The 113,964-nt window shown below is 49.4% G+C and overlaps 3 protein-coding genes and 1 pseudogene across 3 annotated transcripts; 3 read left to right on the forward strand and 1 right to left on the reverse strand.

Annotated features, from left to right (window-relative positions):
* The first annotated feature begins 1,319 nt into the window (after nt 1–1,319).
* SBNO2 (strawberry notch homolog 2) lies at nt 1,320–70,340 on the forward strand. Its single transcript, XM_056867659.1, has 31 exons — nt 1,320–1,427; nt 3,125–3,210; nt 15,699–15,822; nt 31,411–31,569; nt 34,162–34,257; nt 35,733–35,829; nt 36,633–36,793; nt 39,028–39,161; nt 41,133–41,223; nt 41,777–41,920; nt 42,865–42,982; nt 44,578–44,683; nt 45,251–45,404; nt 46,082–46,258; nt 47,147–47,244; nt 48,427–48,503; nt 51,342–51,545; nt 53,356–53,531; nt 54,122–54,253; nt 55,119–55,254; nt 56,241–56,353; nt 57,563–57,634; nt 59,305–59,413; nt 60,193–60,261; nt 61,618–61,761; nt 62,706–62,800; nt 66,059–66,151; nt 67,151–67,282; nt 67,387–67,463; nt 67,682–67,872; nt 69,799–70,340. Exons 1-31 carry the CDS (start codon nt 1,320–1,322, stop codon nt 70,338–70,340), a joined length of 4,215 nt encoding a protein of 1,404 aa, XP_056723637.1.
* On the forward strand, nt 44,001–44,545 carry LOC130493895 (ras-related protein M-Ras-like; annotated as a pseudogene).
* Nucleotides 70,341–80,415: 10,075 nt separating the features above from the next.
* Nucleotides 80,416–93,589, reverse strand: GPX4 (glutathione peroxidase 4). Its single transcript, XM_056844619.1, has 7 exons — nt 93,515–93,589; nt 85,884–85,978; nt 84,103–84,247; nt 83,874–84,025; nt 82,824–82,848; nt 81,829–81,888; nt 80,416–80,480 (listed from the first exon to the last, which is right to left on the reverse strand). The coding sequence occupies exons 1-7, from the start codon at nt 93,587–93,589 to the stop codon at nt 80,448–80,450; spliced, it is 585 nt and encodes a 194-aa protein (XP_056700597.1). The 3' UTR covers nt 80,416–80,447.
* A 10,379-nt stretch (nt 93,590–103,968) lies between these two features.
* On the forward strand, nt 103,969–113,287 carry POLR2E (RNA polymerase II, I and III subunit E). Its single transcript, XM_056845039.1, has 7 exons — nt 103,969–104,035; nt 105,798–105,972; nt 107,554–107,669; nt 107,861–107,941; nt 110,008–110,066; nt 111,872–111,950; nt 113,181–113,287. Exons 1-7 carry the CDS (start codon nt 103,979–103,981, stop codon nt 113,244–113,246), a joined length of 633 nt encoding a protein of 210 aa, XP_056701017.1. The 5' UTR covers nt 103,969–103,978; the 3' UTR covers nt 113,247–113,287.
* Nucleotides 113,288–113,964: the final 677 nt, after the last annotated feature.

Raw genomic sequence — 113,964 nt, forward strand, 5'->3', positions numbered from 1 at the left:
ACCAATGCTAATTTCTCCACGCCTACTGCCCCTCTGCATATCACACCTGATCCAATCATGCCTGCTAATGTCATTTACTTGCTTTTGACATTTACATTGCCGTTGTGTTTCTAATTCACTCTTCTCTCCTTAAGGATAGATGGACTCACATTCTAGCAGTATCTGAAGAAGTGAGCTGTGGCTCACAAAAGCTCACACCCTGCCATAAATGTTGTTAGCCTTTAAGGTGCTACTGGACCCTTGCTCTTTTCTACTGCTATTGACAGGCTGACACGGCTACCCATCGTGATCTACCTGCTGGGAGTGTTTGACTAGGGGATTATTATTGATATATTTTGTAAAGGTACCCCGCTTGAAGAGAAGCGGTCTTTCCCCCTACCTTTGGAGCAGGTTCTGGGGTGTTTTCCTGGGCGCCAACAGGGTTGGGGTGGGAACTGAACCCCCAGGCCCGGTTCCCCAGGCTCAGCTGCTGAAAGAGGCTGGTTGACCTCAGGGCGGTTTTGCGCATGCTTGCAGGGTTGTTTTATTTATTTTTATTTTACCTTTAGTCTTGTATCCCGCCCTTCTCCTGGCCGAAGCCAGACTCAGGGCGGCTCACAACAGGTAAAACAGCATAGAAACTTAGAAAGAACGTACAATTTATGCCAATTAAAAAACGATCAATCACTAGAGAGCCAGCGTGGTGTAGTGGTTAACAGCGGTGGTTTGGAGCGGCGGACTCTGATCTGGAGAACTGGGTTTGATTCCCTACTCCTCCACATGAGCGGCGGAGGCTAATCTGGTGAACCGGGTTTGATTCCTCGCTCCTCCACATGAAGCCAGCTGGGTGACCTTGGGCTAGTCACAGCTCTCTTGGAGCTCTCTCAGCCCCACCTACCTCACGGGGGTCTGTTGTGGGGAGGGGAAGGGAAGGTGATTGTAAGCCGGTTTGAGTCTCCCTTAAGTGGTAGAGAAAGTCAGCATATAAAAACCAGCTCTTCGTCGTCTTCTACATCGTCTTCGTCGTCTATGTCTTCTACATTGTCTTCCTCGTCTGTCTTTGTCTTCTTCGTCATCTTTGTCTTTTGTCTTTTTTCTTTTTCTCCTCCTCCTCCTCCTTTTTCTCTCCCCCCCCCAATAATAAGAGTTATTACCAAATATATAACTGATGTGGTGCCAAAAATATTATGTCTCCACAGGGCATGTTTCAGAGTAAAGCACACAGATAAAAACCTGCCCCCCCCGTCCTCCGCTGCCCCCCACCGTTTCCGTGATCTCTCGTCAACCTCTGCTTCCCCCATGAAGCAACCCGAAGCCTGATGCCCTCGATGCTCCTCGCTATGGACGGGGGGAAGAGCTACCACTCGCCACACGCACACCAGCAGCCGGGCAGCACGTTGTACGGGGTAACGGCCTTTCAGTCCCAGGCCGGCATGCCTGCCATAGAGGTGAGTGCCTCTCAGGGATGGGGAAGCACGGGGAAGGGCAGGCTCTCCCTCCTGCAGCGACGCATGGGGGAAAGGAGCATCTTTTACCATAGAGAGGGGTTGCCACACGGAAGCCCTAGACTGCCCATAGCTGTGGTTAGCTCATCGGACAAGCCCTGCTGGATCAGGCCAATGGTGCATCCGCTTTTGTACAGTTACTAATAAAAAAAACTCCCCCAGGATTTGGCGATGTCTGCCAACTTGGAAGGCTTTAAAAGGGGAGTGGACTTGTTCATGGAGGAGAGGGGTATTCATAGCTACTAGTGAAAATGGCTACTAGTCATGATGCATACCTATTCTCTCCAGTTATCAGAGGAGCAGGCCTATTACATTAGGTGCTGTGGAACGCAGGCAGGACAATGCTGCTGCAGCTGGCTTGTTTGTGGGCTTCCTAGAGGCCCCTGGTTGGCCCCTGTGTGAACAGACTGCTGGACTTGATGGGTCTGGGTCTGATCCAGCAGGGCCTTTCTTACGTTCTTATCTTCCTGTGCTTCCCCTGCCCCTGTACATGGAGGTTCCATTTAGCTATCATGACTAACAACTGTTGAGAGGCCTCACCTCTGTGCATTGGTCTCTCTTCAAAGCTACCAGTCAGTTTTCGTAGAGATGGAAGTCTGTGTCACGCATAGTTAAATTGTGGAACTCCCTGCCTCAGGATGTGGCAATGGCCGCCAACTTGGAAGGCTTTAAGAGTCGGAGTGGATGTGTTCATGGAGGGGAGGGCGAGCCATGGCTTCTAGCCTCATGCGGGCTTTGTCAGGGCGCCTTTTCCTTCAGTCCCGTGCTTTCCCCCTGCACGTAGGACTGGTGCAGAGTCTGGGTTACGCAACCGGAGGTCGGCCGAGCGAGCGAGGAGGCCGGCCCTCAACCCCCTTTCTCAGAATGAATGAAAAACAGAGCCCGGGAAGGTGCCAACTGCAGCTATTTGATTGACACGGAGGAGGGGTGATCGGGTTTGAAATTCTGCCCATTTATCCGGCAGGCAGGCAAAAGGGTTTGGAAGTACAGCTTGCCAATGGTAGCCGTGCTTTTTCAGACTTGCCGTGTACAATGTAGAGGGCCCTACCTTGCAGTGTTTGGCTCTCGTGGCCCTTTCTTACATGCCCAGGGTAATGCCAATCACCACTTTGGGGTTAGGAAGCAATTTTCCTCCAGGCCAGATTGGCCAAGGATCCTGGAAGGGTTTTGTTTGTTTGTTTGTTTTGGCCATCTTCTGGGCATGGAGTAGGGGTCACTGGGAGTGTGTGGGGGGAGGTAGTGTTGAATTTCCTGCATTGTGCAGGGGGTTGGACTAGATGACCCTGGTGGTCCCTTCCAACTCTATTTTTCTATGATTATATTCTATGATGACAGAATTCTAAGGTATTAATGGTTTTTCTGTGCATTTATAATGTGTCTCTGAATGTTCAAAAGGGCATTTCTTCTAATCCATTCAAGAGCCCTGCGAAGTAGGCTGGTGGTATGGGGCCAGTTTGAGAGCCGTGGAGCCTCAGGGTTATGTCCGAGGTGGGATTTGAACCAGGGGGGTCTCTGGCATCATAGCCCACCTTTGTGGTACATAAAGGGTCTAGGCAGGGTGATGATTGCCTTTATTGGGCTTTTCTGTCCGCACTGAAGGGTCGGGTCGTGGTTTTCAACCTGCCTTCTTGTCCTTCCAGAATTCTGCGCTACCTACCAGTTGGTGGAATCCAGTCCCTTATTTGTCTGCTCCGTACTCCGCTCCATCTTATCTGAGCGACAACCAGTAAGTTCTCTTTGGATTTATGCCTATATATTTGGTCGTTTTTGCTTTTTTCCACTTGCCTTTTCTCCTAGAAGGTCGGTTCGGTGTTCTGGGGTCATTCTTAACCCTCTGTCCATCCTCCCATCTACCACATTTTTATCCCACCCTTCCTCTCCAAGAAGCTGGGGGCCGTAGAAGTAGAAGAGTTGGTTTTTATATGCCGACTGTCTCTACCACTTAAGGGAGAATCAAACTGGCTTACAATCTCCTTCCCTTCCCCTCAACCGACACCTTGTGAGGTAGGTGGGGCTGAGAGAGCTCTAAGAGAGCTGTGACTAGCCCAAGGTCACCCAGCAGCCTTCTTGTGGAGTGGGGAAACAAATCTAGTTCACCAGATTAGCCTCCGCTGCTCATGTGGAGGAGCGGGGAGTCAAAGCCAGTTCTCCTGATTAGAGTCCGCCACTCATGTGGAGGTGTGGGAATCGAACCCGGTTCTCCAGATTAGAGTCCAACGCTCCAAACCACTCCTCTTAACCACTACACCATGCGTCCAGTTCTCCCCTGCCCCTGTGAGGTGGGCCAGGCTGAGGGGGTGACTGGTCTAGTAAGCTATGGGGCAGAGTAGGGACTTGAATCTGTATCTTCCGGATCCAAATGCCCCCACTCCCTACAACTGTGGAAGGCAGCAGGAAAAGAGGAAGACCCAACAAGAGATGGATCGACTCTATAAAGGAAGCCACAGCCCTCAATTTGCAAGACCTGAGCAAGGCTTGTCAAAGATAGGACGTTCTGGAGGACATTGATTCATAGGGTCGCCATGAGTCAGAAGCGACTTGACGGCACGTAACACACATTATTGTTTTAGGGGCCCGTGGCGCAGAGTGGTAAATTGCAGTCCTGCGGTCAAAAGCTCTGCTCATGACCCGAGTTCGATCCCGGCGGAAGTCGGTTTCAGGTAGCTGGCTCAAGGTCGACTCAGCCTTCCATCCTTCCGAGGTCGGTAAAATGAGCTCCAAGCTTGCTGGGGGGGAAAGTGTAGATGACTGGGGAAAGGCCTCTCTTTATTAATGTCTTAGCTGTAATCCACCTCGAGCAGGTCTCTGCAAAGGCGGCATCTGCATTTTTGAAATGAATAAGTAAAACGGCTCTCCAAGAACCGGTGAGGTAGGTTAGGCTGTGACTGAGGCCCCCTGTGGTTGACCCCAGGGGTTTGAACAGAACAACGAGAATATAAAACATTAAAATCTTGTTGATTTAACGTGCTCCCCCTCCAAGAGCCAGCTTGGTATAGTGGTTAAGAGTGGCGGACTCTAATCTGGAGAGCCGGGTTGGATTCCATGCTCCTCCACATGAAGCCTGCTGTGTGACCTTGGGCCAATCACAGTTCTCTCCGAACTCTCTCAGCCCCACCTACCTCACAAGGGGTCTCTGGTGGTGGTGGTAGGGGGAAGGCAGTTGTAAGCCGGTTTGAGACTCCTTAAAGGTAGAGAAAAGCGGGAGTACTAAAAAAAACCAACTCTTCTCAAAGTGTTCGTTGATTCTCTCCCCTCGCCCCAACCAGGTTGATTTCTGGTCTCATAGCGTGATTGGCGGTGGTGGTGGTGGTGGGATTCAGGGGGGAATTATTGGGAGGAGGATACCTGCTCCCCCTATCTAGCCTGACCATTCTGCCCTACAATTACGCCCCAGTTGCTTTGAGCAAAGCCCATCTTGTTTGCGATTTATCGTTCTTCTCTTGTTCTTCCCCACCACCACCATAATGAGCAGTTATTGATAGTAGCTTAACTGCATAGGACCGTCTGTAAAGATTAATAGAATGATAGAAGTGAACCTGATTGACCATCGTAAATTGTGGATCGCTTTTTTGGGCAGACAGTTTCCTGCTAAGAGATGGTTCCTTTGCCTTTCTGTGATTTTAGGGAGTGTGTGGCAATCTAGTGTTTGAAGATGACATGCCATATCGTTAATGTAGAAGGCAAATAGCATAGGTGCTAATATGCAGCCTTGCCTAACCCCTCTGTAGGTTCTAATTCGGTCAGTGAAGTGTCCCAATCTGCTACATCTGACCCTTAGACAAGTATGATTATGCAGTGTCCAGATAAGAAAAAGAAGTCTTTTGTCGATGGTAGAAATCAGCAATTTCCCCCATAATTTGGGTCTGGAGACAGTATCAAATGCGGACTTAAGATCTACGAAGGCTGCGTATAATGAGATGGCGGCTCTGGATGAGTACTTTTCAATCAAATGCTGTAAAACTAAACAGTGGTTTATCGTGGATCTACCTGGTCTAAATCCCTCTCCTCACCTAGGATGTTCTCTTGTTCCATCCATAGGGTCAGTTTGTCCAGGAGATGTTTCGCATATAAGCAAACTTATTGGCCGGTAGTTTGCAGGGTCACTCTTTTCCTCCTTTTTTGTAAAAGGGTACCAATAGCAGTATCACATGATTTAGGTATAAGCCCAGTCTGGTCTATAAAAGTGAACATGGGTGCCAAATAAGAGGCCCACCACTTAACATTTTCTTTTAGAAATTCTGGAGGGATCCCATCAGGACCGGGGGCTTTGGCTCCCCTTAGCTGACTGATCAGGGATTCGATCTCCCTTGAAGTTACTGGGGGCCAGGCTGGTAAATTTCCTAATTCAAAGGGTGGAGGAGGTGGTATCTCGTCACTATAGAGATTACTAAAAAAGGAGACCCACCTATCTGGTTGGATACAAGATGCTATTGAAGTTGTTGGTTTAAGACAGTGGTTCCCAACCTTTTTTTGACCAGGGACCACTAGGACTTTTTTGTTCGGTGCAGGGACCCCAAGGTTCAAAATAAAAACTCCAAGAATTTGAAAATAAACTTTAATCATAACTGTTAGTTAAACATTAAACTTAGAATAATATTTGAATATATATATTTTATAATAGAGAACTTTTAATTGAAAATATTAATTTATTATGGATTTATAACTTTGTTTCGCGGACCTTAATTTAGTTCTCGCGGACCCCTGGGGGTCCACGGACCCCCGGTTGGGAACCAGTGGTTTAAGAAATGGTTCAGTGGGTGGAGTATCTGCCTTTTGTTGGCATTGGGAGCCGGGTAGAGAGCTCTCGTGTGGCCTAGCCAAAAAAGGGTTCTTCTTAGCCGTGTAAAAATGGGAAAAGATGCCTGTAAAGATTTTTGTTTCAATTAAAGCAGGTAATCTTTACCTGACAGTAGATGAACTGGCACAAGCTGGTTGAGAGGCATTTTGAAAAGGGGGCTGGAAATTTGGTGGAAGATGATTCTAGGAAGGAGAACACAGTAGAACCTCCACATGTAGGGGCAGTTTGAACAGGTGGCCTGCTTGGGAGTTCCTGGTATCAGGGAAGAAACTGGTTCGTTCCAGCAGGATAAACGGGTATCTTAATTGTATTTCTGCATTCAGCCAGCGTGGTGTAGTGGTTAAGAGCGGTGGTTTGGAGTGGCGGATTCTGATCTGGAGAACCGGGTTTGATTCCCCACTCTGCCACATGAGCGGCGGAGGCTAATCTGGTGAACAGGGTTGGTTTCCCCACTCCTCCACATGAAGCCAGCTGGGTGACCTTGGGCTAGTCACAGCTCTCTCAGCCCCACCTACCTCACAGGGTGTTGTGGAGAGGGAAAGGTGATTGTAAGCCGGTTTGATTCTTCCTTAAGTGGTAGAGAAAGTCGGCATATAAAAACCAATTCTTCTCCTTCTCCTCCTCCTTTAAAAAAATTACAAAGCTTGCCAGGTAAGGAGTACATTTTTGTAATTATGATTCCCCCGCCCTTCCTGCCCTGTTTGACTTCCTGTCAACTTTCGAACAGATTTAGGGCACGGAAGATCTTGTGATAGCCTAGATCTTGCTAATGGGCTTCATAAAACACCGTGCGAGCATAATGCAGGCTGGGTCAGCGTAGATCTTCTGCGTGTCCCCTTTCTCCGGAGCATCTGGGGGAGAGGCAAGCCGCCAGCAGTTCTGGGTATAGCGGTGTTGAGAAACCGCAGCTGACGGCAATAAGTCACCCTTCCCGAATTAAGGTGGGGTGCTGGTAATCGCCGGCCTGATGGGATTTGTTCCCTCGTTAAACAGCAAGTGAACCGATGCACCTGTACCACAGAGGTGTAGAGAGACCTGTGAGGCGCAGAGTTTTGAGCCGAGTTCAAATCCCACCTTTGCCTGGGTGACCTCAGGCGAGGTAGCGTGGGCCAGTAATTTGAGAGAAAAGCAGAATGGAAAGCCTCAAAACAAAAGATAAGGTAGGGATCGATCCTGAGCAGGTCTACTCAGAAGCGTACCCCAGGTTAAATGGGGGTTACTCCCGAAAAAGTGTGCTTAGGATTGCTTCCTTTCTTTCTGTCATCCCCCCGCAAATTGTGGTTAAGAGTTGATTCCCAATTCTCTAGAGCAGGGGTGTTGAACTCATTTGTTACGAGGACCAGATAGGACATAAATGTCACTTGGCCGGGCTGTGCCTTCCCAGCCTAGATCGGGACTGGGGGGAGTAGCTGCCTTGACTGACTCACAGGCCGGATAAGAGCTGTCAAGGGGGCGGATTTGGCCCGCGGGCCGTCTGTTTGACACCTCTAGAGGCCTTTAGGCAATGTAAAACACAACTGTAGCAAACACCAAAAACCAAAATTCCACTGTAAATACAATAGATGCCTCAGGACATCAAGCCAGTCTGCATGAAACGGGAAAAGGAAAGGCTTTCCCACTTCTCCAGGCATGTGAAAAATCCACTTCTGAAAAGAAATCGCCCTGCCTCCCAGGACTTGAGTTGTGGCATTCCTCGAGTTTGATCTTTGTGTCTATCCACCTGCATCCCTGTCTATGTGTGTCCATCTGTTTCCTGCCGGAGTCCAGGGCCAACAGACAATAGTTCTTCTCTTCTCCCCTTGCATCCTAACAACAACCCTTGCGGTTAGGTTAGGCTAAGAGAAAAGAGATTAGTACAAGATCGCCCAGGGAGTTTCGGGGTCGAAACCCCCAGCCCTGTCACCCCCTCCCCCCCCCAGACTCGAACCTGGGTTTAAACCTGTGGAGAGCCGCGTTCGGAATTACGATCGATCCAAGAGAGCCATGCGGCTGCATGCCTGCGAAATTACCCCTCCAAACACACACACACACAGCAATATAAGATAGAAGTATTAATAGTAAATTAATCTTTTCCTTTTATTATTATTATTATTTATTTTTTCATAGAAAGGGGAATACAGAGGGAAAAGGTGGCGGGAATGAATTCAACATTACAAATAATAATAAAAAACAGAAAAAGTCAAACAGATTACATTGCCATACTTATTCAGTACAGTTATACAACCAAAATGGCCTTCCAGCTTGAAGAAAGAAATTTACCATTGCAAATAAAAACAATATAAAACTAATTACCTTGTCATGCAGATGTTAAGGTTACACAGTCAGAATCAAGACGATCTTCCAAATGTAAAGTTAATTGAAATTTTGTAACCCGATATTCACTGTAGTCAGTTAGCTTCTACGTTCGGGCCATTTGTTTTTATTGTTAAACCTTGACATCCTGATAAAATAACGTCCATTTTTCATAAAATTGCTCATAGTTCTTGTCATTATTTACCATATTGGTCATTTTATAGAATAATAGAATTGGAAGGGACCACCAGGGTCATCGAGTCCAACCCCCTGCACAATGCAGGAAATTCACAACTACTTCCCTCCCCACACCCCCAGTGACCCCCACTCCATGCCCAGAAAATTGCCAACTCTCATCATCTGCCTAAGGTCATAGAACCAGCATTGCTGACAGATGGACATCTAGCCTCTGCTTCAAAACCTCCAGGGAAGGAGAGCTCACCACCTCCCGAGGAAGCCTGTTCCACTGAAGAACCGCTCTAACTGTTAGAAAATTCTTCCTAATGTCTAGACGGAAACTTTTTGGATTTAATTTCAACCCATTGGTTCTGGTCCTACCTTCTGGGGCAACAGAAAACAACTCGGCACCATCCTCTATATGACAGCCCTTCAAGTACTTTTAACCATGACTGTGTATTCCAACAATGTCAATTAACCTTTACAGTTCCTATAATCGTTGAGTTACCTCTGAGTAAATGAGGGAAGTTCTGTCCCCACTGCTATTGAAGCCTTAGCCGACTCTCTTGTCTCTAGAGCAGGGGGGTTAAACATACGGCCCAGGGCCTGGCCCCTTGAGAGCTCTTTATCCAGCCCATGACCCAGCTGAGGCAGCCACTACCCCCAGTCCCGATCTGGGCTGGCAAGGCATGGCCCGTCCCGACCTAGTGACATTCTGTGCAGAGGAATAACCGGTTTAGGTGCTGCGCCGCTCAGACCTCCCGCTTCCGACGGAGATTCACTCCTGCCCGTCCCAGCTTTCCAGTTGCCGGAGCCCGTTTTCTCAGGGCACCCTCGGGCACTCCGCCCTCGCGCAAGGGGAGGCGCGGCACACACGTCGTGCCCGTTGGCACTCTCCCCTGCCCGTTCAACAGGAGTTGGGAGCGGCGTGCTCAGCTGCCCGCCCAGCTGTTGGACAGCTGCCACTGCCCCTGCTTGGAAGAGGGTGTGCTCTTTTCTTTCTCTTTCGAGAGGATTCCCGTAAATTCCACTTTCTGAGCCCTCTGGGGAGGTGTTAACCGAAGTTCTCTCTTGCTGCTCGTGGAATCGTAGACGGGGCTTATCGATCACGGCCCGTTCTCCCCGAGGCTCGCTGAAACCCAGCAGCAGCCGTTTGCGAGCGACTGTAGCGCGTGTGCGCTCGTGTTAGATAATCCTGAATCCTGCTGTTAACCGTTCAGCCGTGCAGAGAAACCCTCTTCTTTGTCCAGAGCCGCTCAGCGGTATTGCTGGAAACGGAAAACAGAAGCAGCACCGCTGGCGTGTCAGTTGTGCACCGCGGTCGCTCGGGGAGACGGAGCCAACTGCTCTGCGGTTCTGGCTTCTGGGAACTCCAGCTAGGGCCGGGAGTCGTCCTGGAGAGCCGGCGTGGTGTAGTGGTTAAGAGCGGTGGCTTGGAGCGGCGGGCTTTAATCTGGAGAACCGGGTTTGATTCCCCACTCCTCCGCACGAGCGGCGGACGCTAATCTGGTGAACCGGGTTGGTTTCCCCACTCCACATGAAGCCAGCTGGGTGGCCTTGGGCAAGTCACTGCTCTCTCTGAGCTCTCTCAGCCCCACCTGCCTCGCAGGGTGTCTGTTGTGGGGAAACCAATCCGGTTTCTGTCAGCATAGTATTGCGACCGATGTTGCTCCAATGGGAGAATGGACAATTGTATCATACATTGTGTGTGTGTGTTAAGTGCCATCAAGTCGCTTCCGACTCATGGCGACCCTATGAATCAAAGTCCTCCAAAACGTCCTATCTTTGACAGCCTTGCTCAGGTCTTGCAAATTGAGGGCTGTGGCTTCTTTTATTGAGTCAGTCCATCTCTTGTTGGGTCTTCCTCTTTTTCCTGCTGCCCTCAACTTTTCCTAGCATGACTGTCTTTTCTAGTGACATACATTAGGACTGTACAAATCATTTCTAGTTATCAACCTGGAATGATTTATGCAATTACTTGTTCATAACCACGCTTGGAGATGTAGGTTCATTGTAGAATGTAGTTTATTGTGAATATTTCCGGAATATATATACACGGAATACAGTTTTTATAATCACTAACCTGTCGTGTTCAGCCATCAGGGCTGTCTTTGCTTTAGTAACCACCTGGAGGGTGGCAACCCTAAGCATGATATACAGAACACGTGCATAGAGAGGTCTACAAGGTAGGAGGGGGGAGATGTGGGAAGTGAGATGAGGTAGGGAATTTAAAATTTTGAATTTTATGGGAGCAAGGGACCTCATAGGTAGGGTTGTCAGCACTGGGTTGAACATAAGAACATAAGAAAGGCCCTGCTGGATCAGACCCAGGCCCATCAAGTCCAGCAGCCTGTTCACACAGCGGCCAACCAGGTGCCTCGAAGAAGCCCACAAACAAGACGACTGCAGCAGCACTATCCTGCCCATGTTTCACAGCACCTAATATAATAGGCCTGCTCCTCTGATCCTAGAGAGAATAGGTATGCGTCATGACTAGTATCCGTTTTTACTAGTAGCTATGGATAGCCCTCTCCTCCATGAACATGTCCACTCCCCTCTTCAAGCCTTCCAAGTTGGTAGCCATTACCACATCCTGGGGCAGGGAGTTCCACAGTTTAACTATGCATTGTGTGAAGTTCCACAATTTAACTATGCTTTGTGTGAATATTGAGAAATACCTGGAGATTTTTGGGGTGGAGCCTGAGGAGGGCGAGGTCTGGGGAGGGGGAGGGACTTCAATGCCATAGAGCCCAATTGCCAAAGTGGCCATTTTCTCCAGGGGAACTGATCTCTGTCTGCTCGAGATCAGTTGCAATAGCAGGTGATCTCCAGCTAGTACCTGGAGGTCGGCAACCCTACTCCAGTGCCATAGAGTCCAATTGCCAAAGCGCCCATTTTTCTCCAGGAAAACTGATCTCTATCGCCTGGAGATCAGTTGGAGGTTGGCAGCCCTAACTGAGGCAGATGGACCAATGGGCCTGATTTGGCAAATAGCACTTTGGTATGTGCCGGTTTCTGCTTCCCAGGTTGTGCTGGTATGGGCGGGGGGGTGTTGAGCAACCTGGCTTCCCTACCTCCCCTTCCTTTCTCCCTCAACCTGTGCTCCCGAGGGGATGATTTCCAGGTAGGCTGGATTAAGCACTGCCTGGAATCAAGAAGAGAAAATAGAAAGGGGGAGAGAGGCCAGAACCTTTGGGGACATATCTTTTCTCAAATTGCAAGTTAGCACCAGAAGAGCTCGGCCAAATCAAACCGACGATCCACCTAGGCCTTGAACTCTGCATTTAGGCAGATGCTTCCAGGAAACCCCTTGGCTGTGTGTACTGGCAGCGACACTCCCTTTGTTTTCCCTCTCCCAGGTAGACTGCCCCGGGGCACGAAGGTTCTGTTTTGTGGATGGCTATGTTCTCTCCCCCCCCCCTTGACTTCCTTTGCGTCCTTCGGCGCCTCATCAAAAGAGTTTATTGCCATGCGGATCCGTTTTGCTTCAGTTTGACCGAAAAGCAGGAGGTTCATGGGGTTTTAAACATTGTTTTGATTTTACCTGGTTGGCAAACCCGGACTTAGATCATCTCCTTAGAGCGAGCGTAGTATACAGATTAGCACAGGGGTGTCAAATGTAAGGCCTGCGGTCCGGATCCGGCCCCTTGGGAGCTCTTATCTGGCCCACGAGCCATCCGATGCAGCTACCCTCCCCCCACTCTCGATCTGGGCTGGCGAGGCATGACCCAGCCCAATCAAGTGACATTTATATCATATCCAGCCCTCTAACAATTGGGGAAGGGCCGTGGGTCAGTTTGCAGAGCATCTGCTTGGCACGCAGAAGGTCCCTGGTTCAATCCCCGGCATCTCCAGTTAAAGGGACTAGGCAAGTAGGTGATGGGAAAGACCTCTGCCTGAGACCCTGGAGATTCATGGAGAGGGGCCGTGGCTCCGTGGTAGAGCCTCTGCTTGGCATGCAGAAGGTCCCAGGTTCACTCCCTGGCATCTCCCGTTAAAGAGGCCAGGCAAGTAGGTGATGTGAAAGACCTCTGCCTGAGACCCTGGAGAGCCGCTGCCGGTCTGAGTAGACAATACTGACTTGGATGGACCGTACAGTACAAGGCAGTTTCATGTGTTCATGTGAATTCGACACCCTTAGGTCAGCAAGACCTTAGATCATGAGAGGGAGGGCACCTTGGCAATCTTCTGGGCATGGAGTATGGGTCACTGGGGGTATGGGGGGGGAGGTAGTTGTGAATTTCCTGCATTGTGTATGGGGTTGGACTAGATGACCCTGATGGTCCCTTCCAATTCTATGATTCTATGTCAGGCTAGGATCTGCGTCAGCCCCCCCCCCCCATTTGGGCCGGTCACACTCAGCATAACCTCCCTCACAGGGTTGTTGGTGCCACGAAGCTGAAATAGAGGAAGGGGGAGTGAAGTACACAGCTCCGAGCTCTTGGGTGGTGATAGACAGCTGCTCAAGTTCGTTACACTCAAAGCCGGTAGCGCAACCTCTCCTAGTGAACGTGCCTGGCTGGCAGCTTCAGCTATGTGCTTTCCAGCTCTCCCGTGGGTAGTGGGTGCCATGTGAGTTTTTGGAGCCCCCTCTGGGATGCCGGGAACCGAGAGGGGAGCTCGGCCCAGCCCAGCACACTGGTCGTGTGTCCACATGGCTGCTTTACTGGAAGGATGACAGAGCAGATTGCAGGAGCGATGCTGGGAGGTCCCCGTGGCTTTGATAGTAAAACCAAAAGTGGCAAAGCTGGTTCCTTGAGCGGGGGGGGGGGGGGGGGATGTCCGCCTCTTTGCAGTCCCAGGTGCAGGAGAGAGAGCAGGCCTGCGTATACGACAGCTCCACCCCTTCCTGCTAAGAGCACAAGCTGTTTACCCCGGGTCCTTCTGCACGAGGCTGCTGACAGCCGGAGGCGTCTGACAGACCTCTCGTTCAGGAAAATGCCCTTGTGAGGATCGGGCTGCAGAGGCAACCTCGCAACCCTCTGGGGGCGGGGGGCGAGGGGCAGTGGCTTCTGATGGCCGCCCCTCCTCCCATGGCTGTTTGCACCCTGGGCGCAAGGCAAGTGGAGCTGGTCTTTGTGCCCTGGTTACCTGGTGTGCACGATCCGATGCGCATGCACGCACCGTTAAAATATTTCTGCCCCATCAGTCACTGGAAGGATAAAAGAGTTACTAGGCAGGGACTAGAAAGAGGGAGAGGGCCACCCGGCTCTCAGCCTGGTCTCCTTTGCTTATCTCGGCGGTTCGGGATCACAGGGAAACCTACCCCACCCCCCGATATTTTGTTTCACCCATCGGACAGTAAGGAAGACACTCGTGGGCTGGGCATTTTCCTGCCGCTTGCTCGAGAGCCAGCATAGTGTAGCGGTTAAGAGCGGTGGACTCTAATCTGGAGAACTGGGTTCAATTCCCTACCTCACAAGGTGTCTGTTGTGGCGAGAGGAAAGGAAGGAGATTGTAAGCCGCTTTGAAACTCCTTACGGAAGAGAGGCTGTTACCGCACTAGGTATTCCCGGCGAGGTATTAAGAGTTTGAAAATGTTATAAAAAATGCTGTTCGCACTTTCTATGTATTCCCACCGATGTATTAAGAGTTTGAAACTGTTATAAAAAACATCGCGTTAAAAGGGTTTTTGGATACCACGGCTTATAAATGGTTGGAAGACGTCTTCACAGCTAAAGGGGCCAAACAAAGTGCAAAAAGTATTTTTATAACGTTTTCAAACTCTTAATACATCAATGGGAATACATAGAAAGTGCGAACAGTATTTTTTATAACATTTTCAAACTCTTAATACATCGCTGGGAATACCTAGTGCGGTAACAGCCAGAAAAGCAGGGAATAAAAACCAACTCCTCCTCCTTCTTCCTGGCACTTGGCAGTTGTAAACTTTTCCCTCCTACCCACCCCTTAGTCTGGATATCCAGGGAGACATGAAAGGGGTAGCCACATTCCTTGTCCTCTTATCTGGTTAATTTGCATTTAAAGCCAAGTGGGTCGGGCTCTGATTTGTGCAACACAAAGTGTGAATGGCATTTTACCCTGCTGCACTCAATAGCTTCAGGCTATTTTCTCCCAGGCATAGATACTGGAAGTAAGCAGTGGCAAGGGGAGAGGGACAAGGGAACGGCCGGAGGGTTGGTGGGAAGTTAAATTGTGGAACTCCCTGCCCCAGGATGTGTTGATGACTGCCAACTCGGAAGGCTTGAAGAGGGGAGTGGACATGTTCATGGAGGAGAGGGCTATCCATGGCTACTAGTCAAAATGAATACTAGTCACGATGCATGCCTATTCTCTCTAGGATCAGAGGAGCAGGCCTATTATATTAGGTGCTGTGAAACGCGGGCAGGATAGTGCTGCTGCAGTCGTCTTGTTTGTGGGCTTCTTAGAGGCACCTGGTTGGCCGCTGTGTGAACAGGCTGCTGGACTTGATGGGCCTGGGTCTGATCTAGCAGGGCCTTTCTTGTGTTCTTGTGTTCATGGAGGAGAGGGCTATCCATAGTTGCTAGTAAAAATGGATACTAGTCATGGTGCATCCCTATTCTCTCCAGGATCAGAGGAGCAGGCCTGTTCTATTAGGTGCTGTGGAACCACGGGCAGGATGCTGCTGCAGTTGTCTTGCTTGGGGGTTTCCTAGAGGCGCCTGGTTGGCCACTGTGTGAACAGACTGCTGGACTTGATGGACTTTGGTCTGATCCAGCAGGGCTTTCCGTATGTTCTTATCCTGAGATCTTTGAGGGAAGGGTGTTGTACGAATGGACTAAACGGATGGGAACCGATGGGCAAGAGAGCTGGAAAGAGTCTGTCACCCCTATGCCAATGAAGGATTGAATTGAATTGAGTCTGTCGCCCAAGGTGTCCTCACCTTGCCGAATTTGCTGCCTTAGGCTGCCTCACGAAGTCCTGACTCGTACACTGATAGCTCTCCTTTTGTTTTTTCCCTGCAGGCAATATTTTAGTACCACTTCGGATTTCTACACAAATTCCATCAGCAGGCAGCCGTTCTCGGATACCAACTATGCAACTTCGGGCCTCGCCAGCATCTTTCCCAAAAACGGCGATTTTCCTCAGGTAAGGCGGCGCTATCTGGATCGGGTCACCTCTGCAGTGACGCAGCTCTTCTCTCCTCTCTCTCCCCCTCCAAAATCCACCGCAGTGGGATCGTACTGCGTGTGTTAGAGAAGCTCTGCTTAGGTTAGGGGATTTGAATCCTGCTGGATGAATAAGCAGAGCTGGGGCGCTGGAAAAGGAGCAGAATCTAAATCCTGTGCGGTGGTAAAATGGAGAATGTGATTGTCTTCAGGGTTGTGTGTGTGTTAAGTGCTGTCAAGTCGCTTCCGACTCATGGTGACCCTATGAATCAATGTCCAAAATATTCTATCTTTGACAGCCTTGCTCAGGTCTTGTTAATTGAGGGCTTTATAGAGTCAATCCATCTCTTGTTGGGTCTTCCGCTTTTCCTGCTGCCCTCAACTTTTCATAGCATGATGGTCTTATCCAGTGACTCTTGTCTTCGCATAATGTGATCAAAGTACGTCAGCCTCAGATTAGTCATTTTAGCTTCTAGGGCCAGTTCAGGCTTGATTTGCTCTATAACCCACGGATTTGTGTTTTTGGCAGTCCACGGTATCCGTAACCTTCAACACCACATTTCAAAGGAATCTCCTTTCTTCCCGTCAGCTTCCTTCACTCTCCAGCTTTCACACCCATACGCAGTAAAAGGGAATACGATGGCCTGAATTAACTTGATCTTGGTTGCCAGTGACACATCCTTACACTTAAGAACCTTTTCTAGCTCCTTCGTGGCTGCCCTTCCCAGTCTCAGTCTCCTTCTGATTTCTTGGCTGTAGTCTTCAGGGGTGGGCCATTCCAAATGTTGGGTTTTGTGCCATGGATCTTTTTCGTTCGCAGATCTATTACACTTGTTTTCTTTCCTCTGGCACAAGGAATGGAGTCCACCACCACCACCACCCCATTTTCTTTTCCTGAGAGGGGGAAAACTTGCAGTTGTAACAAAAACCAGAGATCCTCTTGGAGATGAGTTATTGCAAAAGGGGGGGAAATCATGCCGGTTTGGCAGGAAAGACATTTGAAAATCTTGCAGCATCGACCTTGTCTGTGGCAGACCTGGTTTAAACTGTTTTTGTGATCGGCATGGGGGGGTGTCCACTGGAAACAAATTAGTGGCCAATGTAGAGAGAACAAAATGGAAGTGGAATGTTCCTGGCTCTTTGCTGCTGTCAACAGCCTAGTAATTGTGTCCCAGTTATGGTTTCAAAGGCAGCCCCACGAAGAATGCATTACAGTAGTCTAGAGCGTGGTCATCCTCATCCAAGATCAGATGACCATGCCTATTATATTTGGTGGTTTGGAACACAGGTGGGATGGTGCTACTGCAGTTGTCTGTCTTGTGGGCTTCCTAGAGGCACCTGGCTGGCCACTGTGTGAACAGGCTGCTGGACTTGATGGGCCTTGGTCTGATCCAGCATGGCCTTTCTTATGTTCTTATGGCTGCCAACTTGGAAGGCTTTAAGAGGGGAGTGGACATGTTCATGGAGGAGAGGGGTATCCATGACTGCTAGTAAAAATGGATACTAGTCACGATGCATACCTATTCTCTCCAGAATATTAGCTGCTGTGGAACCCAGGCAGGACAATGCTGCTGCAGTTATCTTGCTTTTGGGCTTCCTAGAGGCACCTGGTTGGCCACTGTGTGAACAGACTGCTGGACTTGATGGGCCTTGGTCTGATCCAGCAAGGCCGTTCTTACGTTCTTATATTTATTGTTGGATTGATTATTTCCTTTGTTTATTTGAATAAACTGCCTTTCTCTCCAGTGGGGAACCTCTGTTTGATTTGATTTTGATTTGACTTTGGGCGCGAGGGTTTGGCATCCTTGATTTATTCTCCCCCCCCTCTTTTAATTTTGTCACTGGGAATGAAGAGGCAGGAGACGAACGTTTGTTTGATAGCGCAAAACAATTAGTTGGCAGCGATTAAGACTCAGCGGATCAAGTTACAGCTAGCGCGCCATTCCAGGAAAAACCGAAGTCTTACAGGTAGTTCCTCGGTTGGCGCTGCTGATCTTTGAACCAATGGTGTGCGCGGGTGGCTTCCTTACCAACCGTGCAATCCTGAAGGGGAGGGCAAATGCTCTTAGGAGCCAGTGAGACCCCCACGCCTGTGTCTGTGCCGCTTGCGCCGTGCAAACTGGCCTGGACGCTGACATAGGGCCGCTTACGCCGACTCCCCTGAACTGTGGCGGCTTTGTGGCCTCCTGCCAGCATTCCCAGGGCGTTCCGGGGGGGGGGGGCAGAGCGGCTGTTAGGGAATGTTCTGGGAACGCCCCCTAACGCAACCGCGTTGCTGTGCTACCATTTTTGGTGGCACAGCATCCCTGTTTGCAGTGGGGCCTTTCCCCCCATACTACGGTATTTAAAAATGTAAACCCCTCCCCCCCTGGAATCGTGTGGAGGAGTGGGGAATCGAACCCAGTTCTCCAGATTAGAGTCCATCGCTCATGTGGAAGAATGGGGAATCAAACCTGGTTCACCAGATTAGAGTCTGCCACTCACGTGGACGAGTGGGGAATCAAACCTGGTTCTTCAGATTAGAGTCCACCGCTCATGTGGAAGAGTGGGGATTCGAACCCAGTTCTCCAGATTAGAGTCCACTGCTCATGTGGAGGAGCGTGGAATTGAACCTGGTTCTCCAGATTAGAGTCCCACCATTCCAACACTCTTAACTACTAAACCATGCCGGCTCTCCAGGAGCACCTAAGAGACCAACAAGATTTTTCAGGTAGGAGCTTTTGAGAGTCAGAGCTCCCTTCGACAGATACAAGGAGGAGAGAGATTCAAAACAGATAAAAGGAAGTATTTCTTCACACAACACATAGTTAAACTGTGGAACTCCCTGCCCCAGAATGTGGTGATGGCTGCCAACTTGGAAGGCTTTAAGAGGGGAGTGGACATGTTCATGGAGGAGAGGGCTATCCATGGCTACTAGTCAAAATGGATACTGGTCATGATGCATACCTATTCTCTCCAGGAACAGAGGAGCAGGCTTATTAGGTGCTGTGGAACGCAGGCAGGACAATGCTGCTGCAGTCATCTTGTTTGTGGGCTTCCCAGAGGCACCTGGTTGGTCACTGTTTGAACAAGACTTAGAGTTGGAAACAATGTGGTGATTAGGGTTGCCAACCGCCAGGTACTAGCTGGAGGTCTCCTGCTATTACAACTGATCTCCAGCTGATAACGATCAGTTCATCTGGAGAAAATGGCCACTTTGGCAATTGGACTCTATGGCATTGAAGTCCCTCCCCTCCCCAAACCCCGCCCTCCTCAGGCTTCGCCCCAAAAACCTCCCACTAGTTGTAAAGAGGGACCTGGGAACCCTAGTGGTGATGGCTGCCAACTTGGAAGGCTTTAAGAGGGGAGTGGACATGTTCATGGAGAAGAGGGCTTTCCATGGCTACTAGTCAAAATGGATACTAGCCACGATGCATACCTATTCTCTAGTTTCAGAGGAGCATGCCTATTATCATAGGTGCTGTGGCAGGATATGCTGCAGTTGTCTTGTATGTGGGCTTCCTAGAGGCACCTGGTTGGCCGCTATGTGAACAGACTGCTGGACTTGATGGGCCTTGGTCTGATCAAGCAGGGCTTTCCTTATGTTCTTATGGAGGAGAGGGCTATCCATGGCTACTAGTCAAAATGGATACTGGTCATGATGCATACCTATTCTCTCCAGGATCAGAGGAGTTGGCGACTGTGGGAACAGACTGCTGGACTTAATGGGCCTGGGTCTGATCTAGCAGGGCTTATCTTATGAGGAATGGAGGTCCCTATCTTACGAAGGGAGCTTGGACGCTCAAAAGCTCATACCTAAAGAATCTTCTCTCTGTCTCTCTCTCTCCCCCCTCCCTGTCCCTCCAAGCCAAGATCTGGGAGACCTGAATTCGAATTCCTTCTGTGTCGTGTCGCTCTTCTGGTGGCCTTGGGCCAGCGTGGCGTAGTGGTTAAGAGCAGCCGACTCTAATCTGGAGAACCGGGTTCGATTCCTGCTCCTCCACGTGAAGCCTACTGGGTGACTCTGGCCTAGTCACAGTTCTCTCCGGACTCTCTCAGCCACACCTACCTCCACAAGGTGTCTGTTGTGGGGAGAGGAAGGGAGGTTGATTCTTCTTTCTTCCTTCTTCTTCCCTCTTCTTTCTTCTTGTTTCTTCTTCCTTCTTTCTCCTTCTTCCTTCTTCTTTCTCTCTCTCTTTCTTACTCAGAATTTTTGAGTCTGCCAAGGTCTCATGGGGCTATTCTCTGCTTAGGACAGCCCTTCGTGCTGGCGGCACTGAGTCATAATAATAATCTTGCCAGATGTATAACAGGGACCTACCCTGTGGCTAGTGACAAGACTCCTTGGCTGGGCGGCAGGGCGGGAACCCCCGAGAATAAAACCCTGTGCAAACACAGACGGGCAAGAGGTTCTCTGGAGCGTCTCAGTCCAAGCGATCTCCCTTTGCCGAGTGTCGTTGGAAACATTTGAACCGGGGCCAGAGCCCACAAGCCCCCAATTTTAGAGCTGGCTTGGGCAGGGGAGAAGACACGGGTGGGTTTCCGAGACGGCTATCGGCTGGCATCCCCCCGCCAAACGCGAAGCAGCCGGTGGAACCAGTCGTTCCAGATTCCTTTCTTTCGTCACCTCTTTTCTTGGCATCGCTCAGCCGGGAGCATTTACTAGAAATGTTTTCCTCTCTCTCTTTTTTTGGCCTCTTTGTTTACTAGAAGACTTGCCATTCAGCATTGGGTCCGGTGTTCCGAAAGCGAGCTTGGCCAGGGTTCCTTTCTCCCATTGGTCACAAGGACATAAAAAAGGCCATGCTGGATCACACCAAGGCCCATCAAGTCCAGCAGTCTGTTCACACAGCGGCCAGCCAGGTGCCTCTGGGAAGCCCACAAGCGAGACGACTGCAGCAGCATTATCCTGCCTGCTTTCCAAAGCACCTAACATGATGGGCTTGCTCCTCTGATCCTGGAGAGAATAGGGATGCATCATGACTAGCATCCATTTTTACTAATAGCCATGAATAGCCTTTCCCTCCATGAACGTGTCCACTCTCCTCTTAAAGCCTTCCAAGTTGGCAGGCATCTCCACCACATCCTGGGGCAGGGAGTTCCACCATTCAACTAGGCGTTGTGTGAAGAAGTACTTCCTTTTATCAGTTTTGAATCTCTCCCCCTCCAGCTTCAGCAGATGACCCCTGTATTCTGGTATTATGAGAGAGGGAGAAAAGCGGAGACAGGCCTAAAAGTCCTTCCAGATTTTTTAGCAACTCTGTGCTTGTGAATCATTCCAGTCGGTCTACAAAGCGTGCGTCATTTCGTCAGGACCCCCCCCCCTTTTTTGAGTCATACCCTTATTTCAAGCTGGTAACCTGCAACTTCAGGGGTTCTTCTGGTTTGGGTTTGACAGGCTTGGGAAGAAAGGCTTTTGCCGTCCCCGTTCTGGTTTGGGTGGGGTGTTCTGGGGCAGGGTTCAGTTTTTTTACTTCCCCAACCTACAGATCGGTAGCGTTGGATGTGTAATTTTTTAAATAAAAAGTTTAACAGCTGTTGGGGGGGGGAGAAGGAAACATCACCGGCTTTCTTTTCAAGCGCAGTTCTACAACCGCCCTTGGGAATCCTCTTCTAAATTTAGCCTTCGGTTTTGGTTCACCCCACCAACCGGCCGGGGAGGGGGGGGGAGAAGGAAAACAAAGGTGGTTTTTTTAAAAGTAGCTTTGTCTTCTTCACCCCCCTCCGTGAAAAATTTATTTGGCCCCAGAACCTGACATTTGGGTGGGGGGGAGGAATCCGCCCAGTGCCGTTCTGGCTCTCTCGCAAGTCTTCATCCCGTGCCGACGGGGCGCTTTTTGTTTACAGTGGCTCTGTGGTTAAATTGCTCCACGTACAGTAATTCTGTTCTCATTGCCAGTAATTTCACTGACTTACCAGGCGGGCTTCATTTCCTGAAAGTCAGGCAGCCGGACTTAGAGGAAGCAAGCGCCCTCCTCTCCGTGACTAAACCAATTGCCGGAGACTTTATGGCAGAGGGGGGAGAGAGAGAGAGAGAGAGAGAGAGAGACGTGGGGCCAGCTGCTAACCCCCCCTCCCCATGTCCCCCGCCCCCCTGCACTTTTTCGCTCTGTCTGATTTAAGGCCCGTTTTTTAAAAAAAAGTATATATCAATGCCCTGCTTTTGCCGGCTCCCGGTGCGTTCCCTGTCATGATCCGAGCCTTATTGCAGAAAAAAGTCCACTTTGACACTCGGTCCGGCCCCTCGCACGCTGGCTTACTATGTCCCAGGTGCAGTTCTGGCTCAAGTTTGCGTCTCTTTTCAAGGTAACGTTCCTTTTGAGTTTATTGTTTTGTTTTGTTTTTAATTTTTTTCTCTCTCCCTGTCTTTCATTTACAGGGGAATTTTTTAAAAAGCGGGGCGCTGGGGTGGGGTGGGGAGGAGAATCGGCTCTTCTTTTTCCAGGGGCCAAAGTCTGGATGCCTGGGTGTGTGCGGGGGTCTCCTTGCCTCCCTGTGGTCGGCGCTTGCCTTCGGGGTGTCTTGGTGGGATTGTCACGCTCAGAGAATCTGTTGGAGAGTTGTGAACTCATAAGCAGGGGAAGGAAAAGGGGAATGGGGTTTTGTGGCGCCGTGTGTATGTTCACCCGTGATTTCATGGCACGAAAAGACCTTGTAATAAACCCACCCAAAGGGTGACCTCTGTCATCTATGCGAAGGCTTTTCTCTCTGTGTTTTCTGATGACCCAGCGGGTAATTGGGCAGGTTTGTGTTATGTTTTCTTCCAATTAATTTCCCTGGAAAAGTTTCTCCCGTCCCTGAAACCCAGCATCCCGGAGAGAGAAACGCTCCTCAGAATTTGGGACTTCCTTTCCGTGTGATTTGTTTGCCCGGCTTCTGCCACCAAAACCAAAGCCAGCAGCTTAGCGAAAGTCATTGTGTGACCTTGCTCAGGCCGGGATGAATCTCGAAATGAATCTTTCCAAGCGCAAGACCTCTGGGGTTTTGAGCGCTCGATCCCGCTGTTGAGTCGGGTGGCTGAAATGAAAAGCGCACTGCCTTCTGCTTGGTTCCCACGCGGTTCTGCTTTTTCCACCACCCACGGCGTCCTGGTTGTGTATCTTTGTCTTAAAGTCCGTGTTGCTTGTTTTAATATGCATCTGTCCCATCATGTTTGTGCACCAGTGTGGATCTTTCCACTTTTGTGTTTGCGTAAAGCCTGTAAGATCCAGCATCTCTGCTGGGAATGTAAGACAGTTGAGGAGACTTAAAGCATGATATAAAACCACCAAAAACGACTGAAGCCTTATAATACAAGGCATTCAGGGAGCCGGTACAGCTGGAAGGTCTGACTCTGGCTGGAGAGATCTAGGTTAAAATTCCTACTTTTGCAGATAACCCTGTGAGAATGCCCTAGAGGAAAACCTGCCCAAGTCACCCTGAACTCCTTGGCAGTTTGGTGCAAAGGTGGTTGCTGAACGATCCAGCTGTGAGCGTCGGGGGTGCGGATGCAATAAAAATGTGTGTGTGTGTGTTAAGTGCAGTCAAGTCGCTTCCGACTCATGGCGACCCTATGAATCAATGCCCTCCAAAGTGTCCTATCTTTGACAGCCTTGCTCAGGTCTTGCAAAGTGAGGTCCGTGGCTTCCTTCATAGAGTCAATCCATCTCTTGTTGGGTCTTCCTCTTTTCCTGCTGCCTTCCACTTTTCCTAGCGTGACTTCTCCAGTGACTCTTGTCTTCACATAATGTGACCAAAATACCATAGCCTCAGTTTAGTCCTTTTAGCTTCTAGGGTCCGTTCAGGCTGGATTTGATCTATAACTCACTGATTTGTTTTGCTGGCAGTCCACGGTATCCGTAATCCTCTCCTCCAACACCACATTTCAAAGGAATCTACTTTATTCCTATCAGCTTTCTTCAATGTCCAGCTTTCACACCCATACATAGTAATAGGGAATATGATGGCATGAATTAACTTAATCTTGGTGGCCAGTGACATGTCCTTAACACATCAGAATCCCAGTCTCAAATCTCCTTCTGATTTCTTGGCTGCAGCCTCTCTTTGGGTTGAGGATGGGTCCAAGGAATAAAAAGTCTTCAACAATTTCAATTTCCTCCTTGTCAGCCTTAAAGTTGTATAATTCCCCTGTAGTCGTTTTTTAAAAAGACTTCTGTCAAGCTAAAATTGTGCATGCTTTGGAATTTCACAGATGTCGGGGCAGACTCTTTCAAAACGAGACAGCAAAGAAACCCAACTGTGTGCCGCAGAAGGATGCTGCCTCTGAGTTCTGCCGCAGAAGGATGCTGCCTCTGAGTTCACTAACAAGCCACGCTCCTGGTGGATCAATTATTTGTTTCCCCCTGTTCTTAGACCTGGGTCTTGAACAATAACACCATAAAACTTAAATAAGACCCACCTCTAAAAAACACCTCCCTTCCTCTCTTCTCTGCAGCCTCCAAAAAACGAGCAACAAAATAAGTACGCTGAGGGTCAGAATCCTCTAAGAGGAACTGAACCTTTTTGCTCCAAAGTTGCTTGAGAAAATGCGGACCTTTTGTTAAAACATGACATAATCCATTTTAGCCTAAGTTGGTACACGTAAGGACAATGCAAAAGGATTTGTACCAAGGAGTCCACTGACTGAAGAGGGCAGGGACACAGCCTGTCTGAAAAAGGGATCCTTAGGAGACTACCCAGCAAAACCATTGAAAAAGGGCAATTAAATCTCGAACCCATAAAGATTCTACATAACTTTGGGCTAAGCAGAGAATCCAGATAGGAAGGAAGATTACCTTTAAGATAACAGGCCCAGGGCAAGCGGAGAACCTGTCCTCCGAGCATCAAAATGAGTGTAACTCTTATCTCTAGCATAGGTCAATTTGGCCACATTTTTTGTTTTTTTTACATTGATCTACAGAAGAAGAGTAAAGGTCTTCCACCTTCAAATTTACAAGTGGAAGCTTCTGTTCAAAATGCTGGCGCCAGGGAGCCTTATAAGGGTCCTTGGGGGTTAAGCATACCAAGCTACCCTCCGGGCCTTCTTTTGGTGGATTGTAGGGTCAGCCCTGGTTTTTGAACACCAGTTTGATTTTGCGTGTGTTTGTGTGTGTGTGTGTGAGAGAGAGAGAGATGTGAAACCCCCCTGGAATAGCTGCCGGAAACCATCAGTTGCTGACCGGCTTGCAGAATTGCCGCATCTAGGATCTTTTGCAATATTCTGGAATTGTGACTTCAGCCTTCTGGGGAAAAGAGGCCACTTAAAAGTTCCTCGGGAGACTGAGACCTCACTTAGAATATTTTGCTGGCCTTGCTTTCCACGGCCTGTTGTGGGAAAGCCGAGGGGCTCCCGGCTCTTTTCGGCCAAGGCTCGGCAGACTGCGCCCTTCCATTCTCTGAATTTATTTTCGGCTTTCCCCCTTTCCAACCAACCCACTGTGGTTAAACATAGCAAGACTCGCCCTTGTTAGCTTTCTCCAGGTGCTTTTGGCAAGATTTCCAAGGGGCTCGGAGACCCTTCCTTCAGCAAAAATGCTATTTGGTTAGAGCGAAGACAAATTGGGGAGACCTGAAGGAGAGGTCTTTAGAATTAGGGTGCTTTCACACATGCCGAATGATGTACTTTCAGTAGTGCACTTTGCAGCTGGATTTTACTGTGTGAAACGGCAACATCAACTTGCAAACGCTCATTCAAAGTGCATTGAAAGTGGATTGAAAGTGCATTATTCAGGCTGGGTAAAAGCGCCGTTATACCTGGGTGTGGTGAAAGTGGATGGGGAGAGCTTTTTCTCCCTCTCCCATAATAAGAAGGACTCGGGGGCACCCCACTGAGGTTGGTGGGCAAGAATTGTGTGTATAAAGTACCGTCAAATCACAGCTGACTTATGGTGACCCTGTAGGGTTTTCAAGGCAAGAAGCGTTCAGAGGGTTTTTTGCCATTGCCTGCCTCTGAGTAAAGACCCCGGTGTTCCTTGGAGATCTCCCATCCAAGTACTCGCCAGCTCCTACCCTGCTTAGCTTCTGAGATCTGAAGAGATCGGGCTAGCCTGTTCATGTCAAAAGACATACAGAGGTGGTTTGCCATTGCCTGCCTCTGCGTAGCGACCCTGGACTTCCTTGAGGGTCTCCCATCGAAGTACTGACCAGGGCCGACCCTGCTTAGCACTTCCAAGATCTGAAGAGATCGGGCTAGCCTGGGCCATCCAGGTCAGGGCCGAGATAGGAACGACAAAAAGAAGCACTCTTTCTCCCAATGCGTAATTAACTTGTGGAACTCACTGCCACAAGGGATGGCTGCTGATTTAGAGAGTAAGGCAAGCTCATGGAGAAGTTCCATCAGAGACTATAAGTGACTATGACACAGTGAAACCTTAGTTTTTAGAGGCAGTGTGCCTCTAGACTCCAGTACAGAGGGGATAGTATCAGAGGGAGAATAAGAATAAGAATTGGTGTTTATACCCTTCATTTCTCTACCTTTAAGGAGTCTCAAACCGGCTTACAATCACCTTCCCTTCCCCTCCCCACAACAGGCGCCTTGTGGGGTAGGTGTGGCTGAGAGAGTTCGGAGAGAACCATGACTGGCCCAAGGTCACCCAGCAAGCTGCATGTGGAGGAGCAGGGAATCGAACCTAGTTCTCCAGATTAGAGTCCACCACTTTTAACCACTACACCACGCTGGCTTCCGCAACCATCAGAATGGCTACAGTATGAACAGGATGCTGGACTAGGTGGAACATTCCTCCGCTGGGTTGCTTTTATATTCTCACAAGTGGCATAATTATGGAACTAACCCCCCCCCCACACACACACACGCAAGATGCAGTTTCAGCTGTCAGCTTGAGTTACCTTAAAAAAGAAATTGGACAATTTTGGGGGGATGATGTATTAACTAACAGCTCCCAATGCTGTTCAGGGCAGTTCTCGAAACGATAATTGCAAAATTTATATTTGCAGTAAAACTGCTGTGTCCAGAACCCCACTCAGCTCCAACCGTTAAGAGGATGGCTGTTGGCACCCTTAGCCCTGGCAGCTAAATAGAGCCTCCACAGTCAGGAGTAGCAGTAGCTGGGGGAAGCAATAGCAGAGTTGTCTCCTTTGTACTTTGCTTGTGAGCTGTTTGGAAGCAGCCTCTGTCTCTCTCTTTTTACGCTGCGAACCAGGATGTGTCTTTATCCCTGGGTTATCCATGGGGAACACTGCTGATTGCATCCATCAGGACACCGTAGCCCAAGTTACAGTGGATGCACATAGAAGAAGAAGAGTTAGTTTTTATATGCCGACTTTCTCTACCCCTTAAGGAAGAATCAAACTGGTTTACAATCACCTTCCTTTCCCCTCCCCACCCTGTGAGGTGGGTGGGGCTGAGAGAGTTTGGAGAGAACTGTGACTAGCCCAAGGTCACCCAGCTGTCTTCCTGTGGAGGAGTGGGGAAACCAGCCTGGTTCACCGGATTAGCGTCCGCCGCTCATGTGGAGGAGTGGGGAATCAAACCCAGTTCACCGGATTAGCCTCCGCCCCTCATGTGGAGGAGTGGGAAATCAAACCCAGTTCTCCAGATCAGAGTCCACCGCTCCAAACCACCGCTCTTAACCACTACACCACGCTGGCTCTCCTGCCTATACATGCGTCATCTGTTTGTAAGAAAAAGCCCATGCATGTTCACTGTACGAATGAAGCCGGGAACCAGCGTCCGGATAAACATTATGGGGCATCACTCATTCAGCTTTACTGCAACCTGAGAATTGCTCATGGCGCATGCAGAGAACAGTCTGTCACTTGTGGACAGGACTTCTGGGAGTTGCGTTGGGATGGCACACGGCATTGGTGGTGGAAAGTGCCGTCAAGTTGCAGCTGACTTAGGGTGTCCCTGTAGGGCAGGGGTGTCAAACATAAGGCCCGAGGGCCCGATCCGGCCCCTTGAGAGCTCTTATCTCGCCCGCAAGCCGGCTGAGGCAGCCACACACACACCACACTCAATCCGGGCTGGCGAGACATGGCCCGGCCCGACCAAGTGACGTTTATGTTACATCCAGTCCTCATAACAATTGAGGTTGACAGCCCTGCTGTAGGGTTTTCTGGACGTGAGACACTCTGGACGTCTGCCTCTGCATAGCGGCTCTGGACTTCCTTGGAAGTCTCCAGGGTGGATAAAAATCAATGATATTAAAAAAATTGGATGAAAGAATAAAACTGGAGATAGTCCACCTTGCAATAATTTTGCAATAATTTCATAATTATCTATGTATTTCTAATATTATAATCAAATCAGTAATTTTTTTAATATAACTGTAAAGCTGTAATCTGAAAATTTATTGTTCTAAAACGAAAACCCTCATCAGGTTGTAAATATTAAGATTGTACCAGCAAGAATGAGTCTTTATGTAGAAAACCATGCTTTAAATCAAGTCATAAGAACATAAGAAAAGCCCCGCTGGATCAGACCAGCAAGTCCAGCAGTCTGTTCACACAGCGGCCAACCAGGTGCCTCCAGGAAGCCCACAAACAAGACAGCTGCAGCAGCACCATCCTGCCTGTGCTCCACAGCACCTCATAGAATAGGCCTGCTCCTCTGATCCTGGAGATAATAGGGATGCATAGGCTGACCATACGTACCATTTTGAGCGGGACAGTCCTGTTTTTATCATGTTTCCCTGCCGTCCTGTTTTTTTAATTAAAATGTCAATTTTGTCCCGTTTTGCACCTCATTACACTTCCAACATTTGTTTCCTTCAGTTTTGACATTTGTTTTGCTGCACACAGGTATGGCTGGATAAATTCTCATAGAAAAAGTGCTCAGATCAGTTTGCACTCATATTACATAACCCCTGTCCCGTTTTTGCCATCCCAATGTCCCGTTTTTGTCTCAAGGAAATATGGTCAGCCTAGGGATGCATCATGACTAGTATTCATTTGGACTGGTTGCCCTGGATAGCCCTCTCTCCTCCATGAACATGTCCACTACCCTCTTTAAAGCCTCCCAAGTGGGCAGCCATTACCACACCCTGGGGCAGGGAGTTCCACAATTTCACTATGCGTTGTGTGAAGAAATACTTCCTTTTCTCTGTTTTGAATCCCTCCCCCTTCAGCAGGTGACCCCGCGTTCTGGTATTATGAGAGAGTATTGCTGACTGGTCTTACTGACTAGTTATTTAAATTGTGGCTCAAATCAATTTGATTTAAATCAAACCCACCCTGGAAGTCTTCCCATCCAAGTACTAACCGAGGGCTGACCCTGCTTAGCCTCTGAGACGTGACAACAGAAGGCGAGCCTGGCCCATCCAGGTCAGGGTGGTGTTTGGCATTGCCACCAGATTTTCACTGCTGATCTCACCAGTGCCCTTGAGGGGTGGATCGGGTGCAGGAAGCAGGAGCCGACAATTTTGCCAACGTTGGAGATTTCCTGGAATTCCCAAGGCAGCTTCCTTGAGTGTCTCTTGTAGGGAATGAGGAGAGCCTCTCCTTTATTTCTCTGCAGGAGGGGAAAGAAAGGGGCTCGAGGTGGCGGCAGAATTAATTCCTGCGGAAAGGAGCTTTTGGCCCTGACCTGGTCGGCCCAGGTTAGCCCGATCTCTTCAGATCTCGGAAGCTAAGCAGCCTCTGGTGGAACTTCTCCATGAGTTTGCTTCACCCTCTAAATCATCAGTCATCCCTTGTGGCAGTGAGTTCCGCAAGTTAACTACGCATTGGGAGATGGAGTTCTTCTTTCTGTCGTTCCTAACTCGTCTCAGCTCTGACCTGGATGGCCCAGGCTAGCCTGATCTTGTCAGATCTCGGAAGCGCTAAGCAGGGTCGGCCCTGGTCAGTACTTCGATGGGAGACCCCCAAGGAAGTCCAGGGTCGCTATGCAGAGGCAGGCAATGGCAAACCACCTCTGTATGTCTCTTGCCCTGACCTGGATGGCCCAGGCTAGCCCGATCTCTTTAGATCTTGGAAGCTAAGCAAGGTTGGCACTGGCTAGTACTTGGGTGGGAGACCTCCAAGGATTACCAGAGTCACGGCGCGGAGGCAGGCAATGGCACGCCACCTCCGAATGTCTCTTGCCTTGAAAACCCTACGGGGTCACCATAACTCAGCTGTGACGTGACCGCGTTTTCCACCACCAAAGGAGGTGTTGAGGCAGCCCCAAAGAGAAAAGCCAAACCTTGCTGGGGGAGGTGCTTTTGGGAATCATGTGAGGAGCACATGAAAGCTTTTGCTGGAGACAGCTTGTCCCGCATTACCTGTGGATAGAAATTGTGGAACTCCCTGCCCCAGGATGTGATGATGGCTGCCAACTTGGAAGGCTTTAAGAGGGGAGCGGACATGTTCACGGAGGAGAAGGCGTTCCGTGGCTACTAGTCAAAGCGGATACTAGTCATGATGCATACCTATTCTCTCCAGGATCAGAGGAGCATGCCTACTATATTAGGTGCTGTTGAACGCAGGCAGGATAATGCTGCTGCAATTGTGTTGCTTGTGGGCTTCCTTGAGGCACCTGGTAGGCCGCTGTGTGACAGACTGCTGGACTTGACTGGCCTTGGTCTGATCCAGCATGGCCTTTCTTCTTATGTTCACAGGTAGATTGCCTCCAAAACTGGAGGTTCCGTTAAGCTCTCTACCGATGGATCTATTTCCCTTCCCACCTCCATGAATTTGTCTAAGTGGCAATGGCTTTAATTAATTGGGTGCCCGGAAGCTGATTGATATAATAAATTTATCTTAAGAGGTCATCTGTATTTTTTGTTGTTGTTGTTGTTAAAAAATTCACCTGGCTGGGAAACAAGATCCACCCCTAACGCGAGCACACGCTCGTGCTGGATCCCAAGGATCCATTTTGCCACCAGCGGCGCTTTCCTCCAGTATAGGGAGTCTTCTGGAGGGGTTCCCGTCACAGCTGAAAATGAAAGTCAGGTTGGGGGTGGGGAGGCAGATTAGTGGGTGGGATTATCCAGATAGAAGAAGACATCAGGGTGAGAAGGTAGGTGATCGTCAGTGAGAGATGAAGAAGTTCTGAGTTCCTTTTTCCATAGAAGGAAACCGGGCACCGCAGTTAGGGTTGTCAGCTCTGGGTTGGGAAATTCCTAGAGATTTTGGGGTCGATCCTGGGGAGGGGAGGGAGCTCAGCAGGGCATAATGCCCACCCTTCAAAGCCCCCATTTCTCCAGGGGAATTGATCTCTGTGGTCCGGAGACCAGTTGTAATTCCAGGAGAACTCCAGGCTCTGCCTGGAGGTTGGCAACCCTGACTGCAGTTGAGGCAGCTTCATGTGTGTTCATGTGTACTTCTTTGGAATGCCATTTGTTAGGCGAACCAGTTTTAGGAGACAGCAAGATAAGTTTCTCGCATCCTCCTATTATCATCTTCTACAATGTCATACCCTTTTAGGGGAGGGGCCATGGCTCAGTGGTAGAGCCTCTGCTTGGCATGCAGAAGGTCCCAGGTTCAATCCCCGGCTTCTCCAATTAAAGGGGCCGGGCAAGTAGGTGATGTGAAAGACCTCTGCCTGAGACCCCGGAGAGTTGCTGCTGGTCTGAGCAGGCAAGATTGACTTTGATGGACCAAGGGTCTGATTCAGTAGAAGGCAGCTTCATGCATGTTCATGTGTATGATTCTCTTGTTCTCTTCCTTCCAGGATTCTTCATACCTCAACGAACTCTCCAACAACTCCCTCTTCTCCTCCCCGGCCGACTCGCTCTCGGACATAGCCGACTCTCAGGAATTCGTGCCCGCCGACAGCCTCAACGTGCCAACGATATGGGACGTCAACACGCCACAACAGAACCAAATAGAGGTCAGGCCTGGGCATTTTCCTCCCTCCCCAAGTCTCGGAGATGTAAACGTTGCCGCGAATGCCTCTGAAAATGAGCCCGTGATTTAATATCACCATGCAAAAAGATAATTCACCCTCGCCAAAGGAAAATGGCCGACACCAGTTAAACTCCCAATTAATTATTATATATATCGTTTTGGGTGCCAAAATGGCAGGGAGCCAGTTGGTTTTTAACGCCACTAGCGGGGATCAGAATGCACATTACCTGAGGGCTGAAGTTGTTGGCTTTGGAAAAAAATACCACATGCAAAACTCTTCCCCTCCACAACAATTTCCTGCCGATGATTCTGACTCAGACTTCCAGTAATGGAAGATGCGTTATTTTTTTTAAGGGGGTGGTGATGGATAATTACAGCATATTTCAACTTCTGCTTCAGCAATGTGTCTCTATGTCCGTCTTGCAGCCTTGATAACTCTGTCCCTTAAATAGCCAGAGGAGATCTGGCGGTTTTGACTTCTCTTTTTGCATGCGTGCGGGTTGGATAAGGAACGTTCCCAGGATGGCTTTAGAGCTAGGGTGAAAGAACTCAGCTGGGTTTCTTTTTCTGGGGGGGAGGGAATTTGATGTGAAGTCTCTAGGGTTGCCATCCTCCACTGGGTGGCTGGAGATCTCCTGGGATTACAACTGATCTCCATGTGATAGAGATCAGATCACCTGGAGAAAATGGCCACTTTGGAAGGTGGACTCTGTGGTATTATACTGTATTGAAGTCCCTCCCCTCTCCAAACCCCACCCTTGAACACATCCACACATGAAGCTGCCTTATACTGATTCAGACCTTTGGTCCATCGAAGTCAGTATTGTCTACTCAGACTGGCAGCGGCTTTCTAGGGTCTCAGGCAGAGGTCTTTCACATCACCTACCTGCCTAGTTCCTTCAATTGGAGATGCCGGGGATTGAACCAGGGACCTTCTGCAAGCCAAACAGATGCTCTACCACTGACCCTTCCAAACCCTTCTCAGGTCCCCCCCCAAAAAAATTTCCTGGTATTTCCCAACCCGGAGCTGACTGGCCTTAGAGGGGATTTCTAGCTTTCACTGAACCAATTTGTGGCAAGGAGGGAGCAGAGAATGGAGCTGGCAGGGTTCTGGGTTCAGGTGGGGACTTAGCCCTGGAGGATAGAATCATAGAGTTGGAAGGGGCCATTCGGGCCATCTAGTCCAACCCCCTGCTTAATGCATGATGCGAGATCTCTCACCTTCAGAGCGTTTGGACACCCTGTGGACTTTGCCCCAAGTTGCAAAGTTTGGTGGGTGATTGGGCTGTCTTTGAGGATAGGGCTTTGGGGATATACCACCAGAGTAGTGTAGTGGTTAAGAGTGGTGGTTTGGAGCTGTGAGAACCAGGTTTGATTCCCCTCTCCTCCACATGAGCAGCAGACTCTAATAGAAGAAGAAGAGCTGGTTTTTATATGCTGACTTTCTCTGCCACTTAAGGAAAACCGGCTTACAATCGCCTTTCCTTCCCCTCCCCACAACAGACACTCTGTGAGGTCGGTGGGGCTGAGAGATCTCTAAGAAAGCTGTGACTACCCCAAGGTCACCCAGCTGGCTTCATGTGTAGGAGTGGGGAAACAAATCCAGTTCACCAGATTAGGCTCCGCCGCTCATGTGGAGGAGTGGGGTATCAAACCCGGTTCTCCAGATGAGAGTCCACTGCTCCAAACCACCGATCTTAACCGCTACACCACACTGGCTCTGGTGAACTGGGTTGGTTTCCCCACTCCTCCACATGAAGCCAGCTGGGTGACCTTGGCTAGTCACACTCTCTCAGCCCTACCTACCTCACAGGGTGTCTGTTGTGGGGAGGGGAAGGGGAGGTGATTGTAAGCCAGTTTGATTCTTCCTTAAGTGGTAGAGGAAGTCAGCATCTAAAAACCAACTCTTCTTAGTTGGAGGCTGGAGAGGGAAATAGAGATCCCAAACTAGATAAGCAACTATCCTGCACTTAGCTTTCCCCCAACGTAAGGACCGCTTACTTTGGAGGAAGACTTCAGACTTGAGGCAAAAGGAAAGGTGGGGATATCCTTGTTTTGATTTTAAAAAGAGTAAACTTTGCTGAGTGAAGTGGCAGGATAGAGAAGAAGAAGAGGAGGAGGAGGGAGGAGGAGGTTTTTCTATGCCAATTTTCTCTACCACTTAAGAGAGACTCAAACCAGCTTACAATCACCTTCCCCTCCCCACAACAGACACCTTCTGAGGTAGGTGGGGCTGAGAGAGCTGTGACTGGCCCAAGGTCACCCAGCAGGCTTTACGTGTAGGAGTGGGGAAACCAACCCCATTCACCAGATTAGCCTCCACCGCTCATGTGGAGGAGTGGGGAATCAAACCCGGCTGTCCAGTTCAGACTCCACTGCTCCAAACCACCACTCTTAACCACTACACCACACTGGATAGGGTATGACTGGCACCAGGTCACCCGATGGGCTTCCATGGTAGAGTGGGGATTCAAGCTTGGGCTTCCCAGGTCCTAGTCGGACCCTCTAACCTGCACGCCCCACGGTGTCTCCTCTAACAGGTTTGCTTTTCCTTCCTTTCTCTCTCCCCCTCCAGCTCCTGCCTCCCGACCTGCAAGGCTTACAGGGTTTGCAAGCGATGGACAGCCGCGTCGCGGGGGTTCAGGACACCCCCCTTCTCTCGAGCCTCCAGGTGCGTCCCCGATACCCGTTTGGTGCCGCAGGGACGGGGAGAGCTGGCAGCCGCCCCCTTTGACAAATGGCTTCCAGGGTTCCGTCTCACACACACAAACACACACCCTGCTCTGCCTCCTCTTAACATAAGAACATAAGAAAGGCCCTGCTGGATCAGACCCAGGCCCATCAAGTCCAGCAGTCTGTGCATACAGTGGCCAACCAGGTGTCTCTAGGAAGCCCACAAGCAAGACGGCTGCAGCAGCACCATCCTGCCTGTGTTCCACAGCACCTAATATAATAGGCAAGCTCCTCTGATCCTGGAGAGAATAGGGATGCATCATGACTAATAACCCTTTTGACTAGTAGCCATGGATAGCCCCTATCCTCCATAAGAAATGCCCTGCTGGATCTGACCCAGGCCCATCAAGTCCAGCAGTCTGTTCACACAGTGGCCAATCAGGTGCCTCTAGGAAGCCCCCAAACAAGACAGCTGCAGCAGCATTTATCCTGCCTGTGTTCCACAGCACCTAATATAATAGGCCTGCTCCTCTGATCCAGGACAGAATAGGTCCATAGCTTCTGCTACAGGACACTTAGTCATCTCTGACTGGGGGGGAGGGTCTCTGAGGTCTCAGGCAAAAGGAAGGCCTTTCCTAATCTCTGCTGGAGATTGAGCAGTTAGCATACAAAGCCCCTTCCCTCTTGCTGAGCTCAGGACCACCTGGCTGAAATCAAAACAACACACCGGTCAGGGATTTTTTTTTTTTTGCCCACAAACGCACGAAGCCGAGGACCACTTGGCTCCCCTAGCTCAGTGTTTCCTGCTCAGTTGGCAGTCGCTCTGAAAAGACCCGGGTTCCAAGCCCCGGTCAGCACTGAAGGGTCGGGCCAGTTTCCACCCCCACCCCACCCCCGGCTGCAGTTTAACCTTCCTTGCAGAGTTGTCGCAAAGATAAAGAGAGGTTGATTCTGAGCTCCTTTGAGGAAGAGCGGGATAAAAAAGGTGCTAAATTGATAGGTGAAGAGCCCCGTGGTGCAGAGTGGTAAGCTGCAGTACTGCAGTCGAGAGTTCTGCTCACAACCTGAGTTTGATCCTGACAGAAGTCAGTTTCAGTAAAGCCGGCTCGAGGTCAACTCAGCCTTTCATCCTTCCGAGGTCGGTCAAATGAGTACCCGGCTTGCTGGGAGTAAAGGTAAGACGACTGGGGAAGGCACTGGCAAACCACCCCGTAAACACAGCCTTCCTATTAAACGTCGGGATGTGACGCCACCCCATGGGTCAGGACTGACCCGGTGCTTGCACACCTTTACCTTTACCTAAATTGATGGGTACGACTACAAGGTCAGGGAAGGAGGGGGAGGGAAAGGCAGCCCTTCCGCCTCCATCTCCGTGACCCGGGAAGACCAGAAATGGAATATCGGGTACCGGGTCTCGTTGGCATTCCAGTTGCAAACACATCTAGATTCTCTTGTCATGTGTGTTTGTTTCAGTCCCAAACTCAGGTAGAAGAGGAGGAGGAGGGGGATGACGACGAGGCAGAAGAGCTGGGCCATGCGGAGACGTACGCGGACTACGTCCCCTCCAAATGTAAGTAGGCTGCTGGAGCTCACCAGACCAGTGGTCCATCTAGTCCAGCATCCCGTCTCACACAGCGGCCGGCCAGTTCCACTGGAGGTTCCAACAAACAGGGCACAGAGGCCAAGGCCTTCATAAGAACATCAGAAGAGCCCTGCTGGATCAGACTAGTGGTCCATCTAGTCCAGCATCCCATCTCACACAGCGGCCAACCAGTTCCTCTGGAGGGCCAACAAACAGGGCACAAAGGCCGAGGCCTTCCCCTGATAAGAACATCAGAAGAGCCCTGCTGGATCAGACCAGTGAGGCTCCATCCAGTCCAGCATCCTGGCTCACACAGTGGCCAGCATCACTACGGAGGGCCAACAACAGGGCTCAGAGGCCTTCCCTGATGTTGCTTCGTGACACTGGGACTCCAAGGTTGACTGCCTCTGAATGTGGAGGTTCCCCTTCAGTCACCAGGGCTAGCAGCCACTGATAGTCCATGAGTCGATCTAATCCGCAACCTGGATCTCCCCCGTTCTAGCTTGACGCTCCAGCCACTATGAGGCACCACAAGTCTGCACTTGTGAATCGTACCCAGGGTAGCAAAATGGGTCTTATCCTTAGAATCCCATACTTTAGGGCCAGCTTGGCGTAGAAGTGGGAAACAGCCTCAAAATATACAGGTTCTGGTGTAAAATGTCAAAACCATGAGGTCTCTGGGGCGGCTAGCCCTGGGCAGTACTGCCGATTTTTTTTTTTAAGTGAGAAGTCAGTTTCTCCTCAGGTTCCCAGCCCCCCTGCTGACGAGTCCGCTTTCCTCCCCCTTCCAGCGAAAATCGGGAAGCAGCACCCCGACCGGGTGGTTGAAACGAGCACCCTCTCCAGCGTCCCCCCGCCCGACATCACCTATGCGCTGTCCCTCCCCGCCTCGATCGCTGACAACGGGTGGCTCTCTGCCCTCCAGCTGGAAGCGATTACTTACGCCTGCCAGGTATGCTTGGAGGAGGTCTCCTCGGGTGGTGAGGTCTGCGGGGAGAGAGGAAGGAAGGGTGCGGCCCGATGGAGGCCCCCAGCTGAGATTTCCACACCGTGCAGTCGGAGAAGGTGGGGAGGTCACGTCAGGTTGGGAGAGGTGAGAGTGGACAGGAAGATCCTATGGAGGCGTGATACAGGTTGAGTATGGAATCATAGAATCGCAGAGTGGGAAGGGGCATTTGAGGCCATCTAGTCCAACCCCCTGCTCAGTGCAGGATCAGCCTAGAGCATCCCTGACAAGTGTTTGTTCGGCCTTCGCTTAAAGACTGCCAGGGAGGGGGAGCTCACCACCTCCCTAGGTAGCTGATTCCCCTGTCTAACAACTCTTACTGTAAAAAAAAAATCTCCTATCTATGGTACCTTTCTGCCCGCAATTTAAACCCATTATAGCGAGTCCTGTCCTCTGCTGCCAACAGGAACAGCTCCCTGCCCTCTTCTAAGTGACAGCCCTTCAAATGTTTAAATATTCCTTATCCGGACTGCTTGGGACCAGAAGTGGTCTACATTTCAGATCTTTCCGTATATTGTCCGTCTAGACATTAGGAAGAATTTTCTAACAGAGTGGTTCCTCAGTGGAACAGGCTTCCTCGGGAGGTGGTAACCTCTCCTTCCCTGGAGGTTTTTAAGGCTAGATGGCCATCTGTCAGCAATTCTGATTCTGTGACCTTAGGCAGATGATGAGAGGGAGGGCACCTTGGCCATCTTTTGGTCACTAGGTGTGGGGGGGAGGTAATTGTGAATTTCCTGCATTGTGCAGGGGGTTGAACTTGATGACCCTGGTGGTCCCTTCCAACTCTATGATTCTATGATTGAAATATTTTGGAATTTTTGCATAGTCAGATTGAGATATCTTAGGCATGGGAAACAAATGCATTTATGTTTTATATACACTTTATATACATAGCCTGAATGTACTTTTAAACAATATTTTTAGTAAATGTGTGTACGTTGAACCATCAGAAAGCCAAGGTGTAACTATCTCACTAGAATACCTGTATCTTGTTAAACAAGAGCAACACAAACTAACAGCGTCAGGCTTTCAGTCTCCACCTACGAGGCAGTGCACACCGTATTTAATTTTTTTAGGCAAGAGGAATCATTGAAAGCAGGCAGCACGGATCTGCCTGTACCCCGGCTCGAAGGGTCCGGTTGTCGGATCAGTCCGGATATGGGATGTCCGGATAAGGGATACTCTACCTGTAGTAATCCTCAGCATGGAACTGTTGTTGAGAAGCTGTGTCCGTCTTCCCCCTCCCCCCCCCCCCGGTGTTCAGCAGCACAGCTCTGGAACCACCTTCACAGGCCCCCTTATTATTATTATTATTTCTTAAGGCAATCGGAATTACACCCTGTGTTTCTGAGTGTTCCAACTTTTTGGTTACGGTTGTCATCTTAATAATTGACTCCCTATGGGGAAAAAAATGTTGGTTGTTTGATTTGGGGAAGATTAATGGGGTTTGAAGCTGCCTGCGTTTGGGGCGCCCTGACCTGGATGGCCCCGGCTAGCCCGATCTTGCCATATCTTGGAAGCTAAGCAGGGTCGGCCCTGGTTAGTACTTGGATGGGAGACCTCCAGGGAAGTCCAGGGTCACTATGCAGAGGCAGGCAATGGCACAACCACCTCTGAACATCTCTTTCCCTGACCTGGATGGCTAGCCTGTTCTCATCAAACCTTGGAAGCTAAGCAGGGTTGGCCCTGGTTAGTACTTGGATGGAAGACCACCAAGGAAGTTCAGGGTTGCTGCACAGAGACAGGCCACGGCAAACTACCTCTGAATGTCTCTTTCCCTGGCCTGGATGGCCCAAGCTAGCCTGACCTTGTCAGATCTCAGAAGCTAAGCAAGGTCAGCCTTGGTTAATACTTGGATGGGAGACCAAGGAAGTCCTGGGTCACTCTGCCGGGGAAGGCGATGGCAAACCACCTCTGTTGCCTTGAAAACCCTGCTGGGTTGCCGTAAGTCAGCTGCTCCTTGACGGCGCTTTCCACCCATCATCCAGATTTGGGGCGTGAACAGAACAGCGGATCTGGAGTAAAGGCGCATTGGGATGAGGCAGCCACGTGTCGGGACAGGTGCCTTGGCAAAAGAGGCCCTCCCTTTTGTGTGCAGGGGGAAAAGGGGGTATGCAGGGCTAACGCGCTGGCGTCTAGTTGTGGCTCAAACCACCCACCCTTTTCTTCTGAATCGGCAGCAACACGAAGTTTTACTCCCCAACGGGCAAAGAGCCGGCTTCCTCATCGGGGACGGTGCTGGAGTCGGGAAGGGCCGGACTGTGGCAGGGATCATCTTCGAAAATTACCTGAAGGGGAGGAAGAAATCCTTGTGGTAAGAGTTCTTTTCTTTTCGACTTTAGCCACGCTTCTCTGAAGCCCCCGCCGCTTTTTCAGCCTGGAGGCTCTCCAGAGCTCCCGCTCGAATGTTTTTAGGAAACAGCGCAAAACACTCTGCTAACTGGCGGGACTCACTTGGGATTGTTTTAATATATTGGTGGGGGGGGAGGCTGTTTCCTTCAATCCTGTCATTTTGAAGAAGTTGAAAAGACCAAAGCGCTGCCACGTAATGCCACCAGGGTTCATTGGATGGTATACTATATACAAGACCTTACAAAAAAAGGTACAAAACGTTTTATAGATGTTATCTTACTCCAAATAAAATTCAGAAGATGAGTAACGTCAAAGGGAAACAAGGAGCATGTTGGAAATGTCAGGAGACAGACGGCTCTTACTTTCATGTTTGAACATAAGAACATAAGAACAGCCCTGCTGGATCAGACCAAGGCCCATCCAGCAGTCTGTTCACACAGCGGCCAACCAGGTGCCTCCAGGAAGCCCACAAACACGACAGCTGCAGCATTATCCTCCCTGTGTTCCACAGCACCTAATATAACAGGCATGTTCCTCTGAATACTGTAGAGAATAGGGATGCATCAAGACTAGTATCCATTCTAACTAATAGCCATGAATACCCCTTTCCTCCATGAACATGTCCACTCCCCTCTTAAAGCCTTCCAAGTTGGTAGCCATCACCACATCCTGGGGCAGGGAGTTCCACAATTTAACTATTCGTTTTGTGAAAAAATACTTTTATCTGTTTTGAATCTGTCATCCTCCAGCTTCAGCAGATGACCCCGCGTTCTAGTATTATGTTTGGTGGACTTGCTCGAAGCTGCAATCGTACTGGCACAAGATCCACTCTAAACTACAAAACAAGCTGCATTGCAACTTTATCAATAGCCTGCAACAGCTCCAGGGTGAACTACAAAACATGTTCCAGAAAAAATTTAATCTGAACCCTAAAAAGTTTCTTGGCATAAGGCCACCAGAACTGTCCCTGCAACTAAAAGATTTATTCAAATATGCCACAACAGCAGCAAGAGTAGTCCTTGCAAAGAGGTGGAGACAACCAAATTTGCCAGATATAGACTGGAAAGATAAAATGGTGGAATATGCCACAGTGGCTAAAATGACCCAAATGATGAACACAAGTGATGAGGAGACTCTTGATCAGTTTAATGAAAAATTGAGTTTGTTTTGTAGGTATATAGAAACCAATAGTTGAAACTCTATAATAATACCAGTTTAAATGGTATCAACCAAGTATAGTGAAGCTATTTTCTAGTAGAACAAGAATAAAGGTACAATCATTGGTTATAGTAAAATGAAGCTATTTTCTACCCAGTGAGCGTCTGTGTCACGTGCATTCGGATGCAGGGACCTGAAACAATTCCACAGGGCCTGTAAAAATTGAGCTGTTCCACCAGGCATATGGTTGAGGACCGCAATGGTTTCCACTGGGCTAGCCTCCCTGCCTCCCCCTCCTACCTGCCTCTGTGCTTTCCGTAATGATTTCTTAGTGGCATTGTTACCGTTGTATTATTATTATTGCTGCTATGGCTGAAGGTGCCAGTTTTGATTATTACAGATAATTTTATTGAAACACGAAGAGTGTTTTAATTTTTCAAATGTTGTAAGCTGCTCAAATCTAATAAAACGAACGAACAAATGAATTAATGAATAGGGAAGTGGGGGGAGGATTTGCAAGGGAGAAGTGGCAGGAGAAATCAGCATTGCGTAACAGCCATTTCCGCACAAAATCACCTGGTAATTTTGCTTTGTATCAGGCATTTCTGCAAAAACTCACCTGGCCGTTTTGCTTTGTGACAGGCATTTCCCCACAAACTCACCTGGCTGTTTTGCTTTGTGGCATGCATTGCTGCACAAACTCACCTGGCTATTTTGCTTTGTGACAGGCATTTCCGCACAAACTCACCTGGCTGTTTTGCTTCTTTCTTGTTAGGTTCAGCGCCTCTAATGATCTCAAGTATGATGCCGAGAGGGACTTAAAGGATATCAATGCATCCAACATTCCTGTCCACGCTTTAAATAAGGTGGGATTTTTTCCCCTTCCCTACCCCCCAAGCATAGTTGGGGGTGGGTGGAAGATGAGACACTCTGGAGTTCCAGCAACAGGGCATAGAGGCAGAGGCCTTCCCCGAAGTTGCCTCCTGGCACTGGGATTCAGAAATTTACTCCCTCTAAATATGGAGGTTCCCTTGAGTCACCATGGCTAGTAGCCACTGATAGATTGCTCCTCCATGAGTCTGTCTAATCCCCTTTAAAAGCCATGTGTGCCTGTGGCCATGACTACATCCTTTGGCCGCGAATACCACATTTTAATCTCTCTGTAAAGTATTTCCTTTTGCCCATCCTGACTCTGTGGCCCATCAGCTTCATCAGATGCCCTCAACCAGGGAGACCTGCTGCTGGCCAGAGGAGGTGACCCTGGGTTGGCCGGGCCTTTTTGCAGGATGTTTGTGCGTCCTCCTCGGCGTGCAAATCCCGGCCACCCAGCCAGTCCTGTCGGTGGCGTCGGCGGCTGGAAAGCCGTTGGGCCACAGCCTCCCTTCCCGGTCTGAATTTCTGCTCTTCTTCCTGACCTAGATTAAATACGGCGACACGGCTACCTCGGAAGGAGTCCTATTTGCCACTTACTCCGCCCTGATCGGTGAAAGCCAGGCAGGGGGCCAGCACAGGACCCGCTTGAAACAGATCCTGGATTGGTGCAAGGAGGACTTTGACGGTGTTGTATCCTAAATAATGCTGGGATCTTTCAGAAGGACTTCCCCCAGGCCGCTGGCTCTGTTTTCTTGTCGTTATCTTGTGGCAGAAAATGACATGGAGGGAGGGAGGGAGAGGGAGAGAAACTGAAAATGCCGCTTCTTTCTGCATAGTCAGTGCTCTCCCAGAGACATCCCCCAGACACATAGACGAAGGTTTGTGCAAAGTCAGACTGCTGAGCTATGTAGCTCTGAGGCAGAGATGGATCCTTTTAACTGGAGATGTCAGGGGTTTGATCCTGCGGCCATCGGCATGCAAAGCAAGCGCTCTGCTGCCAGGCCGCAGCCTCTCCCTCGTGTTTGGTGTCTGGGTTTTGCGCTCTCGCCCGGAAGGCGCCTGGGAACAGAGCAGCCCTTTTGAAGACTGAACACATGAACACGTGAAGCAGCCTCATACAGAATCAGACCCTGGGTCCATCAAAGCCAGTATTGTCTACTCAGACTGGCAGCAGCTCTCCAGGGTCTCAGGCAGAGGCCTTTCACATCACCTACCTACCTAGTTCCTTTTACTGGAGATGGCTGGGATTGAACCTGGGACCTTCTGCATGCCAAGCAGATGTTCTACCGCTGAGCCACAGCCCCTCTCCATGGCTCTCCAGGGTCTCGGGCAGGGGTCTTTTGCATCACCTACTTGCCTAATCCCTTTTAACTGGAGATGCCGGGGTCTGAACCTGGGACCCTCTGCATGCCAAGCAGAGGCTCTACCACTGAGCCACAGCCCCTCTCCATGGCTCTCCAGGGTCTCGGGCAGGGGTCTTTCACATCACCTACCTACCTAGTTCCTTTTACTGGAGATACCTGGGATTGAACCTGGGACCCTCTGCATGCCAAGCAGAGGCTAAGCCGCTGAGCCCCCTTTTTTTGCCTCCTCGAGCCACACGCCTTTGTCTCCTTAACTACCCCCCCTTGCAGATTGTGTTTGACGAATGCCACAAAGCCAAAAACGCCAGCTCCACCAAGATGGGCAAAGCAGTATTAGACCTGCAGAACAAACTGCCTCTTGCGAGGGTGGTCTATGCCAGTGCCACAGGTGAGAGAGTTTGTTTTCACCCGGGGGGGTAGGGCGGCCTTGGAGAGCTGGGCTACAAGCTTTTTTGGGGGGTGGGGAGCAGAGCTTGTCTGCTCTGTTCTGCCTGCAGAGTAGCCTGCTCTTGAAATCCGAAATTCTGCTGGGAATATTGGGGCAGGCATGCCCAGGGCAATACTGATTGCCACCTTGGGGTCTGGAAGCAGTTTTCCTCCAGGCCAGATTGGCCGGGGATCCTGGAGTAGTTGTTGGATTTTTTGGCCATCTTCTGGGTGTGAAGTAGGGGTCACTGGGGATGGGGGGGGGGAGGTAGTTGTGAATTTCCTGCATTGTGCAGGGGGTTGGACTAGATGACCCTGGTGGTCCCTTCCAACTCTACGATTCTAGGCACTGTTTAAACACACACACACCCTGGCCAGAAGATTGTTATCTGATCTTCTCAAAATATAAATGGAGAGAAAGAGAAAATGGGGAAAAGAACGGAGACACAGCAAGTAAGGAAGTGCCGGCTCCCTAGTGTGGAAGCATCTGGCAGTTGTGCATGCCAGAAGGACTCGGATTGACCCGGGCTCCCATGACAGCGAGACCAGGCAAAAACCTTGGTGTATTTCTTCGATCTGGTTAGTTTGCAAAGCCAGGCTTTGGCTTAGATGCCGTCGGTCGAACCCCAGCTTGCATTGACAGATGCCGCCCGCCCCTTCCTTTGCATCAGAGACCTTGCTGGTACCCCAGCCTCTGTTGCAGCCTGGAGGATGTCCGGAAGCCTCTACGCGGACATCACGTGAACCCATAGCTGAGACTGACCGGGAGTCGTGCAACCGACTAGCGGAAGGGAGGAAGGGTTTTTTTTAGGACTCCTGGTCCCAACGATCCTCCCCATCTTCTTCCTTGGCTACATCTCCTGGTTGATGACCATTCTTTTGCTCGCTGCTTTTTCAGAGGGGTGGAGATAGTTTAAGAGAAAAAGGCGCGGCAGCTGGAGGCGGAAAGGGGGCTCGTCCTGGGACGGACGAGAGGCTTGCTCATTCCGGGGGTTTGGGGGTCTGACCCGTTGACGGCATGGCTACAAGCGCTGTCCCGAGTGAAAATCTTCCCGTGTATAAACTTGTGGTAGTTGGGGACGGAGGTGTGGGGAAGAGTGCCCTCGCTATACAGTTCTTCCAGAAGATTTTGGGGCCAGACTATGATCCTACCATTGGAGACTCGTACCTGAAAACAAATTGAAATAGAGGGGCAGTGGGCCATTTTGGATGTCCTGGAGACTGCGGGCCAGGAAGAACTCAGCTCAATGAGGGAGCGCTACGCGAGGACAGGAGATGGGTTTCTTATAGTCTATTCTGTCACAGATTAAAGTCAGTTTTGAGCGTGTGGACAGGTTTCAGCAACTTATCCTCAGAGTCAAAGACAGAGAATCCTTTCCAGTGATATTGGTGGCTAACAAAGTTGATCTAATGCATTTACGAGAAATCACCCGGGAGCAAGGAAAAGAAATGGCCGCAAAACATAATATTCCGTACATAACAAACCAGCGCCAAGGACCCTCCACCGAATGTTACTGGCTACATCTCCTGTTGTTGTTTTCCCCCCGTTTCCGACAGGTGCCTCCGAGCCAAAGAACATGATCTACATGAGCCGGCTGGGGATTTGGGGGGAGGGCACGCCTTTTCAATCGTTCGATGAATTCCTCCATGCCATTGAGAAGCGGTATGTTGGGGCGGGGCGGGGTCACTGTTCTTTGCCTCTTCCCTGTCTTTGATGAGGATCTTACAGCAGCTTATGAGGGATTTGTTTCAGTTAGCCCTTCCAACCCACCTGCTCCCACCCACCCTTGTCCTGTCTAGCAGAATCCTCGCCCAGCCAGGAAACAGCCTGTGTTTACACCAGGGGTCCCCAACTGTTTTGAGCCTGGGGGTCACATTTGGAACTCTGACGCGGCATGGGCTCAGCAACAAAACGGCTACTGCAAAATGGCTGCCGCAGGAGGTGGAGTCAGCCGCAAAATGGATTGCCACAGCTTACCTTCAGTCACACAGTGAAGATCCTTGTACTGTGATGGCAACATTTAAAAAATCTGCACGGCTAATCAAATCTCCTGGGGAGGGGGTGGAGAGGAACCATCAGTCTATTGGCTTCTTCTGGGTTTTAGAAAAGCAGAGATTATCTTTGACCAGATTCTCATGCTTCCTGACCCCCCCTGGAGGCAAAGGGGGACCCTTCCCAAGTTCTACCCATCATCTCTTCTCATCCGCTTTTGGGGTTCTCCCTCCTCAGGGGCGTCGGTGCGATGGAAATTGTCGCCATGGACATGAAAGTCAGTGGGATGTACATCGCTCGGCAGCTCAGCTTCTCCGGGGTCACCTTCCGGATAGAAGAGATCCCGCTAGACCCCGAGTACAAGCTGGTCTACAACAGAGCGGCCCAGCTGGTAAGCGTTTGTTTCCCCGCATTCGCGCCGGGAGTGGATTCCTCCGCAGAAGCCTCCCTGTGGCCAGGGCTGCCCTATGACCTCCCCTGTGGCCAGGGTTGCCAACTCCGAGTCGGGACATTCCTGGAGATTTGCATGTGATGCTTGGAAGGGTGGGCTTTGGGAAGAGGAGGGACCTCAGCTCGGTAGCACGCTGTAGATGCCGTCCTCTGAAGCAGCCGTTTTCTCCGGAGGAACCGATCTCTGCCATGTGGAGATTTGTTGTAATTCCAGGAAATCTCCGGGTGGAGCCTGGAGACTGGCAGCATGAGCTGTGGCTAAGTGGAAGAGCCTCTGCTGGGCATGCAGAAGGCTCTAGGTTCAATCCCCGGAGTCTCCAGTTCAATGGACCAGGCAGTAGATGATAAGATAGATTATACCTGAGAGCCTGGAGCTGCTGCCGGACTAAGTAGACCAGGGGTGTCGAACTCGTTTGTTACGAGGGCCGGATATGACATAAATGTCACTTGGTCGGACCGGGCCATGCGTACCATAAAATTTAACGCCAGGTGCTGGAGATACAAACTTTATAGTAGGCGGTTCCCGTGAGCATGCATGCAGACTAACATGAACTCAGATCAGTAAATAATATGCAGAGATATGGAGAACCTGCCAGCATCCGCTTTTCCTCTCCGCAGTGGGCAGAAGCCCTGGTGGTTTTCCAGCAGGCCGCCGACCTGATTGGCTTGGAGTCCCGGAAGTCTTTGTGGGGGCAGTTCTGGTCGGCTCACCAGCGCTTCTTCAAGTACCTGTGTATAGCTGCAAAGGTCCGGCGTCTCGTCGAGCTGGCCAAAGAGGAGCTCAGCAAGGACAAGGTGAGAGAAAAAGAGGGTGAAATAATCGCGAAACCTTGTCAAAAGCTTCTGCATTTATGTTATCATATTTGTATAAAAAGCTTATCTCAAAGCTTCTATGTAATGGAGTTTATCATTAATGCATGTATATAAAACAGAATCATGTTTGTATAGTGGTATTGGTTTCTTTTGTTTGTGTTCAGGTACCACTCCCCTTTTTAAATATGGGGGGGCGGTCTACTGTAGGCGTGTGTACATATTTATTTTATTTTATTTTTAGACTCATATCCTGCCCTTTCTCCTGGCCAAAGCCAGGCTCAGGGCAGCTAACTTCAGGTTAAAACACCACAAAACACAATAAAAATATACAAAAATTGCCCCCAAATGAGCCTCCGGTATTCTTGTTTGGAGAAGACATCACCTTTTTATTTGATTTATTTGATTTATTTCATTTTAACCCCACCCATGGGGGACCCAAAGGGGCTAACGTCGTTCACCTCGCCTCCATTTTATCCTCACAACAACCCCGTGAGATAGGCTAGGCTGAGAAGGGGGCGACTGACTCAAGGTCGCCCAGCGAGCTTCCACGGCAATCCTTATGATGATGGCACGGTGGGAATAAAAACCCGCTTCGGACCCACATCACGTGATCAGGCCCACGAGCAAGCGAAATTGCGAGTCACGAGCACACGAATAGGAAAAGTCTGTTTGTTCAAATGGGAAACCGGGCTTCGATTCCCATCTAGGCAGGCTCCGGTCGTTGGAAGGTTTAGCAAACGCCAAGCTTAAAAGCGTCTTGTGAAAAGTAGGGATCCAGAAACCCAAGGCCGAGCCCGGAACGGAAAGCTTTGCCGCTGCACCAATGCCCCTTCCTGCCGTCTCTGACCCCCTGCAAATTGTTCCTCGCAGTGCATCGTAATCGGGCTGCAGTCGACGGGGGAGGCTCGTACCCGGGAGGTCCTGGACGAGAACGAGGGGCAACTCAACTGCTTCGTTTCTGCTGCTGAGTGAGTTCCGTTGGCCCTTCGTGGCCACCCAGACGCGGTGTTCCTTGCAGTTTCGATTCTCCCGATAGGGGCTTGGAGCTACGTAGTGGAGTTTCCTGCGTCACAGTGGCCTTTTGGAAACCAGGTATCCCGAGCCGTTTTCGGGCGTGCTGTGGCACCTTCCCCTAGGGGGGCTGTTTTTGACAGGCACCGAGCCCGGCGCTGTGTGCATCGTGGACGTGGCCAAAGGCCTGCCAGCGAGGTTCTCGCCTTGAATCCCCCACCCTCTTCCTCTTTCCTCAGCCCCTCTCTAAACTCATTTGGGGGGGGGGTAAGATTCCATGATCCCATCTGTTGATTTTACTTTTTGATTTTTGGCTTTTTAGTTCCATCCGGGCTTGTGTGCTCACTGCCTCTGTCATCACCCAGTGTGCATCTAGAGAAGGGGGAGGCTCAGCACTGTCCCACAGAAGCCCGCCCTGTATCCTGCCATTTCCAAGTCTCCCCCCCCCCCCGCCCCAATTTGGTATTCTTCTCTCCCTTCCCGTATTTTAAGCTGCCTCCATGCAATTCTCCTGGCATCTCGCACGCTTGTCCATTCAGTCCCTCGCAAAATGAGGCACGGCTGTTTCACATTTAACTGGTTTTTTTTTTAAAAAAAATTGCAGTCTGGTCTTGTTGGCCTGCATCCCCCTCTTGAACACATGAAGCTGCCTTATACTGAATCAGGCCCTTAGTCCATCAAAGTCAGTATTGTCTACTCAGACCGGCAGCGGCTCTCCAGGGTCTCAGGCAGGGATCTTTCACATCACCTACTTGCCTAGTCCCTTTAACTGGAGATGCTGGGGATTGAACTTGGGACCTTCTGCATGCCAAGCAGATGCTCTCCCACTGAGCCACGGCCCCTCTTATTTTTGACCCCTGCAGTGTTTCCCCTGGCCAAATCCATCCCCTGAACCCTCTTCACTCGGAGCAGGTATTTCCCCTCCACCCCCAGCATTCCAGTTGGGATGTCTGTGAACGTTCCGTGACACCGCAGCTGCTCAGCCGGAAGGCCGGCCGCTTTCCCCCAGCGAATTATCGTTTTTGATTATTTTGTTTTGTTTTTCATGAAAACCCCACCGCGTCTATTATTCGCCTTTTAAATAATAAAAAAATGCCGTTAGCAGCAGCTAGAAATAAATGTTGCATCTTAACTTTCAGAGGCGTCTTTCTCTCACTAATTCAGAAGCACTTTCCTTCAACCAAACGAAAACGAGGAACTGGCATTAAAAGAAAACGTAAGACCCTTCTCCTGCCCCCACCCGGTACCTTAGTCCTCTGGCAGCCCCCCCCCCTCGGCTTTGTGGCTCCCCCCCCCCGCTTCCCTTCCTCCACTTCTGCTTTCACCAAACCATCTTGCTTTGTGATCTTTTCTTGTTATTATTATGATTATTTTTAAATTGCTCTTTCCATTCCCTCACCCTAGGGTCTGTCCCCCCAAGGCATGCTTGTTACTTAATCGTCTTTGTGCTCATGAATTTTGTACAGCACTTTCCTGCCTCGATCTTTACCTTCTCCCCCCACCCCTCCTTCTCCTACTAGATGGACTTCATGATTCATTTAAAAAAAATTTCCCCCCTTGAAATCAAAAGCTAACTTTGGTCTTCCCTTGGTTTGTGAAGACGCTACCAGCTTTGTAAATCTGAGCTGAAAACCTCTCGATGTTTTTTGCAAATTTTCTATCTGCAAAACCGCTGGCTCCAAATTGAGCCATGGAAGCCCTCTGTGTTCCAGAGATGTGAGGGGGCCATGTTTTGGGGTGGCTTGCCCACAGTTCTGACTTGCCCATAACAGATCAAGATCTCCCCGAAAGCTGCACCATTCAGTGGAAAACCAGTAGCAAGCTCTGTCCGATCTTACTGAGGAAACCCTGAGAAACTCCCGGCTTTCGTGTAAAAGTGCTTGGAAAACTATTGCTTTGACTTAGCAGGCACAAAGGGGGGCTTTTATGCAGGGACGTTTCCTCGAAGTCACCCCACCGACTGCTTCGGGGCTTCCCTTAGATTATGCAGGCATTTTGCGACCATCAGAGGTCGTCTCTCTCTCCCCTTGCATTTTCAAGATTTGGGTGAAAGCAGCATCTGGCAAATGCAGGTAAAACACATGGGGAGAGTGAGGCAACTTCTGACGGTCGCAAAATGCCTGCATAATCGAAGGGAAGCCCCGAAGCAGTCAGTGATGTGACCGCGGGGCAACGTCCCTGCACAAAAGGCCGGGGGTGTTGCGTTTCGGAGCATCCTGAGTACACAAAGCCCTGTCTCTGCACCTGTGAATCTTTAAAGGCTAGAAACTTGTGTTTTTTTCCCTTTTAAAAAAGAAAAGCCGAGAATCTCTCGATGCCAAATTTTTCTGTCCGCTACTGGATAGCAGGCTTGCCGCTCTGTGGTCACGGGACAAAAAGCAGGGAAAGCCAGCAGCAGAACTCTGCCGGGCGGATCCTTGTCCCATTTCCCCTCTTTCTTCCTGTTCCTCAGTTCTCCTACCTAGCTGAGACACCCCCGCCCTGATCTTACGGAGGTGGTCAGCCCGGCAGACTGCGGGTGAGGGAATCTCTTGACGGAGCGCCCCTCTGTGTGCCGAAAAAGGATAGTGACAAAACAAACGAAAAGGAGGATCTATGCCGAAAATAACCAGTGATAGAAACAACAGCACATGCGGCTAAATGAGTACAGTAACAATGGAAAACATCCAGGCAATGGCTACCAGTTAACAATATAATTAGTCACTTGTAATATGAGCTTCAAACATGCATAGAAATACCATGTAAGAGACAATAGTATATAAGTATCACAACAACTCTACCTCATGGGCAGGTGGAAAAACAAAGTGAAGATCAATTGCAGGTCAGCAAAATATTTAATGGAAATTCTATAGACATATTTTTCAGTACTACGTGTAATAGAATACATTCCAATGATAATATAGTGTAGTTGAACAAGTCAAACGTTGGTAGTGTAGAAAACAAAGTCCACGTAGTGAAAATATATACTGTCACGATACTAAACATAGAAGCCACAACGAGGTAGGGTAAGATAAATATTCCATAGTAGTCACGTTGAAAGATGGGTATAATTCCAGTAGAAACATAGAAAAGTAAGACAAAAGGAACAGGATGTCTAGATCAAAGCTTCTTAAACTGTGGGTCGCGACCCCATATGGGGTTGCATAACTGAATGTGGGGGTCGTGAAAAATTTGGCAATATAAAATAGGTATACAAATCAAACATTTACTGATATATACAGTATACCTATATACCCAGGGTTGCATAAAAAATTCTCAGGCAAAATGGGGTCGCGAGTGGAAAACGTTTAAGAAGCCCTGGTCTAGATCATTCCACCGATTCATATAAGAATTTCATCAGCCCTTTTCTAAAATAATGTTGCAATAATATGGAGATATATGTAGCTACAATCTTCCCAGCAAATATCCAATTGGTAACAGGGAGTGCACAGGAAAAGGAGAGAGAGAACCGGTAACGAGACAATTGACTCCCACATCCAAATAGAGAATCTGAACTAATCAGTTCCGTAAGCCTTAATATCTAGTAAAACTTTTAGCCCCAAGTATCTCCAAGATCCAGATTAAAAGTTGTCTTGCAACCTTTAATTTTTAGTGTACAGAGGAATTAATTGTTAGTACTGTTCTTTGAACTAATACCACCAAACCAGAAATAAGACCTTCAGAAGAGTTTTTGTCTTTTATTGAAAAAAAGGAACAGGTTATTTTATTAGACAAGATGTGAGAAAATACAAGCCGTGTGAAAATTAACCCTGTGGCTACTGCCAAAACAAGTGCCAAAATTATCAAAGTTCCCACCGTTCCTCGGCCATATTGGAATAAGGAAATTTTTTAAAGCCAACCAGATTTCAAGTTATTATCGATAGAACCCTTTTTCTTGGCCTGGCAATTTTCTCTGGACCGGGAATATTCCCCGTCGGGGCACAGTTCCATCCTGTGATCTCCCTCCCGCAGGCTTCCCGCGTCAGACGAACGGGGTCTGCGCACGCCAGTCCTCTGCCCCCTCGTCTTTGCCCTTGGCGGCTTCTGGCTCTCATCGCTCCCTCCCTCCCTCCAGGGAAGCAGAGGGGCCGCTGCCCCAAGCCCCCCAAGGCCCTGTGTGACCTGACGAGCGCCGTCATCAAGATCAGCTCGGACAGCAGCTCGGACTCCGAGGCCGGGCTGGAGAGCGACTTCAACTCCTCCCCCGAGTCCCTGTTCGACAACGACGACGTGATCTTCGTTGAGCGCACCTCCAACGGCTTTGTGTGCGACGACCCAGGTGAGGGTCTGCTCAGGTATCTCCCTGTTCATCGTCATGGTCTCTGTGCAGTCTCTCCAGGGTGGCGAAAAGAGAACTGAGGGACAGCCGCTCTCCCACCACTCCGCCACGTAGTCCTTTAGCCAGGAAGAGCCACTGGCAGAGGGGTGGGGGGAGCATCCCTTCTAGAAGCTACCTAACTCAAAAGTTCTCTGCGGCTGGCCTGCGCAGTTCCCATGCGTGCCTGCACAGAAGACCACTTCGACGAACAACAGTTCCAGCACAGCGCAATACTGTTTCCCCCCGGAAGGGACCTGACATCCTTTGTGTGCCCCTGCCCTGTGCTGTCCCCTGGGGAGGACTGCCAACCTCCCGGCGGGGTCTGGAGATCTCCCGGAATTACAACTGATCTCCAGCCTACAGAGATCATTTCCTCTGGAGGGCATGGCTGCTTTGGAGGATGAACTCTATGACATTATATCCCGCTAAGAACTCTCCGCTGCCTCTACCCCCAAATCTCCAGGAAATTCCCAACCTGGAACTGGCAAGTCTAACCTTGGGTTAATTTAATGCAATAGCAATGCAAGCACATTTGTGTGTGTGTGTATGTGGCATTTTTTGCTGAGTTATGCAGGGAAGTCCCCATACCCTCAAAGAGCTTGCAGTCTAGAATTCGGCAACAAGCAAAGGCAGAAGATGTGGGAGGAAGAGCACGGGGGAATCCATTCGAGCAAAAACTCAATTTGCCTGATTTAGCACGTTTCTCTCCCACCTCCTCTGATATCTGCTTTGGGCAGCTAAGGGGGGAGAAATAATACAATTTAAATTTTAAATTGGCTGCAGTTGGGAATAAGGATGAAGAGGGGAAAGTTTTCTTTGCCCAGCCTGAAGGATAGAAAGTTGCTTTGTGAAATGGTGGGGGGGGAAGGGGTTGGACCTGGAAATTATAGAATTTCGAGCTCAGTTGGCTCAGATCTCTTTGCCTCTGTCCGTCCCCCTGGGGAGAAAATGGGAACCAGGGCAGGGAAAGCCCCATTCTCCCAGGCCCGTGGCAGGATCAAAAGCTCAGTCTGGGAGGGGTCGTGGCTCAGTGCCAGAGCATCTGCCTGGCCTGCAGAAGGTCCCAGGTTCAATCCCTAGCATCTCCAGTTAAAGGGACTAGGCAAGTAGGTGATGTGAAAGACCCCTATCTGAGACCCTGGAGAGCCGCTGCCAATCTGATTAGACGATACTGAGTTTGATGGACCAAGGGTCCGATTCAGTATAAGGCAGCTTCATGTGTTCGTGTGTCACACACAAACATACACCCACGCACAGGAGAAAGACAGGTGGGCATTCAAACATTGACGGCAAGGGTCTCTTTCTTGGGCTTTGTACTCTGCAAGCTTTACCCCTACTTATGGGTGGAGCGTAGGGTGTATGAACAGCGACCTCTGGGCTATCCATGGCTATGAATCAACATGAATACTAGTCATGAGCAGGGCTATTAGAATAGGTGCCATGGAACACAGGCAGGATAATGCTGCTGCAGCCGTCTTGTTTGTGGGCTTCCTGGAGGCACCTGGTTGCCCCCTGTGTGAACAGACTGCTGGACTTGATGGGCCTCGGTCTGATCCAGCAGGGTTTTCCTTATGTTCTTATGACCAGGTAAATTGCAAGAGCAGGTCGCGCATTCAGTCTCTATACTGCAGAGATACCTGGCTTGCAAGCAGCAATCCTCTTGCTTCCCACAAGCAGACACTGGATGCAAGGGCCGTGTTCCTTGAGTACCCTTGCTTCTCCCAAAAAGAAAGGGAGCCATGATGTTTTTTTTCCCCCATTTTCCTCACAGGCAGTTCATACCTGCTGGGTTCCCAGAAGGAAATGCACGGCCCAGGAGCCCTGGAGCATGTTGAGAAGATGAAGCAGGACCTCCTGGCCAAGGTGAAGGCCCTGGGCAAAGACCTACCTCTCAACACCTTGGACAAACTGATCGATCACTTTGGTGGGCCGGAGTGCGTGGCCGAGGTAAGATTCCTGGGCGTAAAAGAGGGAGAAATTTGGCTTCCAGATGTCATTCTGAGCGATTTCTGGGTTCCTGTTTTGGGGCCGGCAGTTCACCACAAGGGAGGAACACATTTGGAATAATTTGATTTGGGTTGAAATCACAAGTTTGTGAAATTGGTAATGTCCCTGGATGGGCTTGCGCAGGTTTGGGTTCCTGAAGCAGGCAAACTTTCCCTGCCCCTGGCCTTTGCATCAGTGTTCGCCATACTTCCAGTGAGGGAAGCACAGAGACTCATGCAGGGGGGCAATGAGCAGCCTCCCCAGAGGATGAGCTGATTTTCCTTCCGTATTCCTGAATATCATGCCTAATACAGAGACAGGGCAAATTTACCTACGCCCCCACGTCTGCTAATGGGAAAGAGCCAAGGGCCATCCCAGTGAATCATCCAGAGACAAAGCGGGCGGCCTCCTGTGTGGGTGTCTCCCTTCCCGTGAGAGACACTGTTGGGAGAAGCAAGAGTGCGCGTCAGTCCCCCAGATCAGAAGCGGACCAGGGGGGTTCAGCTTTTGCACAGTTCTCCCAACCTAACGCACATTCATCTCCCATGCAGATGACCGGGCGGAAAGGGCGAGTTGTGCGCCGGCCGGACAGCTCCATTGTGTTCGAGTCGCGGGCCGAGCAAGGGCTGTCGATCGACCACGTGAATCTGAAGGAGAAGGAGCGCTTCATGAATGGAGACAAAGTGAGCACCGGGGGGGGGCATTGACGGCGAGCAGGGAAAGGCTCTCTGAATGTCAATCTGGAGGCCAGAACCATCTGACTTCATTTTGGAGTGTCCGGACCACACAAGATTGGCATAAGTGTGATTGGATAGCTTGAGGTTATGGTTTCTAAGGGGAGAAGGGGGGGGTAGGAATGAACATGCGTCTGGAAACGTCTCTGCCCAGGACTGGTGGGCAATGCTCACGGGTCTTCCCAATCTCGTTGCTCCCTTTTCAAATGAACCGGAGTAAAATCCTTTTACCCGCACCTTGATTCAAAGTCAGTCGAGGTTCCCTGGGGCCCGATCCTGCCTATGTAGTTCCAGTTGGCTGATCCCTGCATTGGCACTCAAAAAGTGACGTACTGGTACCAGAAATCCAGCTTGATGCAACAGGAAGGGAGGGAGTTATAGTTATATGATTAAAAGCGGTGGTTTGGAGCAGTGGATCTAATCTGGAGAACTGGGTTTGATTCCCCACTCCTCCACATGAGTGGCGGACTCTAATCTGGTGAACCAGGTTGGTTTCTTCACTTCTACACATAAAGCCTGCTGGGTGACCTTGGGCTAGTCACAGCTCTCTCTGAGCTCTCTCAGCCCCACCTCCCTCACAGGGTGTCTATTGTGGGGAGGGGAAGGGAAGGCGATCGTAAGCCAGTTTGATTCTTCCTTAAGTGGTAGAGAAAGTCGGCATATAAAAGCCAGCTCTTCTTCTAGCTAGCTCGTTCATTCATTAATTTGTTCAGTGGCCATTTGGGTTGACTTTCTCTGACTCTCTCTCTCTCTCTCTCTCTCTCTCTCTCTCTCTCTCTCTCTCTCTCTCTCTCTCTCCCCCTCTCTCCCCCAGCTTGTAGCAATAATCTCCGAAGCCTCCAGCTCAGGGATTTCTCTCCAAGCAGATAGACGGGTAAAGAATCAAAAGCGACGTCTTCACATGACGCTGGAATTGCCCTGGAGCGCCGACCGAGCCATACAGCAATTTGGTAAGCCAAGAACCCCAAAGCCGTTTCTACTTCTGTTGTGTGGGTTCATGGGGGGAGGGAAGCACTAAATGTGAGGTTGGATATGAAACTCTGTTTTTGAAGAATCTTTGGATTTGAGTCTTTGAAAAGAGCAAGTGTCTAGCCCTTGTGAAGGTATTTAGCTTTGGGAATTTGTAACTTTTCACAAAAATGTCCTTTTATATCTTAATGTAATTTTTTTATTTTGGGTGGGGGGGAAGCTAAATACTCTGAGGATAGCAAGGTTCTCTATATGATACTTTGTAAGTTTTCCATGTCTGGGAAACTGGGCACTGTTGATTGGATATGTTATTTTGAAGTGTTACGTTCGCTGTGAGAACATGGAATGTTAAGGACCTGAGTGGTTCCAGTAAACGTAAAATGGTTGTTTCTAAGTAGACGGATCTTAAAGCTGATGTCGCTTTTTTACAAGAAACTCATAAAATGGAAAAGGATAAGAATTACTTGTGCAGAGAGTAGGTTAGTGAGGTATATGTTACAGAGACATCTAATTGATCCAAAACCCCATCTCAGTCTGTTTTTTCCCTTTAACTGACCCTCCATAATCCATGCCTTCTGGGACATGCTCAATTTTTCTGACTCTCTGGGGAGTCTCCTCAACCCTTACTTATTTGCAGCTGTCTCCTTTTGCTGTTTCTTGATCTTGTGTGTTTGTGGGGTGGGGGTAGAGATCCCCCTCTGCTATTGGAGACTCCAAGCAAAAGGTACCATTCCAGTGCCGCAACAAATAATGTCATTGAAATCGATCCTTATTTTCAGTCTGGTTACAAAACGTTGGAAATAAAGCACACGAGTTCAGAGGAATTGCTGCTTTTCCTTTTCCCTCACTTATTTGTGTGGTTAATATAAGCACTGAAAGGACATCCCGTTAGCTGTCCCCCTCTTGCTGGGGGGCAGGGCTGAGCTGAGAGAGCTCACTTTCTCACTTGCTGCTTCCTCACCCCCAGGCAGAACACATCGCTCCAATCAAGTCTCCGCCCCAGAATATATCTTCCTCATCTCCGAACTGGCCGGTGAGCGACGGTTTGCCTCCATCGTGGCCAAACGCCTGGAAAGCCTTGTAAGATTTTATTTTTATTGTAAAAGAAGTATACTTCCCATACGCCTTGGCCCAGTGCGGGCTTGTCGAGGCAGCTGATGAACTGTGAGCCATCGTACAAAACGATAAAAATGAGCGATGCGCAAAAGTCGCTCAGTAGCTGCCGAAGAAAACTTCCGCAGTATTGGACAGCTGGAAACCAATTAAAACAGGGGTGTCGAACTCATTTGTTATGAGGGCCGGATATATCATAAATATCACTTGGTTGGGCCGGGCCATTCCTCGCCAGCCCAGATCGAGAGGGGTTTGTGGCTGGCTCACGGGCTGGGTACGAGCTCTCAAGGGGCTGGATCCAGCCCTCAGGCTGGATGTTTGACTCCCATGTCCTAGAACAGAGGTGCTGAACTCATTGGTTACGTGGGCTGGATATAACATAAATGTCACCTGGTCAGGCCGGGCCATGCCTTGCCAGCCCAGATCGGGACAGGGGCGCGGGGTGGCTGGCTCGCAGGCCGGATAAGAGCTCTCAAGGGGCCAGATCTGACCCCCAGGCCGTATGTTTGACACCTCTGAATTAAAATCTCCACAGAACATCCACAAGAAGGAAACAATTATAAACTCAACTAAGTCCCTCATTTTAAAAAGTCATCTTCACATATTGCCAACAAGTTAACAGCCTCCTCACCAGGCAGATGGCGAAGAGGTGGGTGCCTCATAGCCAGGGTGCTGCAGCCAAAAAGGCCCTTCCTCGTATTATTGCTTGCCTCCAAAACTGGAGAGAGGCAGAAAAGGAGTTCAAGCAAAGCTCTTGATTGATAGGTATGGATGTACAGGAGTAGGTGGTCCAGCAAGTCTTCCCTTTTTTTCCTCCTTTATCCCCAGCAACCTGGCAATCGGAGGTAGACAGCCTCTGATCCTGGAGGTTCCATTTAACCGCTGTTGTGAATATCTATCAGTTAACCAGCCCGTTCTGAATTTGCCTATTCCTCAAGCCAGGTTCACAAAAGTCGCTAGCCCCCTGAAAAACGTAAAAGGCCCACATCTGCAAACTGCTTAGAGCCTTTTGGTGGAGAAGAGTCATTTTGTTGTGCTTGCTAAAAGCTGAAGGTGAAACCCCACAGCCTTGGAGAAGTGCTTGGTTTGCTGTCCCCCCCCCCCCCACCGCTCTGTGTGGGTTTTCCCCTCCGCCTTTGTGAACTGTGTCTGCCTTCCTTCCTCCTGTCTTAATAGGGTGCCTTAACTCACGGGGACAGAAGAGCTACTGAATCCAGAGATCTCAGCAAGTACAATTTTGAAAATAAGGTACGGAATGCGTCGGGAGCTCCAAACCGCCGCTGGCTTCTGTACCAGGCTCCAGAGCCCCTTGTCTGTCGTTCCATTTTGTCTCTTTTGAGGCCCGCTGCGAGAACATAACCACACTTTTATGCTAACCATGACTCATTGCCTGACTGGGGCGCAGTGATGCGGTGAAGGAAAATAAACCTGGTGGTGGCAGTGTGCAGAGGCACTGTCTGTAGCAGCAGCCTCAGCACTCAGCTGCCTAAGAATCTGTTTTCGTTTTAATATTTTTAAAGCCCAAGTTAGGCTTTAAAGTTAGGAAAAGTGGAAGGCAGTAGGAAAGAGGAAGACCCAACAAGAGATGGATGGACTCTATAAAGGAAGCCATGGCCCTCAATTTGCAAGACCTGAGCAAGGCTGTTAAGGATAGGACGTTTTGGAGGACGTCGATTCATAGGGTCGCCACGAGTCGGAAGCGACTGGACGGCTTATAGCCTTCTGGACGGCTTATAGCCTTCAAAACACATGGTTTTCAAGAGGAGCTATTAACCTCTGCGGGGCCTTCCCTGTCCTTGCCCCTACTGTGATTAGCGTAAGCGGAATAAGCAATGTCCTGTTGCTGTAATGTATGCAGATTGCAGAATTCTGCGCAGAATTTTCATTGTCTAGGCACAGATTTTGTGTGTGTATCCCCCACTCTTTGGTGATCATGGCCGAGCACACCATCTGCCTTGGTCCTCCTGCTGGATTCAAGTCTGGTAACCCCTCAGAGACCAGCAAGATTTTGGGGGCATGAGCTCTCGAGAGTCAAAGCTTCCCTTCATCAGATACTGGAACTGACAAACAGCTTGGACTCCTGAAGGCTTATAGGCCGAAAATCTTGTCCATTTCTGAGGCGCGACTGGACTGGAGTTGTATTGTGGAACTCCCTGCCCCAGGATGTGGTGATGGCTGCCAATTTGGAAGGCTTTAAGAGGGGAGTGGACATGTTCATGGAGGAGAGGGCTATCCATGGACACTAGTCAAAATGGATACTAGTCATGATGCATCCCTGTTCTCTTCAGGATCAGAGGAGCAGGCCTATTATATTAGGTGCTTTGGAACACGGGCAGGATGCTGCTGCTGTAGCTGTCTTGTTTGTGGGCTTCCTAGAGGTACCTGGTTGGCCACTGTGTGAACAGACTGCTGGACTTGATGGGCCTTGGTCTGATCCAGCAGGGCTTTCCTTATGTTCTTATGGAGGACGGGGCTATCCATGGCTGCTGGTCAAAATGAATACTAGTCATGATGCACACCTATTCTCTCCAGGATCAGAGGAGCAGGCCTATTGTTATAATACGTGCTGTGGAACACAGGCAGGATGGTGCTGCTGCAGTCGTCTTGTTTGTGGGCTTCCTGGAAGCACCCGGTTGGCCACTGTGTGAACAGACTGCTGGCCTTGATGGGCCTGGGTCTGATCCAGCAGGGCTTTTCTCCTTGCCCCAGGATGTGGTGATTGCTGCCAACTTGGAAGTGGGAGTGGACATGTTCATGGAGTGGACATGTTCATGGAGGAGACCTGATGGGCCTGGTTCTGGTCCAGCATGGCCTTTCTTATGTTCTTATGACTCGAATCTAGCGGTTCTACTGTTGACTGACGTGGCTTCCCTCTGAAACCCCCTCGGGTCTGACTCTTCACCTCTTTCTTTCCCCAGTATGGGTCCAAAGCCCTAGACAGGGTCCTCCTCACCATCCTCAACCAGACCGAGAACGAAGTCCCCGTGCCAAGGAGCTACCTCAGAGGAGAGGCCGCTTTTTTCCATGGTAAGGGGAGTTTAGACGAGGGTGGAGCTAAATGGGGGAGCCTCCATATTCAGTGGCAGTCTAGCTCAACACCAGTGGCTGTGGGGAGGGGGCAGCGACAAGGGCATATTTTGCCCTTGGTGCCTGTGGGCCTTTCCAGGGCATCTGGTTGGTCTCTGTAGAAATCAGGGGTCTCTACTAGACGGTCCCTCGGTCTGATCCAGCAGGGCTTTACTGGTGCGTTTGTGGTGTCAAGCTTCAAGCCAAGATGCCCCCTGTTCAGATTCCAACTCAGCCACAGACTCACAGTGCCGTGAGGCAAAGCAGCTGCGTAGAATCATGGAATCATAGAGTTGGAAGGGGCCATAGAGGCCATCTAGTCCAACCCCCTGCTTAACGAAGGATCAGCCTAGAGCATCCCTGACAAGTGCTTGTCCAGCCTCTGCTTAAAGACCGCCAGCGACGGGGAGCTCAACACCTCCCTGGGGAGCCGATTCCACTGTCGAACAACTCTTACTGTAAATTTCTTTTGAGAGCGGTACCTCTCTGCCCGCAGTTTAAACCCATTATTGCGACTCCTCTGCTGCCAACAGGAACAGCTCCCTGCCCTTCTCTAAGTGACAGCCCTTCAAAGATTTAAAGAGAGCAATCATGTTCCCCCCTCAGCCTCCTCTTCTCCCAGACCAAACATTCTCAACTCCCTCAGCCTTTCCTCATAATGTCCGTTTGGGGCGTGGCCGTTGTGGCCATAATAAAGATAGAACTGTACCTGCTCACACCCACCCCTTCTACGCTTTCAGAAATGAAGCAAAGCCTCCTCTCGGTTGGGATCTGTTGCAGAGAGATGCGCTACGGATACGCGGAGAAAGGTACGCGCTCGTTTCCCCACCACCACCTTCCCTCGAGCCCAGGGCCAGGATCAGTGTGGTTGCAGAAGCGCCCCCCACCCCCTGGCGCTGAAAAGCCGTAGGGAGAGGTTCCTGGGGAGGAGGTGAATGTCGATGAACATTCTTTGGACGTCTTTGTTTCTGCTTTCTCTGACCACATACACACACACACTGCAAACCTCTCAGCCTGCTTTGAGCACTCGTTCTTCCATGGGACCGGCTTCAACAGGCACCTGCTGCCCATCCGCCTCTGCCGGGAACGGGGGATGACTTCCGAAGCCCCTGTGATGTGGCAAAAGCCACTGAGGTTGTCTCCCTATTCCTTCTAGAATGAGCTCTGGAGGGGGAGGAGCGTGATTCCATTGTCTTGAGCCGGGGGTTGGGCATGCATCCGTCTCCATGGCAGCACTGGAGGGCATCTTGCTGAGGTTCCCCCAAACCTGGAGACAGTCTATTGTCTGTGGGGGTTCCTCGAGCTGTCTTGGCTCTGCCTTGGAAGAAGCAAGGATCCCATTTTAGTAAGGGGCGTTCATGTAGTTGACAAAGCAACACTCATGAGCCCGCGTAGTGAAGCGGTTAAGAGTGGCGGACTCTAATCCGGTGAACCGGGTTTGATTCCCCACTCCTCAGCATGAGCTGCGGACTCTAATCCAGTGAACCGGGCTTGATTCCCCGCTCTTCCACATGAGCGGTGGAGGCTAATCCAGTGAACTGGGTTTGATTCCCCACTCTTCCACATGAGCGCCGGAGGCTAATCTGGTGAACCGAGTTTGATTCCCCACTCCTTCACATGAGTGGCGGACTCTAATGTGGAGAACCGGGTTCGATTCCCCACTCCTCCGCATGAGCAGCGGACCCTAATCTGGAGAACCAGGCTTGATTCCCCGCTCCTCCACATGAAGCCTTCTGGGTGACCTCGGGCCAGTCACGGATTTCTCCGAACTCTCTCAGCCCCAGCTACCTCACAAGGTGTCTGTTGTGGGGAGAGGAAGGGAAGGTGATTGTAAGCCGGTTTGAGACTCCTTAAAGGTAGAGAAATGCTGGGTACAAAGACCAACTCTTCTTCTTCTTGCAATGGATGAAGCTCTTGATGTTTGCAATGCTTGTTTCCCTTTAAAGTGTCATAGCGCACTCAACAGTTTCTGTCCATGGAAACAACTTCACTCTGATTTACTGAGCCAGTTTATTATGTTCACTGTGTTCCGGGGTGATTTTTTCTTTATTCTGCTGCAAGCTCATTTCTACTGGTTGGCCACAGGGGGGCCCTTTGACGGGAAGGCTGCCGAGAAAGTGAGGAAGAGTGACCCTCCATTTCCCTCTCCTCCTGTTTCCTCGCAGACTGCTCCATCACCAAGTTCTTGAACCGCATCTTGGGCTTGGAGGTCCACAAGCAGAATTTGCTCTTCCAGTACTTCAGCGACACTTTTGACTACCTGATCGACAGGGACAAGAAAGTGGGGAAATACGACATGGGGATTCTGGGTAAGGAGCCGGCTGCTAATCCACCATTTCTAAGATGCCATGAGAGAACAGGTCATCTGCTCGTGGGTGGGGAAGGAAAGGGGTTTCAGAGCCTGGAGTGTCCCCCTATACCTGGAGTCAGGTATGACTCCAGCCTCAGCTACGGGGGTGGGGGTGGGGGGGTTGGATCCAGCCAGAGAGTTCTGGGGCCTTGCAGGGAGGGGGATTTCAGCCCACTGTTGTCCTCCAGTTCCCCCGTTTTGTGGAAGCACCATTTCCGGGGGCATGTCAGGGACCAGGGAGAAGAAATCCCATTCCTCCAATGGAAACTCCCTCTGGATCCCAGCCAGAAGTTTGAATAGAGTGACCAAAAGAGATTTTCTGGCCCTGTTGGCGTTACTTAGAATCATAGAATCACAGAGTTGGAAGGGACCACCAGGGTCATCTAGTCCAACCCCCTGCACAATGCAGGAAATTCACAACTACTTCTCCCGCACACACACCCAGTGACCCCTACTTCATGCCCAGAATATGCAGGCGTCCAGGTCTCTTCTGATCAGGCATTGGGTCTCTGGGATTCGCCTGTTCCATTCAAAAGGGTGTTTCAGAGCTTGGTAAGATTGAATTGAAGATGGCCTCTTAATTTCCTGTAACCATCGGGGGTGTCGATGCTTGGTCCAGGGTGGCTTTGTCTCCTTCCCTTCTCTGCTGTTGGGGAGCCAAATCTTGAGTCAGAAACTTGGCTGTGCCTACATGAGGCTCCTCTGGAAAACCAAGAGACCTCTTTTGCCATGGATATTCTCCTCTTGCCAGAAGAAACTGTGGCCGCTAGTGAAAGGGATCCAAACCGCGGTTCAGATTGGGAGGAGGAGACCAGGTGGGGAGGGGTCATGGTCGAGATCTGTTGCATGCTTTGTAAGCTGTCAGCGAGCCAGGCTTCCCCACTCATTGACTGCTTCCCTCAGACTTAGCTCCCGGCATCGATGAGATCTATGAAGAAAGCAAGGAGATTTTCTTGACCCCGGGACACCCCCAGGATGGGCAGGTGGTCTTTTATAAGGTGAGGCTGGTGACAAATAGACGGGGGCGGGCGGTGGGGAGGGTTGCAGTGAAATATTGGGGCCTCTCGGTCCTTTCTGGATGACAGATCCTGCCAATGCACTCATGTGGCCTCTCCGACATTTGTGGATCTCCGTCGGTGAAGCATCTATGTTTGAGAGACGCCATCTGGTTTGGAGCTGTCGCTTGCAAACTAGGGTGCTTTCGTTCAGGTAAAAAGGCATTGGGTTTTCTCTCCCTTTCAGTGCGGGTTTATGGGGTGCTACGTGGGAATGGAATCCGGGCTTGGGGATTTGGGTACCGAAATAGGAGCGGTGGTTTAAAAGCAGATTTATGGCGAGTAAAGGAGGGGGTAGGGTTTTCCTGTTGAGGCCCTGTGGGGCAGGATAAGCCGAATCGGGTCAAAACTCCGAGCGGGCCCTTCATATGGAAGTATTGCCACCCCCTCCTTCTGGCATACTTGGGCTTAGATCAGGGGTCTGCAAACTCAGGCTCCCAAGCCGCATGCGGCTCTTTGGCCCGTTGAGTGCGGCTCTCCAAACATGGTTCGGAGCCCCTGCTCTCGCGCCCGCTCGCGCTGGCAGCCGGGCTGCGGAGCCGACATGCCTGAGAGAGAGAGCGCAAGAGAGAGAGCAGGCGAGCGGGCGCGCTGTCTCTCTCCCCCCCCCCCCGCCGTGGAGAATGGCTGGGTCCCCCTTTCCCTTGCCCTCAATGGTTGGGAGGCTAAAGCCGTCCCTCCCCTCTAGCTGCGCGATTACTGGGCAGGCGGCTCGGCGGCTCCTGCCCCCCCCCCCGCCCGCTTATCAGCTGTTGGGCGGGGCGGGATTCCTTTGGTAGACCTGGCCTCCGGCTGAGTCCCATTGGGAGGCCATGTCTACCCACTGGCTTTCTTGGCGGTAGACCTGGACTCCGAGGAGGGGGAAAAGTCCCCCTTCAGAGGCCAGGTCTACCAATTGGCTTCTGTGGGCCTCCGGAGGCCAGGTCTACTGCCAAGAAAGCCAATGGGTAGACCTGGCCTCCCAGTGGGATTCAGCCGGAGGCCAGGTCTACCAATAGGCTTTTATGGCGGTAGACCAGGCCTCCAGACGAGGACTCCAGACGGGGAGGGGGAAATGGCAGGGACTTACAATTTAATTTTTATCAATAAATAAGATCACTACTAAGTATGATATCAAGTTTAATTAAGACTTAAAACTTTAATTAAAGTTTATTAAGTTAATAAACAGTGTACCTACATATATAGTTTAAGTTTAAGAAATTTGGCTCTCAAAAGAAATCTCAATCGTTGTACTGTTGATATTTGGCTCTTTTGACTAATGAGTTTGCCAACCCCTGGCTTAGATTAACAGATCTAAGCAAGCAGTCGTCGGTGGACAGGAACAACCGCATGAAAGGAGAGGCAGTCAGACAGTCTTTATTGCGGGCCGCAAGCTATTCAGAAGCAGAGTAAAACAGAGAACACTGAGATAAGCATGGTGTAGTGGTTAAGAGCGGTGGACTCTGATCTGGAGAACCGGGTTTGATTCCCCACTGCTCCACATGAGTGGTGGAGGCTAATCTGGTGAACTGGATTTGTTTCCCCACTCCTATACACGAAGCCAGCTGGGTTACCTTGGGCTAGTCACACTCTCTCAGCCCCACCTCCCTCACAGGGTGTCTGTTGTGGGGAGGGGAAGGGAAGGTGATTGAAAGCCGGTTTGATTCTTCCTTAAGTGGTAGAGAAAGTTGGCATATAAAAACCAACTCCTCCTCCTCTTCTTCTAAAATTAATTATCTACGCAGAGTCTCGCCATATGTCCTTCACCCGAATATATCTAACAGTTCAAAGGTTAGAACCTGAGTAGAATTATACACAGGATGTTATCTTGACCCATATTTTCATTGAAGAGAATAAAGAGTGTCTGGCTGTCCTCAACTGGGGCCAGGGCGTTCTCGGCCCTGGCCCCGGCCTGGTGGAATTACCTTTCCAAAGAGACCAGGGCCCTGCGAGACCTTAGGGAATTCCGCAGGGCCTGTAAAAGGGAAATATTCCGCCAGGCCTATAGTTGACGGCAACTACGGTTTTGTCATCAGTGCTGGCCCCCCTATTCCCCCACATTTTCCTTATGTTGTTCCATCTAAAATAGGGAAGGCCCAAACTGTTTTTAACTCTGCAGGGGTCTCCGTGCCTTACTATTGAGCGCCATCTGTTTTAATCTGTTTAATACGTTCAATATTAATTTTAATGTATAACTGATGAAATGGGGTTATTGAAATATTTATTGATCCATGTCATTATGGTTTTATTGTTTTATTGTATTAGTATGGATGATGTTAACCTCCCTGATCCTGGCCTTGGCCGGGGATTGAGGGCTGTATAAAAACCGAAATAAATAAACAAATAAATAAATAAAACTTCACCACAGATACTTGGTTGACCCCTGCCAATAAAATTTTGAGTTTTTTGCTCAGAGAACGTGTTTTTTTTAAAAAAATCAATCCACACAGGTTCTCAGGTTATGTCTCTGAGGTTATTGGAAACTACCCATGATAGGAAAGGGAGAGCCAAGTCGCTTCACAGTTAATTTATGACTCGGTTTTCCGTTGAGTGTAAAGAAGAGTTTTACCCACAGGCGGTTCTGCCTGTTTGCAAGAATCGAGTTATGAAGCATCACAACGTAATATGCTGTAGCGAGATGCCAGGGTTGTGTAGTATTCTGCACTTTTTAAAAAAGATATTTACATTCTGCGAAAGAATCTGGATTCTGCAATCAGCACAAGCGATGCTAATAGGTGCAATAAGCGTTGCAGAGCAGTTGAGCCCCTTAGGACCCCAGACCACGAGACACCTCATTCAGCCAGCCCTCTGGCTTCTGAAATTTTGGGTGGCATTGTCCACACAATTTCTAACTGTATCTTCATGAGGGCTAGAAACATTTTAAAACGTTTTAAAAATATGAAATGAGGAAGTGCTCCAGACATTGGGCTTTGTGTTGGTTACAGGGCCTTCACAGTGCTTTGAAAGGTTCCCGGTATACAAACAGCCCTCCATACAATATCTGAGTGAGAAGACTTCTCAATGTTTCGAACTCATTCATTTCTGGGATTCAGGCCTGTGACTTTCTGCAAAAAACAGGAAATGAGCTTTTCTTGATGTGGAATCCAAAGTCTTTCTAGTGCTGCCTCCTTGGGTAGACTGAGACGGAGGCAGGCAGGCAGCGTTTAAGTCTCCCGCACCCCCAGTCATGCAGCTTCCCGCTTTTCTTCCACCCCACTTTAGATCAGCGTCGACCGAGGCTTGAAGTGGGAAGAGGTCTATGAGAAGTCTCTCCAACTGACGGGCTCCTACGACGGCTTCTACCTCTCCTACAAGGTGAGTGCGCCAGGCGAGCGGTGCGGGCGGCAGCTGCAAGGGGGAGCCCTTGCTCAGCTCCCCCCAGGATAGGCAGGCGGCCACTTCAAGTAGAAAGAAGGGGAAACCCATCCTTGCAAAATCCAGACAGTGGGTGATGGAGAATCTGAGTGCATTTTGGTTGAGGCTTTGGGCCTAACCTGAGGGCCTTAATACAGGCAGAGTTTTCTCAGGGACTACTAGATACGAGTCCAGTAGCACCTTAGAGACCAATAAGATTTTCGGAGTATGAGCTTTAGAGAGTCAAAGTTCCCTTGGTCAGATACCTGACGAAGGGAGCTCTGACTCTCAAAAGCTCATACCCTGAAAATTCCTGATGAGGGGTGCTTTGACCTGAAAGCTCATAACCCCCCAAAATTCCTGACAAGATATCTGGCGAAGGGAGCTTTGTCTCTCGAAAGTTCATACCAAAAAAATTCCTGACAAAGGATGCTTTGACTCTCAAAAGGTCATACCCCGAAAATTCCTGACGAACGGTTCTTTGGCTCTCGAAAGCTCCTACCCCGAAAATTCCTGACGAAGGGTGCTTTCAAAAGCTCTTACCCCAAAAATTCCTGACAAGAAACTGGTTAAAGGGAGCTTTGACTCTCGAAAGCTCAGACATTGAAAATCCTGTTGGTCTTAAAGATGCTACTGAACTCATACCTAGCTGTTCTAATGCAGGCTTACATGGCTACCTCCTGAAGCTATATTTTCGGGAACTGTGTCAACAAGAACTTAGCAGAGGGAAGGAAGGGTGAATTGGGGGCTGGATTTCCAGGGTGGATGGGGTGGAGGAGCTGGATCTTGAACTTGCCCATCTGTGTCGGGGATCCATATGTCAACGTCATACCCCAGAAGGACCCCCTGTCTACCGGCAGCAGCATTCTCATGGCGAAGAGATGCTGTGTGGGGGGGTCTCCACTTCCTGTGCTCCCCCCCTCGCCCCAATTCATCTGCAAATATCTGTGCTCCCTGCAGGTTCGGGGCAACAAGTATACCTGTCTGCTGGCGGAACAGAACCGGGGGAAGTACTTCACTCTCTACAAGCCGAACATGGGCAAGCAGACCCAGTTGGAGAGCCTCGACAGCCTCCAGAAGAAGTACCAAAGGGTAGGCCTGACCCTTACCGTGCCGCTCCCCCCATCTGCCTCCCCTCCCCCCCCCCCCGATAGAGGAGAGCAGCCCGTTCACCGTTTCCCTTCCTTCCTCTGTAGGTGTTGCCAGAACAAGCCAAAGAACACTGGGAGAGCTGCTACACTTTCTCTCTGAAGCACTGCAACCATGCTGTGTGGTAAGGAGGCCAGCCAACACATGTGGCACTCTGTGCCAGAGAAAATAGTCTTTATCTACCTACCTACCTGGTACTGCTCAAATAGCTACAGCCTTGAGCAGAACACAAAGAAATAAAAAAACAACCAAGTGACATCGATGACCTATCCATCCCTCATAACAATCTAGTTTGACATCCCTGCTCTAGTCCATTCATAACGAGCCTTTTTTCTCCCCCAGGAACCAGAATTGCAAACTCGTCCAGGAGGGGAAGGAGTGCTTCCAAGGCACCCGCCTACGCCACCACTACATGCTGTGTGGGGCCCTGCTGCGCGTGTGGAGCAAGATCGCCAGCATCATGGCCGACATCACCAACACCCACTATCTGCAGATTGTCCGACTCAAGACCAAGGAGAAGAAGAAGCAAGTCGGTGAGTGGGAGGGCATCCAGGTCCACGGGACGGCCGTCCGTTTTGTGCCCGTGCGGAGAAGGGAGACCCGACGTCCTCATGCACGACGTGGGGTGGGGACATATCGTTTGTTGGGTTTGACTCGAGGAGGCAGGAAAAATTGGGGGAAAGCCCCCTCCCCAGGTCTTTCTGCTATGTCCCCTTGCTGGCTTTGTCACCCGGAATTCCGCATCAGGAACAACGGGAAAAAGGAGGATCAGGGTAACTACCGACCCATCAGCTTGACATCTATACCTGGAAAAGTTTTCATACAAATCATCATTCAGTCAGTCCTTGAGCATTTAGAAAGGATAGATCTGATGACTAAGAGCCAGCACTGGTTTCTCAAGAACAAGTCACGTCAGACTAATCTTATCTCCTTTTTTGAGAAAGTTACTACCTGGCTGGATCAGGGGAATGCTGTAGACATTGTTTCTCTTGATTTCAGAAAGGCTTTTGATAAGGTTCCACATAATATTGTTGTTGACAAATTGGGAAAATGGGATTTAAATCCTATTACTGTTAGGTGGATCTGTAACTGGTTGGCAGATTGCATCAAAAGAGTGGTTGTGAATGGTTCCACTTGGAGAGAAGTGACTAGTGGAGTGCCTCAGGGATCTGTCCTGGGCCTTGTGTTGTTCGACATCTTTATAAATTATTTGGATGAAGGAATAGAAGGGATGCTTATTAAATTTGCAGACGATACTAAATTGGGAGGGGTAGCAAATATAGTAGAAGACAGAGTCAGGATACAGGATCATCTTGACATGCTGGAGAATTGGGCTAAAACTAATCAAATGCCTTTCAACAGAGATAAATGTAAAGTTCTGCATTTAAGTAGGAAAAATCAATTGCATAAATATAAGATGGGGGAGTCTTGTCTTGGCAGTAGTGTGTGCAAAAAGGTCTTAGTAGACCAAACGCTGAACATGAGTCAGCAGTATGATGCGGTAGCTAAAAAGGCTAATGCGATCTTGGGCTGTATCAACAGAAGGATAATGTCCAGATCACCCAAAGTGACGGTATCGCTTTACTCTGCTCTGGTTAGACCTCACCTAGAGTATTGTGTTCCGTTTCGGGCACTGTAGTTTAAGAAGGATGTAGACAAGCTGGAACGTGTCCAGAGGAGGGCAACAAAGATGGTGAGGGGTCTGGAGACCAAGTCCTATGAGGAAAGGTTGAAGGAGCTGGGTATGTTTAGACTGAGAGGGGATATGATAACCATCTTCCAGTACTTGAAGGGCTGTCATATAAAGGATGATGCCAAGTTGTTTTCTGTTGCCCCAGAAGGTCAGACCAGAACCAACTGGTTGAAAGTAAATCAAAAGAGTTTCCATCTAGACCAGGGATGTCAAACATAAGGCCCAGAGGCCAGATCCGGCCCCTTGAGAGCTCTTATCTGGCCCAGGAGCCGGCCAAGGCAGCCACCACCACCACTCTCGATCTGGGCTGGCGAGACATGGCCTGGCCCGACCAAGTGACATTTATGTCATATCCGGCCCGCGTAACAATTGAGTTTGACACCCCTGATCTAGACATTAGGAAGAATTTTCTAATAGTTTGAACGGTTCCTCAGTGGAACAGGCTTCCTTGGGAGGTGGTGAGCTTTCCTTCCCTGGAGGTTTTGAAGAAGAGGCTAGATGGCCATCTGTCAGCAATGCTGATTCTATGACCTTAGGCAGATGATGAGAGGGAGGGCATCTTGGCCATCTTCTGGGCATGGAGTAGGGGTCACTAGGGGTGTGTGAGGAAATAGTTGTGAGTTTCCTGCATTGTGCAGGGGGTTGGGCTAGATGGCCCTGGTGGTCCCTTCCAATTCTATGATTTTAGGTACCCAGAGCTTTCCCTCTGCCCCTCTGCTGTGCATTTTGCGGTTGACCCAGCTCACACTCCCCTCCTCCCCGGCAGGCATCAAGATCCCAGAGAGCTGCGTCCGGCAGGTGCTGCAGCAGCTGACCCAGATGGATGCCAATGTGAAGCAGAAGAAGAGCCAGGTGCTGGCAGCTGCCCAGGGGGGCAACATGCCCTACCCCCTGCTCCAGCAGCCACTGGGCTTCCCCCAGCCAGGAGGCTTTCTGCCGCAGGACGAGGTCTTGGACTTGACTTACAGCCCGCCCGCCGATGGCCTGGTAGACCTGGGGGGCGCCGGGGAGCCTCTACCCTTCTGGGAGGATGCCGCCCACCAGCCCCCGGCCCCGGGGGCCCCCTCACCATTGCATTTCAGCTTCCCCGCCTCCTTTGACGGCACGGCCTTGGGCCCTGCCCAGCACGAACCCTTGCCCCCCGCCCAGGCCCCCCCACCGCTGGCCGAAGTGCCGGTGCTCGACCCGGACATTAATTACAAGGAGCTCCTGGAGGAGATGCTGAACTCGCTCAACGTGGAACCCCGCGACAGCGCCCAGGACCGCCAGAGCGTCATCCAGTTCAGCGGGCCCTTCTCCAGCTTCTAGAACGCAAGCGGGCGAAGCTGAGGAGGGGGGGGGCGGGTTTTTTTATACTGGTTTGGAATGGACCACTTCTGTCTTTTTACACAGGGCTGGGACGAGGCGGAGAGAGCAGAATAGGTAAACAGAAGCAAATTTATTTATATATAATATACAGTCACGCGGCTACTAAATTTTTATATATATGTATCTATAGAGAGAGAGAGAGAGAGGTAACAAGAGATGTTATGGAACGGGGGGCAGAACACCTCCTAAAACCTGGTGGGCCGTTTGGAGGACGAACGGCCCGCCGGCCTCCCCCACCTTTTATCCCGTATCTTCTCCTTCATCCCAGTCGAACCTCCCTTCGCAACCCCCACCCCACTTAAACTACTGAGTTGGAAAGCTATGGCCTTTATACTTTTTCTATCCTGCTTTTTTCAGAGTGGGGGCAATTTGAATCCAGGACAGCAGTGGGCAAGAGGCAGCATTCCCTGTGTTTTAGTGTCCCACGGCTGGTGCGCAACAGCTTTCTATTTTTCTTAAAAAAAACCACAGAACCCTGCTCCCAAAGTTTCTAGCCCTCATGGCTTGTGGGGAAAAGGATTCTGAGGCGTCTGGCAACTATGGGAGACAGGAAGCTGGACTTGGGCTCCCTCGATGTGACCCTTGTGCCCGCGGGGTCCCAGAAACCAGGGCTCTTCAGCCTTTGACAGCTACAGCGGGTTATAAATTCCCAGCGCTCTGCATAGCTTCTCAACCTTTCGGTGTGGAAACGCTGAAACCGACGCACAGCGAACGAAGAGGTGAACATTTGCACAAAATACTCAGCTCATGCAATTTGGCTTTTTCGGGGGAGGCTTGTGTTAGTAGGGGTGGGGGGAGATGCAGGGGCTGTTTCCCCAAGCAGAGTCCTGCTTACACTTTGCCGGAAATTGTGGGGAAGAAAAACAGGCCAAAGGAGCACTGCAGTTGCAGCTTGCAAAGAAAAGGGGTGTTTGTACGTTGGGGGGGGGGCGATTTATAAACAGAGAAGGTCCCTCGATTTGGATGACCGTAGTAAATTTGGGGTGGGGGTTGTTACCCAGGTTACAAGATCTCGGTTCAGAATTGGCTCTGAATACCAAATAGGTTTATCTCTAACCACAATCTCCAAGGAATATCTGGAGACGACAGTTCAAGCACCTGCCCGGAATTAGGGCCCCCCACCGGCTGTTTTTTCTTCATTTCCTACCTTTGCCCGGTGTCCCTTTCAGACAAATCCAGAAGAGCCTGCCCTTAAATTTCCTCCATCTCCCATCAAATCAAACTTTTAAAAAGACACTTGGGCCTGTACGTCATGATCTGCAGAATTATGCAGATTTGAGGTCTGGTGCAGGATTTTTGCAGTCTGAGAGGCGCAAGTCCCCTGACCTTTAAAAACAAAACAAAAAATAAAGTTTCTAGCCCTCATGGTTGCAAAGATGGGTTTTAAAGCCTGCATGCAAAGCTTGGTGCAATGTCAGAGGCTGGCGGGTGGCAATATTGGATAGGAATTTGGGGAGGGGGAGGCTTTAGCCCCCTCTTTGCCCCTCACTGCAAGAAATGAGGCAGAAAGAGCCGATGCCTGCTCCACAGAATGGCAGTGGGCTTTTTGGTGCAGAATAGGATTGCAGAATTTGGGGGAGTGTCCCATCTCCGTGTTCCTTCTGGTCATTTAAGCATGGGTGTTTTACCTGAGGTTTGTTGCTGGCTGGACCCACACTTTCCTGTTGGGAATCGATGCACAAGCAGTCCCGAAGCTCAAATCAAGTCCCCGCCCCTTGAAATGCTGCTTCATAATTGGCTTACTTTGTAGAGCTTACTGTGAGAGAAAATCCCCTCCCCAAAAAAAACCAATTGCTGCATAAAAAAACATTTTAAGAACAAAAAATGGAGTAATCTGAAAGGGGGGGTCAAAATCCAAACCTCGTTTTTAAAAAGCCTTTCTCCTGCTCAGAAAGAGCTCCCAGGAAGCAGGAAGCATTTGAATCCCTACCTCTTTACACGCTGCTTTGTAACTGGCTGCATGCTTTCTGTGAGAGAAACCAAGCTTGCGTGTCCCACACTTTGCCTTACGTATGGGGATTTCACCCGGGCTGAGCTCAGGGGAGAGGGAAGAATCGGGTTAACAGAGGGACAGGAAGTCCCGGGATTTGCCAGGGCTGGCAGCGAGGTCATCTCTAATGGACGGAAAACTCACACATAACTCCAAGGAACAACCGAGACAGACTGGGGGCGAATGTGAGTGAAAGTACCCATGCATAAGCGGCCTTTCTGTGCATGTTGGATTGCCCAGCTTTGCCCAGTAGCTGCTGAAAGTAGTGGCAGGACCACTATGTTGTCCTTCAGCTCCCCCTTAATTGCTCTAGGTGGGGGGGAGGTTCTCCCTGGAGTCTGTATCCCCCCCCCCCCAAAGCTCCTTTTGATTTGTGAGCCTGGGTGACTCCCAAGGCCGGCTGCCTATCCCCGCGGCTCAGGTTGGGGGAGACTGTCCCTCCCATGGGTTCAGATCCATCCCCTCTCCTTCACGCGCTTACTCTGAGCTGCAGCATCGGGAGGAAACTGCCTGCCTTTGCGAGACCCCCCCCCCATCTTCGCCAGGCAATATAAAATTGCTGCTGCCACCCAGTTAAAAGACTGATCTTAGATGGTTGGATCTGTCAATTTCAAATATGCGTTAAAAACTAAATACATGAAGACAGAGAACCAGCGTGGTATAGTGGTTAAGAGCAGTGGTTTGGAGCAGTGGACTCTGATCTGGAGAACCGGCTTTGATTCCCCCACTCCTCCACATGAGCGGTGGACACTAATCTGGTGAACTGGATCTGTTTCCCCGCTCCTACACATGAAGCCAGCTGGATGACCTTGGGCTAGTCACAGCTCTCTGAGCCCCACCTCCCTCACAGGGTGTCTGTTGTGGGGAGGGGAAGGGAAGGTGATTGTAAGCCAGTTTGATTCTGCCTTAAGTGGTAGAGAAAGTCGGCATATAAAAACCAACTCTTCTTCTTTTGAAGGGCGAAAGGTTTTAGACGTGCAAATTGCATTTTAGGAGAGGGGAGAGACCGGGAGGGGGAGGATATCCCTGTTTGTCGTAACTCGTGGCATTAAAAACTTTTTCTAGTAAACGAGGGCACCTTTTAATGAGGCTAAACAGTTGCAGCCCCAAACCAGGGAGGCCTGGGGGCCGGTTTTGGGCTCCCTGATTGTTGTTGATCCGGGGGCCCTGGCACTTGACCATTATCTGCTCCAGCGTGGTGTAGTGGTTAAGAGCGGTGGTTTGGAGCAGTGGACTCTGATCTGGAGAACTGGGTTTGATTTCCCATTCCTTCACATGAAGCCTGCGAAGTGACCTTGGGCTAGTCACAGTTCTCTCTGAACTCCCTCAGCCCCACCTATCTCACAGGGTGTCTGTTGTGGGAAGGGGAAGGTGATTGTAGGCCGGTTTGATTCTCCCTTAAGTGGTAGAGAAAGCTGGCATATAAAAACCAACTCTTCTTCTTCTACAGTGTCGGTTCCATTCTCTCTCCGACTCCTGTTTCGTAGTGTATTATTAATATTTACTCCTTTTTTCCCCTGCACTGGGACTTCCTCTGCGCGTGCTTGGCTCCGCCTCCCACGGCAGCCATTTTGCGGCTGTGCCCGCTGGCCCACATCAGAATTCCAAAGGTGCCCGCCTGCCCGAAAAGGTCAGAGACTTCTGCCCTAGCACATGGAGCACTGCCCCAGCCGCAAATATATCCCGTGCATCTGGGCGCTGCGGCATAGCCGGCTTGCAGCGAAAGGAAGGGAAAAAATAGGCTTCAAACTCAGGAAACGGAGGTGCTCTGGGCCGCCCCCCCCCCACTGCAACATTTCCCCAAATAAGTCTCTCTGAAGCGTATGTTTTTTTTAAATGGCGGCCTAACAAGATATATGCAATTCCCCTTCCTGCTTTCTCTGGGAACTGGAGGAAACCTGACCCCTCCCTTCCCCTTTGGTCCTTCTGCCCTTCCCTGCCCACCCCCCCTCTCTCCCCGTCAGGAAGAATTATCATTATGTAATAGCTACTTTTTAAACTAAATTATTATGCATTTTGTTCTACTGATGGTATGTATTTTTTTAAATGGAAACCCCCCCTTCCTCACCCCCCCCCCCGTCGGCACTTTCTAACCACCGTCTTTTGGTCTGCTTTATTATTATTTTTTCTATGTATATTTATAATTAATTGGAAATTGTATATATGTAAAGGGGGAGGGGAGAGTTTCTTCCCCCCCTTTTCCTTGGTTTGTTGAAAACGTGCCTTTTGACGAATGATTCCTGACTTTTCTATTTTGCATCAGAAGGATTTAAAACGTTGGCATTTTTTTCCTGCTCAGTAAAGATGGAAACGAAATGAGGCGTTAAGAGGCTCCGAGTGCCGCATCTTTGAATGTTAGGGATGCAGCCGTTTGCAATCCGGGCTCTTGGGCCCTGCAGCCAGAGAATAGGGGGGTTCCTCTGTGAAAAGATTTGAGCTATGGCTTCTCTGTTACTGAAGTGCCCACTTTGCAGGGGTAGAAGTTACAAGGGTCAGACAAGCATCTGGGAGGCCCTTCTCCGTACCCCTTTTCTACCAGGGAAGCTTCCTTCCTAAAAAAGGATATTGCGGAGCTTGAGAAGGTGCAGAAAAGAGTAAGCAAAATGATCAGGGGGGTAGAGCAATGGCCCTATGAGGAGCGGTTGAAACGCTTAGGGCTGTTTAGCTTGGAAAGAAGGCGGTTAAGGGGAGACACTATAGAGGTCTATAAAATTAGGCATGGTACGAGAGAGTGGACAGGGAGAAGCTTTTCTCCCTCATACTACTAGGGTTCGGGGTCTTCTGCTGAAACTGGAGGGTGAGAGATTCAAAACAGAAAAGGAAGTACTTCTTCACACAACGCATAGTTAAATTGTGGAACTCCCTGCCCCAGGATGTGGTGATGGCTGCCAACTTGGAAGGCTTTAAGAGGGGAGTGGCATGTTCATGGAGGATAGGGGCATCCATGGCTACTAGTTAAAATGGATACTTGTCATGATGCACACCTATTCTCTCCAGGATCAGAGGAGCATGCCTAATATATTAGGTGCGGTGGAACGCAGGCAGGATAACACTGCTGCAGCTGACTTGTTTGGGGCTTCCTAGAGGCACCTGGTTGGCCTCTGTGTTAACAGGATTTGATGGGCCTGGGTCTGATCCAGCAGGGCTTCTCTCATATGATTCAACGATATTTGGCCAGTCACACACATTCAGCCTGGCCTATCTCTGAGTTGTTGTGAAGATACAACGGACATGAGGAGAACGCCATAAGGCACTTCAGGGCCTTTCTGGGGAGAACGGCAGGGGCATAAAGGAAGTAAATTAATGCAGAAAGGTCCCCCAAATCCAATCTTTAGTCATGCCAGTTCAAGGCTCTCATGTACTAGGATCTCTCCCCGTATGATAATGGCAGCGGCTCTCCAGGGTCTCAGGCGGAGGTCTTTCACATCACCTACTTGCCTAGTCCCTTTAACTAGAGATGCCGGGGATTGAACCTGAGACCTTCTGCATGCCAAGCAAATGCTCTACCACTGAGCCACAGCCCCTGTTGGTCATTACTCCACCAGAACTGCTAGTGCAAGCTCGAGAACTGTTCAAATATGCTGCAACTGCTGCCAGAATTACATTAGCAAGAAAATGGAAGTCGATATCACTTCCGGATATAGAAGAGTGGAAGGAGAAGCTGTCTGAATACGCAGTTATGGCCACAAAGTGGCTGGCTATTAATTTACGAGAAGGAGCTGCTCGATGTTGGATCACTTTGCTGCTTCGGCTGTCGTAACTAATTTGGGGGTCATCCCCCAAGCTGCTTAAGTGATTATCCGGCACTGCATACCAGGGCAGGGAGTTGCACAAACGCAGCGTACTTGGATCGTGACCCGGCTACCTATTCTCTTGCAATCTGTGGTGAGTTCTTGGGGGGGAAAGATAGGGGGAGAAGGGGAGTCAAATCAAATTTATTAATACGGTTGACTGACCAATCACATGCCAACCCATCAACATTTCCAGACTCAATGGTTTTGCACCGCAGAATCACAGACTGCCCGTACAAATAAAGGCGTAAGATCAATAAAAACAACCCGATTAAAATTATCACCTTAAAATTGTAAAACATTCTAACGATCATTCTCTAATCAAGTTCTGCGTATTTTAATAGCAACAGCGCAGAACTTGGCAGTTTGGAGAGTAAGCGGAGGGTCTTCTCCTGATAGGAGCTTCTTTGCCAAAAGCGCAACTGACTCTTCAGGGAATTTACCAAGCAGGGGGAAAATAAGCTTTGATCTAACTTCGCGGCAGATGTGTGTTCGATGGTTTCACTGTCCCCTGTCCCACACGGACAAAACCTCTCTGATCTAGGGATCTTCTTATATTTCCTTTCTAAAACAGCCAATGGTAGGGCCTGGCATCTGGCAAGGGTAAAGGCCTTCCTATAATTAATAGGCTCAAAGGAAAGGGGGAGTCTTTTTTTTTTAAAGCATGAATGGGTTTCAGCACAACCTCGGCTGGAGTAGCAGGGAAAGCCATACCCCTGTGGCCAGCCCCATTCATGCCTGCGAGAAAAGAGCCATGGGCTTCTGCCAAAGGTTACACGCTGAAGCATCCTTCTCTGCTCCCTCCCTTAGGAGAGCAACCATGCTGTGAGGAATCCCCCTACCTCCCATTGGCGGGGGTCTCAGCCTAAAACCTTACCTCTGGGAAACAGTTTTTAGCATTTCCTGGCAATGTTGGGACACACCCAGTTGCAAAGGGGTGGCCTTCCTTAGTCTGCTGAAGCTAAATAGAGTACTCATTGGTACCTGAAAGGCTAACAAGCATCTATTTCTGTATGAGTTTGTTAGTCACACTGACTCCATTGCTGCAGAAGCAAACAAGACCCATGAAAGCTCATCTGGAAACAAATCCTCAAGTTCAGAGAACCGGGTTTGATTCCCCACTTCTCCACATGAGCGGCAGACTAATCTGGAGAACCAGGTAGGTTTCCCCACTTCTCCACATGAAGCCTGCTTGGGCTAGTCACAGCTCTCTCCGAACTCTCTCACCTCCACCTACCTCACAAGGTGTCTGTTGTGGGAAGGGAAGGTGATTGTAAGCCGCTTTGAGACTGCTTAGAGGTAGAGAAAAGTGGGGGATAAAAACCAACTCTTATTCTAAAAACACCAGTAGCTAAGCAGAGCCATGCAGAATATCAGAAAGCCATGAAAACACAGCAGCGGACAGTAACCCCATTATAAGAATCTCCACCACCCCCTTTGACATGGATCAAGGTTCCTCCTTCCTTCCCCAACCCCGCCCCACAGCAGACGTGGTTATCGCAGGAGACATATTTGGGAAGGGGCTGTGGATCTGTGGCAGAGCATCTGCTTGGCATTCAGAAGGTCCCTGGTTCAATCCCCGACATCTCCAGTTAAAGGGACCAGGCAAGTAGGTGATGTGAAAGACCTCAGCCTGAGACCCTGGAGAGGGGCCATGGCTCAGTGGTAGAGCATCTGCTTGGCATGCAGAAGGTCCCAGGTTTAATCCCCGGCATCTCCAGTTAAAGGGACCAGGCAAGTAGGTGATGTGAAAGACCTCAGCCTGAGACCCTGGAGAGCCATGGAGACGGGGCGTGGCTCTGTGGCAGAGCATCTGCTTGGCATGCAGAAGGTCCCAGGTTCAATCCCCGGCATCTCCACTTAAAGGGACTAGGCAGGTAGGTGATGCGTAAGACCTCTGCCCGAGACCCTGGAGAGCCGCTGCCGGTCTGAGTAGACAATACTGACTTTGACGGACCAAGGGCCTGATTCAGTAGAAGGCAGCTTCATGTGTGTTTGGGCCCCACCTCTCCTTTTACCCATTGCGTTATCAAGCCTATCCAGACACAGGGAACAAACTCCCTCACAGTAGGTCTTCTGATGGCTCAGGCTAACCCGATCTCATCAGTTCTCGGAAGCGGAGTCAGCCCTAGTTATTACGCAGATGGCAGACCAGCTCATAAGTCCAGGGCAGGCAATGGCAAACCAGCTCTTAACGTCTCCTGCCTTGGAAATCCTACAGGCCAGCTGCAACTTGAGTGCACACACACCCAGGACTTCTGACTAATCAGGTCTGCAGTAAAGAAGACAGGCTTTTTACACCCAGCAGCAAAATCAGGTCAGCGAGCGTGCAGCACGCCCAGATAAGGGATGTACTCACCTGGAAATACCTTCGCCCGCTCCCCCTTAGCTGAGAGGATCAGTGGCCACAGGACCACAAGGTTGTATTAGTCAGCTGACGCCCCCCACCCAGGCAGGTCTCTCACTGTCACGAACTGTGGCTTGGTGTTTCATTGCCAACTTAAGAACACGCTTGCCCTTGTGTGAAACCACAGGAATTCGCCCCACCCACCCCCAATCCCTCTGTAGCAAGCCCTGCTTTTCCGACAGGGTGCCCTGGTAAGAGGGGATTTGAACAGGCTAAGCGGGCAGGGGAAGCACAGGAAGGTAAGAATATAAGAAAAGCCCTGCTGGATCAGATGAAAGCCCATCAAGTCCAGCAGCCTGTTCACACAGTGGCCAACCAGATGCCTCTAGGAAGCCCACAAACAAGACTGCAATAGCATTTATCCTGCCTGTGTTCCAAAGCACCTAATACAATAGGCGTGCTCCTCTGATCCTGGAAATAATAGGTATGCATGACTAGTAGCCATGGATAGCCCTGTCCTCTATAAGAAAAGCCCTGCTGGATCAGACCCAGGCTCATCAAGTCCAGCAGTCTGTTCACACAGTGGCCAACCAGGTGCCTCCAGGAAGCCTACAAACAACTGCAGCAGCATTGCCCTGCCTGTGTTCCAAAGCACCTCATAGAATAGGCGTGCCCCTCTGATCCTGGAGAGAATAAGCATACATCATGACTAGTATCCAATTGGACTAGCCATGAATACCCCTCTCCTCCATGGACATGTCCACTCCCCTCTTAAAGCCTTCCAAGTTGGCAGCCATCCTCACATCCTGGGGCAGGGAGTTCCACAATCTAACTATGCGTTGTGTGAAGAAATACTTCCTTTTATCAGTTTTGAATCTCTCCCGCTTCAGCAGATGACCCCGCGTTCTGGTATTGAGAGAGGGAGAGAAACGCTTCTTCCTGCCCACTCTCTCCACACCATGCATAATTTGATAGACCTCAATCATGCCTCCCCTTAACTGCCTTCTTTCCAAGCTAAAAGATAGTTTAACAAAGCTATGCCGAGGGGTCAGAGAGCAATGCCCGAGGCTGCTAGGGGAAAGGAAAACAGGGACTTTGTACTGATTAAATTTCAATTTCCTTCCAGTGGCCTGAAGCTGCTGTATGGTCCCTTGTGCACCCCCCCCACCAGAGCCAAATGAGGCTGAAACTTGCCAGTGACCACAGAGCTTGGGCACTGCTCGAAGCACTTTGATGTATCCACACCCACACCCTGCTGGCTCTCAGCCACAAATAACTTTATTTCAGAAGGGGGGGTCTACAGCCAGGCCCAACCCCACCCACTATGACCTAGAGAAGCCACACCTCTCCCCGTGTCTGTCCAGGCAGGGAGGGGAGGAACTCAATGATTAACCCAGGCCTGTTGAACTCCATTGTTATGAGGGCCGGATATGATGTAAATGTCACTTGGTCGGGCTATGCCTCGCCAGCCCAGATTGAGAGTGGGGGGCAGGGAGGCTGGCTCGCGGGCCAGATAAGAGCTCTCGAGGGGCCGGATCCAGCCCCTGGGGTCTTATATTTGACACCCCTGGATTAATCAGTTTGTCTTTAGCCAGGAAGCAATCCTGGCTTATCAGCATCCCAGAGAGACTTCACCCCCAGCATCAAGCAGGACACAGAAGCTGCAAGTTGGTCGAGGAGAACAAGGTTTTATTGCTACAGCTCAGGCACTGGGGCCCGACTCTCTACAGCGGTTAACCCCCCTGCGTGCCCCCGTGGGGCCTCCTCCCTCCTACAGGCGTGTGCCGGGATTTCGGGCCTGCCTCACCAAGAGGCTTGGTTTGAAGGCAGGCCGTCATTAGGCAGAAGAAGCAGGCGCCACAGGGAAGCATCAGAGCGGCTGCCGGGCGCAGAGCAGTCCAGGGTGAGGGGGAGCCAGCCTACAGGTAGGTGGGCAGATCCTTCTCGACCACCTGCGGAAGAGAGAAAAGCCATGAGATGCTCGACATGGAGGGTGCCCGACTGAAGACGCATCGACAGCTGGTCCTGCTCAAGACGACAACGTGTTGCATCCCTCCGTGATTGCACCTTGCCCCCACGGGAAAAAGTGCTTTGCGGAGGAACACAAGAGCTTCCTGACTGCCTAGATTTTAAGAACCTGAGAGGCATGCTTGGCCAGGGATTTTTGGCTAAGGATGGAGCGTGAAGGGTTAAGCTGAACGTTTCCTCTAAGAGGAGATCTGAAAAGACAAAGGTGGCAGAATGGGCCTGCTTGAATGGTATTTCAGGAGGAAGTTACACATCACCTAGAGTATTGTGTTCAGTTTTGGGCAATTTAAGAAGAATGTAGACAAGCTGGAACGGATCCAGAGCAGGGCAACAAAGATGTTGAGGGGTCTGGAGACCAAGTCCTATGAGGAAAAGTTGAAGGAGCTGGGTGTTTAACTTGGAGAGGAAAAGACAGAGGGGACATGATAACCATCTTCAAGTACTTGAAGGGCTGTCATAGAGAGGAGGGTGCCAAGTTGTTTTCTGTTGCCCCAGAAGGTCGGACCAGAACCAACGGGTTGAAATTAAATCAAAAGAGTTTCCGTCTAGACATTAGGAAGAATTTTCTAACAAAGCGGTTCTTCAGTGGAACTGGCTTCCTCGGGAGGTAGTGAGCTCTCCTTCCCTAGAGGTTTTGAAGCAGAGGCTAGATGGCCATCTGTCAGCAACGCTGATTCTACGACAGGCAGTTCATGAGAGGGAGGGCACCTTGGCCATCTTCTGGGCATGGAGTAGGGGGGTCACTGTATGTGTGTGGGGGGGGGAGGTAGTTGTGAATTTCCAGCATTGTGCAGGGAGAGAAAGAAGAGATCAGTGCAAAGAGAGGCCAGAAGGGACATTTTTACCCTTTCCTTCCAAAGGGTAAAACAAAGCCCACATAAGAATCTGACCTCGCGACTTGCTTTAGAAGGCTCTTTCTGCCAACTCCTTGGTAGGGAATTCTAGAAGAACCACGCTAAGGTTTGTCTATGGCAGAGCCAAAGCACAGTCCTTCGGGATTCGCAACTCTGTGATCCAAGTGTTTTGTGAGCTGGACCCTACATCTGAGGAAGGGGCTTCTAACCCGCAAGTGCCGGTGCCAGAATAAACCATCCTCTTAAAAGGCACAAGTTATGCATAGAATTGTAGATTAATTTGCCTAAAAGACACCCCCCTCCCCAGAAAGCCGAACAGCTCTCCCTGGCAGTAACTGGTTTGCTTTCTAAAGGAGCATTTCAAATGACCCCCCCCTCCCCTAAGAAAAAAGCAGGGAAGGAGCCGCCGGCCACTTACAAAAGGGTCGTCCATCGGGCTGTACCGCTTGACCACCTGGCCTTCCTTGTTGATGAGAAACTGGAGAAAGGAGACGGGAGACGGTGAGCCGAAAAGAGCCCTGCAGCCTACGGACCTTGCTAAAGCAGAGGGCCAGAGTTGGGGAGGGGGGCAGGCAGCAGGAAAGCTTTGCTCTACTGTTTGCTACAAAGTCTGTCGAGGGCATGCATCTATCTGGCACGTGAAATTAAAGTGCTTTTTTTGGGTCCCCTAAAAGCAAGGGATGGACCTCACTTCCCGCCCCACCCCCACCCCCACTAGCAGAAAGCAGGGCATGCAGCCAGGGCTTGCTTAGGGCAGAGGATAGACCCGAACCAGGGATGCCCATTTGGACTAGTAGCCATGGCTAGCCCTCTCCTCCATAAAGATGTCCACTCCCCTCTTTAAAGCCTTCTAAGTTGGCAGCCATCACCACATCCTGGGGCAGGGAGTTCCACAAGTTAACTATGCGTTGTGTGAGAAGGTGCAAGCAGATCGTCCCACTGCGCTTAGGAGAGGCTGAGCCGAAGCGTGTCCTCCTCCGACTTCAGTTACTCCACAGCCATTTAAGCAGGGAAGATGTCTTCAAGCTTTGCAGAGGAGAGGGATAGGAAATGTACCAATGCACCCTCTGGTACCAGATCCTGGGGGATTGAATGTTGCTCCCCTACTCCCATCTACTTGCTAACATCCAAGAAAACTTGCCCACTTCAGGCTGGACGGACCCTTGGTGTAATCCCTTTGGACTCCAATGGTTCAAGCATCAAGCTTTGCAAAGCAGCAGCCGTTTCTAAGGTGTGTAAAGGAGTCCCCGCACCCCCCAGGAGCCAAATTTGGGCAGCCACTCTGTCCCCCCCACCCCCACAGGAAGCCAATTCAGCCACCATTTCTGCACGGGGGTGTCCAAATAAAGGAGGACTTAAGGGAAAGAGTCGGGCGAAACGCATGCCACTTAACGATAAAAGCAGAAAACTCACCTTGCTAAAGTTCCATTTAATGGCACTAAGAGGGGGGAAAAACAAAATAGGCTTTAAGTTTCAGATCGCGGTCTTCAGACAGCCACCACATACGACCGAGTTAAACGTCAAAAGCCTTCCTCCGCCCTCATGCCAGCAAGAGCCTTTGTGTCATGAGGATCGTGGCGACGGAGACCAGTTCAAAGGTTAGAAGAAGAAGAATTGGTTTTTATATGCCGACTTTGTCTACCATTAAGGGAGAATCAAACCGGCTTACAATCTCCTTTTCTTCCCCTCCCCACAAGACACCCTGTGAGGAAGGTGGGGCTGAGAGAGCTCTAAGAGAGCTGTGACTAGCCCAATGTCACCCAGCTGGCTTCACGTGTAGGAGTGGTGAAACCAACCCTGTTCACCAGATTAGCCTCTGCCGCTCATGTGGAGTGGGGAATCAAACCCGGTTTTCCGGATCAGAGTCCACAGCTCCAAACCACCGCTCTTAACCACTACACCACCCTGGCTGTCTTGAAATCAGCAGGCTGGATCAGAAGGGAAAGCTCTACAGCAAAAGAGGGGGGACGGTGGCAGTTGGAGAGAGCTGGCAACTCCAGTTTCCAAAGCTTTTAAAAGAAGTTTCCTCATGTTTCAGAAGGACTAGGAACTGTTCACAACAGAACTCTGAATTTTCAAATGCCAACGGGCCCCTGAATTCTGAACTTCTGCTTGCAAAAGAGCCCCTGGAAAAGAGTGGGGAAGGAAAAGAGACTCTTTACTGCCTTTCCCAGGCATCCACAGGGTGGGTGTTTGTCGTTCAGGTCGACAAACATGTCTTCAGGGCCCTGCTACTGGAGATCCAGTGTGGTGCAAGTGGTTAAGAGTGTCGGACTAGTTGCTTGGGTGACCCAGCTGGCTTCATGTGGAGGAGCAGGGAATCCAACCCGGTTCTCCAGATTGGAGTCCGCCACTCAAGTGGAGGAGTGGGGATTCGAACCACTAGTGGCTAAGAGCCGTGGACTCTAATCAGGAAAACCAGGCGTAGTGACTTAAATAACCCCCCTGCCCCTCTGGACTCACTTCCCCAGGGTGCCTCTACCCTTGGGCTGGCTTTTCATCCACTTCCAGAGAGGGTGGGCGTCATCCCCGTTCACGTCAATTTTACTGAACATGTCGAACTTCACCCCGTAGCCTGCAGCAAAGGCCTTGATTTCCTCGTTGTTGCCTGGCTCCTGTGGAAAGACTGTGTCAAGGAAAGGTGGACTCCTGGGACACCCCCCCCCCCGAGCCATGTGACACCACCACCCACCTGCTTGCCGAACTGGTTGCAAGGAAAGGCGAGGATGCGTAAACCCTTCTCAGCGTATCTGCCGTACAGGTCGACAAACTGAGTGTAGTTTACGTCCGTCTTGCCTCATTTGGAGGCGACGTTGGTGATGATGCAGACATGACCCCTGCGGTGGGGAGAAAAACAAGTGCAGCGATCAGCCCAGGGGATTGCTGGAGATCCTTGCCGACCTTTCTTTAGCACTAGAAAAGAGCAGGAATCCAGTAGCATCTTAAAGACTAACAACGCCTCTGTCAGGGTGTGAGCTTTCGTGAGCCACAGCTCACTTCTTCAAATACAGCTAGAATGTGAGTCCACCTATCCTTAAGTAGAGAAGAGTGAATCAGACTTCTCCTGGATTAGAATTCTCCTGGATTGAATAGGGAGCTGGGATTCCTGTCTCATTGCCAATGCTAATTTCTCCACGTCTACTGCCCCCTCTGCATATCACACCTGCTAATGTCTTTTACTTTCTTTTGACATTTACATTGCCATTGTGTGTCTAATTTACTCTTCTCTATTTAAGGATAGATGGACTCACATTCTAGCTGTATCTGAAGAGGTGAGCTGTGACTCAGGAAAGCTCATACCCTGCCAGAAATTTGTCTTTAAGGTGCTACTGGACTCTTTCTGTTATCTACTGCTACAGACAGACTAACACAGCTACCCATCGTGAGCTCTCTTTAGCACCTAAGACTCAAGTTCTCCCCCACAGTCATTGCTACCCTGTTGCTTGTAAGAAGTCTGAAGCTTAGTATTCTCAGCTTCAAATCTAAGCCTCATTTTACCTGCGCCCTCCAGAGATAATAGTATTTAGAAGCCAAATGTGCTTTATTGCCTTAAGCGACTGGCACATGGCCAAGAAGCAAGAAGAGTTGGTTTTTAAACCCCGCTTTCTCCACCTTTAAGCAGTCTCAAAGTGGCTTACAATCACCTTCCCTTTCTCTCCCCACAACAGACACCTTGTGAGATAGGTGGGGTGAGAGAGTTCGGAGAACTGTGACTAGGCCAAGGTCACCCAGCAGGCTTCATGTGGAGGAGTGGGGAATCAAACCCGGTTCTCCAGATTAGAGTCTGGGTTCAATTCCCCACTCCTCCACATGAGCGGCAGACCTTGCTTAGCTTCCAAGATCTGAGGAGATCAGGCTAGCCTGGCTATCCAGGTCAGGACAATACATTACCAATAGTTTAAGACAAACATAAGAACATAAGAAAAGTGGCCAACCAGGTGCCTCTAGAAAAGCCCACAAACAATTTCAGCAGCATTATCCTGCCTGTGTTTCACAGCACCTAATAAACCTGCTCCTCTGACACTGGAGAGAACAGATATGCGTCATGACTAGTATCCATTTTGACTAGTAGCCATGGCTAGCCCTCCCCTCCATGAACATGTCCACTCCCCTCTTCAAGCCTTCCAAGTTGGCAGCCATTACCACATCCTGGGGCAGGAAGTTCCACAATTTAACTATGCGCTTGTGCGAAGAAATACTTCCTTTTATCTTGTTTTGAATCTCTCGCCCTCCAGCTTCAGCGGATGACCCCGTGTTCTTGGCCAACCTGATCCAAGGGCAACTGGGCCCCTTTCACAGTACTTAGGGACCTCCATTATCCGGGGAAAAACCCACTCCCACCCCATACTTCAGGTCAGAACTGCAAATGAGAGTTGTTTGCAAGGGCGATTTTTTCCATTACTGCATCACTCAAAGCAAAATCTCTGCATGCAAGGATTCTTCTTCCCACCTTTGCCTCCAGGGGACACCTACCTGTATCTCTCCAGCGAGACATCATTGCCATCAATATCTATGGCGTGGAAGTCATAGATGGATTTGGCAGATTTCCAGTCAAGTTCTTGGGCACACTGGGGGAGAGAAAAGAGCACAAAAGTCAACCTACAAAGCCAAATGTCTTTTGGTGAAGGGAGGGACCCAACAACATCTTAGACAGTGACTATAAACATTTTAGTTTGTCAACCAGCAACGCAGTGCTGGGTTTCTGGATCAGGGAGACTTGGGTTCGAATGCCAGCATCTCTTGGCTGAGCGGTTCTGGGTTTGGACCAGTAAACTCTCCGATAATAGCAAAAAAGCTTTATTTAGTATAAAATAAGCAAAAAGATTTAAAAACACAGGTTAATTTAAAAACACAAGGTCAATGGCTGTATACAACAAGAAAATAACAAATCTGTCTGGCTAAATACTTACAAACGTTACATAGTAAAGCTGGTAGAAGAAGTTGGTTTTTATATGCCGACTTTCTCTACCACTTAAGGGAGAATCAAACCGGCTTACAATCACCTTCCCTACACAGACACCCTTTGAGGTAGGTAGGGCTGAGAGAGCTGTGACTAGCCCAAGGTCACCCAGCTGGCTTCATGTGTAGGAGCAGGGAAACAAATCCAGTTCACCAGATTAGCTTCTGGTGCTCATGTGGAGGAGAGGGGAATCAATCCTGATTCTCCAAATTAGAGTCCACTGCTCTAAACCACCATTCTTAGCCACCATGCTGGCTCTCAAGGCATGAGGTTTATTTTGGGACATGATTTATAATGAAATAAGATTGATTATGCAGAACAATATACCTAAACACCTGATTATGCTACACAGTATGATACCAGACTATTTTAACTCAGAGAACATTTTTACAAAAAATGATGGAACTGGTGGAAATGGCAAAACTTACGGCATTGGTAAATCAAAAAGACAATGTGCAATTCATGGGTGAATGCTAGGCATGGAGAATCTACTGTGAAAATGAACTTAAATTAGGGGAATTTAAGGGTTACTCATTGATCTGATCCGTTTTTTACTGTGATTAAGGATGTCCTTTTTATAATTAAAATATATAGTTACTATAATTAAGCTGATCTGAAGAAAGGCAACAATTATATATGATTCGAAATAAGAAAATATATTTTATTTGACCTTTGGATAAAGAATTATATCTACATATATGTAACAATATTAGGATTAGAACTTAATACAAAAGAGTAAACAAATTTATAATGAGATAGAAGGAGATGAAGGGGAAGCCTTCATATTTTATTTTAATATATTTGTATTTTCAACAATTCATAGTTTTTTTACTTCTTTTTGATGACTTTTATCAATTGTTGAACTGTTTGTTTATATACTTGAAAAATAATAAAAATTATTATTAAAAAAGGCATGAGGTTTATTGAGCAAAGCATGGTTTTGAGCGACAGCATAACAGAAAACAAAGATGGTGGACCGAAGGAATAAGCTAACTTCTGAATACTCAAACTTATGGAAAAGCTGGCCAAGGACAAGCAACACTTAGCCTCCAATCCCAAGGGTGGCTGGCTGGAACCTTCTAGGAGCTTCGGGCCAGCTGAAGCTGGATTTCGGTTCCCAGGGAAGAGGAGCAAAATTCCCCCTCCCACCTCCTTTACTCAGATGTTTCTCATGAGCTAAGTAGCACTCATCTGGGGAGGAACCTTGAGAAGCCCTCTCCTGATAACACACCCGCTGTTTGGGAGAAGCACCAGCCTAGGCGTGAAAAATTACAGGCTGTCCAGCCTGAGAGAACAAAATGGACTTTAAAGAGACAAGAAGGCTTTTCTGTCTCAACAGTCATCCAGAAACCTGCATTGGATTCATGCGGCCCCCACTCCGCCCAACCTGGTTTGACACAGAAGCAGCTCCACAAAATAGGAGAGGGGGTATCCTGCAGGGTGCCATTTTATTCCTCTCCAAGCAAGGCTGGGTTGTTCATTTTGCTCATTTAAACCCCACCTTTCTCCCCAACAGAGACCCGGGGTGACTTACATCATCCACCTCTCCTCCGGATTATCCTCTCAACAACCCTGTGAGGGAGGTTAGGCTGAGAGAGTGTGACTGGCCCAAGGCCACCCAGCAAGCTTCCATTGCATAAATTGGGGGCTTGAATCTGGGTTCCTTAGATCCCAGTCCGACACTTCAACCACAACCCCACACTGGCTCTCTTTACATTGGGAACATAAGGCCCTGCTGGATCAGACCAAGGTCCATCGAGTCCAGCAGTCTGTTCACACAGCAGCCAACCAGGTGCCTCTAGGAAGCCCACAAAAGACGACTGCAGCAGCATTGTCCTGCCTGTGTTCCACAGCACCTAATATAATAGGCCTGCTCCTCTGGTCCTGGAGAGAATAGGTATGTATCATGATTAGGATCCATTTTGACTAGTAGCAAAGGATAGCCCCATCCTCCGTGAACATGTTCACTTCCCTCTTAAAGCCTTCCAAGAGGTCTGCTCCTCTGATCCTGGAGAGAATAGGTATGCATCATGACTAGTATTCATTTTGACTAGTAGAAATGAATAGCCCTCTCCTCCATGAACACATCCACTCCTCCCCTCTTAAAGATCAGCATCTTAGCCCACAAATCTTTGGATGTAGGAACAGGCTAAGCGCCCACACAGGTCTCTCACAGATCCATGAGGAGGGAGTGTGATGCTCTGGACCCCTCTACCCCAGTTCAGGAGGACACAGGCTCAAGCAGAGGAGGCTACTGGAAGCGTGCAGCAGCAAGGAGTATTTGACAACTGAATGAGCAGCAAGAGACCCTGCCCAAGAGTCTGCTGGCTAGTGGAGGCACCTGTGCAGGTGGGTACCCACCAATTGGCAGCAGCCAGGCAGAGGCCTTTCAAGGCAGATAGATGCATCCCTAGAACAACACATGAAGCTGCCTTATACTGAATCAGACCCTTGGTCCATCAAAGTCAGTATTGTCTGCTCAGACAGGCAGCTGCTCTCCAGGGTCTCAGGCAGAGGTCTTTCACATCACCTACTTGCCTAGACCCTTTAACTGGAGATGCCAGGGATTGAACCTGGGACCTTCTGCATGCCAAGCAGAAGCTCTACCACTGAGCAGATGCTCTACCACTGGTTTTTATACCCTGCTTTTCTCTACTGTAAGGAATCTCAAGTGGCTTACAATCACCTCCCCCCCACAACAGACACCTTGTGAGGTAGGTGGGGCTGAGAGAGTTCGGAGAGAACTGACTAATCCAAGGTCACCCAGTGGGCTTCATGTGGAGAAGCGGGGAATCGAACCCGGTTCTCCAGATCAGAGTCCACCACTCTCAACCACTACACCATGCTGGAGATTCTCATGGATCAACACTGGACTCCCCTCTCAGACAGCAGGAGTGGCCACCCCAGATCACTTGCAAGAGATTGGCCTGGGAAGCTGGGCTTGCATGAACTAGATGTGCCAGTAAAACACACCTTGCGTGAGACGGGAAGATCTGCCCCTCCCCCCCCCCCATTTTATAGCATCAGCGGCTTCAAGCCTGACAGGGAAGCAGCTAGTAAAGGTAATCCCAATTACTGGCTTTCTGGTCTATTATTAGAGCTGCATTATCCTGAAACCATAAGTCCCTGTCCGTACCACGCCTAGAGTATTCCTACCCCAGATTCTTGCAGTTGGCTTTCAACGTCCTTCTGAACCCAGACGACATGCTTTGACCCACAGGGAGTAACTCAGACCTTCAAGAATGAATTTACAAGGAAGATGGTCTAACTGATAGCCATCTAGCTGCTCTAACGAAATCGGCCCCGTGGTATAAAATGAATTTAAAAGATCATTTTAGAGCTTCTTATCTGGTAGATGTAACAGCTTATAGTCTTAGAGCAGCTCTCGCATCACTGCAATTTCAGACTTTGCCCACGGAGTTTCTTGCTGGTCGTTTTTTCGAAAAAACCCTGGGCTCAACATATCTGTATCCACAGAAGCTCAGGGGAAGATCTACCCCATTATAACCTGGCCTTCCCTCTTTACATCGAACCTCGGAATAAGTTCCTGGTATATACTCTTTCCTGGTATATACTCATTATCTGATGAGCTTGCTTTCTGATATCGACCCTTTTGTTTCCCAAAAAATGGCACTTTATGGCCTAGAGGCCAGGAAAATTAGGGCAAAGGAAGCCACTAAATGAGGAAAGGAACCAAATTGGTGTTTTAATCTTATGACTTTTAAGGGATCTTCTATTTATATTTTAAGTTGTTGCAACATTGTCTAGACTGTAAAGGCCTATGGCCACGCACAATAAACACATGACTGACTGACTGACATCCCTCTGGAAGCATCAGGCTCTGAGTCACTGCCTGATGCCCAAAAGCTCTGGATTCTCCACCTCTTCCTCCCCTTTCCCCACACGCAGAAAAAAGCCTCCTGCGGGACAAGTTAAGCAAGGATCCGGGTTACGCAAGCACAGCAATTTGCTGCACAGAGGAAAGGATCAGAGTGGATTTTGCCCAGGAGGGAGATTGTTTTGAATTGCTTTAACCTCTCCTCCGGTTTCTCCTTAATAACCAGGCTTATCTGTAGGGAGAGCCAAGAAAGTGATCTGCTTTCTTGGGCTGTCTCCTCCCCGCTCCCCCCAGCAGCAAAGAAAACAGCTGCATCAGTCACTTTGCCAACTGCAGCTTCTGTTTGGGTTTAGCCCAGACAAAAGAGGCTCAGCGGCATGAGAGGCACCATCAAGTTGCAGTGGATTTATGGCAATTCAGTAGGATTTTCAAGGGAAGAGACCTTCGCCATTGCCAGCCTCTGTGTAACAACCATGGGATTCCTAGGTGGTCTCCCATTCAAGTACTAACCAGGACCGACCCTGCTTAGCTTCTGAGGCTTCAGATGAGACAAACCTCTAGTTAAAAGAAAGACGTTTCATTGCTATGAGGGTGTAGCAGATAAGAGTGTAGGGCTGGGAAGACCCAGGCTTGAAACCACCCCCACTCACAGCAAAGAAAACAGCCAGCTGCTTCTAACCGGTCCCATCCGTCACTTTGGCAATGCAGCTTCTGTTTGGTTTTAGGCCAGACAAAAGAGGCTCAGCAGCATGGGAGGGACCAGTGTGTGCGTGTAAACATCCATCAAGTCACAGCCGACTTACGGCAACCCAGTAGGGTTTTCAAGGGAAGAGACATTCAGAGGTGGTTTGCCATTGCCTGCCTTCGATATCAGAAAGGTAACGACCTTGGGATTCCTAGGTGGTCTCCCATTCAAACAGTAATGTGGCCCGCGCACAACTAGTCTGGAGTTTCCAGCAGTATCTGTTGATGGAGGGCCAGCTGGATACTGTCCCAGATAATTTGGGTACACAGAGTAGTTTATCGTTTCCCCAAGGAGAAACTAAAGCAGCTGCTGTTGGTAAGGCTCAGGTGCGAAAGGTGTTTCTTTGGACTAGCTACTCTTCAGCGCAGTTGTTATTTACACTAAATGTTCTCTGCATTAAGAAAGGAGGGGGTGGAGCCCAGGAACACACAAGTCAGCACCTGATGTTCCTAGAGGCACCAAAGCGCATCATCCTATTGTATTAGAAGGTTTATCAAGACCCCTTTTACAAAAACAGGAAGTTCCAAAGACTGGAACTTTTTAAAAAAATACATCAAAGTTAAAACTAATTTATCCAAATTGCCAATACAAAATCAAGCAAAGGACAGTACATAGCTTAATCCGTCTCACAACAGTTGTAGGCAGAGTAAATGCATTCCAACTCGATTTCCTTAGGAGAGTGGGACAAAAAATTTAACAGAGGATTATAGGAAGATTTGGCTACTCAGTTAAGGAAGCTCACACCCTCTGGAGAAACACTGACATGAAGGAATCTGTAGAATTTAAGGAGGGGAAGGAGTCTAGGGTTGCCAGCTCTTGGTTAGGAAATTCCTGGAGATTTTGGAGGTGGAGAGGGAGGGACTTCAGCAGGATATAATGCCACAGAGTCCACCTTCTAAAGCAACCATTTTCTGACAAAGTGAGCTGTGACTCATGAAAACCCATACCCTGCCAGAAACTTTGTTAAGTCTTTAAGATGCTACTGGACTCTTGCACTTTTCTACTGCAGCATTTTCTCCAGGGGAACTGATGTCTCTTGTCTGGAGACCAGCTGTAACTCCTGGAGATTGGTAAGGTATAATGTCATGCAGACCACCTTCTAAAGCAGCCATTTTCTCCAAGGGAACAGTCCAGGGCTCTGCTATCTAGAAACCAGCTATAATGCCTGGAAACTGCCAACTCTAAAAGGGACCTTGGCACACACGAATATATGAAGTTGCCTTCTACTGATTCGGGCCACTGGTCCACCAAGGTCAGTAGTGTCTACTCAGAGCAGCAGCGGCTGTCCAAGGTCTCGGGCAGAGGTCTTTCACATTACCTGCCTGGTCCCTTTAACTGGAGGTGCTGGGGATTGAAGCTGGGAGTGGGACCTTTTGCGTGCCAAGCAGATGCTCTGCCACTGAGCCACAGCCCCTTCCCAAACATGTCTCCTGCGATAACCACGTCTGCTGTGGGGTGGGGAAGGAAGGAGGAATCTTGATCCATGTCAAAAGGGGTGGTGGAGATTCTTATAATGGGGTTACTGTCCGCTGCTGTGTTTTCATGGCTGATATTCTGCATGGCTCTGTCTAGCTACTGGTGTTTTCAGAAGAAGAGTTGGTTTGTATACCCTGCTTTTCTCTACATCTAAGGTGTCTCAAAGTGGCTTACAATCACCTTCCCTTCCTTCCCACAACACCCACCTTGTGAGGTAGGTGGGGCTGAGAGAGTTCAGAGAGAACGGTCTACTCAGAGCAGCACCGGCTCTCCAGGATCTCGGGCAGAGGTCTTTCACATTACCAACCTGCCTGGTCCCTTTAACTGGAGGTGATGGGGATTGAAGCTGGGACCTTCTGCATGCCAAGCAAGTGCTCTACCACTGAGCCACGGCCCCTCTCCATGGCTCTCCAGGGTCTCAGGCAGGGGTCTTTCACATCACCTCCTTGCCCGGTCCCTTTAACTGGAGATGCCGGGGATTGAACCTGGGACCTTCTGCGTGCCAAGCAGATGCTCTACCACTGAGCCACAGTCTCTTGGTCTGACCAAGTCAGTCTTGTCTACTCAGACTGGCAGCGGCTCTCCAGGGTCTCAGGCAGGGGTCTTTCACATCACCTCCTTGCCTGGTCCCTTTAACTGGAGATGCTGGGGATTGAACCTGGGACCTTCTGCATGCCAAGCAGGTGCTCTACCACTGAGCCACAGCCCCTCCCCTGTAAGGCATAATCCCATGCAGCTCACCTTCCAAAGCAGCCATTTTCTCCAGGGGAACAGAGCTCTGCTATCTGCAGCCATAATCCCTGGGAATCCCCCCCCCCAAAAAAAGGGACCTTTGATAGGGTATGACGCCATGCAGCCCACCTCCTAAAGCAGCCATTTTCTCCAGGAGGGTCGTGGGAACGAAAGCCCCAGAAGGGGGGGAGAACAGACAGTGGGGGAAACTGCCCCCCCCCCAAAAAAAAGGTGTGTTGGGGGAGACGCTCTAGCCGGGAGACTCCAGGGCTTGGCCATAGAGACCCAGGCTGCTAGAGCGGCAAAAAAAAAACCGGTGAGGCCTGGTCCTCCTCCGCCGAGCCCTGACTCACCATGGTCCGCGTCAGGCCCCGCGCCGTCAACACTCCGCACAGCAGCGTCCTTCGCACCAGGCAGCCAAAGCTCATCCCTCCGCTCAGCCCCCTCAGGCGCCTCCTTTATACGCCTCTCGCCGCCTCTTTCCCCCCGCCCGGCGACCAATCAGAGGCCGCCGGCGCCTTCCCGCCTCTTCCCCCCCACCAATCAAAGCCCCCGCCTCCCGCCCTTCCGGCCCGTCGCCGCGCCCGATAGGCGCGGGTGAGTTTCCGCCTCCCTGACGCGTCGAGCCCCGCCCCCTGCGTTCTTTGCGGAGGGCGCGCGCTGAGAGGCTGCGGGGCCTGGGTGGCGGGTGGGTTGGCCAATCAGCAGCAGCTGCATCTCCGGAGCGGTAACCTTGGCGACGGGAGGCTGCGGCATCCTTAGCTGGTCCCGAAGGTTGACAGGGTCTCAGTGAGGAAGGGAGGCTGGATGAGACGGGGGGGGGGGTCGAATCCAACCCCCCCCCATGGTGCGCTGCCTTTTTGGGGGGTTACCTCACTTGTATTCCCAGCGATGTATTAAGAGTTTGAAAACGTTATAAAAAATACTGTTCGCACTTTCTATGTATTCCCACCGATGTATTAAGAGTTTGAAAACGTTATTAAAAATACTGTTCACGCTTTGTTTGGCCCCTTTAGCTGTGAAGACGTCTTCCAGCCATTTATAAGCCGTGGTATCCAAAAACCCTTTTAAAGCGATATTTTTAATAACATTTTCAAACTCTTAATACATCATATTGTCGAAGGCTTTCACGGTCAGAGTTCATTGGTTCTTGTAGGTTATCCGGGCTGTGTAACCGTGGTCTTGGAATTTTCTTTCCTGACGTTTCACCAGCAACTGTGGCAGGCATCTTCAGAGACACTGTCCTTCAGTGTTACTACTCTGAAGATGCCTGCCACAGTTGCTGGCGAAACGTCAGGAAAGAAAATTCCAATACCACGGTTACACAGCCCGGATAATCTTAATACATCGCTGGGAATACAAAGTGCAGTAAGCCCCTTTATTAGTTCCAATGAAACTATCCCAAACATAATTCACAGTGGGTAGCCGTGTTAGTCTGTCTGCAGTAGTAGAAAAGAGCAAGAGTCCAGTAGCACCTTAAAGACTAACAAAAATATTTTCTGGCAGGGTATGAGCTTTCGTGAGCCACAGCTCTGAAGAAGTGAGCTGTGGCTCACGAAAGCTCATACCCTGCCAGAAAATATTTTTGTTAGTCTTTAAGGTGCTACTGGACTCCTATCCCAAACATAGTGTGCTTTTGAGAGGTCCAGAATGCTTCAGCAGGGCTGGGTCCAGGGTTTGGTCAGTCCAGGGCAGAGTGCACAGGACCCCCCCCCATTCCTTTTCCTGCCCACCCATCTGCATCCTCCCTCACCTGTGTGACTTTCCTCACTCCACCTGCAGCCCTCTCCCCCACAGCTACCTGCACCACCACAGTCCGCTGTCTGGTGGCACTGAGTGGTATGTGTCAGCTCTTGCAGAAGGAAAGTACATTGTAACCTTCTCCCACCCACATAAGCAATGATCTGACCGCGAGAATATAATTTATAATTTATTATTAGGTCTATGACTGCAGTCTTGGACCAAGGGAGGAGGAAAGGAAGGGAAGGGAAGACGAGGGAGGGTAGGAAGCCTAATACATAGTAAACATAATAAGGATAATACAATCTTAAGTTAACAGTGCTAAAAATTAGGCGTCAGCCCAATAAGTAAAATTCCTAGCTAAAATAAACTGGGGGCGGAGTGAACTGACTAAAAGTTGCCAGAGGAAGGCGCCATACAGAATCTGGGAAACCACCTTTGCGTTGACACCACGACAATATAAAACCGTGCAGGGCATAAAGATATTCATAAATTAAGATTTTAAATTAGGATCTCTGGCCCAGGGTGGAGATCCAGGGAGTTTGCAGCTGTTTGGCCCTCCCTGGTTCTAGCCAGCCCCCAGGGCTGGCAAAAGCCTCAGATGCAGAGAGGAGGGAGTTAACAGCTCCTCTCCCGCCCCCACTTCCTGGCTGAATTCAGCACATGAACTACAGCTGCCCCTGACCTCCCACACCTGTTCCTGATTGCCTGATAGCCTGGCTAGTTTGGCCCTGGCTAGTTTGGCCCAGGTGCTGCTGGCTGCTGCTTAAAGGAGCTGCTCTCGTTCTGTATAGCTGTGCATTCTTTGCCAGTTCCTTTAAGGGCCCATACAGTGATCTATAGGAGCTATATCACAATGAGTAGTCGTGTTCGTCTGTCACTAGCAGTAGAAAAGAGCAAGAGTCCAGTAGCACCTTAAAGACTAACAACATTTCTGGCAGGGTATGAGCTTTCGTGAGTCACAGCTCATGAAAAGCATAAGCACATTCTTAGACCAGTACCTTTGCTTCAGAAAGAAGGGATTGGTTAGGCAACATAGAAAATTGTAAATAAATAAAATTAATACATTCTCAAGCAGCAGAGGATTTTGCATAAAACAATAAATAACTTACATATAATTATGAGACTGGACCTAGGATATCTAGGGCGAAGGAAAGTATGGATCTGGGTGGTTCTAACAGGAGCTCTTGATACCAGAAGCTGTATGTAGTCCAGACACATTTCATATTGGGGGGCACCCCACTTTGGAGCATTTGGCACAAGAACTGGACTTTGGACCAAGGAACAGAATATGTCCCCTTGGAGGGCTGTCCCCTGAATTTGGGTGTGTATGATATGTGGAGGTCCAAACCTTGTTTTAGATTGCAGAGGGCATGTAGCTGATCTAGTTGCATATTCAAACCTTCGTAATACAGGCTTTTTGGAGGCAACCCAAGTAGAAGCTCATAGTGCCAGAACCAGTGTTTGAACCAGGCACCACTTTATGTCTACTTGCAAGGGACAGTCTCTGGAGTGTGGGGATGGGTGACTCAGGGTGGTCCAAATATTGTTTTGGGGTGCAGCTTCCCATCAGTGTCTAGAAACGGAGTCCCTTAATGCAGTTCCTTGTTCTTTCAAACATTGGTTGAGGCTTCTGGCCTACAAGGGGAAAGTCTAAGTTGGAAAATAACCGGCGCTGTTGTGTGAAACCCAGCAAGCGGTGACCTTTAGAAACCCAGATAACAGACCCAGGTGCAGGGAGTCAACAGGCCTCCTAGCACTTCAAGGACAAGAAGCCAAGAACCGCATTCCACCTAATTAACAAGATGAAATCATGGGTAATGTGAGGTGGGGGCTGGACTTAGCTTTAGATAAGTTTAGTCATACCATCACACCCTTCTAATGCTAATAACAACATTATGTGGTCAGTTGACTTCACTGACCACACATCTGATTGGTATGATTGCCAACCTCCAGGTAATAGCAGAAGATCTCCTGCTATTACAACTGATCTCCAGCCGATAGAGCTGGAGAAAATGGCCGCTTTGGCAATTGGACTCTATGGCATTGAAGTCCCTCCCCTCCCAAATCCCACCCTCCTCAGGCTCCGCCCCAAAAACCTCCCGCCGGTTGCTAAGAGGGACCTGGCAACCCTACTGATTGGTTGAGTAAGATAATGCTAACTCAGACCCCTGAGCATATAGATCAGAGCCTTTATTCTAGTTGTGTTCCTTGATTTCCTAATTATGGATCTTTGCCCCTGATTCTGGTCCTTTTTTGTCTTGCGGGTGAGCCTTGCTGACTGGAAACGGGATTACTCCCAGAGAGGAGTGAACTATGAATGCTGAAAGACCTCATCCTGAATGGTAACATCTGGCATTGAACCAATGCTGTTACGGTGTAGTTAGTCATTATGAATTAGCATCATTATTTTAATCCTCACGGTTCACTGCTTTGTTTATTCATATTCTTTATCCTATTTTAATAAATCACTTTAATTATATAGTAGTCCAAATAGGCTAGGCTCCTGACCCTGCTTGTGTATCACTCACAATTTTTACAATCAGTTAGACCCCAGAAATGGAGAAAATATGATTTATTGCATTATTTGAATAAAGGTGAAATCAGGGTTCAAACACCTACCCTCTCAGGTCTTTCATACAACGTTCACAAAAGAATCACATGTTTTACTAAGTCCACCTAAGTCCACCTTATTTGGTTATTTTATTATAAGCACGCACACACATCCTTGTGTTAGGCTTGCCAGGCCCTGTAGCTCTACTGGCGGCAGCTTTCCTGGGGCATGGCTGCAGCGTGCCATGCGCCTACGTCACTTCTGGGTTTACCCGGAAGAGACACAGACGCTGTAGCGATCTCGGCCAAAGCTGAGGTTAGCTGAGGTTGGCAGAGTGTCCACGTTGCTTCCGGGTAAACCCACGCACGTCCACACCTGCCCGCTGGCCCTCAGATGGTCGACAGGCAGCCCGGTGGTTTGGCGGGATTTTACCTGCCACCACCGGGCACTTGGCAACCCTACCGTATGTCCATATTTGGGCAGTTGTCGTGCATTGTCCAGATGATTTTGGTCTAACAATACGCAATTGTAAAGGGTAACTTCTTCCAGCACCTTAAATACACGCCTTTTTAAAAAACTGTGCACTGAAATGGACTCCCATCATGAGACTCTTCTTTTCCACACCAAAGCTCGTTGGCTATTGAAAGGCAATATGCTGGGAAGGTTATTTGAACTAAGAAAAGAGGTTGAGCTGTTTCTAGCCGAGAAGAACATTAAAGATTTACTAGAGCTGTTTTCTGATTAGAAAAGTCAGATGCATTTGGCTTATCTTGTGGATATTTTCTCACATTTGAATAAACTAAACTTACAGTTGCAAGGTTCTGGAAACATAAAAATGTTTCCCACACCTGCTAAATTTATGTTTGAAGATAAACTGATTGCCTTTATTTGCAAACTTCAATTATGGGTAGGCGAAAACAATTATTCTTGGTTGTGACATTAAAAGCACTGGTCGATGATACCGCAAATATACAAGACAACATCAGAAGTCATCTGCAAATGCTGGTCGATGAATTCCACCGTTACTTCCCGGAATATAACCAGACAGAATCAAAAGATACCCAAAAGCTGATTCACAATCCTTTTGGTATTGCTGTTGAAGAGGTTGCAGAAGAAATCCAGGAAGAGCTCATTGAATTCCAAAATGATAGGCACTGTAAGGATGCGTTTGAATCAGTTTCTCTTTAAGAGTTCTGGTGTAAAAAAGCAATTTCATATCCTACAGTTCGGGGATTCGCCTTGCGATATCTTATGCTCTTCTCCACAACTTATTTATGCGAACAAGTGTTTTCTGCTTTGCTTATAATTAAGAACACGACAAAAAATCGATTGGAAGCAAGTGATGATATTCGTGTAGCTCTGAGCAACAGTATTAGCCCCAGAATTGCCCAGCTTGTAAAAAGGATGCAAGCTCAAAAATCACATTGATTTACAATTAAAAGTTCTCTATTATAAAAAATATATTCAAATATTATTCTAAGTTTAATGTTTAACTAACAGTTATGATTAAAGTTTATTTTCAAATTCTCGGAATTTTTATTTTGAACCTTGGGGTCCCTGCACCGAACAAAAAAGTCCTGGTGGTCCCTGGTCAAAAAAAGGTTGGGAACCACTGATCTAGCACAATACCATATTCTGCACACATATATAATGGCAATACCCCATGTATAAGGGGTCAAGTATTATTCTTTGGTTCCAATTCACTCCTGTGTGATCACTGAGTTAGCATAAAAAGTCCTGGTGGTCCCTGGTCAAAAAAAGGTTGGGAACCACTGATCTAGCACAATACCATATTCTGCACACATATATAATGGCAATACCCCATGTATAAGGGGTCAAGTATTATTCTTTGGTTCCAATTCACTCCTGTGTGATCACTGAGTTAGCATAAACTGGCATCCACTACGAATCAGGTGCCAGTGAGATCATCCTTGCAGGCCTGGTGCAGCTAGCCGCCCTAATGAGGCCCAAGGCAGTGATTTAGGGGCGTCAGATGAGAATGTTAAGTTTCGTTTCTCCATTACAGATCATGTAGCCACCTAAATCCACGCCTCAAAACCACACTGATAGGATATGCTAATCCAAATGTATCCATTAATAGGGTCTTTGTGTCTCTAAGTATGTGTAACACCCCTGACCAGAAGTTACAAACGTTGCAATCCTTTGTTCGGGTGTGTGAATTGTCCTGCGCATTTGGGGCAGTTCTCATCCGATGTGTATATTGGGCCTAATAAAAAACTGCTTTGAACTCTCAACCTCCTACTGTGTTATTGTCATTGGGAATTAATATAATAATACAGGCATATCACATCAAGATAAGCATGCCAGCCAGCACATGTTTTCCCAGAACTCAAGGAGCAAAGTGCTGAGGTTGTGCTTGTGTGTGTGTGTTAAGTGCCGTCAAGTCGCTTCCGACTCATGGCGACCCTATGAATGAAAGTCCTCCAAAATGTAACCTTTAACCCAAGATGACTGTACTCTGGCCTCTTTACTACAATATTCTTGTGGTGTTTTGACTTCCGGGGGCTTCGATCTAATTTCAGTACCTTGGTCTTGACTGGCTCTGGCTACCAATGTAACTGTTTTCTTGTGAAACTCATTTTGCAAGTGGTCTACCATGCAGGTAGACCACTTGCAAAACTTTTAAATTATCCTCAATATTTGTGATTGGATTCACGAATAAGGAACTGGAAAAGAGCTTCAGCTTTTTAAATAAGAGGGGCATTTTCTACATAGAGACCCTTTTTGTACGGTTTCTGTGTTGCTGGAGTGGCTGCCAATCCTAACTAAGGAACAGGCTGTTTGAAAGAGCACGAGAGAGTGTCTCATGTGCCAAACTAACTAGTTCCTTAATTTTTTTATTTACCCCACTTTATTGCACTTTTGTTTATCGGCTCCTCATCAGCCGTTATGTTTAACTACCTATGCAATTCAAGCCCCCTCCTCCGTTGAGAAATTCAGACCTGGTTTAAGATACCAGGCCTTTCTTTGCTCAGTTCCCTATCTCCTCTCCCCTCCTGTAATTTTCTGTGTAAAAATAAGGAAAATGATCGTCTCACATCCATTAAGGACATAAGAAAGGGCCTGCTGGATCAGACCCAGGCCCATCAAGTCCAGCAGTCCGTTCACACAGGGGCCAACCAGATGCCTCTAGGAAACCCACAAGCAAGACGACTGCAGCAGCACCGTCCTGCCTGCGTTCCACTGCACCCAAAACAATAGGCATGCTCCTCTGATACTAGAGAGAATAGGTACGCATCATGACTAGTATCCATTCTAACTTATAGCCATGAATACCCCTCTCCTCCATGAATATGTCCACTCCCCTCTTAAAGCCCTCCAAGCTGGCAGCCATCACCACATCCTGGGGCAGGGAGTTCCACAATTTAACTATGCGTTGTGTGAAAAAATACTTCCTTTTATCTGTTTTGAATCTCTCACCCTCCAGCTTTAGCAGAGGACCCCGTGTTCTAGTATTATGGGAGAGGGAGAACCTGTCCACTCTCTCCAAACCATGCATATTTTTATAGACCTCTATCATGTCTCCACTCAGCCGCCTTCTTTCCAAGCTAAACAGCCCTAAGTGTTTTAACCGCTCCTCATAGTGTAGTTCCTCCAGCCCCCTGATCATTTTGGTTGCTCTTTTCTGCACCTTCCCAAGCTCTGCAATATCCTTTTTGAGTTGTGTTGACCAGAACTGTACACAGTATTCCAAGTGTGGTCTCACCATAGATTTGTACAAGGGCGGTATGATAGCAGCAGATACCACTATATCTGAGGAAGTGAGCTCTGACTCACAAAAGCTCACTGGAACAAAGGTTGTTAGTATTTAAGGTGCCAGTGGACTTCTGCTTTCCTTTTTTAAAGAGTGTATGTGAGAGAGATATTTAAATAAGTAATTTCCATCTCTGTGTGCTTCTTCCCTATGGGCAAGAAGGGGTTCTCCTTCCTCCCCTCATCCCGCCTCTGCTGGTCAAGGCCAAACACCGTACTGGGTAATTTACTCCCACAAACATGCATTGTGGCACTGGAGACGATAAGCCATTCTGCCCCAGGGCCACGCCCGTAGTTGCACAACACCGTGCCCAAAAATCCAGTAGGTGTGTGGGTGCAAGTGTGGGTGTTGTGCCTAGAAAACACTATCCAGATAGGTCAGATCAAAGATCAAAGATAGGAAGGTATTTTATCAGCTTACTATTTAATAGTACCAAGTTTTAAACAGTACAAGCTGGGATCAAATCTCTCCAGGCCAAACCCAAAGAGTCAGACTGCAAAAAGAAATCATCATTGCTGTTCAGTATTCTTCCACCTTTATACATTTTCTAACAGTAAGGATCCTTTTCTTGAATCGCCCCATAAACTGTCGTTTCTTGGCTACTGAAATCAACAAGCATTTCTGCAAAGCAAAGTCTTTTGCCGGGACACAAAGGTCTTTGTGATAGAGATAACGCACTAGCAAAGCAATGTTGCAGATTTAAAGAACGTTTTGTGCTTATGCAGACTGAGTGAATTGAAAGCAAGAGGGAAATGGGCAGCAACAGCAACAATAAGTCCTTCTCCCTTCCCTAATATCTCCCATGGAGTGAAACAGACAGGTCAGGAAACCGCTTCCCATTTCTGAACTCCCGTGAACAAAAGCATCAGGCAGCCACTTTGAGCTCTTAGCCTAACGAAGGCTCAAGCCCGTAGGCTGGCCAAACAGGAGAACGGCAAATGTGCTGCTTGGAGAACGGCTAGGGTCTAGGAAAGTGTGGGTTGGACCCCGCTGTGGATCCATCCTGCTGGCACAGGGCTCGTTTCTTTCTGGCGGGAGGAGTTTTCACCTGACACTGTGAAAAAAATTTTTTTGAAGGCTTTTAATTAGTTTTGGCTTGTCTTTAACTTTAAATTCGTTCCTTGCACTAGCTAATATAAAATAACAAATGAAATCATAGGCAAGTATCACAAAATAATTACATCATAGGAAAGTGTGTTTAAGAAAAAAAACCTCCTAAAATTTAAAAAACAAAAAACTGTAAAAAAAAGTATATATATATGTAAAAAATAGAAGAAAATTTCCAGGTAAAAATTTTCATTTTGTGGCCTTTGGCTAAAATCTCTCCTCTCTTTATTTTTGCTGCAAAAATAATTAAAAATCTCTTGCTTTCAATCCTAAAGTTGAGTTTCTTTTTATTCAAAACTTAAATCTGTTTAAAAAAACAAATCTTTTTATTTCCAACAACACTGTTGCATTGTGCAAAGACGTTTCGTCCATTTCTTGTGACACAGAACCTTCTTCTCAAGTCAATTCTGAGTTCAGCGAGCCGCCATTTTCTCCAGGAGTAGAAAAGGGGCAAGAGTCCAGGAGCACCTTAAAGACTAACACAAATATTTTCTGGTAGGGTAATACTTCAGATACATCTGAAGAAGTGAGCTGCGGCTCACGAAAGCTCATACTCTACCAGAAAATATTTTTGTTAGTCTTTAAGGTGCTACTGGACTCTTGCCCTTTTCGACTACTGCAAACAGACTAACACGGCGACCCACTGGGAATTATTTTCTCCAGGGGTACTGATACCTGGAAATCAATTGTAATTCTGGAAAAACTGCAAGCCCCACCTGGCAGCTGGCTACCCCCCAGGAGACTGGTACTTAGGGTCGCCAGGTCCCTCTTCGCTACCGGTGGGAGGTTTTTGGGGCGGAGCCTGAGGAGGGCGGGGTTTGCGGAGGGGAGGGACTTCAAGGCCATAGAGTCCAATGGCCAAAGGGCCCATTTTCTCCAGGTGAACTGATCTCTGTAGGCTGGAGATCAGCTGTAATAGCAAGAGATCTCCAGCCGCTACCTGGAGGTTAAACATTTACAAACAAGGTGCAATTTTTATATAAGCTACTGGGATTCCTATAAACATACAATGTACAAAAGCAAGTGACCACACTATAACCAACACATAGTATGTACAAAATATACAATAAAGGAGCAAAAAATCTTTCAAAGGTCTCAGCAGAGTACCAAGTATGTATAAGTTCAGGTTCAATTTTCAGATGAATAAGAACACTACCCATATAACTTCATATAAAACATTTTATAAAATACTGGCAGTACTTAATTGCACGCAATTTTTAAAAAGGGATTTTTAATTTTACGTTGGGGGGGGAATTAAAATTAAAAGAGCAGAATGACGCCTCCCCAGGGCTCGGGGACTACAACTCCCATCGGGCATCGCGGCGTTTCTCTAGTACTAAGGAAGCGACGCGTTAAGGGAACGGAAAAGGGAGGAAGCAACGCGTGCGCAGAACAGGGCGAGAAGGGGAGGGGGGGGTTGCTTGTCATTGTACTGCGCCTGCGCAGAAGCAATACCCTGCTTTTGGTTGTTTGCAGCTCTTCAATTGGAGGCGTTTCGTTGCCTCGTTTTGCGCATGTTCCGTCTGGCGATTTCCGCGCACGCGCGTCGTGCCGTTGTTGTCGGCGTGCGTCCGGCGCCTGCGCACTGTCGCGGTCGCCTTCCTGCGTCGCGCCGGTGGGTTTTGGCGAGCGAGGCCGGCGATGGACGACGAGGAGGAGACCTACCGGCTGTGGAAGATCCGGAAAACCATCATGCAGGTCCGGTGTGGGAGGTGGGGGGTTCCTCCTCGTGCTCAGCAGGCGTTGGGCCCGGGGAACTCCCTGCCACAGGGCTCAGAGGTGGCCACTGATTTAGGCGACTTCAAAAGTGTGGGGGTGGGCTGTGGAGATTGAAGACGGTTAAGAATAGTATAATTCACATTGGGTATAAGTTATAGTATAGTATAAGTTAGTTAGCGTATAAGTTAGTTATATAGTATAAGTTAGTTAGCATATATGTAACATCATGAAAAGTCTTTCCCCCCCTCTCCTGGTTGGGTAAACTAGACAACATTGCTTGATCATGTATAGCGATAGCAATAATAGTCATGTAGGGTATGAATTATATATGTGTGTATATATATATATGTGTGTGTGTATATATGCCCTGACCTACGTGGCCCAGGCTAACCTGATCTCGTCAGATCTCAGAAGCTAAGCAGGGTCAGCCCTGGTTAGTATTTTGGTGGGAGACCACCAAGGAATACCAGGGTTGCTGTGCAGAGGAAGGCACTGGCAAACCACCTCTGTTAGTCTCTTGCCATGAAACCCCCCCAAAAAGGGGTCGCCATAAGTCGGCTGCGACTTCACGGCACTTTACACACACACACACACACATATATGTATGTATATACAGGCTAGCCTGATCTCGTCAGATCTCAGAAGCTAAGCAGGGTCAGCCCTGGTTAATATTTGGATGGGAGACCACCAAAGGAATACCAGTGTTGCTGTGCAGACGAAGCACACACACACACATATATATGTACGTATATGTCAATATGGATTGACTCAATAAAGAAAGCCACAGCCTTCAGTTTGCAAGATCTGAACAAGGCTGTCAAAGATAGGACATTTTGGAGGACTTTAATTCATAGGGTCGCCATGAGTCGGAAGCAACTTGACGGCACTTAACACACACACACACACATATGTATATATATGTATATAATAATTATATATATGCAGACTCTGGTTTCTCTTCAGATCGTATAAATCTATATGTATATGTTTGGGGATCTGAAGGGTTGCATGTAGAGGAGGGCAGGGAGCTGTTCCTGCTGGCAGCAGAGGGCAGGACTCACAATAATGGGTTTGAATTGCAGGCAGAAAGGTATTGGCTGGATATTAGGAAAAAGTTTTTTTACAGTAAGAGTTGTTCGATGATGGAATCGGCTATCCAGGGAGGTGTTGAGCTCCCCCTCACTGGCAGTATAAGCAGAGGCTGGACAAGCACTTGTCAGGGATGCTCTAGGCCCGTGTTGGTGAACCTATGGCATGCGTTCCAAGTCCGGCATGCTGAGCCCTCTCTGTGGGCACGCCCGGGGGCGGCGGGGGATTTGAAGGGAGCGCAGAGCCTTCCCTGGACTCCCCGCTGCCTGGCTTTGAAGGGCTCCGAGCCCTTCAAAGCCACCCTCCCTTCCCTGGACTTTCCGCCGCCCCCCCTTCCTTGGACTCCCCACCCCCCCCCCTTGGCGAGCTGGGGGGAAACCTCAGTATTCAGGTTAAATTGCCGTGTTGGCACTTAGTGATAAATAAGTGGGTTTTGGGTTGCAGTTTGGGCACTCGGCCTCTAAAAGGTTTGCCATCACTGCTCTAGGCGGATCCTGCATTCAGCAGGGGGTTGGACTAGATGGCCTGTAAGGCCCCTTCCAACTCCATGATCCAACTCTATGATTCTTTAGACATGCCTTGGAATCAATGGATATTTAGTGTGTGTGTGTGTATATATATGTATATGTATATATATTTTAAAATTCTGTAGCTCTGTCATGATCGAGGCTACCTAGTGACCCAGGATGAGTTGGACCAGACCCTGGATGAATTCAAAGCTCAGTTCGGGGATAAGCCCAGCGAGGGGAGGCCGCGGCGGACGGACCTCACCGTGTTGGTGGCCCACAACGACGACCCTACGGATCAGATGTTCGTGTTCTTCCCAGGTGATTCTTATGTGGCAATAGAGAACTGCCGCTTGGATCTTGTGGCCTTCTCTTCTTTGTTGGTTTTCCCCTCTCGAATGAATTCATGTGGAATTAGAGATGGATTTTTGCAACCTCAGAGTTATAACGTTAAAGACCTTCTTTTGTTCATCTCTAGCGCTAAAAAAACTAATACTCCTCTTACTGTATTTCTGTTCCCTTGATATCCATCTTCTTCCCTGAACCTGCATGGTACAGTGGTTAAGAGTGGTGGACTTCCCCACTCCTCCACATGAGCGGCACAATCTAATCTGGATTACTGGGTTTGATTATTTGTTCCTCCCCTTGGTGTGCCCTAATCGGGAGAACCTGGTTTGATTCCCCGCTCCTCCACGTGAGCGGCGGACTCTAATCTGAGAACCGAGTTCGACTCCCCACTCCTACACGTGAAACCTGCCGGGTGACCTTGGGCTAGTCACAGTTCTCTCCGAACTCTCTGACCCACACCTACCTCACAAGATGTCTGTTGTGGGGAGAGGAAGGGAAGGTGATTATAAGCCGGTTTGATTCTCCTTAAAAGGTAGAGAAAATCGGCATATCAAAATCAACTCTTCTGTTCTCTCCTTTGTTCGTTTCTTGTGCTCTTAGATTGGTTCTTGAGAAACATTTTGGTTCCTAGGAATCGTTTCTATCTGTTAGCCTCTTGAGTATCAGTTCTGATAACAGATCAATTTTGTTTTAATTCTAATTGGTCTAAGCAGATTCACATAATTCTGATTTGGGGGGGGGGGTGAAGACACTGTAGCTCTGCCCCCAGTGGCTAAAAATCCTTATTCTCCCCCCTCTCCACTAGTTTATAAAATTTGCCCAACGTTGTGAAGGCACAGAAGTATGCAGACAATCATGAGGGCTAGCATCTTGCTCTTTTATAAAGAAAAAACCAAAGGACTGAGAATTTGAATTTGTCTTCCTAGCAGAAACTGGATGTTGCTGTACTTCTATAGAATTGCCCACCACGCACTCCCAAGATTATTCATGTATCTGAAACGATTGCAAACAGCTCAGAAACAAGATGCAGTTTTTTCATAAGAACATAAGAAAAGCCCTGCTGGATCAGACCCAGGCTCATCAAGTCCAGCAGTCTGTTCACACAGTGGCCAACCAGGTGCCTCCAGGAAGCCCACAAACAAGACGGCTGCAGCAGCATTGTCCTGCCTGCATTCCACAGCACCTAATCTAATAGGCATGCTCCTCTGATCCTGGAGAGAATAGGTCTGCATCATGACTAGTATCCATTTTGACAAGTAGCCATGAATAACCCTCTACTCCATAAACATGTCCCTCTTCAAGCCTTCCAAGTTGGCAGCCATCACCACATCCTGGGGCAGGGAGTTCCACAATTTAACTATGCATTGTGTGAAAACACCCACAATTTAATTATGCATTGTGTTTCAAAACGTGTGTTGTTGTTTTTTAAAATCGATTTGTTTAAATGAACTTCAGGAGCACTTGCGAAGATTCAAACTGGTTGAATGGTTCTTGGCGTGGGAGTGTGTTGGCGTTCTCTCTTGGTGAGGTGTTTGTTTCTCTCCCCTGCCTCAGAGGAACCCAAAGTCGGGATTAAGACCATCAAGATGTACTGCCAGCGAATGCAGGAGGAGAACATTACCCGGGCCCTCATTGTGGTGCAGCAGGGCATGACGCCCTCAGCAAAGCAGGTACCCTGCTCCAGGCAGGCTGAAGGGGGGGATGGGAGGTTGGAGTGTTAGGTGCCATTTTTTAAAAGATGGAGCGTGCTGGGTAGTGTGGCCAGTGTGGTCTCTACCCCAGCTTCCACCTTACCGACCGCTGAGTCCCCCCTCTTCTGCCTCGGCTGACTGACTGGCTGACCCCTCCCTTCTCTCCCCAGTCTCTCGTGGACATGGCTCCGAAGTACATCCTGGAGCAGTTCCTGCAGCAGGAGTTGCTGATCAACATTACGGAACATGAGGTGAGTGGTGGGGGGGGGGCAGAGGCTCAGGAGCTAAATGGTTCCCGAGCAAGCAAAACAATTTAAATAAAGATCTTTTAAGGGTATATAACTTCTACGTGCCTTCTGAACAGCAGGTTTGCTTGGGGCTGGGAGCAGTTGTAAAATCCCCCTCGAAGACCTTCTTCCCATGTGCGTGTATAAGAATGTGAAACGAGCCTTGCTGGATCACACCAGTGGCCCGAAATATAGAATCACAGAGTTGGAAGGGACCACCAGGGTCATCTAGTCCAACCCCCTGCACAATGTAGGAAATTCACAACTACCTTCTCCCTCTACTCCCAGTGACCCCCCCACTCCACCCCCAGAAAATGGCAAGAAAACCCCCTCCAGATCTAGGGGTGGAGCTTTGAAAGGGCAGGGTTTGGGGAAGGGAGGAACCTCAGCAGGGTGTAACACCATCAAGCCAGCCCATTGTCTCTTCAGGAACTGATCTCTGTCATCTGGAGATCAGTTGTAATTCCAGGAGATCTCCAGGCCCCACCTGGAGGCTGGCAACCCCAATCTGAGACCCTGGCGAGCAGCTGCCAGTCTGGGTAGATGATACTGACCTGGATGGACTGAGGTTCAGAGTCAGCGTCGGACAGCTTCATGTTTGCACCTACCTTAGAGCCTCTGTTGAGGAGATTGTGTTCTACAGCACCAGTAATGGTCAGTATTCCTGGAGGAGTGTGTGACATTTTCAGCAGAGCTAGATCCAGCGGAGTGGAGGAACCTAAAGGCTACCAGTGACCCAAAATATAGAGTCAGAGTTGGAAGGGACCACCAGGGTCATCTAGTCCAACCCCCTGCACAATGCAGGAAATTCACAACTACCTCCCCTCCACACCCCCGGTGACCCCCACTCCATTCCCAGAAGATGGGGGGAAAAACCCCTTCAGGATCCCTGGCCAATTTGGCCTGGAGGAAGATTGCCTCCTGACCCCAGAGTAGCGATTGGCATTACCCAGGGCATGGATTAGATTGTGTGTGTGTGTTAAGTGCCGTCAAGTCGTTTCCGACTCATGGCGACCCTATGAATGAAAGTCCTCCAAAATGTCCTATCTTTGACAGCCTTGCTCAGATCTTGCAAATTGAGGGCTGTGGCTTCCTTTATTGAGTCCGTCCATCTCTTTTCCTGCTGCCCTCAACTTTTCCTAGCATGACTGTCTTTTCCAGTGACTCTTGTCGTCTCATGATGTGACCAAAACACGATTAGATTAGATTAAATAAAGACATTGACCAGCATAACAATTTAAAAAGCAATCGCAATAGTACACAATCGTTCAGTAGTATAGTTAGCGAGCTGTTTCACATTGCAACAGCGCTTCTCCGTATTCTGGTAGCAATATAACAAAACTTTGCCACTGTACGTGAGATGCCCTGGCCATGCAAGAAAGGGCCACGAGAGCCGGACACTGATGCAACCCTTCCTGCCCTCCCTCTCACGATCTGCCTAAGCTTCCTGTTTCATGCACTGGCCAGCCGGTTGCCCCGGAAGGCCGATGAACACAGTCAGTCCGCAGGCGGTTGCTTTGTGCTCTCTAAGGATGCTTAAGGACGTGTGCAAGAGAGTTTCCTAGCTGGTCGTTCCTGGCCAATTTCTTTCCAGGATGTGGGAAGTCCAGGCAGTTTGGGGATTTACAAGTTCCGCCGGAAAGTATGATAGTTGATCTCTAGAGTCGGAGCTCTATGCTATCGTTTGGTCACTTGCGTAGCAAAGCTAGCTTTAGCTTGCTACGTTTGGGAGATGGCTGTGGATTCGTTCATGTATTTCTTAAAAATTTATTCTGCCTTTCCCTTTAAAAAGGCGTTCAAGGTGGCTTTCCAGAAAATATGCAGTGGCTTAAAACTCACACTTAAGTAAAAAAAGGAAGTGTGGAGACTCTAATATGTTTGTGTTAAGTTCAGTTATTACTGAAGAGAGCCATCGTGGTGTGGTGGTTAAGAGCGGTGGTTTGGAGTGGTGGAGTCTGATCTGAAGAAACGGGCTCCCTTTCTGAGTTAATCTGTTATCACTCTCTGGATGATTATTTTTGCCTCTGCAGCTGGTCCCTGAGCACGTGGTCATGACCAAGGAAGAAGTGACAGAATTACTCGCCAGATAGTATCCTTTTCCTTAAACATGCTCGATTTGCCTGGCTCGTGTGTGTCCTGGGTGGAACTGTTGACTGGCTTTCCGGGCACAGTCCATCAGAAAATCGCCGTGGCGGCGGGTCTGTTTGCACAGACCTATCTATTGCGTGTTGACACATAGGAGGGCCTCTACACTGGCCAGGTGTGCAGCCCTACCATCTGCCATATTAGAAGGGAGGTTTAAGAAGACCCCCAGGGTAGAGAGACTTTGCCCATGTAACACAGGGGAGCTGGAAACCATTGAGCGTGTATGTTTTAGATGTCCCCTCTACAAGTCAGCCTGCTTCAATACTATTGACCCTTGGATTAGGGAAATGGGCTCTGGTGATGAGGGTGAATGGACCCAAAGGTTTCTGCTGGGAGACGGCTCACCAATCACTACCCAGGTCGCAAAATACTGTGCAGTAGCAATGAAGCGACGTCGCCTTAATGTACTTCCTAAAGGTAAGGTAAAGGTCCCCTGTGCAAGCATCGGGTCATTCCTGACCCATGGGGTGACGTCACATCCTGACATTTCCTAGGCAGACTTTGTTTTTACAGGGTGGTTTGCCAGTGCCTTCCCCAGTCATCTTCCCTTTACCCCCAGCAAGCCAGGTCCTCATTTGACCGGCCTCGGAAGGATGGAAGGCTGAGCCGGCTACCTGAAACCGACTTCCGTCGGGATTGAACTCAGGTCGTGAGCAGAGCTTGGACTGCAGTACTGCAGCTTTACCACTCTGCGCCACGGGGCTCTTAATGTACTTTCTTAATCTGTGGAAACGTAAAATTGGGTGATTACTAATTTTGTTGGCCCTAGTTGTAAACATTACTCTGTATGGTCAGTTTCCGTTTTACCTGTTTTATCTGGCTTATTAGCCGCAAATACAATTTATTTATTTATATCGCGTGGTGATCTGGGCAGACAAACGAACTTCCCTATTCGATCGCTTAACAGCACTTGACAAGATCTTGCTGGAAGGCAGATTACGAAGTCATTCGCATCGTGAAACCCCACCAATTAAATGATTCTTGCTTTCTCAGGGCAGAGGACTAGATTTTTAGCCAGAGCACAGTTGTAGAAAATGCACTTTGAATTCCAAAGGTCTCGAGTTCAAGGAAGTCCCTTGTCTGCCTCGCACCACGCAGAGCCTCCACAAAGGCAGTGGTGCGATCAGAGCATATGTGGGTACACTTTCTGAACGCATAGGTGCCATTCTTGTGAGCTGGCAGTCGGGCAGGGCTCATGCCTGCTCCAATCAATGCACTGTAAAAAGAGGTCACTGTAAAAATCTAATGGGCCACATTTTGGGGCAACTGTAGTTTAAAATCATATGTGAACCAAGAACCCTGATTTGCTCTGTTTCCCTCTTAGCCAGGATTAAACCAGAATTTGGAAGCAAAAGTATGAGCTGTAGCTTTGGGGCCTGGGTGTCTTGTCCCCTGTGGGTTTGCCACAGCAGTCATAAGAACATGAGGAAAGCCCTGCTGGATCAGACCCAGGCCCATCGAGTCCAGCAGCCTGTTCACACAGGGGCCAAACAGGTGCCTCCAGGAAGCCCACAAACAAGACGACTACAGCAGCATCGTTCTGCCTGCGTTCCACAGCAACTAATACAACAGGCCTGCTCCTCTGGTCCTGGAGAGTCCTTTCTGAGTTGCATGCAAGAGGAGGAGAAGGGATAGGCGGTGGAAGGGAAGGGTATCGTCACGTAACAATGAACATTACATATCACGCCCGTACCCTTCTGGGAACAGAAGCAGAAAGAGCTTGTCTTTTTCCTTGACTCTGTTTCCCAGTAAGCTGCGGGAAAACCAGCTTCCCAGGATCCAGGCCGGAGATCCGGTGGCCAGGTACTTCGGAATCAAGCGAGGCCAGGTAAGGGGTGGTACGGGTAGCTGTCATGGTGTACTGAGGGGAAGATAGATTTATTTGTTTTATATCCCGTCTTTCTCCTCTGCGGGGACCCAAAGTGACGGATGTTGTTCTCCTCTCCTCCATGTTATCCTTGCCACAGCCATGCGAGGTAGGTTAGGCAGAGAGTGCGTGACTGGCCCGTGGTCACCCAACGAGCTTCCCGGCAGATGAGGGATTTGAACCTGGGTGGACGTGCCTTTTGCCATTTCTTGAGTTGCTCGCTGTAGAGAGCCAGCGTGGTGTAGTGGTTAAGAGTGGTGGACTCTGATCTGGAGAACCAGGTTCGATTTCCCCTCTCCTCCACATGAGCGGCGGAGGCGAATCTGGTGAACTGGATCTGCTTCCCCACTCCTACCCATGAAGCCAATTGGGTGACATTGGGCTCGTCGCAGCTCTCTTAGAGCTCTCTCAGCCCCACCTACCTCACAGGGTGCCTGTTGTGGGGAGGGGAAGGGAAGGTGATTGTAAGCCGGTTTGATTCTTTCTTTTAAGTCGGCCTACAAAAACCAATTCTTCTTCTTTTAAGAGGCTTTTGTGGGGCTTGCATCTATTCCATCGAGGGGATTTTGGCTGAAAGGGCAGCAGCTCTCCAAGTGAGACTGTGTAGGCTACATAAAGCACCATCTATGTCCCACGGTCTGCATAATCTGTGCAGATCAAATCTGCCTGTGTATGCATATATCAAGGGGAGGCTCAATCTGAAGCCTTTGGGGTTTAGAGATTTTACCAGCTTTTCCCTAAATTATTTCCATCTGATTTTTCTTGTTATGAGAACTAGCTCCTTGATTTTGTGTGCTCCCCTCATTTTTAAAAAAATTATTGGTTAGATAGCTAAAATGTGGGTCCCAGTACTTCATTTTGTGATACTCCTGCCCTCCTGCAGAGTTCAAGTTGCAAAACCGATCTGTCTCTCGAGAACATGCTTAACTGTCTTGCTGTAACAGACCAAAGGTTCATCTAGTCAGGTACTATCCCCCAATAGTGGACAGATGCTTCTGGGAAGCCAGCGCCGGACTGCGCCCTGGCTCTGCTCAGCATCTGGTACATTCTTCGGTACATTGCCCCTGATCATGGAGGCTTTCTTTTGGCCATTGCTGCTAACTGCTCCTGGCAGACTTAGGTTCTGGCTTTCTTTGTTGGCTGGGCCAAAGATTGAGTGTATTGACACCTCGCCTTGCCTCGTCCTCCCAGGTGGTCAAGATAATCCGTCCCAGTGAAACCGCTGGCCGATACATCACTTACCGGCTGGTGCAGTAGCAGCCGGGAGCTCTTTCTTCAGGTAATGCGGCGGAGAGTGTTAGCCTTTCAAGATGTAGAAATAGGAGACGGGCCATGGCACGGGCTCTCCCTCCCCTTTGATTCCCTGTCTTGTGTGCCTGGATTGGGCCAGCGGGCACAGTGGGAGTGGGTGGCTAACCAGACTGGCAGTTCATATAAGGTTTGCAGGGGCTGCCTGGGTTGTTATGAGAACAGCCGGAAGTTGAGGGAAGCCTTTGTGGGAGTACTTCCCTTTTGGGGACAAGTGTCCCAGAAGATGGTCCTTTTGCGGTTTCATTACGGGTGTATAGAATCAGAGTGGTACTTCGTGGGTGCAGAAGCAAGCGCACAGCAGCTCTCCTATGCCATGGCTCAGTGATAGAGCATCTGCTTGGCATGCAGAAGGTCTCAGGTTCAATCCCCAGCAGCTCCAGTTAAAGGGACTAGGCAAGGAGGTGATGTGAAAGACGTTTCTCTGCCTGAGACCCTGGAGAGCCGCTGCCAGTCTGAGTAGACAATACTGACTTTGATGGACCAAGGGTCTGATTCAATATAAGGCAGCTTCATGTGTTCATGTGACTATCATACAAGTGTTTCCTTCCACTACAGTGTGATTGTCAACTCGCTCCCCCCCATCCATCTAGTTATGGCCAGTGTATTAAAAACTGGTTTGAGCCAGCGTGGTATAGTGGTTAGGAGCGGCGGACTGTAATCTGGA

The sequence above is a fragment of the Euleptes europaea genome, chromosome 2, assembly GCF_029931775.1.
Source record: "Euleptes europaea isolate rEulEur1 chromosome 2, rEulEur1.hap1, whole genome shotgun sequence".
NCBI classification, from domain to species: Eukaryota; Metazoa; Chordata; class Lepidosauria; order Squamata; family Sphaerodactylidae; genus Euleptes; species Euleptes europaea.

What these genes read in the sequence shown, in the direction of transcription:
- SBNO2 (XM_056867659.1), top strand. Translation starts at nt 1,320, where the DNA reads ATGGACGGGGGGAAGAGCTACCACTCGCCACACGCACACCAGCAGCCG. An exon ending in CGATTACTTACGCCTGCCAG is followed by an intron (nt 36,794 to 39,027) that starts GTATGCTTGGAG and finishes CTGAATCGGCAG; the next exon opens with CAACACGAAGTTTTACTCCC. An exon ending in AACTGGCATTAAAAGAAAAC is followed by an intron (nt 48,504 to 51,341) that starts GTAAGACCCTTC and finishes CCCTCCCTCCAG; the next exon opens with GGAAGCAGAGGGGCCGCTGC.
- POLR2E (XM_056845039.1), top strand. Translation starts at nt 103,979, where the DNA reads ATGGACGACGAGGAGGAGACCTACCGGCTGTGGAAGATCCGGAAAACC. An exon ending in TCCGGAAAACCATCATGCAG is followed by an intron (nt 104,036 to 105,797) that starts GTCCGGTGTGGG and finishes AAAATTCTGTAG; the next exon opens with CTCTGTCATGATCGAGGCTA. An exon ending in GATGTTCGTGTTCTTCCCAG is followed by an intron (nt 105,973 to 107,553) that starts GTGATTCTTATG and finishes CCCCTGCCTCAG; the next exon opens with AGGAACCCAAAGTCGGGATT.